Here is a 136,068-nt window from a genome sequence, read left to right on the forward strand (position 1 = left end):
TCGAATTTAACCTTTAGATTTAACTTCAGATTTTCTTTTGAGACCTTAAAACATATAAACGTTTAGGGCTACAAATATCCCTCTAAGTACTGCTTTAGTTGCATTTCAGTAGATTTCGTTTTGTAGTATTTTTGATGAGATACAAAGTATCTAATGATTCATACTATTTTCATTGATAGTGGGTTACTTAAAAGTATAGTTCTTAATTTCTAGGCAGGTAGATTATTAAAATTCCAAAAGATGATGCTGTTAAAGTGCTGCATTCATTGCATCAGCAAATTTGGAAAACTCAGCAGTGGCCACAGGACTGGTAAAGGTCAGTTTTCATTCCAGTCCCAAAGAAGGGCAATGCCAAAGAATGTTCAAACTACTAGACAGTTGCACTCATTTCACATGCTGGCAAGGTTATGCTCAAAATCCTTCCAACTAGGCTTCAGCAATATGTGAACTGAGAACTTCCAGATGTATAAGCTGGGTTTAGAAAAGGTAGAGGAACCAGAGATCAAATTTCCAACATTTGCTGGATATAGAGAAAGCAAGGAAATTCCAGAAAAACATTTGCTTCTGCTTCGTTGACTATGCTAAGCCTTTGACTGTGTGACTCACAGCAAACTGTGAAAAATTCTTAAAGAGAAGGGAATACCAGACCACCTCACCTGCCTCCTGAGAAAACTGTATGCAGGTCAAGAAGCAGAAGTTAGAACTGGCATGAAACAATGGACTGGTTCAAAATTGGGAAAGAGTACGCCAAGGCTGTATGTTGTCACCCTACTTACTTAACTTACATGCAGAGTAGTGCATCATGCAAAATGCCTGACTGGATGAAGCACAAGCTGGAATCAAGATTGCTGGGAGAAATATCAATAGACTCAGATACGCAGATGACACCACCCTTATGGCAGAAAGTGAAGAGGAACTGAAGAGCCTCTTTATGAAAGTGAAAGAGGAGAGTGAAAAAGTTGGCTGAGACCTCAACATTCAGAAAACGAAGATCATGGCATCCAGTTCCATCACTTCATGGCCAATAGATGGGGAAACAATGGAAACAGTGAGAGACTATTTTCTTGGGCTCCAATATCAGTGCAGATGGTGACTGCAGCCATGAAATGAAAAGACACTTGCTCCTTGGAAGGAAAGCTATGACAAACCTAGACAGTATTTTAAAAAGCAGAGACATTACTTTGCCGACAAAGGTCCATATAGTCAAAGCTACAGTATTTCCAGTACTCATGTACAGATGTGAGAGTTGGACCATAAAGAAGGCTGAGTGCCAAAGAATTGATGCTTTAGAAGACTTGGACAGCATGGAGATCAAACCAGTCAGTCCTAAAGGAAATCAGTCCTGAATATTTATTGGAAAGACTGATGCTGAAGATGAAATTCCTTGGCTGATGCTGAAGATGAATACTTTGGCCACCTGATGTGAAGAACTGACTCATTGGAAAAGACCCTGATGCTGGGAATGATTGAAGGCAAAAGAAGAAGGGGACAACAGAAGATGAGATGATTAGATAACATCACTGACTCAATGGACATGAATTTGAGCAAGCTCTGGGAGAGAGTGGCAGACAGAGGAGCCTGGCGTGCTGCAGTCCTTGGGGTCGCAAAGAGTCGGACACAGCTAAGCAGTCAACTGGACAACAGTAAAAAGGGTTGTTTCTGGTTATTTTGTTACTGATTTGCTGGCTTGATTAACTGTGGTTGAGAATGTAATTGGTATAATATATTTCCGTTGAAATGTATTCAGACCTGCTTTCTGCCTAGTGTTTTGTTAATTTATACAGATGTTGATGTAGAGTGCGCTATTCACAGTCATCAAGGAAGAGGTTTTCATTTGAGTTCTTCAAGTCCTCTAGACTTGAGGGGTTTGTTTTTGTCCTGTGTTCTTTAATTTACTGAGAGAAGCATGTTAAATTTCCTAGTGTAGTTGCGGATTTGTCTACTTTGTGTTCCTCCCAGTCTCTGCTGTGTATAATTTATAGCTCTGTTAATGGGTGCAGACGAATGTGTTCTGACAAGCTGAATGTCTGCTTCGCACTGTACGAAGCTTTTCTTTACTTCAGTGATGTATATTCGTCGCAAAGGTTATTCTGTCTCATACTTGGATCATTTTATTCTCTACCTATCTGTAGGTGTGTGCTTTTGATTTTCTCTTGTGGACAGCATAGATTGAGATAAGAAAAAGACGTAGTCTGGCACTTCTTACCTTTTAACTGGAGCATTTTGTGTATTCGTCCATAATTAAACTGCTGGCGTATTCCCATGGGGTTTCATTCATTTGGCTTCTGCTCGTTTTTCCTCTCCTTTCATGCCTCCTTGTGGACTGATTACTTTTAAAATCCCGTCGTCCCTCTTGTGTTAGAAGTCTGGGACCCCCTGTTGTCCTTTTGTAGTTCCCTTATGTTTTATACTCTGTTGGGTTATTACAGTTAAGCCAGTTTTCTGAAGTCGTTCAGTCTGACCCTAGATCAGCAGAGAACCTGGGGGTGTGGGCAGGAGGTCTTGCTGGAGCTGTGGGCGCTGACCTGCCGTCACCTCCCGCCCCTCCTCACTGCGGCCCCTCGCCCTGCGGCAGGCGAGGCCAGGCTCCGGACCCGTGATCTGAGCAGAAGGAGGCCCAGCGGTCCCCCGAGGGGGCTGGAACTTGGCTGCCAGCATCTGGCCACAGGCCCACACGTCCTTGGCAGGTGGTCCTGGCCCTCCCGCCACTGCTGTGTGAAACCACCATGGCCTTAGCTGCTTAGACACAGCCCCGTGCTATCTCCCGGCTCCTGTGGGTCAGGGTGCAGGCCGGGCCCTCTGCTCCACGTCTGTCGAGGCACCGAGCCGGGGGGTCGCCTCTGGAGGCCTACGGCGGGAGGACCCTCCTGGGAGCTCTGTGGGCTTGTCGGCAGGATCGATTTCCGTGAGACTATAGGGTGTGTGGCGCCGTCTTCAGAGGCAGCAGCGGGCAGAGACAGTCCCTGCCCATCTCGGTTTCTGACCCGCTTCTCGGGCACACCTGATTAGGCCAGGCCCACCCAGGGCCCCCTGCCTTTCCAAGTCTGGTCAGGGACCCCGTGAGTGAGCTGCCTCCCCTCCTGCCCCGTCCTGCTCTCACAAGCTCACTGCTGCCCACGCCGTGTGTCTGCGTGTGTCCTCGGCAGCGTGGGCCCGGGCCCCGCATGGCCGTGCCAGTCCTCGCTCGACTGTCTGCAGGGAAGCAGAGGGCTGTCTGCCTCTGCCCTCTGCCTGGCCCCGGGCAACTGGCTCCTCCCCACAGTAGTGGGCGGGGTCCGGGTCCCTGGTTCGGCCCAGGTGGGGGCGCCGCCCTTCTGGCCCCTCCCGGGTGTCTGAGTGCCCCCCACCCCTCCTCAAACCTCAAGCACCTCCCGCTCCCCAGATGCGCAGGCCGGTAACCTTTGTACGGGAAAGTAGCGCACAGGTCCCGGGCCGCCCCCAAGGCCTGCCCTTCAGACCTCGACCTGCCCCGAGCTGAGGTCTGAGCCTCCAGAAGCCCCAAGGTCCTGGCTGTGCCTCCTCTGGCTGAGTGTGAGCGAGGCCTGTGCGTGCAAAGCCCCCACGCCCGGGGCCGTGGGCACACAGCAGAGGTGGGCCTGCCGGGGGGCTGCCTGCCCTGCCCTGGCGGCTGCCCTGACTCTCAGAGTGGAACGGAGCACTTCCCACCAGGACCGTCCCTCACCCTGACTGCAGACTGTCTTACAGAGACAGGGTTAACTCGTTTTCTGTTCTTTAATTTCAAATACACTTGCAATTTGAGGAAAAGAAGATCTTCTCCATCTATGGACACTACCCAGTGATCCGGACCGCCCTGCGGAGGAAGGGCTGGGTGGAAAAGAAGTTCCACTTTCTGACCAAGTTCGTGCCGAGCGCTGACGGCGACGGGGAAGGGGTGCCGGGTAGAGTATCGGCGTGTGTGTTCTGCGTGAAACGTGTGTGCCTGTCACGGAGACCCATAGTGTGTGGGTTCCACGCGGAGCGGCGGGCCCTGCGCTGTGGCCTCCCGGGGGAGGGGCTCGCCGCTCGGCCCCGCCCCAGGCGTCCAGGCGTCGACGAGCCCCTTCAAGCCCCGGTTCTGGTCACTTCCACGTGTGTCCCCATCCACGTCCAGGCGTCCCTGTGCCTGGACGTTGTCCACTGTCCGTCGGCGGCCGGGCCTGGAAGTCCCTCTTCGGGGCCCAGCTCCCTCCCGGCCCCCGCTTGGCCCCCTGCCATGCTTCCTCCTCCCGCCCCTGCCCACCTGGTCCTCCCTGACCCCAGCTGGGCCTGCCCCCTCCCCACGGAGTCTGCGCCCTCTTGGCTCCAGGGTCTCCGCTCGGCCTGCAAGCAGCTGTTGGACCCCACTTGTTCCGCAGTTCATGGCCCAGGTCGGTTCAGTGGACGCTCAGGGGGGCACCACGGCCCAAGCCTGACTTAGCCGTGCTCCTCACGGGACCTGAGGGGGCACTGCTCTGCCCTGTGCCCAGTGGTGGGCCCGGCTGTGGTCAATGACTTGCTGATTGCTTGTATGTTGTGTTTGCAGACAACAAACATGCTGAAGGCAAAGAGAATCAAGATGTGGCTTTAGAGAAAGCAGACGACATCCACGATGTGATGGTAGGTTCCCGTGGGCTCCTGGGGCGCCTCGGCCAGACGTTTACCTCCTCCTCTGTGCTACACCCTGGGAGGTGAGGGCGGCAGCAAAGCCACAGTCACACCCGCTTTGAGGACGTCCCTTCGTCCATGTGCTGTGTGTGTGTCCACCTGGGCCTCCCCGTGGGCCCCGCGTCCGCGCGTCCACCTGGGCCTCCCCGAGGGCCCCGCGTCCGCGCGTCCACCTGGGCCTCCCCGTGGGCCCCGCGTCCGCGCGTCCACCTGGGCCTCCCCGAGGGCCCCGCGTCCGCGCGTCCACCTGGGCCTCCCCGTGGGCCCCGCGTCCGCGCGTCCACCTGGGCCTCCCCGTGGGCCCCGCGTCCGCGCGTCCACCTGGGCCTCCCCGTGGGCCCCGCGTCCGTGCTCCCGTGTGAGCAGATGAGCTGAGCCTGCCGTCTCTGGAGACCCCGTGGGATGGGGTCGCACAGCCCCCAGGCAGTGGTGGTGGAGGTGTTGTCTGCTGCACGCGGCCCACCCCGGCTGGAGCGAGCCCCCCAGGGCTGGGCTCCCAGGCCTCAATGCTGGTTGGGCGGCAGATCAGCCATCACGGGCTGGGCAGAGCTGGCGATGACAGGGAGGCAGTTGTGTGGGGTTGTGGGAGGCGGCCGGCAGGTAACGGAGGGTCGCTGAGACTCAAGGGGAGAAAAGAAAGTTAAAACCAGGCCAGAAAGCGTCCACTGTGAGGAGAATGGGATGCACTGACCACACTGACGTGCAGAGCTCCTGGCCCCCGGAAGACCCTGTGAAGAGAGCAAACACCAGCTACGCGGGAAGAAGTTTGCAGGGCGTGAGACTGTACCGACCTCCTGCTCAGAGTGTGTGAAGTGCCCGCACACCCAGAGAGGGTGTTGATCGAATGGAAAATGGGCAAGGGCCTGACAGGCCAGTGGGCGCATCGTGCCTATTCCCGGTGCGGATCCCTTTCTGCAAAAGTCAACCATGAGGCTGGGGAGGCGCCATGGGTCGGGGGTGCGGGTAGCCTGGGGGGCAGGGGTGTCAGCACTGGACCGGAGGCCGGGCCTCCCCCCGGGCACCTGAGTGGCCCCCACGCGCGCTCTATCCATCCGTCTGCGACGCTTCATCAGCCCTGTGACAGATGAGACTTACTTGGGGAAGTGGCTACAGGAGCTGAGAGCAGGAGGAGGGACCAAGGCCTTGAGCCTGAGTCCAGGGACCCGGGTCGGGTGAGCTTGGGAAGTGGCGTTGGCAGCCTGGGCCCAGCAGCTCCCTCTTCCCTGTGGCCCCCGGCCCGCCTCCGGCGGCAGCGCTGTGTGACGGTGTGCGGGAGGAGCCGTCCTGCCGGAACACGGGGCTCAAGGCGGGCTGACTCGAGCCCCGGGCATCAGGTGGTCCTAACATGCTGTCTGCGGGCGTGACCCAAAGGGTCTTCTCCAAGGTGTCCGGTCATCTCCAGGGGCAGGATTATGGAGAATCTTTTCCCTTCCTCATATCTCTTTATTTGGTTAGAATTTTTGACCAAGCACAAGAGCGCAGACACCAAGGACTCCCAGTCTTGCTTCAGCCGCCGTCCTGGGCCCCTGCACTCTGAAGGCTCGGGGCAGCAGAGGAGCCCGCGTCCTGGCGGCCGGGGAGGGGGCTCTCCCGGGGCTGCAGCCAGCGTGTCCCAGAGCGAGCACCTGCGGGGCAGGCAGCTCAGACCCCGCTTGGTGCCCCTGCCGCCCGGAGTCCAAGCCCCCCACCCCCTCGCATGGGAAGCCCTGTGTGGTCACAGCAGCTCCCACACGGGCCAGGGGGAGGCCCCCAAGGAACGTGCGAGGCTGCCGTCAGGACAGGAAGCCACACGCTCTTCTCAGCCTAAACCCCGCACCCTTCACCCTGGGCCCGCCCCACCCTTAGAGACGTGCGCCTCAGATGCTGGGTACTCAGAAAGGTTTCTTCTTGCCAGTCCAGGTTGGTAAAAAATGAAATGCCCTACTTCCTCTGGACAATCAAAAGGGACGTCATCGACCATCACAGCCTGAGCTGTGACCAGATGCTGAACCACTACGGGAAGACCGCGTCCTTCACCACCAAGGTGAGTGGGGGCCGGGGCAGGCGGGCAGGCGGGCAGGCGGGCAGCACCCTGCCTCCTGAAACGCCAGCGCCTCTGGAGCCGCACAACCCCATGGGGCGCCGGTCACCTCAGCTCTCCTCCCAGGACTGGAGGCTCCTGGCCTGGCCAGAGGCCGCCTGGCATCAGTGTCCAGAGATGCTTGGCACTGCTCCCCGCAAACCTCCCCAGAGCCTCTGCGCCCCCCACTGTGTCCCTGGGTGGGCCCAAGGCCACAGAATCACTGTCCTCTGGGCTGCAGGGCAAGCCCCAGACAGGGCCAGTGACCGCTCCCCCCACAGCCTGGCCTGGGCCCTGGGCCCTGGAGTGGCTCTGGGTCGGTGGGGTGGCGGGGTGGGCCACCCTCACCTGTGCTGTGACTTCCAGCTGTTGGGAGCACTGCTACGCCACCCACTTCTCACCCTCACCCCCTTTCAGCCACCAGCCACCCCAGGCAGCCATTCCCCGCTTACCCTGAAGGCTGAGGTTGGGGTGGGGCCAGCCGGGACGGACAGGCCTGCACATGCCCCTCGGTAGAAGGGGTTTCCCAGGCAGCAGGGGGACCGTCCCCTCAACAGTCAGAGATGACACGGGGGACAGGACGAGGCTCCTGGCTGCCCGCGGGGCGCCCCCCAGGCGTCCTCGCCAGGCCTCAGGCCAGTGGGTGCTTCTGGGCTGGGGGCTGCCTGCAGGGGTGCAGTGGGCCCGGCTCCCTGCAGAGACCTCAGGCAGCGGATGGCCTCATGACTTCGGGGCGGGGGCCCATTTCCCCAGATGGGCTGCCAGGCTGGGCTGGGCCTCCCTAACCACGAGTGTGGCGTCAGGCGGGCGCACTGGGGGAGGGGGCCGCACTGTAGACCGGGGCGCCCCCCTCTCTGCCCCTCCGGGCCTGAGGCTGAGCATGCAGGGAACGAGGGGCAGACGCAGCACCCTCTGCCCTGGGCGCCCCCAGACGGCCCTGTCCACCCTCGGGCCTGCCACAGCCACCGCTGACGACAGGGTGAGCCCGAGGCCCTGGCCAGCTCGCTGGGTGACCTGGGTGTTTGGCCAGTTGGCAGGGGGGCGGAGGCGCCAGGGGGCCAGGGAGGGTCTGCTCCCCGAAGTGCCCACTGAAGCCGGCGCCACCCGGCCAGGCCCCCGGGCTCTCAGACTGGCTGAGCGGGCCTGGCGCAGCCTGCTGGCCTGACCTGCCGCTGTCTTTGGAGATCGGGCTGTGTGTGAGCATGCGGAGCCTGCCGTGGTACGTCCAGGCCAACCCCGACACCTTCTTCCCGCGCTGCTACAGCCTCTGCACGGAGGGTGAGAAGCAGGAGTTCCTGGGTGAGTGGGGCCCGGAGGCCCGGGGCCTCTCTGTGGCCTGGCTCCCCGCCCACAGGACGGGCCTCAGGGCCGGAGGTGGGGGGCCGGTTGCATCCCAACCCTCGGCGCTGTCTCTGGGCTGGGGACGAAGGCCGCTTCCTGGTTGGACCTGCCCAGGGGCACGGGAGAGAGAAGGACAGGACAGGGCAGGCGGGCCAGGCAGGGCAGGGCAGGCGGGGGGTCGTGTGGGGGTGCCTGTGTCTCCTGAGCACCCATCTATGGGCCACGGAGATGCGGCCGCAGTCCAGCACACTGCCCTGCCCCCGGACCCCAGGCCGGGCCCCAGGAGCGAGTGGCCAGATGCAGGCCAGGCAGGGTCAGTGGGGGACCATGGGCGGGGCCTTGCAAGAGTGGGTCTGGACGGAGACCCAGGAGAGGGGCTAGGGCGGCAGGCCGGGGGCTCCAGGGCGGGAGCAGGCAGGGCGCCCACAGGCCTTGGGCTCAGGGCTATCCGTGCATCAAGACGTCAGGACGGGAAGGGGTGGAGGGGCGGTGAGGGGCGCTCCCCTTCTGGGTGTCTCCAGGGTGGCCAGAGCTGTTGGGGGGGCCTCCCCTGAGGTGTGGAAGGAGCAGGTTTGCATGAGAAAGTGCTGGGATATCTTACAGACCTCTGGGTGGTCTGTGCTCAGAAGCAGAGGTTTTGTGGCGAGCTCATCACGCGTTAGTCTGGAGTCGGGGTGGGGAACAAGCCCGCCTCCCGGCCGCGGCTATTCCTGAATGGTGACTGGCGCCCAGAGCCAGCCCTGGGCCCAAGCCTGAGTTTGGGGGACCCTGAGCCACCTTCGTGCTGAGTGGGGGCCGCAGGACCCCTGGCCACCTGCACTTAGAGCTGTGGACCCAGCTTCCAGGGAGGCCCCTCCGCTGAGGGGGAGAGTGCCGCTGCTGTCCGCAGAGGGCGCTTCTGGAAGGATCCGTCTGTGCAGGGCTGAGGACGCTGGGCAGGCAGAGGTGGTGAGGGTGCCCCTGGACCACAGCCCGGGTGGCGCAGGAGAGGGGGTGGCCGATTCTGCCTCTGGGTCTATGGGCAGGTGGATGCGTGGCCGCGGGGGAGGTCCCGGCTGTGAGTCCGGTCTGCAGAGGCGGGAGGACGAGGTAGGGACAGACGGTATGGGCAAGGGGGCAGTGGGGAGCGCCTGGCTCCCCAGAGGGCCGCGAGGCGGGAGCAAGGCTCCGCACGCCCCGGCAGGAGCAGGGCGTCGGGGCTGAGCGTGGCTGGCGCTGGCCGAGGGCCCGTCCCCGGCGCAGGCAGAGGGGGCGAGGCCTTGTGTCCTTGCAGACGACTTCCGGCGCACGGTGGCCTCCAGCATCCTGAAGTGGGTGGTCAGCCAGCAGAGCAGCAGGAGCAAGCCGAGGAGCCGGCGGGAGGAGGCCCGCGAGAGCGCCGCCAGCAGCAGGAAAGGTGTGCGGACGTGCCGGCGGAGGGGCCGTGGGCGGGGCTCCCGGGACGCGGCTGCGGCTCTGCCCCGCCCCCAGGCTCCTCCAGCAGAAGCCCATGGGAATGGCACTGTGGGATTAGGCCTACAAAACTCAAATAAGTCTTTTTTGGTTGTTATTCACTTGAATAGAACAGTTTTAGGTTCACAGCAAGATGGGAGCAGATGGTACAGAGATGTCCCATGTACCCTCTGCCCCTGCCACCCCACTATCAACATCCCCCCAGACAGTACATTCGTTGTAACTGATGAACCCACACTGACACGTCATCATCAGAGTCCACAGTCTACGCCAGGGCTTCCTCTTGGTTTGGACAAATGTACTATGACATGTATCCACCAATATGGCATTGTTCAGAGCAGTTTCACTGCCCTAAAAATCTGCTCAGTGGTAAAGAATCTGCCTGCCAACGTAGGAGCCGTGGGTTCCATGCCTGGGTCAGGAAGATCCTCTGGAGAAGGAAATGGTAACCCACTCCAGTATTCTTGCCTGGGAAAGCCCATGGATAGAGAGGCCTGGACACAACAGTCCACAGGGTTGCAAAGAGTCAGACACGAATGAGCAACTAAACAACAATAAAAGTCCTCCACGGTCAGCCTGTTCATTCCTTCTTCACCCCTGACAGCTGATTCTTTTATTGTTGCCACAGCTCTGCATTTTCCAAAATGTCACGGAGTTGGAATCATAAACTACATGTGATTCAATCCTCTCTCACTTACTAACATGCGTTTAAGGTTCCTCCGCATCTTTTCATGACCCAGGAGCTCATTTCTCTTCAGCACTGAGTAACATTCATTCCCAGTCTGGATGGACAGTTTGTTCATTGAGTCATCTACTGATGACTTGGGCATCCAAGGGCACCTGGGTTGCTTCTGAGTCTTAGCAATTGGGATTAAAGCTGCATACAGAGTTTTGAGCAGCCATAAATTTTCAACTCATTTGGTAAATACCAAGGACCATGACTGCTGGATAACGTGGCAAGAGTGTGTTTTTTTTGTTTGGTGAGAAACTGCCAAATTGTGCTCCAGAGTGGTCTCTGCCCCATTTTGCGTCCCCCCTGCAACGATGCGAGTTCCTGTTGCTCCATGTCCTCACCAGCATCTGGTGATGTCACTGTTCTGCATCGTGACCATTCTGATAGGTGTGTCGTGGTGTCTAACTGTTTTAATTTGCATTCCTCTGACAACATATGGTGGTGAACTTATTTATCATCTGTATATATTCTTTGGTGAGAAATTTTTTCAGCTTCCCTCCATTTTTAAATTGGGGTATTTGTTTTTCACTGAGGACCAAGTATGTGCTCAGAAGCAGAGGTTTTGTGACAAGCTCATCAGAAGTGTGGTTTCTTTTCCATCGAGGGGCTGAGAGTCCAGTTGGAGGGGGAGGGGCAGAGAGCGGCGGGCACAGCACGCTGGGAGGGCGGCTTCGAGAGGGGAAAGGTGGCCCGCCCCAACCCAGGCGTGGCATCCAGGGTGGCCACCCAGAGACGTGGGGCCCCTCACCATAAGGCCTTGAGGTGCAGACAGCTGGGGTGGCCTTCGCCAGCACCCCCGGGGTGCCACCCCATGGGGCAGTGACCCGGGCTCCACGGGGGTGGGCAGAAGCCCGGGTTCCCTGGGGGCAGGCAGTGGCCCGGGTTCCACAGGGTTCCATGGGGACAGGAGGAGGTCGAGGCTCCCCGTGCCTTGCTTGGGTTTCAGTTCCTGAGGGTGCAGGATTGAGGCTCACGGGCCTGTCGGGGCAGTGCGTGGACATCGCGTGCAAGGTGTGCAAGGCCTACCTGGGACGGCTGGAGCACGAGGACATTGACCTCACCGAGGACGCCGCCAGGGACCTCACAGAGGCCGAGTGGAGCGACCTGACCCAGCAGTATTACTCACTCATCCAGTAAGACGCCGTTGGCGGGCTCCGGGGTGATGTGAGAGTCACCCAGGGGATGCGGGGCTGACTTCAGGGGTGGTCTGCAGAGGTGTGTCCTCTGGGACATCTGGGGTGCTGTCCTGGGCGTTGGGGTGCGCAGGCCCCAGTGGACTGATAAAATGACACCCCAGGGGTGCCTGTGGGCAGCGTTGCCTCCAGCACCTTCCACACCCTTCATGTCCTTGGCGTCGCTCATGCCTGCAGCAGCGTGGGGGCCCCTTCACGGCCAGGCTGCACGCTCGGCTGGAGGGTCGGGACTAGTCAGCAGTTGTTAGGCCCAGGCCTCCTGACTCTCCACGACTTCCAATTGCCGCTCAGTACCCGGGGACCCACTGCTCAGGGGCGCGAGCTGTTTTAATGGCCGACGGAGGGGAGCCGGGGCAGAGGCAGGCCAGCACCCTTGGGGAGCGGCTGTCGGCCAAGAGAACAAGGCCGGAAGCCACACCTCGTTCTGGAGGGTCTGCTTGCAGCCCACACGCACCGTCCCGGGTCATTTCTATTGTCTTAGTCCTTTCCTTCTTTTGGATCAAGTATTTTCTTTCTCTTCTTTTCTACTGGCTATAAATACAGTACAGGGCATGCCATGTGCTAATGATATTTGTCCAGCTGGGTGAAAGTGTGCGAGGCCACGGCTCCTTCAATTCCCAGCACCCCCACCATGTCGCTGTGGAAATGAAAACCCACGTCATGCAGACGTGACTTCTGCCCAAGACCTGTGAGATTTACCTGCTGCGTAGGTGGTGCCGAGTCCCGTCCTGGCCGCTGACCGCAGGGTGCTCACTCCCGCCGCGGAGGGGCAGTCGGATGCCAGTTACCGCCAGGCTTAGATGGTTTCCAGACTGGTGCCGCAGCCCCACGGGCCAGCCCACGGCATGGACAGACGCCGTCAGGCTCTGTGGGCTCCCTTCTGGTCGTCCCCTCGCGCTCTCAGGCTGCACTTCTCCGATGCCTGGTGAGCCCAGGTTCACGTGCTTGTCAGCCATTCGCATATCTTTTCTCATGAAGGTCTTCTTCAAATCTTTTGATCGTTAAAGAGAAAGAAGTGAGTGCTCTGTTTATAAACCTGATTTGTTGCCTTTGTTGAAGATATGTACTAAGTGTACCTTTTTCTAGTGTGTGACCTGTCTTTTTACCTCTTAATGGTATTTTTTGATGAGGTCCAGTGTTAATTTTTCCCTATAATGGTAATAAGGCCTTTAGAGTCCTGGTTAAGAAAACAGTGTCTACTCAAGATCATGAAGATACTCCTTTATGATTTCTTCTATGTGCTTTGGGCTTCCCTGGTGGCTTAGATCGTAAAGAATCTGTCTGCAGTGCAGGAGACCCAGGTTTGATCCCTGAGTAGGGTGGATCCCTTGGAGAAGAGAACGGCTAACCACTCCATTATTCTTGCCTGGAGAATTCCATGGACAGAGGAGCCTGGCAGGCTTACAGTTCAGGGGGTTGCAAAGAGTTGGACACGACTGAGCGACTAACATTCAGTTCAGTTCATTTCAGTTGCTCAGTCGTGTCCGCCTCTTTGTGACCCCATGGACTGCAGCACGCCAGGCCTCCCTGTCCATCACCAACTCCTGGAGTTTACTCAAACTCATGTCCATTGAGTCAGTGATGCCATCCAACCATCTCATCCTCCGTCATCCCCTTCTCCTCCTGCCTTCAATCTTTCCCAGCATCAGGGTCTTTTCAAATGAGTCTGTTCTTCGAATCAGGTGGCCAAAGTTTTGGAGCTTCAGCTTCAGCATCAGTCCTTCCAAAGAATGTTCAGGACTGATTTCCTTTCAGATGGACTGGTTGGATCTCCTTGCAGTCCAAGGGACTCTCAAGAGTCTTCTTCAACACCACAGTTCAAAAGCATCAATTCTGCGGTGCTCAGCTTTCTCTATAGTCCAACTCTCACATCCATACATGACCACTGGAAAAACCATAGCCTTGACTAGATGGACCTTTGTTGGCAAAGTAATGTCTCTGCTCTTTAATATGCTGTCTAGGTTGGTCATAGCTTTTCTTCCAAGGAGCAAGCGTCTTTAATTTCATGACTGCAGTCACCATCTACAGTGAATTTGGAGCCCCCCAAAAATAAAGTCTGTCACTGTTTCCACTGTTTCCCCATCTATTTGCCGTGAAGTGATGGGACCAGATGCCATGATCTTAGTTTTCTGAATGTTGAGTTTTAAGCCAACTTTTTCACTTTCCTCTTTCACTTCCATTAAAAGGCTCTTTAGTTCCGCACTTTCTGCCATAAAGGTGGTGTCATCTGCATATCTGAGGTTATTGATATTTCTCCCAGCAATCTTGATTCCAGCTTGTGCTTCATCCAGCCTGGCGTTTCTCATGATGTACTCTGCATATAAGTTAAATAAGCAAGGTGACAGTATACAGCCTTGACATACTCCTTTTCCTATTTGGAACCAGCCTGTTGTTCCATGTCCAGTTCTAACTGTTGCTTCTTGACCTGCATACAGGTTTCTCAGGAGGCAGGTCAGGTGGTCTGGTATTCCCATCTCTTGAAGAATTTTCCATAGTTTGTTGTGATCCACACAGTCAAAGGCTTTGGCATAGTCAATAAGACATGCTTTATTGTTTTTCCTTTCACTTTTAGCTTTTTGTGATTAATTTTAATTTCTGTGTGAGATAAGAGAGAAGCATCAAGGTTCTTTTTTGTGTAGAATAGACATGGATTTTGCTGGAACTTGCTTTTGACCCTGACTAGCCCTGATCTGTTTTGATGAGTGTCTCATGCATAGTTGAATACAATGTGTATCTGCATTGCTAGGTGGTGTGTTATTAAAAAATACCAGCGAAGTCGGGTTAGTTATTCAAACCTAAACTCTTGCTGATTATTTTACCTGCTTGTCCTCTGAGTTACTGTGAGAGCTGAGTTAAAATCTCTGATCGTATTTGAGATATTAATAGACATAAAGAGGATATTTCACAATAAGGTGATTCCATTAAAGGGATCAACACAATCTGGACTGGAATGTAGTGAGTACCGTGACAGAATATGGAAAACAAATAATCACAGAATTAAAAAGAAAATAGAAACTGATTTTTGTATGTTGACTTTATATTCTGCTACTTTGCTGAATTTATTGATTAGATGTTCAATTTTGGGGAAAGTTTGAGAAGGACTGGTAGGAACTCTCCCTTAGACGTTTGGTTGGTTTCCCCAGTGAAGCCATCGTGTCTAGAGCGTTCTTGTTGGGCTTTGATCACTGATTCAACCCCTTAGTGAGTGTGTATGCTTAGTTGCTTTAGTCGTGTCCGGCTCTCTGCGACCCCGTGGACTGTGGCCCACCAGCCTCCTCTGTCCATGGGATTCTCCAGGCAAGAACACTGGAGTGGGTTGCCACGGTCTTCTCCAGGAGATCCTCCTGACCCAGGGATCGAGCCCACATCTCCTATGTCTCCTGCATTTGCAGGTGGGTCATTTACCACTGGGCTTCCCTTGTGGCTCAGCTGGTGAAGAATCCAGCTGCAATGTGGGAGACCTGGGTTTGATCCCTGGGTTGGAAAGGCTACCCACTTCAGTATTCTGGCCTGAAGAATTCCATGGACTGTATAGCGTTGCAAAGGGTCGGACACGACTGAGTGACTTTCACTTTCGCCTAATTTACTGCTAGCACCACCTGGGAAGCCCTTGGTGAGTATAGGTCTATTCATGTTTTCTGTGTCCACATGATTTAGTTTTGGCAGGTTCGGTGTTTCTCAAAACTTGTGTAACTCATCTAGGTTATCCAGTTTGTTCATGTGCAACTGTCCATAATACTCTCATAATCTTTTTTACTTTTGTAAAATCAGTAGTCATGTCCCCAGTATAGTTTTTGACTTTAGTAATTTGAGTTTTCTCTGTTTTTCTCTTGGTCCAACTAGCTAAAAGTTCATCTACTTTGTTGATCTAGCCAACTTTAGGTTTTATTCATTTTCTCTATTGTTTTTCTATTTTGGTTAATTCTGCTCTAGTCTTTATTATTTTTTTCCTTCTGCTAGCTTTGCATTTAGGTTTTTTTTTCTTTCTAGTTTCTTAAATTGTAAAATTAGATTTATTGATTTGAGATTTTTCTCATTTTTTAATGTAAGTGTTAGTTGCTCAGTTGTGTCCGACTCTTTGTGACCCCATGGACTGTAGCCCGCCAGGCTCCTCTCTCCATAGACTTCTCCAGGCAAGAATACTGGAGTGGGTTGCCATTCCCTTCTCTGTTTTAATGTAAGCCTTATAGCTGTATATTTTCCTGTTGGTTCTGTTTTTGCTGCACCCCATAAGTTTTGGGCACCAGGGAAGCCCAAAACTAATCTACAGACTCGTAACCCCAATCAAAATCCATGCAGGGCTTCCCCTGCCCCAGGGGGAAAGGATAGGAGGAGCTGACAACTGAATCTGAAATTTATTTGGAAATACCCTAGTGGCTCAGCGGTAAAGGGTCTCCCTGCCAATGCAGGAGACGCAGGTTCGATCCCTAGGTCGGGAAGATCCCTATGGAGTAAGAAGTGGCAACGCAGTCCAGTGTTCTTGCCTGGAATATCCCATGGACAGAGAAGCCTGGTGGGCTACAGTCCACGGGGTCACAGAGAGCCAGACACGACTGAGCCACTGAACAGCCACCGAAGTAAATGATTCACAAAAAAACAAAACTATTTTGATCAAGAAAAACAAATTTAGAGGACTTATGTTCCATATGTGAAGACCAGCTGTAAATCTGCAACAAGTGAGACAGTGTGGTGCTGGGATGAGGTAGGTGAATAGGCCGATGTAACCGGTTAGTCCCGACAGCCGCTCACAGTCTGAGCACTTATGTTCCAGGTGCCGCTGGAGTTTAGTGAGCAAGGGTCAGTCTCTCCTTTAAATGGTGTCTGAGCAATTAACATCTTATGAAAAGATAGAGTGCCTTGAATTCTGCCTCAAAATATACACAATTAATGTGAGATGTGGCATGTAAAAGTTTAAAAAATTAACAAAACATTGGAGTATATCTTCATGATTATAAAGAAGGCAAAGATTTCTCAAGTGGTTCACTAAAAGCACTAATCATAATTTAAAAATTGATTAATTGTACTTTATTGACATTAAGAACTCTGTTTATCAAAAAACACCAACACAAAGAGAATGAAAAGACAAGCCATAAACTTGAGGAACATATTTACAACACATGTGTCCAACAGAGGTCTCAGATCTAGGATATCGAAGGAATGCTTGTGCAGAGACATCACTTTGCTGACAAAGGTCCATCTAGTCAAGGCTATGGTTTTTCCAAAATAGTCATGTATGGATGTGAGAGTTGGACCATCAAGAAGCTTGAGCCCCGAAGAAGTGATGCTTTCAAATTGTGGTGCTGGGGAAGACTCTTGAGAGTCCCTTGGACAGCAAGGAGATCAAACCAGTCCATCCTAAAGGAGATCAGTCCTGGGTGTTCATTGGAAGGACTGATGCTGAAGCTGAAGCTTCAATACTTTGGCCACCTGATGGAAAGAGTCGACTCACTGGAAAAACCCCTGATGCTGGGAAAGATTGAGGGCAGGAGGGGAAGGGGTGACAGAGGATGAGATGGTTGGATGGCATCACTGATTCAGTGGACATGAGTTTGAGCAGATAGTAAAGGACAGGGAAGCCTGGCATGCTTCAGTCCATGGGGTCACAAACAGTTGGACACGACTGAGTGACTGAATAACAACAACAAAGAATACCCATAAATCAATAAAAAACAGTCTCTCTGGACATGTCACAGAAAAAGAAACCAAATGGTCAACCAGCACACGAGGAGACAGCATCACTGAATTCATGGTCAGGAGATGCCGCTATACACCAGCCAGAATGGCTGACAGTTCAGCCGAGATGCGCAGTGCCTAGAGCCTTAATCCACTGTGGGACGGGGAGTGGGGAGTAGAAACCAGTGTAGCCTGTCTAGAAAAGCCTTGGGCGTTTCTTATCCACTTAGGCACCTACATGCCCTGTGACACAGCTCTGCTGTGCTTAGGCGTTTGTCTAAAGGGAAATGAAAACACATCTTTGGAGAGACTTCATTCATAATCTAGAAACCACCAGTTCAGTTTAGTTCAGTCGCTCAGTCGTGTCCGACTCTCTGCGACCCCATGGACCTCAGCACGCCAGGCTTCCCTGTCCATCATGAACTCCCAAAGCTTGCTCAAACTCACGTCCATCAAGTCAGTGATGCCATCCAACCGTCTCATCCTCTGTCCTCCCCTTCTCCACCTGCTTTCAATCTTTCCCAGCATCAGGGTCTTTTCCAGTGAGTCGACTCTTTCCATCAGGTGGCCAAAGTATTGAAGTTTCAGCTTCAGCATCAGTCCTTCCAATGAACACCCAGGACTGATCTCCTTTAGGATGGACTGGTTGGATCTCCTTGCAGTCCAAGGGACTCTCAAGAGTCTTCTCCAACACCACAGTTCAAAAGCATCAATTCTTCGGCACTCAGATTTCATTATAGTCCAATTCTCACATCCATACATGATTACTGGAAAAACCGTAGCCTTGACTAGACGGACCTTTTTAATACGCTGTCTAGAAACCAACAGTGTAAGGAACTTGCTGCTGATGCCTGCAATACCACAGGTAGCTCTCACATCATGCTATTGAGCAAGGCAGCCCCTGGTATGAAGTTCAAGGCTAGGAGGCGTCCACACGGGGAGAAGGCGGAGGGGTCTAGTGCCCGTGGTCTCCAGGGCAACCTCTTGAGGGGCTGGAAGTGATTGCATCTGGACCTGCATTGCCCCTCCGTGAGCACCTGTGTGGGAAAGGTCCGCTCCCCCTACGGGGCTGTGCCCTGGGCCCGCAGTCCCGGGAGTAGCCAGAAGGTGGCAGGAGCGGACCCCACACCGCTGCCCAGCGCGACTGCGGAGCGTGTTAGGGAACCCGGGTGGTCAGCCTGCTCAGGCCTCCTTTCCTTCCGTGTTGAGGCGCCCACGTGGGGTCCACCCACGTGATGTGTGTGTCATCAGGACGAGAAGGGCAGGTGCTGGGCCCTTTCTTATCATCTGCATCTGAGGGGAGGGTGCTTGTTCTCTGGTGACTATGGGGTGTCTGGGCCTGGAGCTTGGCCAGGTTCCCGCCTTGGGCTGGACGCCCCCTTCCTCGCACTCTGCTCTCGGGGGAGGTGACAGTCTTCCTACTGTGATGCACAGACTCCCTCCTGCCAGGGGCCACGGCGTGAGGCTGAGGCCCAGGGTGCTCTGGGGAGACCGTGGGGGCCCTCCCCGAGGAGTGACCAGCCCCGGCCTTCCTTCTGAGCCCACGTCGAGTTTGCACGTGTCACCAGCGTCCGCCGGTCCCCTGGGCGGCTCTGCCCCTGGCCAGCAGGGTGGGCTCTGGGGGACCTGCCTCGTCTGACCCAGCATCTGGTCTGGCCTCTGCTGCCGGACGGGAGGGTTCAGGACCACATGGGACTCACACCTGCTTCCACCGGTCCGGTCTTCACCCTGAGGTCAGGTAGAGTGTGTGCACCGCCAAGGCAGGCCGGCGGCTCGGGGGACTCCCTTTCACTGTGTCCTGTAGAACCAGGGAGGCGAGGCGCCGTCCAACCTGCCACCCGCATCCCGCGCACCAACGAGGCTCCTGCTTCCTCATCCCCAACCTTGGCTCCCCGCTGTGGGGGCCTCTCCCGCACTACTGGGGACCCCCGCATCGCTCCTCCCTCCCAGTTGCCCTCCTCTCCCCCGTCGGGTGGGTACTGCATTGTGCACACAGCTCCACGTCCCAGAAAGTTCCTTCCCCGCGCCAGGGCCATCACGTGGGTGCGGCAGGAGGCCAGGGAGCCCAGCACCCTTGGCTGCAGTCCATCCTCACGGGCTGTGTTGCGGCCCAGCGGGGGAGCATGGTTCCATGATGCAAGAGCTAACTCCACGCAGACACTGTGCCGTCCGCTGGCCTCATCCCCCAATTGTGGTGTCTTCCCGAGCCGGCCCCATGGCTGCCGTGAGCTCGTGGCCACGAGCCAGTCTGATTGACAGTCAAGCCCACGGGACACTAAGCTGGACCCTGGTGCCGCTGCCACCGCAGCTCGGCTTCCCCGTGCGGGCCTGCAAGGCCCACCCCGATGTGGGGTCCCCAGCACCGGGACCCTGGCTTTCGTCTCCCAGCACCTTGTCTGGGCCCAGGCACAATGCCCGGGGGTGTCCCTGAAGTCTGATCCTCAAGTAGGCGGTCCCCACCTGCCCGCAGGCCACGTTCCCAGGCGGCCCTCGGGTGGGCAGGGGCAGGTTCCAAGCCTGCCCCCACCCTCTCCTCGGGGCGGCTGCCCTCAAGACCTCACGGGCCTTCTGGATCTTGCTTTGTAGTGGCGAGGCCTTCATCCCCAGTTCCAGAAATCACTTTTCACAGTGCCAGGCCCTGCTGAACAAAATCACCTCTGTGAACCCCCAGACCGAGATCGACGGGTTTCGGAACATCTGGATCATCAAGCCTGCGGCCAAGTCCCGCGGCCGAGGTGAGTCTCAGCCAGGTGCCTGCGCAGACAGCCAACCCGGGGCGGGGGCTGGGTGCTGGGCTCCCTGGAGGCTCCGGACTCACAGGTAGGTCCTGGGGAGCAGGCGTCCCACGACCCTGCTCATCACAGCTTCTGTTCTGTTTTGCCAAGTAATTAATATTACTTAGAATGTTCCATCTCTGTTCCTCAGTTACACAGGCCTCCTGTGTTCCGTTTTGTATTTGCTCGCTCGCCAGCTGCTAGACTGGAGGGAGGTCCCTGTGTCCAGCATCTGTGGGGCCTGGTCCTTGGGTGGTCGTGAAACCCCTGGAGGTGCCTGTCCTGCTCCCCCCGTGAGCCCTGTCCCTGGTGACCCCCGGCTTCAGCTTTTTACTTCTTCCTGGGTCACAGCTATGCCCGTGTCCTCCTCTTTATCCCTAATGGTAAAGACTGTGCGTTCTTCATTTAGAAATAGAGTTTGAAGGTGATTTTCTAATCTTACGAGCGCTCCCAAAGAACCATCTTTCAGTTGCATTTTTTCTATCTTCCTGTGAGGGATTATTCCCCTTGGTGCTGACTTAAATGCTGGGCTTATTTATTCCCAAATGTCCTTTTACAGCTTAGAAATTTTCAGGCTCTGGAAATGCCTTCACAGTACAACCTGACCTGCATCCTCTTGTTCATGTTATGGGATGTTCTCTTTCTCTTATAAAAAAGACATTACCTGATGTTTATCTAAGTAGATATTACCTTTTGTTTGCATATTCTATTTGCCCCTTGGGTTATTTGAGTTTTATCATTGTTGTAAATTCATAAGCGGTTACTTCTTATGTGATTTTTAAAAATCTTTATTAATAGTTTGTGACATTCCTGCGTTCAGTCCTGAACATCTTCCATCCTGAAGCCTTCTCTTTCTTGGGCTTCCGCCTGCTCTCAGCCTGCACCCTTGGGGCTGTGGCAGGCCCCCCCCCCCAGCTCTGTCCTGAGCCTAGACTTCCCTCGCGCTGCCCACACTGCCCCCCTCAGGGCTGCTCCACAGACTCCTCAAACCCTGCTGGTCAGAACCGAATGCACCCTGTTCTGCCTGGTCACTGGCTGTGCCCCAGCCCCTTCCCCTATCCTGGTGCCCCCCCATGACCCTGCCCCACAGCCCTGCGCCCCACACCCTATCTCCCAGCCTGGTGTCCCCATCCTGGTGGCCCCACATCCTCTGCCCCACCCAAGTACCGCCAGCCCCGACCCCTGTCCCTGACCCCACCCTTGAGTCCACCCCTGACCCCTGCCCCTGAGCCCACCCCTGACCCCTGCCCCTGACCCCACCCCTGACCCCGCCCCTGACCCCACTCCTGACCCCTGCCCCTGACCCCCACCCCAGTGCCCCCATCCTGGTGCCCCCACCCTTGCCCCTGCCCTGATGCCCCCTCTCCCTGACCCCTGACCCTGACCCCACCCCTGAGCCCAACCCTGACCCCTGCCTCTGAGCCCGCCCCTGACCCCACCCCTGACCCCTGCCCCTGACCCCCACCTCTGACCCCTGCCCTGGTACCCCTTCTGTTCTTGGTCCAGGACAATGTCCGGGACCTGCAGCTTCGTGCTGGACCCTGCTTGCAGGGTGGGGAGGTCTCACCCTGCCGTCACAGAAGAGCCGGGTCTCTCGTTCTGTGAGGGAAGCTCCCTCGTGTCCTCTGCCCCCAGTCTTGCAGGTGGCGTCCCCCACCCACCCCAAGAGCCCGACTGCCCACATCGCGGCAGCTGTCCTCGAGACCAGTCAGCTCTCTTCACGCTTGTCCATCACAGGTGGCAGGGAGGATGGTGGGGGGGCCTTTGCCTCGTGACGCAGTTCAGGCTTCAGGGGTGTCCCAGCAAGGACAGCGAGCGCTCGGGGCCTGTCAGCAGCATTAAACGCTGCAGCCCAGGGACCCCAACCCCGGCCTCCCCCGCTGCCCCGTCTGTCCGGTCACGCTGGGTGTGAGCCTCACGGGCCCTCGGAGCCCCTGGAACAGCCGGGCACTGCCTGCTGATTCCCCTGAGGCCACCGGCCGCCCGCCCCCCGCCCCCCTCCGCTGACCCGGTGCAGTGCTCAGCCGGCTGGCCGCCTCCTCCCGGGGCCTCTGTCCGCACCCCTGCCCTCCCTGTTCTCACGTCCTCTCTGAAGCCCTGGGTTGGCCTCGTGGTGGGTGAGCAAGGGGGGCTGCCCTGGCTGCAGCCTTGACCGTGAGGGCAGAGCCACTGCGCCATGCCCCTGGGGGTCCTCGGGCAGCACGCTGGGGCTCGGGCTGAGTGGCGGCCTCTTTTAGACATAGTGTGCATGAACCACGTGGAGGAGATCCTGGAGCTGGTGGCTGCAGGCCAGCCGCCTGCCAAGGACAACAAGTGGGTGGTGCAGAAGTACATCGAGACGCCGCTGCTCATCTATGACACCAAATTCGACATCCGGCAGTGGTTCCTGGTCACCGACTGGAACCCGCTGACCATCTGGTTCTACAAGGAGAGCTATCTGCGCTTCTCAACGCAGCGCTTCTCCCTGGACAAACTGGACAGGTTGGTGGGGTCAGCTTGGCACTGTTCAGGGCGGGTTCCCACCAGCACGGAGCGCCAGGCTGGTCTCGTGTCCGGTGGGGCGCTGGGTCCTAACTGGGCCAGGGAGGTTCTGCAGTCTCCCTCTGCAGGAGGCGGGCTCTGGCCCCCTGCCCATTAAGGCCAGGGTCCTGCATCCCCAAGGGGCATGTATGTTCTCCAGGAAATCCCAAAAGCACCGTCTGCCACGTGCTCGGGGGCACCGGCTGGCATGGAGCCGCCCTCTGTGGTGGCTGGGGAGGTGGAGGGGCCAACCGTGATCATCCGCTGACCCACGTGGGCTGCACTCGGGGTGCAGCTCTGCCTTCTGCATGGCCGGCGCTCTCAGCCCACTCAGCATGTCGGGAAGGACAGGAAGGGCTCCTCTGGGAGTCCCCTGGGGGCCAGCCCATCGAATTCTGCAGTAGCCCCTGCAGGGCCTTCTCTTTGTGAGTCCCCAAAGCCCTGGGTCGGGCGTCCTGCAGGTCGGGGAGTTGCTAAAACATCTGGGAGGTGGGGTGTGGCCCCTGATGAGGCAGCTTGTGGGACGCAACGTGAGGGCGGCCTGAGGGGTCCTTGGAGGAGGACCCCAGCCACCCCTGCCAGAATGAGAGGGCGGAGGGCACCTGACCCATGAGAGGCCAGGGTGGTGCAGGGGGCACTGTGTGTCGAGGTGGTGGGGTGCCAGGCAGGGGCTCAGACCTCCAGAAATGGGTGCCCCTTGGTGGATGAACCTGCCACCCACCAGGGCCTCAGAGTGGGCAGGCTATGTGTGTGGTGGGGACGACGGAGGCCGCCAGTGAAGTCTCGGGAACATGCCATTCTCCTGGACAGTTCGGCGGTGCCACCTCACTGTCTGAATGGAGGGCCACACTCGGGGCGCCCGGGGTGCACAGGCGTCTTGGTCGGGGATACGGGGGAATGCACAGGAATCACGAAGGCCGAAGGTGGCTTAACAGAGACCTTGCAGGAGGGGCTTCTCTGTGCTCAGGCTGGAGCTGTGAGCACACCTGGAATCACCAGGCAGGGGCAGGCTGCTGGGACAAGCCCCAGCCGGCAGCTCAAGGAGCACAGTGCCCACCAGGCCTGGAGGACCCGGCGGAGGACTCTGGGTGACTGGGCAGTGGGAGGTCCACAGGGCCCCTTCCAGCCTGCCAGGCCCTGCTAGCTGTGGGCTGTGTGCCCAGTGGGCCTCCTCCTCTCTGAGCTGTTTCTCCATCTGGGAACGAAACCCTCACCCAGGCTGATAGAGCCCCTGACATTGTTTTGAACTGTGTCCGCCCCCACAGCGTGTCTTCAGGGTCCGGGGCGCATCCTGTTTCTTGTATCTGTCTTATGGGTCACAGGCGGGGCCTCCCCACCAGAACCAAGTGGCAAAGGACATGCTCAAATGAAAATGACTGACAGGACGCATGTATTTTACAATCTCCTATAGATGCTATTCAACTTAAATCTTATTTAGAACAAGGCCAGGGTATAAAGGAATTAGCTGAAATTTTCGGTTAGTGAATCTCTCTCTGGGGCGCCAGCCGTCCCCCAGCGGCAGGAGGGGAAATAGCTCCTAGGGTGGGACTTGCTGGAGGCCCCTCGTTGGTGGCCCGGGGCTGGTTGGCTTCTACGCAGACCTCCCCTCCCCCAACGGGGCCCCCAGGTTGAACAGGAGAAGAGGGGACCCCTTAGGGACCCACCTGTATCCGCCCTGCGCTCGTGGGCAGGGTCTGTGGGAAGGGCTGGGGCGGGGGGGGGCGTCTCAGGTGGGGCCTCTGGCGGAGCCGGGGGCTGGGGCCTCCGCGTCTCGGGCGGGGCCGGGGCGGGGCCTCGGGTGGAGTCGGAGTGGGGCCTGGGGCGGGGCCTCGGAGTCTGGTACGGGGCCTCTGGCAGACCCCTCTGGGGTCGGGGGCTGGGCATCGGGCGGAGTCGGGGCGGGGCATCGGGTCTTGGGCGGGGCCTCCGCGTCTCGGCCCGCGGGAAGGAGAGGGGGCTGAGCGCCTGACACTTGACCCCAGCCTTGCCCCGCAGCGCCATCCACCTGTGCAACAACTCCATCCAGAAGCACCTGAAGAACGACAAGGACCGCAGCCCCCTGCTGCCCTGTCACAACATGTGGACCAGCACCCGATTCCAGGAGTACCTGCAGAAGAGGGGCCGCGGGGCCGTGTGGAGCAGCGTCATCTACCCGTCCATGAAGAGGGCCATCACCAACACCATGAAGGTGGCCCAGGACCACGTGGAGCCACGCAAGAACAGCTTCGAGCTCTACGGCGCCGACTTCATCCTCGGGCGCGACTTCAGGCCCTGGCTGATCGAGATCAACTCCAGCCCCACCATGCACGCGTCCACGCCCGTCACGGCGCAGCTGTGCGCGCAGGTGCAGGAGGACACCATCAAGGTGGTGGTGGACCGCAAGGCCGACCGGAACTGCGACATCGGCAACTTCGAGCTGCTGTGGAGACAGGTTGGGGGGGGGGGTCTCTCTTCCACCGGCCACCTGGTGATGGTCTCTCCGCACATCCCGGGCGCAGGGGGGCGGGGGGGGGGGGGGGGCGGGTCTCACGTGGCCCAGCTGGCCTTTGCCGTTCTTGCAACCTCTCGTCCCCAACCACCTCCACCTCTGTGGTACCAGGCAGGACAGGGGCCCCTCTAGGCCATTCCTCTTCTCTCCTGCCGTGTCTCCCACTCCTCCTGGGGTGAAGATCCAGCCTTCCTTCATGGGTCTTTCCAGGGGGCTGCTCCCCTGGGGAGCCCTTCTGCAGGCAGGGCAGCAAGACCCTGTGACCTGGCCTCCCTGGGGTAGGGGGAACCAGGGTTAGGGTTAGAGTTAGGGAAGCGTGGCTGGGGCTTCTCTCTGAGGCCTCAGACCTGACCGAAGACTAGGAAAGGGCCTGCCGGCCCCCCTGACCTCGCTCCCCTGTCCCCAGCCTGCAGTGGAGCTGCCCACGTCCCAGGGCTCCGATTTGCTCGTGGAAGGTGTGGGCATGAGGAAAGCCAGGAAGCAGATGCCAGTGATCGCCAGCTTTGACTCTGTGCCTCCGCTCTCGGACATCCATCCGCTGAAACAGAGATGCCCCTCAGCCATGCTAGGCCTGGACCAGGGACCCCCACTCATGGCTCTGCACCAGGACTTGAAACTGAGAGACCAAAAGGTACTTCCTTGCACCTTGCCTGTGCACTTACACAGGCTGGTGGAGAGCAGCGCTAAAGCCAAGAGTGGCCACAGGGAGTCCGGCGGGAAGATCGAGCTCCCCTCCTGCACCTCTCAGCACCCAGACAATAAGGCCCCCCGCCCCGCTCTCGCCAAGGCTGAGTCCGACAGACACTCAGATCCAAACTCGTTACATGTGCACCCACTGCCGTCCATGCTTCCAAGTGTGAAGACCACAGAGGGTGCTCCGTTTCAGCCGCCCAGACCACCAGGTAACAGTGCGGGGCTTGCACCTATGTGAGCCCGGGGTCCGTATCTTCCAGGGCAGGGCCTGTGGTCCGGGCACTGGCCTGAGCTCGGAGCACCTGGGCCTGGTCAGGTTGTCGGGATAATGGGGGTCCTGCTGCAGCGGTTCCGGGGCCCCCTGAGCACCAGGTGCCCTGCACAAGACCAGCTGGGCGACAGCCTTCGCCTCTCTCCCTGGGGGATGTGGTGCCACTGAGGGGCTGAGTTGGAGATTTGAATAACACTGCGTGCCGAGGGTGGGTGGTGGCCGGCACAAGGCCCCTGTGCTGTTTTCTGAAGTTTCTGATGGAACAGACCGTGTGTGGCTCAGGAGCCTGGCCTGGGGGTGGGCTTTGCACACGGGTAGACAGGTGTGGGCAGCCCCTGGTCTCCAGGGGTGGCCTGTCTGTGTCTGCACCCCAGTGCTATTTCCAGTTGTTCTGGCACCAGATGTGGCTGAGAGAGTACCTCCAGCCAGGGCCACAGCCCCGCCTGCCGCGTCCCAGGTGCACTCACCGCCACAGGCTCACCAGGACACTTGCAGCTGCTGTGTCCCCGCCGCTCAGCTGGGTTCTCAATGTGTCTGTCTCTCTCTCCCCGGCACTAGCAGCCTCTCGGCCATCTCTGTCTCCATGCAGATGGTAAGCTCTCAGGGGCCACGTTCTGGCTGCACCCACGCACCTGGGCTGTGCCAGACACCTCGCAGATGTTCAGTACATGCGCGAATCGCCCCCTAGAATCGCCAGCTCCAGGCACGAGGAGCCAGTGCTTTCAGAGCTGGCAGGGCCCTCGCAGGCCACCTCCAGTTTCACCCGCTCTCCTCACCCCGTGTCCAGTCTGGCACCGAGGCCCGTCAGCTCTGACACTTAGCCACTCACCTCTCCATGAGGGCAATTCCCACATTTTTTTCTGTGACACACTGTGCTTCCTCCAGGCATCTTCCTGGTGCCGACTAGACACACATGCCTTCAGCCTTAAAAGCAGTATTAGCTGCTGTACCAAAGCCCCTCAAACTTGTGGCTCAAACCACATTTTTTCTGAAGGCCGGAAGTCCAAAACCAAGGTGCTGGCACGGCCAGGCTCTCAGAGCCTGTAGAGCCTCCTGCCTCTTCCGGCTTCTGGCGGCCACTGGCAGCCTCTGTTCCTTGGCTGACGGACACATCGTGCCAGTCTCTGCCCTGCTTCATGCAATGTTCTTCCTGTGTGTCGCTCTGTCCAGAGTTCCCGCTCTGTTAAAAGGACAGCAGTTGTTGGATTGGGTCCTGCCCTTCTCTGATGTGACCTCATTTTACCTTGATTACATCTTCAAATGGTGGACGTGAACCTAGCGGGCGGGAACACCGGGCGCTGCGAGCGCGGCCGGAGGGATGCGTGCTGACCGCGGTCGTGCTGAGGGGCCCCCTTTGGTGCCAGTCCCTGGTGCTGACGGGGGCTTGTTTGCCTCTGGAGGAGGTGATGCTGTGCGTTTGCTTTGTCCTATTTACTAATAAAATGGCTTATTTTCAGACACACACCGGCCATCTAGGTCTCCTCTCCTGAAAAGTGGGTCTTTGTCTTTGTCACCCTTGCTGACGTGTAGGGGTGACAACCACCTACTCTCGGATTCTCCTCCTCTTTCAGTTCATTTGTGTGGCAAACACTGTCTCCCACTTCGTGACTTGCCTTTTCACTCCTTGATGGTAACTTTGGATATAAAGCCGCGTTGTACTTCAGTTGCTCAGTCGTGTCCAATTCTCTGTGACCCCGTGGACTGTAGTCTGCCAGGCTCCTCTGTCCATGGAATTCTCCCAGACAAGAAAACTGCAGTAGGTAGCCATTTCCTCCTCCAGGGGATCTTCCCGACCCAGGGATCAAACCTGAATCTCCTGTATTGGCAAGCTGTTTCTTTACCACTGAGCCACCACGGAAGCAAAAGTCACCTTAACTTTTAATAAACTCCAGTTGGTCAAGCTCTCCCTCCAGTTGGTGATTTTTGCGGCTTGTCTCCAAACCCTGAGGCCGTGAAGACCTCCTCTTCTGGAAGCACTGTTGTGGCACATTCCAGTCTTGAATGCTCCAGAAGCTGACTTGGCAGGTGGTGGGAGATGAGAGTCCAGCAGCCCCTCCCCCGCTCACCTGAAGGCTCTTCTGGACTTTTGTTCAGCTCCACTGCTTTGTTTGTCTGCCCTGGGCTAATGCCACAAGGTCTTTATAACTGTAGCTTTGTTGAATGTCTTCATGCTGGTCAGACAAGTCCTATAACCTTGCTTTTCTTCCTTGAAAATGACTGGGCTATTCTTGACCCCCTACACTTCCATTCAAGTTACAGGATTAGGTTGTCAAGATCTACCAACATAATTTTTGTAGTTAAAATTTTTAAAATGTTTATTGATATTAAAGCCATCAGTTTGGTGAGAACTGACTTCTTTACATTATTGAGTGTTTGAATCTATATGAATGTGGAATATCTATTCATAAATAAATCCTTTAATGCCTTTCAGTATGCTCTTAGAATTGTTTTTGTCATGGTATTGCACTTTTTTGTGTTGGATTTAGACTTACATATATTTTATTTTGTATTCTATTTTAAATAGTATCAAACTTAAAAATATTTTCCTACAAATTGTGGCTGGTTGACAAAGAAGAAATTGATTTTTGTGAGTGGATTTTTTTGAAAATCCAGCTATCTGGCTATCATTTCTATTAGTTCATTAACATATTTGAAAATTGTATTTTTAACATACAGAATTATATCAACTAGTGAGTTTTCCTTTTTCCTGCAACCATTATACCTTTCATATCTTTTTCTTATTTTATTGACTGTCTAGGACCTTGTTCATTCATTCATTTTTCTCATCCCATTGGATCTCAGGTGCATGCATTCTGATTCATCGTAATTCTCGATTCATGACATAGTTTCATTGTTTGACCTTGCACGGCCTACTTTTATTTAGATCATTTTGATAGTGTAATTAGAACTTGCACACAGGTTTTGATTTGGGTTTTAATGTGGCCAAAGTTATCCGTCTTTCCTTTAGTCAATGTTATTTTGTCTCAAGGAATTTTTCCTTACCTTGAGGTTTAAAACTTTATTTACCTACATTTACTACTAAGAGTTTCAAAATTTTGTTTTTGACATAAAAGTCCTAATCCATCTGGAGTTGACTTTTGTATATGTTGTGAGGAAAGAATCAAATTTTATTTTTGTCTATGTAGATAATTTTTCAATTATTTATTGAAAACACTTTCTGTGCTCTTGTGAACGTACTGTTGCACGCGCGTGTGTGAGTGTGCATTTCTGGAGTCTCTGCTCTGTCCCCTGCCCAGCGCCACACTGTCCGTGTCTTCTGGTGGGACAAGCTTCCTCTCTGCTCATCTTCGTAAGAGTCTCGGTCGCTCCCGACCTCATTCTCTTCTATATAAATGTCATAATTGTTTTATCAAGTCCAACAAAAGTCGTATTGAGATTTTGGTTGGATTTGCATTGAATTCATAGATCAATTTGGAGAAAACGGATAAATTAATGAAACCATGTCTTCTGTTCATGAACAGAACATGTCTCTCCATTGACTTAGCTCTTTTATTTTTTTATTTTTCAATATTTGTTTTTATTCATTTATTTGTTTGGCTGTGCTGGGTCTTAGTCGCGGCATGCAGTATCTTTCAGTTGTGGCCTGTGATATCTAGTTCCCCGACCAGGGACTGAACCTGAGCCCCCTGCGTTGGGAGCTTGGAGTCTCAGCCATTGGACCACTAGTGAAGTCCCTAGATCTTCTTTAAATTTTAGAATTTCCCCATCAGAGACTGTATACATCTTTCATTATATTTTTTTGTTACTTGATATTCAGATTCTACTGCACATAGTGTCATCTCTCTATATAAATTTTCTCATTGTTTGTTGCTGGCATATAGAATGAAATTGATTTCTATATATTAATTTTCTATCTGCACATTTCTAAACTCTGCTGTTATTTCTGGAAATTTGCATGTTTCTTCTTTTGAGTTTCTATGTGTAGTTGTTCTACATAAATAATTATATCATGTGCAAGTAGCTTTGTATTAATGTCTCCCACCTCAATCATTTTGCCCCTAATATCTTGTCTTATTGTACTGGCTAGGACTTCCTACATAATGGTGGGCACCATTGTTGAATTCCTGATTTTAAAGAGAATGTTTCTAACATTTTCTCATTTATAATGACATTTTCTGTAGGTCTTAACAAAGCTGTAGATACGATATATAGATATAAATGTATACATACTCTAGTATGTTAGTGTAGTTTATTTCTAATCTTTATGAAGAATTTTTATTGTGACTGGGTAATGAATTTTCTCAATTTTTTTTGCATCTGTGAGGTTACAAGTTTTTTCCTCTTATTAGGATTAAAATGGTAGGTTTTCCTTTTTCTAAGAAGTTGCCTGTAGCACCTAACATCAATCAATTTTTTAATATTAAACCAACCTTGCATTCCAGGAATGATTCTAACTTGGTCTGATGTTGAGTTTGACTTATGGCTGGCTTTGCTTTCTTGCATGTAGTTAAAATTGGTTCTCAACTACAGTTTATTTACATTTTTCTAGTTCAGACTATTACAAATAGTGCTATTGTGAACACTCCTGAATTTGGCAAACATTTATTCATCTTTCTGTAGGAATGGAATTGCTGGGTCAGGCATTCAGCTTTGGTTGGCCCTCCCAAGGAACTTCCCAGGAAGACTGTGCCAATGTATGAGTCTCCCAGTTACTCCACACTCTTCCAACAGTAGATATTCTTTGTCCTTTAATTTTAGCCATTCTAAGGTTTGGCACTTTCACTGCTGTGGGCCCAGGTTTGATCCCTGTTCAGGGACGTAAGATCTTGCAAACTGCCCGCATGGTCAAGAAACACATTTCAGCAGCTTTTAATATTGACAGTCCAGCCCAACATACTCTTGCAAAGGATCTTTTTGTATTTAATTTGACAGATTTTTCTGTAACCTATTCCTACTGACTTGTAGGAGTTCTTTCTATATTCTGGATGCAAGTCCTTTGGTGGGTCTATATACTGGTATTATAAAGATGTCTTTTCTCGTTCTGAGATTTGCCTTTCACTCTCTTAGTAGTGTCTTCTCATGTACATAAATTATTAATTGCAGTATATTCCAATATATTGTCTTTATGATTAGCAATTGTGTTTTGTTTGTGAAATCTTTGCCTACCCCAAAATCATAAAAAAAAACAGTCACTTCTGTTTTCATCTTCAAGTTGTATGGTTTCGCCTTTCACATTTAGAGCGGTATTCCACCTGGAATTGTCTCTCTGTGACGGGCTGTAGGAATCAAGACTGACGGGTTTTCGTGTGGACATTCAGCGGATGCGCGCGAACGCTGTGTCCTCAGGCTGTGCTGCGCCGCCTCTGTAAGAATGCGACTGGACATGTTGTGCTGGTTTTGGAGTCCACTCTGTCCCAGTTGTGTCCGTGTTCCTATCTTTATAGGTCAGGTCTCTGCAGCAATAATGTTGCATAACAGGGACACCTCCTCCCCCACCTCAGTGGTGTTTCTTCAGCAAGCACCTGTCTCTCAGACATCTTCAGGTCGGCTGTAGAGGTGCGGGGCTCCACCAGGGAGGCTGAGCCAGGCTCCAGGCTGCGCAGCGAGTTCTGATCCACCCCGCGTGTCTCCCCTCCTGGGCCAGCGGCTCCCCTGGGTGTCGTCTTCACAAGGCAGATGGTATAGGCTTGAGAGGGCGAGTCAGGCCACATCTGCCCAGTGAGTGAGGAAGGGTACTCCTCAGAGGGAGAGGAGGAGTGGAGTGGATGTGGTCAAATACACCGCAGGCCGCCTCTGGTCATTAGCATTCACCGTCCTTCTGCAAACAGCACACACTCGCCCGCGCCCCCTCCAAAAGTCTCCCCAATCATAGAGCCAGGCTCTGAGTCCAGGACCTCAGGATTCCACATCACTTTTCTTCACCTGGGCACTTGTGAGCCGGAGACAAGCCTTCCAGGCCAGGATTCGCGTTCCCTTCCCTATGAGCATGGCTGTCGCTTGGATGCTGGCAGAAGACATGTGACTCCTGGGTCAGAGACGACAACTCATCACTCCTGGTGACCGTGACTCCAGCCTGTCTGGGAGTCCTGCAGAGTGACGACCATGGCCAGCTGGCTGGCGCACACACGGGGCCTGCATCACGGTGGGAACAGTGAACTTGGCGCACTCGCTGCTTTTTCAGGAAGCAGTAAGAAGCCTGGAAGGAGATCCCACCTCACCTGAGACGCGGCCCAGATGAAGGCTGGTCAGGGCCTTGAATGGACAGACGCACCTCAGAGGATACCTAGGAGGGCACAAGAGACCAAGGACCCTCTCCCAACCAGAGGTGCCTGCGTGCATGCGTGCATGTGCGCGTGTGCGCAGACACACACACACACACACGCACACACGCACGCCCCACAGCGGGCTCAGCACAGACCATTGGGTGCGCCGCACCCCAAATCCCCCCACAAGACGCAACGGCCCCTTCCTGGGGGGAGACTCTGTGCCATGATTAAGTGCCTTGATCGATTTTCAGCGAGGCTTGGTTCTGCCCAGGCTCCCCATTGTCGTCCATTCCCATGTTTGTTTTCAAGCTGTGTCCTTCTCTCTGCCCGCCTGGGACTCCAGGACCAACCCATGCCCGCCCCCAGGAGCCTCCTGCCCCACCTGCCCCTCTGAGTGCCTGGGCAGGCCGCCTCCGCATACTCAGGTCCACAGGCTTGGCCATCACAAGGAGGGGCGGGACATCACTGCTGCCCTACCGCCGGGCCATCCTCTCCCGGGGCCCACTTGGGTCCAAGGGGTCGACTCCACTGGGCTGAGACACCTCCTGCCCATCGTAGGAGTCAAGGTTTCTCCTGCAGCCGCTCGGGACGAGCATCCTCCGGGACTGCTCGTTGTGCGCCCGTTCTCGAGAGTCGCTCCAGGAAGGCGCCTGGCTGTGCCCACAGGGCACCCGTGGCCCTTGGTCCCCAGGCTCCCTGCTGGGGCCCGCACGACCACGAGTGTCACGGTGGCTGACGTTTGCCTCGGTCTCTGTGCCGCGGGGAGGGAGAGGGGGTCAACCTCCTGCAGCCCCCCTCGCCCCCACCAGCTGGTTCCCAAGCCCACAGCACCTATTAGATGCTGTGAGAGGACCCCCGCGTGTGTCCGGGAGGGTCTGTGCTGCTGTGACGGCGCCTGGTGGAGCTCGAGTGAAGCAGTCATCGGGGTCAGGCCTCTGCGGCGGAGACCGTCAGAAGGGCAAGCTGCACTTGCTTCCAGGCTACCGGCTGGGCTCCAGCCAGAACCGCAGGGCGCTCATCCCGTCGGTGGCTGCCTGGGGCGTGTTTGTCTCACAACAGCCAGGCAGCCGGGCCAACGTGCCCCAGCCTTCACCCCAGGTCTAGGCCCAGCCAACAGCAGGGGACATACGCTCCGCACAGTGGTTGTCTCAGCCCTTGCGTTTCCATATGTGTGTTAGGGTCAGCCTGTCAATCTCAGGGTTAACAAAAAAGAGAGAAGGAAGGTGTGCTCAGTCACTCAGGTACGTGTGACTGTTTGTGACCCCATGGTCTGTAGACCGCCAGGCTTTTCTGTCCATGGAATTTTCCAGGCAAGAGTGGGTAGCCATTTCCTCCTCTAGGGGATCTTCCCAGGCCAGGAATTGAACCTGTGTCTCCTGTCTCCTGCATTGAAGGCAGATTCTCTACTGTTGAGCCACCTGAGAAGCCCAAGGAAGGCTGGGGGAGGCGGGAACTGCCAGGATTTTGACTGGGGTCCCGTTGAATCTTCAGAGAGAGCTGGCATCTTTCTTATACTGAGTCATTCAAGTCAAAATCAGATCTACTCCGTTTAATGAGGCTGTCTTTGATTTTCTCTGGACCGTGTGTGATGGTTTTTCAGGGCAGCAGTCTGGCACATCTTTGATTAGATTTTTTTCTGGCTGCTTGATGGTGTCAATGCCACGAGCAGGGACATGGAGAGGAGGGACAGGTCTCTCTGGAAGGTTTCCTGTGCCCCTCCCCACTCTGTCCTCCCGTCGCGGGATGACCGCGCTCTGACTTCCATCAGCCGAGGCTGTCCAGCCACGCGTGGACCCCCAGGACATGCTCGCCTGTGCTGGCCTCTCTGGGCTTGGGTGGTACCTGGGCTTCTCATTGCAGCGGCATCTCTCGTTGCAGAACACGGGCTCTAGAAACGCAGACTTCAGGAGTTGTGGTGCGCAGGCTTAGTTGCTCCGCAGCATGTGGGATCTTCCTGGACCAGGGATCAAACCCATATCCCCTGCATTGGCAGATGGAGTCTTATCCACTGTACCACTAGGGAAGTCCCACACTTAAGTCTTAATCAATGCAGCTTTGAAATAAGTTTTGAAAAGCAGTAGCTAAATTCTCTGATGCTGTTTCCTGCTCAGGATCTCCCAGACTGTTCTGTCTTCTGAATTTCCTTTTAAATTTTAGAATCAGCTTGTAGATTACGACAGAGACAGCCTGGAGGGAATTTGACTGCAGTCGTGTCAAATTTTTTTTTTTTTTTTTGCCTTTTCATACTGTTCATGGGGTTCTCAAGGCAAGAATAGTGAAGTGGTTTGCCATCCCCTTCTCCAGTGGACCACATTGTGTCAGACCTCTTCACCATGACCTGTCCATCTTGGGTGGCCCTATACGGCATTGCTCATAGCTTCATTGAGTTAGACAAGGCTGTGGTCCATGTGATCAGTTTGGTTAGTTTTCTGTGATTGTAGGTTTCATTCTGTCTGCCCTCTGATAGAGAAAGATAAGAGGCTTATGGAAGCTTCCTGATGGGAGAGACTGACTGAGGGGAAACTGGGTCTTGTTCTGATGGGCGGGGCCGTGCTCAGTTCACTTCAGGACCGTCGCTCAGTCATGCCCGACTCTTTGTGACCCCATGGACTGCAGCACACCAGGCTTCCCTGTCCATCACCAACTCCCGGAGCCTGCTCAAACTCATATCTATCAAGTCGGTGATGCCATCCAGCCATCTCATCCTCTGTCGTCCCCTTCTCCTCCTGCCTTCAATCTTTCCCAGTATCAGAGTTTTTTCCAGTACGTCAGTTCTTCACATCAGGTGGCCAAACTACTGTAGTTTCAGCTTCAGCATCAGTCCTTCCAATGAATATGCAGGACTGATTTCCCTTAGGTTGGACTGGTTTGATCTTGCAGTCCAAGGGACTTGCAAGAGTCTTCTCCAACACCACAGTTCAAAAGCATCAATTCTTTGGTGCTCAGCTTTCTTTATGGTCCAACTCTCACATCCATACATGACTACTGGAAAAACCATAGCTTTGACTATACAGACCTTTGTCTGTAAAGTAATGTCTCTGCTTTTTAATATGCTGTCTAGGTTGGTCATAACTTTTCTTCCAAGGAGCAAGTGTCTTTAAATTTCATGGCCACAGTCACCATCTGCAGTAACTGTGGAGCCCCCCAAAATAAAGTTTCTCGCTGTTTCCATTGTTTCCCATCTATTTGTCATGAAGCGATGGGACCGGATGCCATGATCTTTGTTTTTTGAATGTTAAGTTTTAAGCCAACTTTTTGACTCTCCTCTTTCACTTTCATCAAGAGGATCTTTAGTTCTTCACTTTCTGCCATAAAGGGTAATGTCATCTGCATATCTGAGGTTATTGATATTCCTCCCGGCAATCTTGATTCCAGCTTGTGCTTCACCCAGCCCAGCATTTCTCATGATGTACTCTGCATATAAGTTAAATAAGCAGGGTGACAATATACAGCCTTGACATACTCCTTTCCCAATTTAGAACCAGTCTGTTGTTCCATGTCCTGTTCTAACTGTTGCTTCTTGACCTGCATACAGATTTCTCAGGAGGCAGGTCAGGTGGTCTGGTATTCCCATCTCTTGAAGAATTTTCCATAGTTTGTTGTGATCCACACAGTCAAAGACTTTGGCATAGTCAATAAAGCAGAAGTATATGTTTTTCTGGAACTCTCTTGCCTTTTCTGTGATCCAACAGATGTTGGCCATTTGATCTCTGGTTCCTCTGCCTTTTCTAAATCCAGGTTTAACATATGGAAATTCAGGGTTCATGTACTATTGAAGCCTGGTTAGGAGAATTTTGAGCATTACTTTGCTAGAGTGTGAGATGAGTGCAATTGTGCGGTGGTTTGAACATTCTTTGGCATGGCCTTTCTTTGGGATTGGAGTGAAAACTGACCTTTTCCAGTCCTGTGGCCACTGCTGAGTTTTCCAAATTTGCTGGCATGTTGAGTGCAGCACTTTAACTGCATCGTCTTTTAAGATTTGAAATAGCTCAGTTGGAATTCCATCACCTCCACTAGCTTTGTTCATAGTGATGCTTCCTAAGGCCCACTTGACTTCGGACTGCAGGATGTCTGACTCTAGGTGAGTGATCGCACCATCATGGTTATCTCGGTCATGAAGATCTTTTTTGTACAGTTCTTCTGTATATTTTTGCCACCTCTTCTTAGTATCTTCTGCTTCTATTAGGTCCATACCATTTCTGACCTTTATTGTGCCCATCTTTGCATGAAATGTTCCCTTGGAATCTCTAATTCTCTTGAAGAGATCTTTAGTCTTTCCCATTTTATGTTTTCCTCTATTTCTTTGCACTGATCACTGAGGAAGGCTTTCTTATCTCTCCTTGCTATGGAGCCATGCTCAGTAAATCTTTAATCCAATTCTCTGTTGATGGGCAGGGCTATGTTCCCTCCCTGTTATTTGACCTGAGACCAAACTATGGTGGAGGTGATGAAGATAATGGCGACTTCCTTCAAAAGGCCCCAGGCACACACTGCTGCACTCAGCGCCCCCACCCCTGCAGAGGCCAGCGTCGACCCACGCCTCCACCGGAGACGCCTGGACACTCACGGGCAAGTCTGGGTCAGTCTCTTGTGGGGTCACTGCTCCCTTCTCCTGGGTCCTGATGTGCACCTCGTTCTGTTTGTGCCTCCAAGACTCTGTTTCCCCAGTCCTGTGGAAGCTCTGTAATCAAGTCCCACTGACCTCCAACATCAAATTCCCTGGATGTTCTCAGTCCCTTTGCCAGATCCCCAGGTTGGGAAATCTGTTGTGGGTCCTAGAACTTTTCGAACAGTGTGAGAATTTCTTTGGTATAGTTGTTCTGCAGTTTGTGGGTTGTCTGCTCGGTGGCTCTTTGATGGGGTTAATGGCAACCTCCTCCAAGAGGGCTTATGCCACAGGCTATGTGACCCAGGTCTGCTGCACCCAGAGCCCCTATGACCCGTACCTCTGCAGGAGACACTCAAACACTCAGAGGCAGGTATGGCTCAGTCTCTGTGGGGTCTCTGGGTCCTGGTGTACACAAGGTTTTGTTTGAGCCCTCCAAGCATCTCTGGCGGGTATGGGGCTTGATTCTAAATGCGATTTTGCCCCTCCTACCATCTTGCTGGGGCTTCTCCTTTGCCCTTGGATATGGGGTATCTTTTTTTGGTGGGATCCAACATTCTCCTGTCATTGATTGTTCAGCAGTAAGTTGTAATTTTGGAGTTCTCGCAGGAGAAGATGAGCGCACATCCTTCTACTCCGTCAATGAACAGTATGAAAAGGCAAAAAGATATGACACTGAAAGATGAACTCCCCAGGTCGGTAGGTACCCATATGCTACTGGAGAAGAATGGAGAAATAACTCCAGAAAGAATGAAGAGATGGAGCCAAAGCAAAAACAATGCCCAGTTGTGGATATAACTGGTGATGGAGGTAAAGTCTGATGCTGTGAAGAACAATATTGCATAGGAACCTGGAATGTTAGGTCCATGAATCAAGGTAAATTGGAATTGATCAAACAGGAGATGGCAAGAGTGAACATTGACATAGGAATCAGTGAACTAACATGGACTGGAATGGGTGAATTTAACTCAGATGACCATTATATCTACTACAGTGGGCAAGAATCCCTTAGAAGAAATGGAGTAACCATCATAGTCAACTAAAGAGCCTGAAATGCAGTACCTGGGTGCAATCTCAAAAATGACAGAATGATCTCTGTTCATTTCTAACGCAAACCATTCATTATCACAGTAATCCAAGCCTGTGCCCCAACCAGTAATGCTGAAGAAGCTGAAGTTGAACGGTTCTAATGAAGACCTACAAGGCCTTCTAGAACTAACACCCCAAAAAGATGTCCTTTTCATCACAGGGGACTAGAATGCAAAAGTAGGAAGTCAAGAGATACCTGGAGTAACAGGCAAGTTTGGCCTTGGGGTACAGAATGAAGCAGGAGAAAGTTTAATAGAGTTTTGCCAAGAGAACACACTGGTCACAGCAAACACCCTCTTCCAACAACACAAGAGACGACTCTACACATGAACATCACCAGATCATCAATACTGAAATCAGATTGATTATATTCTTTGCAGCCAAAGATGGAGAAGCTCTATACATTCAGCAAAAACAAGACCAGGAGCTGACTGTGGCTCAGATCATTGAACTTCTTATTGCCAAATTCAGACTTTAATTGAAGAAAGTAGGGAAAACCGCTAGACCATTCAGGTATGACCTAAATCAAATCCCTTGTGATTATACAGTGGAAGTGACAAATAGATTCAAGGGACTAGATCTGATAGACAGAGTGCCTGATGAACTATGGCTGGAGGTTCATGACACCGTACAGGAGGCAGTGAATAAGACCATCCCCAAGAAAAAGGAATGCAAAAAGGCAAAACGGTTGTCTGAGGAGGCCTTACAAATAGTTGAGAAAAGAAGAGACACTAAAAAAAGAAGAGACGCTAAAGGCAAAGGAGAAAAGGAACGATATATCCATTTGAATGCAGAGTTCCAAAGAATAGCAAGGAGAGATAAGAAAGCCTTCCTCAGTGATCAATGCAAAACAACAGAATGGGAAAGACTAGAGATCTCTTCAAGAAAATTAGAGATACCAAGGGAACATTTCATGCAAAGATGGGAACAATAAAGGACAGAAATGGTAGGGACCTAACAGAAGCAAAAGATAATACGAAGAGGTGGAAAGAATACACAGAAGAACTATGCAAAAAAGATCTTCATGACCCAGATAACCACGATGGTGTGATCACTCACCTAGAGCCAGACATCCTGGAATGTGAAGTCAAGTGGGCCTTAGGAAGCATCACTACAAACAAAGCTAGTGGAGGTGATGGAATTCCAGTTGAGCTATTTCAAATCCTAAAAGGTGAGGCTGTGAAAGTGCTGCACTCAATATGCCAGCAAATTTGGAAAACTCAGCAGTGGCCACAGGACTGGAAAAGGTCAGTTTTCACTCCAATCCCAAAGAAAGGCAATGCCAAAGAATGCTCAAACCACCGCACAATTGCACTCATCTCACACTCTAGCAAAGTAATGCTCAAAATTCTCCTAGACAGCCTCCAACAGTACATGAACTGTGAACTTCCAGATGTTTAAGCTGGATTTTAAAAAGGCAGAGGGGAGAGGAACAAGATGGTGGAGGAGTAGGTGGACGTGGAATACATCTGTCTCCATGAATACATCAGGAGCATGCCTTCAGACGCGGAAGTGCATGCAGAACACCAACTGAGAGTGGACAGGAGTGCCTGACAGCAGGAAAGAATATATAGAACCACGCAAAACTTGGTAGGACACGGGAACTAGGGTGAAAAACGGGAGTTAGTAGGACTGGACCTGCCCTCAGTGGGTGGAGGAACTGAAACAGGGGTCCGATCCCCACATCGGGGCAGTTGTCTAAGTCAGAGGAGAAGCATTTAGGGCTGAGAGGGAAGCAGCTGATCTGCGGCGGCCTGAATGGAATCAGACAGTCCTTGCCGCAGCCGTTCATGACCTGGACGGCGCACTCCTTGCATCCCTATAGACTGTGGCCTGCCAGGCTCCTCTGTCAGGGAGGGGGTTTTCCAGGCAAGAATACTGGAGCGTGTTGGCCAATACTGGTTGCTATACCCTTCCAAAGCACCGTATTTCCTGCTTCCCTAGCCACCAACCCCTCTGAGTACCTGGTGTTGCCAGAACCCCTGCGACACAAGCAGCTACACCACCTCCACACCTGGCCCTCACTGGGGCAAACCCAAGTCCTCCAGGGCAGCCTCAGGAGCAAACCCCAATGGATGACCCACATGCAGAGGTGGGAATAAAACCACAGCTGAAACCCAGGGGCAGTGTGGCTGAGGAAGAAGACCCAAAACCTTCCCACCGGCTGTGGAAGCTGCAGATTAAACCCACACGATCAACCAGGCAGACTCTGTGTCTGTGGAATCTATAAAAGGTCACTGAGAGCGCCCACAAAGGAAAAGGCACTAATTCTGATACCTGTGGACATTGGAAGCAAGAACACAGAGGAACAGGAGCAGATTAGAATCTGAGCTGCCCCCACACAGCAGGTCCAGACATCAGCATGGTGTTGGAGGGCATCCTAGGGAGGGGAGGGGGACTGTGACTCCCAGCGAGGGAAAGGACTCTGACAGCCGTGACTCAAGAAAAACATTTATTATTCTTATGTTTTGACTTGTTCTGTAGGTTCTTTTGGGTTTTTTCTTTGTTTCCCTTTTTTCTCCCGCTCTGTTGTAGTTGTCAATTCTATTGGCACTATGAAATCTAACTAAGCTTTTGAGCCTTTTTTTTTTTCTTTCTTTTCCCTCAGTCACAGTTTTTATTGTTGTTATAAACCTCTGCCTCTATATTGGGCTTTTGCAGTTCTGGGGAGTTGTTTTTTTTTTTTTTTTTTCTTTTTCTCTTTTTTTAATTTTAATTTTTTAAACATGTTATTATTTTTTCTACATTTATTCCTTTGTTTGCTTTTCCTACTGTTCTTTTCCCCTTTGAGTTAATCTTTAATATATATAAATCTTTATCCACCTCTATTTAACTTTGCATATCTATTCTTTCTTTCTTTCCTTTAGTCTCAACATACTTGTTAGTTTTATTTTCATTGCTTTATTCCCCACTTGGCACCTTGCTTTAGTTTTGTTTTCCAGTTTGCACTTTAGTTAGTTTTGTTCTTAACTGGTAAATATACTTTTTGATTTCCTTTGTTTGCTGGGTCAATCTATTGTACTTTATTTTTGTTGGACTGTTTCAACTTTGCTCGTGGGTATATATGTATATGTGTATATTCCATTATTTTAATTATTATTTGCTTGATTTTGTAACTGCCATTTGTCTGGAGGTCATCTTTGGTTTCTCATTTTTGGATATTTGTTTTAATCTCACTTAATGCCATAACAAACCACTTGTGAAATCTTCGTTCCTGACCAGAGATCAAGCCCCGAGCCTTTGGGGTGGGAGCACTGACTCTAAGACCCTAGACCACCAGAGAACTAACCCTGGGGTGTAGCAAATAGTGAGAACTCACACAAAGGAAACGACTGGAATACAAGACTGGCATCACCCAACCACCGGGAGCACCCTGTGAGGACGTCTCATCTAAACAACAAACAAAACAAAAATACAAACCCAGTCATCAGCAGACAGGATTACCACCTCACCCAGCCTGCCCATCAGAGGAAAACAAACAAACAAAAACTCAGCACAAATCTCACCCTATAGGAAGCTTACACAAACCACTGGACCAACCTTAGGGGGCAGAAACCAAAAGGAAGAAAGAATTCAACCTTGAAGCCTGGGAAAAGGAGACCTCAAACATAGGAAGTTAAAAAAAAATGATGAAAAGGCAGAGAAATACTACACAAATGAAGGAACAAACTAGGAACACGGAAGTCCAAATAAATGAGGAGGAAACAGGCAAACTGCCTGAAAAAGGACTCAGAACAATGATAGTAAAGAGGATCAAAGACCTTGAAAGCAAAATGGGGAAAATGCAAGAATCAATTAACAAAGACCTAGAAGAATTAAAGAATAAACATGCAGAGACAAACAGTACAATTACTGAAATTAAAAATACTCTAGAAGGAATCAATAGCAGAATATCTGAAGCAGAAGAATGAATCAGTGAGCTGGAAGATAAAATGGTGGAAATAACTTCTGAAGGGCAGAATAAAGTAAAAAGAATGAAAAGAACTGAGGATATTCTCAGACACCTCTGTGACAATATCAAACACACCAACAGTTGAATAATAGGGGGTCCCAGAAGAAGATCTGGGAGATGCAAGGAGATCCAACCAGTCCATCCGAAAGGAAATCAGTCCTGGGTGTTCACTGGAAGGACTGATGTTGAAGCTGAAACTCCAGTATTTTGGCCACCTGATGTGAAGAGCTGTCTCATTTGAAAAGACCCTGATGTTGGGAAAGATTGAAGGCAGGAGGAGAAGGGGACAACGACTCAATGGACATGAGTTTGGGTAAACTTCAGGAGTTGGTGATGGACAGGGAGGCCTGGCATGCTGCGGTTCATGGGGTCACAAAGAGTCGGACACGGCTGAGTGACTGAACTGAACTGAGCTGAACAGAAGAAGAGAAAAAGAAAGGGTATGAGAAAATTTTTGAAGATATTATAGTTGAAAACTTCCCCAACATGGAAAAGTAAATAGTCAATCAAGTCCAAGAGGCACAAAGAGTCCCATGCAGGATAAACCCAAGGAGAAACACACCAAGACACATACTAATCAAACTAACAAAGACTAAACACAAAGAAAGAATATTAGAAGCAGCAAGGGAGAAGCAACAAGTAACATACAAGGGAAACTCCGTACATTTAACAGCTGATCTCTCAGCAGAAACTCTGCAGGCCAGAAGGGAATGGAGAATATATTTAAAGTACTGAAAAGGAAAAACCTACAACCAAGATTACTGTACCTGGCAAGGATCTCATTCAAAATTGATGGAGAAATCAAAAGTTTTTCAGACAAGCAAAAGTTAAGAGAATTTAGTACCACCAAACCAGCTTTGCAACAAACGTTAAACAGACTTATAGAGTCAAGAAATGCAAGACCAGGAGAAAGATCTACAAAATCAACCCCAAACAATTAAGAAAATGGCAATAGGAACATATATATCAATGATTACTTTAAATGTAAATGGATTAAATTCCAACCAAAAGACACAGACTGGCGGAATGGATACAAAAACAAGACCCATATATACACTCTAAAGAAACCCACTTCAGACCTAAAGACACATATAGACTGAAAGTGAGAAAATGGAAAAATATATTCCATGCAAATGGGAAGCAAGAGAAAGCTGGAGTAGCAATCCTCGTATCAGACAAAATAGACCTTAAAATAAAGAAGATTACAAGAGATAAGGAAGGACACTACATAATGATCAAGGGGTCAATCCAGGAGGAAGACATAACAATTGTAAATATGTATGCACCCAACATAGGAGCACCTCAATACATAAGACAAACACTAACAGACATAAACGGAGAAATTGACAGGAACACAATAATAGGAGGAGACTTTAACACCCCACTAACACCAATGGACAGATCATCAAAACAGAAAATTAATAAGGAAACACAAGTCTTAAATGATACATTAGATGAGATGAATCTCGTTGATATCTTCAGGACATTCCATCCAAATGCAGAAGAATACACCTTCTTCTCAAGTGCACATGGAACATTCTCCAGGATAGACCACATCTTGGGTCACAAATCAAACCTCAGTAAATTTAAGAAAATTGAAATTGTATCAGGCATCTTCTCTGACCACAATGCTGAGACTTGATATCGATTACAAGAAAAAAAACTAAAAATACAAACACATGGAGATTAAACAACATGTTTTTAAATAACCAATGGGTTACTGAAGAAATCAAAAGAGAAATTAAAAAGTTTCCAGAAACAAATGACAATGAAAACAATACAACTGAAAGCCTATGGGATGCAGCAGAAGCAGTCCTAAGAGGGAGGTTTATAGCAACACAACCCTACCTCAAGGAACAAGAAAAACATCGAATAGACAGCCCAACTTTACACCTAAAACAACTGGGAAAAGAACAAAAAAAATCCTAAAATTAGTAGAAGGAAAGAAATCATAAAGATCCAAGCAGAAATAAATGGAAAAGAAATGAAAGAAACAATAGTAAAGATTAATAAACCTAAAAGCTGGTTCTTTGAGAAGATAAACAAAATCGACAAACCTTTAACCAGACTCATCAAGGAAAAAAGAGAGAAGAATCAAATCAACAAAATTAGAAATGAAAAAGGAGAGGTTACAAAAGACAATGCAGAAATACAAAGGATTATAAGAGACTATTATGAACAACTATATAGCAATAAAATGGATAACCCGGAAGAAATGGACAGATTCTTAGAAAAGATCAGTCTTCCAAGAGTGAGCCAGGAAGAAATAGAAATTATGAACAATGCAGTTAATAGCACTGAAATTGAAGCTGTGATCAAAAGTTTCCCAAAAAACAAAAGCCCAGGACCAGATGGCTTCACAGGAGAATTCTATCAAACATTTAGAGAAGAGTTAATGCCTATCCTTCTAACTCTTTCAAGAAACTGCAGAGGAAGGAACACTCTATGAGGCCACCATCACCCTGATACCAAAACCAGACAAAGACAACACACAAATAAGAAAACCACAGGCCAATATCACTGATGAACATAGATGCAAAAATCCTCAACAAAATTTTAGCAAACAGAATTCAACAACACATTAAAAAGCTCATAGAACATGATCAAGTTGGGTTTACTCGAGGAATACAAGGGTTCTTCAACATATGCAAATCAATCAATGTGATACACCATTTTAACAAATTGAAAGATAAAAACCATATGATAATCTAAATAGATGCAGAAAAAGCCTTTGACAAAATTCAGCACCCATTTATGATTAAAATCCTTCAAAAAATGGGCATAGAAGGAACCTGCCTCAACACAGTAAAGGCCATATGTGATAAGCCTACAGCAAACATTACTCTCAATGGTGAAACACTGAAAACATTCCCCTAAGATCAGGAAACAAGACAAGGGTGTCCACCTTCCCCACTATCATTCAACACAGTTCTGGAAGTACTAGCTATAGCAATCAGAGGAGAAAAATAAAAGGAATCCAGATCAGAAAAGAAGAAGTAAAGCTCTCACTGTTTGTAGATGACATGATACTGTACATAGAAAACCCTAAAGATAGTATCAGAAAATTACTTGAGCTAATCAGTGATTTAGCGAGGTTGCAGGATACAAAATCAATACACAGAAATCACTTGCATTCCTATATACTAACAATGAAAAATCAGAAAAAGAAATTAAGGAATCAATCCTATTCACCATTGCAACAAAAAGAATTAAATATCTAGGAATAAACTTACCTAAGGAGACAAAAGAACTGTACTCAGAAAATTATAAGATACTGATGAAAGAAATCAAAGATGACAGAAACAGACGGAGAGATAGTCCATGTTTCTGGGTAGGAAGAATGAATATTCTGAAGATGACTATACTACTAAATGCAATCCACAGATTCAGTGCAATCCCTATCAAATTACCAATGGCATTTTTCACAGGACTAGAACAAAAAATTTCATAATTCATATGGAAACACAAAAGACCCCAAATAGCCAAAGCAGTCTTGAGAAAGAAGAATGGAGCTGGAGGAATCCACCTTCCTGACTTCAGATTATACTACAAAGCTACAGTCATCTAGACAGTATGGTACTGGCACAAAAACAGAATAAAGACCAAGGGAACAAGATAGAGAGCCCAGAAATAAACCCATACCTCTGTGGGTACCTTATTTTTGACAAAGGATGTAAGAATATACAGTGGGGCAGAGACAGCCTCTTCAATAAATGGCGCTGGGAAAACTGGACAGCCACATGTAAAAGAATGAAATTAGAACACTTCCTAACACCATACACATAGATAAACTCAAAATGGACTAAAGACCTAAACGTAAGACCAGAAACTATAAAACTCTTAGAGGAAAACATAGGCAGAACACTCGATGACAGAAATCAAAGCAAGATCCTCTATGACCCACCTCCTAGAGTAACAGAAATAAAAACAAAAGTAAAGAAGTGGGACCTGATTAAACTTAAAATCTTTTGCACAGCAAAGGAAACTGTAAGCGAGGTGAAAAGACAACTCTCGGAATGGGAGAAAATAATAGCAAATGAAACAACTGACAGAGGATTAATTTCCAAAATATACAAGCAGCTCATACAACTCAATAGCAGAAAAACAAACAACCCAATCAAAAAGTTGGAAGAAGACCTAAACAGACATTTCTCCAAAGAAGACATACCGATAGATAACAAACACTTGAAAAGATGCTCAACATCGCTCATTATTAGAAAAATGCAAATCAAAACCACCATGAAATATTTCACCTCACGCGGATCAGAATGGCCATCATCAAAAAGTCTACAAACAATAAATGCTGGAGAGGGTATGGATAAAAAGGGAATGCTCTTGCACTGTTGGTGGCAATGTAAATTGATACAGCCACTATGGAAGACAGTATGTAGATTCCTTAAAAAACTAGGAATAAAACCACCATACGACCCAGCAATCCCACTCCTAGGCATATACCCTGAGGAAACCAGGGTTGAAAAAGACATGTACCTCATTGTTCATTGCAGCACTATTTGCAATAGCTAGAACATGGAAGCAACCCAGATGCCCGTGGACAGATGAATGAATAAAGACATTGTGGTAAATATACACAATAGAATATTACTCAGCCATAAAAAGGAACTTGTTGGAGTCAGTTCTGATGAGGGGGATGAACCTAGAACCTATTATACAGAGTTAAGTGAGTCAGAAAGAGAAAGATAAATATCATATTCTAATACATATATATGGAATCTAGAAATATGGTTCTGAATAATTTATTTACAGGTCACAGTGGAGAAACTGACATAGAGAATAGACTCATGGACATGGGGAGAGGGGAGGAGAGGGTGAGATGCATGGAAAAAGTAACATGGAAACTTACATTACCGTATGTAAAACAGATAGCCAGTGGGAATTTGCTGTCTGGCTCAGGAAACTCTAACAGGGGCTCTGTATCAACCTCGAGGGGTGGGATGGGGAGGGAGGTTCCGAAGGGAGGGGATATATGTAAGCCTATGGCTGATTCATGTGGAGGTTTGACAGAAAACAACAAAATTCTGTAAAGCAATTATCCTTCAATTAAAAAAAAATGAAAAAAAAAAAAAAAAAAAAAAGGCAGAGGAACCAGAGATTAAATTGCCAACATCCATTGGATCATAGAAAAAGCAAGAGAGTTCCAGAAAAACATCTACTTCTGTTTCATTGACTACATCAAATCCTTTGACTGCTTGGATCACAACAAATTGTAGAAAATTCTTCAAGAGATGGGAATACCAGACCACCTGACCTGCCTCCTGAGAAATCTGTATGCAGGTCAAAAAGCAACAGTTAGAACAGGACGTGGAACAACAAACTGGTTCCAAATTGGGAAAGGAGTACATCAAGGCTGTATATTGTCACCCTGCTTATTTAACTTATATGCAGAGTACATCATGAGAAACGCCAGGCTGGATGAAGCACAAGCTGGAATCAAGATTGCCGGGAGAAATATCAATAACCTCAGATATGCAGATGGCACCACCCTTATGGCAGAAAGTGAAGAGGAACTAAAAGCCTCTTGATGAAAGTGAAAGAGGAGAGTGAAAAAGTTGGCTTAAAGCTCAACATTCAGAAAACTAAGATCATGGCATCTGGTCCCATCACCTCATGGGAAATAGATGGGGAGACAGTGGAAACAGTGTCAAACTTTATTTTTTTGGGCTCCAAAATCACTGCAGATGGTGACTGCAGCCATGAAATTAAAAGATGCTTACTCCTTGGAAGGAAAGTTATGACCAACCTAGATAGCATATTAAAAAGCAGAGACATTACTTTACAGACAAAGGTCTGTATAGTCAAAGCTATGGTTTTTCCAGTAGTCATGTATGGATGTGAGAGTTGGACTATAAAGAAAGCTGAGCACCAAAGAATTGATGCTTTTGAACTGTGGTGTTGGAGAAGACTCTTGAAAGTCCCTTGGACTGCAAGGAGATCCAACCAGTCCATCCTCAGGGAAATCAGTCCTGAATTGTCATTGGAAGGACTGAAGCTGAAACTCCAATATTTTGGCCACCTGATGTGAAGAGTTGACTCATTGGAAAAGACCCTGATGCTAGGAAAGATTGAAGGCGGGAGGAGAAGGGCACAACAGAGGATAAGACGGTTGCATGGCATTATGGACTTGATGGACATGAGTTTGATCAAGCTCCCGGAGCTGGTGATGGACGGGGAAGCCTGGTGTGCTGCAGTCCATGGGATCGCGAAGAGTCAGACATGACTGAGTGACTGAACTGAACTGACTGTGTCAAATCTACCAATCATTTTAAGGAGAATTGACATCCTCACAATGCTGAGACTCCCAATCTACCCACTTGATGTATCTTGACTTACATACTATATTCCTTAGTTTTTCTAAGCAATATTTTTAGGGTGGATTTTTTTCTCATCAAATGAATTCCTATGTATTAGATGTATTTTTGATACTTTTATACATGTATTTTTAGTCAATTGACTTTGCTACTTTAATAAACGGTGGGTTTTAATCTTCTTCTCCTCTCTTGGTGAGAACATTTACTGTCGGTGATGCCGGCTTGGTGGTCAGCTGTGGCCGCCAGGTCTCACATCTGGTCCTCAGGCCTCGCCCACCTGCCAGCCGAGCGTTTGCTCCCCTCTCCCCACCACCCAGGGCTCCCTCCTGGCAGCCACCTTTCTATCCTCTGTTCCTGTGAGTTTGATTTATTTAAGATTCTGCATATGAATGGTATAAATGGTGTTTTAAGATTTATTTTCCAATTACTTGTGCTAATGTGTAGACACCCCCATGGCCCTTGCATGCTGCCCTGCAGCCCGCCTCCTGCAGGGCTCACCTCCTGGTCCTGCCGGCCTGTATCTTCTTGTATCTCCTGCACTGCACCCCCACCCCTTCAAGCAGCATCCGTGCTCCTCCCTGTCCAGTCTGTCCACCTTGTCCTGGTTCCTGCCCCGCCCCTGCACTGAGGGGAGCAGGCAGGAGTCCACTAACAAGACCAGAGCAAGGTCTCCACAAGCACACGCTCTCAGAGGACATTCCTTGTTGGCTGAGAGTGGTTTTCTCTTCTCTGTTTATCATGAATGAGCGACATAGGCTCTCTGCACGATTTCCCCTGAATCTCCTGAGATGGTCGTGTCACTCTGTTCGTATAAGTGGCATCCATCCACGTAGGACTGAGAAGTGGACCTTGTCTTCCTTCATCATCTTTTTAAAGTCTGCAGAACGAGAGACGTTTCACTTTTATTTCTAATATTGCCAGCCCCGTTGCCATCAGTGAGTGTCACCAGGGTCTGTCGCTTTGTCCAGCTTCTCAGAGAACCAGCCTGAGGCTTTGCTGAACTTTCACTTTGCTTCTCTGGCTCTTGCATTTGTGGTTTTATTTGTCTTCCTATATATGTATATGCATGGGCTTCGCTCATAGCTCAATTGGTAAAGAATCTGTCTGCAATGCAGGAGACCCCGGCTGGATTCCTGGGTCAGGAAGATCCGCTGGAGAAGGGATAGGCTACCCACTCCAGTATTCTTGGGCTTCCCTTGTGGCTCAGCTGGTAAAGAATCCGCCTGCAACGCGGGAGACCTGGGTTTGATCCCTGGATTGGGAAGATCCCCCGGAGAAGGGAACTGCTACCCACTCCAGTATTCTGGCCTGGAGAATCCCATGAACAGTGAAGTCCATGGAGTTGCAAAGAGTCGGACACGACCAAGCGACTTTCACGCACTTGGTGTATGCATGTATATATTTAACTGGGGTATGATTGCTTTAAGATGTTGTGTTGGTTTCTGCCGTACAGCGAGGTGCATCAGCCGTGTGTAGCCGTGTGCAGCCGTGTACGTCCCCTCCCTCTTGGGTGTCCCCCCCATCCCCCTCGGTCACCACAGAGAACTGAGGTGAGCTCCCTGCACTGTGAAGCAGCTTCCCACGAGCTATTTAATATTTCCAAACCAAGCAACTGACAGTGGATTAATCGCCAAAATATACGAACGGCTCATGGAGCTCAATATTAATAAAAAAACAAACAAGCAACTCAATCAAAAAATGGGCAGAAGACCTAAGTAGACATTTGTTACTTGGGTTTGTTTTTTTTCTAACTTCTTGAGCTAGAAGTTGGCTGGATCTTAATATTTGGCATTTCTTCTCTTCAATACATGACAGGCAATTTGAGGATGGCAATCACCCTTTATTTTCTCCTTTAACTGTATCTGAAAATTTTTGAAATGTAGTGTTTGGGGTATTATTCAGATCAATATTTTTAAATTTTCATTACAATTATTTCTTTGATCTGTAAGTTATTTAGAAATCAGTAGAAATCAGTTTCCTTTAAATATATTCACATCAGATTTTGTAAGTGGCTTGGCTTTTTCTTGTCGGCATAATCATGTTTTGACCGGAGCCGGGTCACTGCAGCACCAGACCTTCGCTGAGGGGTGTTGAGCATGGTCAGTGCTGGGGAAGACAATGTGTGCTCCATGCTGGTCGAGTATCCCAAGTGCGGTTGGGTTGTTTAGGGTGGCATTCAAACCTTTTATGTTCTTTCTGCTTTTTCTTGTGTGCATGTCCCAAGTATGATGACAACCTCTGGGGACACATCCACTTCTTATAATCCCAACAACTTTTGCTCTGCATTTCTTCAGACTCCGTTATTAATTTTATCTTGGTTAGAATTTTCCTGGGTCTGTCTTTTCCTTTCAGTCACTCTCTAACCTTGGGTCTTACATATTTCTCTGTATAAAATCTGATTTTTTTTTTTTTTAGAGTGAAAGCAGATTTATTCTGGGAGAGACACACTCCATAGACAGAATGTAGTCCATCTCAGAGGGCAAGAGCACCCAAACTCTGAATCCAAACTGACCACTCTCTTAACCAGCGCATTTCACATTTACGTCCTGTGTGATCGTCTGTGTGCACAGATGGCGTGGACTGTGCACACAGATTACTCCAGAACAACAAACACCTGCTCGCTCACACATTTCTGAGGGCCAGGGATCTGAGAGGGCCTTAACCTTGTGGTCCAAGCCCCAGGTCTCACTTGAGGTTCCGTCAAGGCCGTGGCCAAGGCTGCATCATGTGAAGGCTTGACTCAGGTGGGGTCCGCTTTCCAAGGGTTCGCTCACCTGGACGAGGGCTGGAGGCCTCACGGTGTCCTCACCTCACGGACCCTCCAAAGGGCCGCCTGAGTGACCTCACGGCAGGTGGAGCATCCGCAGAACAAGAAATTCCAGACCAGCCCCTGGAGTCACGTCTTCTGTGGCTCAGCCTGAGAAGTCACAGTGTTACCTCTGCCATGTTCTGCTGGCCACACGCCCGGCCTGATGTGACGTGAGGGGTCTGCCCCGGACTGGGGCACAGGAGGTGGGGGTCACCAGGGGCCGCCTTGGAGCCTCACGCCCACAGGACCTCTCATCTGATTGCATCTGATGTCTGTTTATCCTTCTCCAGCTCATGTTCCTCTTTCTCTTTGTCCTTGCCTTATTTTCATTAATGTTTTTGTCATTTCAGTTTCTCCTCCTTCTGGTTTGGAGGTCACACACTCTGTTTCTGGTCTTTTGGCTGCTGCATGGAAATGACCAGCTGCATGCTGAGGTTAATGTCTAAATCCTACTTTTATTCCCACCCGGACAATTGGTGCTAGTGGTAAAGAACCTGCCTGCCAACGCAGGAGACATAAGAGACACAGGTTCACTCCCTGGGTTGGGAAGATCCCTTGGAGGAGGGCATGGCAACCCACTCCAGTGTTCTTGCCTGAAGAAGCCCGTGGACAGAGGAGCCTGGTGGGCTGTGGTCCACTGGGTTGCAGAGTCAGACACGACGAAGCGACTTAGCAGCAGCAGGACGAGTGGCCTTCGGGCCTGGAGACACGGGACATTAGTGCTGTGTGCTCAGACCACACAGCGGCCCTCCGCCCTGCACCCTCCCAGGTCTCAGACTCCCCCACGGAGCTCTTACCTATCCTCTCTTTCCGACACTCACCTTGGAAGAGACAGGCTCTCTGCAGTGGGCGCCCAGAGGGGTCCTCTCAGAACATTTCTCCTTGGCTGTCACCAATGCTCTCAGAGATACTCGGCCAAATCCACCGCTTTCCGAAAGTGAACTGTCTTACCTGCCTGCAAAATTTCCGACTGTTTTAAGGACGGGTCTGGGTGTGGGGTTTTATTTGTGTTTATTCAAACTGGAAATCTCCGAGCTTCATTAATCGGCACACTCCTGTCTTTAATGGTTTATGAGAAGCACTCAGCCTTTAACCCTTTGGGTACCGCCTCCACCCCGCCACCTCTCCTTGCCTTCAGAGCTCGGGGGTGTTTGCTCCCCCGCTCCCCCCACCTCCCATGTCACTTCACCTCCCAGTGGCCGTTTGGTTTCCTGCGGGGCCACCCGTGTAGCCTCCTCCTCTGCCTTCCAGTTCATTCTGTCCTCAGAGTCTAGAGCACTGTGAATCCCATCCATTGAAATGTTTTAGTTATTATAGAGCCATTTTTTAGAAACGCTACTTTTTAATAAATTTGGCTTTCCTTTATAATTTCTTTCCTTTGCCTAAAATCTCTAAATGGTATGAAATCATGTAGTGTTCTGTGTCTGATAATTCTATCAGCTTGTGAAGTCGTAGGCCACGTTCTGATTCTGCCGGCACTCTCACATTTTATTAGAGATGGATCGTTTTCTTTAAAAAATGGACTGCGGGGAGTCTGCATTCCTTCCAGGATGCGGGCGTGTCCCCTCAGAGAGCCACGTGTGCCCTGGCGAATGACCCCTCCCCGGCCCCTCATCTTCCGTCTTCCTGAGCAAGGCTGCCCACATCACGTTAAGCTCATAGCCTGACGCTTGGCACCCTCTGTGCCCCGCCCCAAGCCCAGGGATGAGAACTTGTCATTAGATCTGTTTCCTGTTTGGGACTAGCTCGGGGCTCCAATCTCCCTGGGATTTCCACCCACCCTGCTCAGCACCAAGAACTCGCCTCGCGCTCCCTGGGGCCGGGAAGGTGTGTTTTGGGCTCGCCCAGGGTGTGACCTTTTGGGGTTGCCACCCTTCGAGGGGCAGGGTGCCTCTCACCCCTTGTGGCGGTGGGCATCTGCCTCCCACACCCCTCAAGCCTTGGGACCTCCAGCCGGGTGGTCCTGGTCCACAAAGGCTGATCCCTGCAGACTCACCTGATCGTTTCTTGCTTTTTGCCTGTTGTTGCTTTTCAGAAGGTGTTTTTCATGTTTCACGATCAGTTCAGTTCAGTTGCTCAGTCGTGTCCAGCTCTGCAACCCCATGGACTGCAGCACACCAGGCCTCCCTGTCCATCACCAACTCCCGGAGTTTACACAAACTCATGTGCATCGAGTTGGTGATGCCATCCAACCATCTCATCCTCTGTCATCCCCTTCTCCTCCTGCCTTCAGTCTTTCCCGGCAGCAGGGTCTTTTCCAATGAGTCAGTTCAGGTTGCTGTTTTTTCCCAGAAGGACTGATCTGGATCCAGAGCACCAGCTCCTGAGTGGACACGCCCCACTTTGGGGCCTCCACGCGCTCCCCTCACGCCCCCTCCTTCACCCCAGGATGTGCAGCGCGGGGCTCCCCTGTGTCTCAGCGACCCCTCTCCCCAGCCCCTGAGGGACGGCGCAGCGCCCCCTGCCTTCCTTACGCCGCCCCTCTGCCCTGAGGGCCTGGCCCTTCCAGGGTCTGGCCCGGCTGGCCCCACCCCCGTTAGGCCTGGGCTGCGTGGTGGGCAGAGCGCTGCCGAAAGACCTGCCCCCTGGCCTCTGCGCCTGCTCACCTGAAGACGTGGCCCCCCGCCCCGGCCTCCTGCACCCTCACGTGCCTGTAGGCCCCGGCGCACCCAGGCTGGCTCCCGTCCCTGGGGAGGCCCCGTTCCTGGGCTCGGGCTTAGCGCTGCTCCAGGCTCCGGGAAGCCGCGGGCTGCTTTGCATAGAGATGGGGCGGACCCTCCCGCCCCGCCTGCCCCTGGGGAGAAGTGACTCAGCCAGGCTACCGGCAGGGCTGCTGGTGGCTCCGGCAGGTGTGGCAGCTCAGCCCGTGGCACTCCTGGGCTGGGCCCGAGGCCGGGAGAGCCTGGGGAAGCCCCCGCGGCCCCGCCGGCCCAGGCGCAGGCTGCAGCTCGCCCGCAGCCGGCCTTCAGAGGCCCGGCAGCCCCAGCTGAGTCACGGCCCGGCGTGCGGGGGAGGGGTGGGCGCGCGGTGCGGGTCCACCCCGCTCCCGGAGAAAGGTCACAGATGGGGCCGCTCAGAGCAAGGACAGAGGCTGCGGGCGCCTCACCCCTTGGCTCTGGGGGGTGGTCCAGCCTCTTGAGGGGCACTGACCCCACCTGCCGGCTGGCTCACGCCCCTCGGCTATTGGAGGAACTGGGGAAATCCTGGAGAAACACCAGATTCCGCTCGACGGGGCTCCAGGTGCCCAGGCGGGGCCGGAGGAGTGTGTCCTGGAGGCCGCGGCCCCTGTCCAAGCAGCAGGGGGACCCAGGGGAGGAGGCGGGATAGGGGGGGAGAACCAGGATCCCGCAGGGCCGTCCTGTGCCCACAGGGCCCTGGAGCCAGCACCCTCGTGGTCAGCAGGCGTCCTCCGCCAGGTCTCCTGAGCGGGCCCTGAGGGGGCAGTCCAGGGGCCCTGCTCCCGAGGCTGGACGCCAGGAGGGCTTTGGGGGGAGGCTCGCGGGTGCCAATGGGGCTGTGGGCTCCAGCCATCTTGAGCGTGCTCATAACCTCCTACGAGAGTCCCCGGGTTCGCTCACTGCCCCTAACCCTAACAGGGACTCCTCTCCTGGGGCGGGGAAGACGAGGACAGGCCCCAGGGCCTCGGCCCTCGGCCTGGAGTGGAGGTCCTGGCTTTTCTGGGAGCGGGGTAGCCGGATGAGCTCCGTGTGGGAGCGGGTGGGCTTGGGAGCCAGCTGGGACTGACCTCCGGGGAGACCAGCGCCTCGCAGGGGGTGAGGGCTACGCTGAGAGGGGCGAGTCCGAGGGGGCACGCCCTGGGGCGCAGAGTCTCAGGGACCCGTGACTGTGGCCAGAGACGAGGTCCTGGTGCGGGACCAGTGGGCCTGGTCTAGGGTGGCGACTTCACGGGCTGACCAGCGCAGTCTGGGAGCTGGTGTGTGGCCTCGGGGGGCGCGATCCGGGGCGGGCGGGCGGGGCCTGGGCATGTGGGCGTGGTCGGGGTATGTGGGGCGGGGCCTGGGTGTGTGGGCGTGGTCGGGCTGGGTGGGCGTGGTCGGGGCTGGGTGGGCGCGATCCGGTAGGAGGCCCGCGCAATGGCGGGTGATGGCGGGCGCAGTCTCAGGGCCATCCTCTCCCTTTCTCTCTGCCGTAGGGTTGCCAAGGGGCCTCCCAGCGCCCTGCCTGGTGTGCCGAGGCTCGCTGCCGCCCGCCGGTCCCTGCAAGCGCTGCCGCTCCTTCTGCGCCGCCGTCCTGCAGGGCGCCTCCTTCGTGCCCCTCGGCGACAAGCTGGGCAGCGGCCTGTGGACCCCGTGACGCCGAGCACCAGGGCCGGAGCGACGCGCCCGGGCCCCGCGGCCTCCAGAGCGTGGCTCGTTGCTTTGAAAACCTCCACGTAGATGCGGGACCTTGTATACAGAGCTATTTTAGCGAACCTGTGCATCCTCACCTTGGTATTTCTTATGGAGCCTCGGCCCGCGGCCCGCCCGTTGCCCGCGCCCCAAGCCCGCTTCACCCCGGGCCCCTGACCGCACCCCCTGTGCCACATCCCCACGCCTCCCTCTCAGCCCGCACCCCTGCCCTGGAGGAGGCGGAACCTGCCATGGGCGCCCCTCCCCAGGCGCCCTCCTCACTGGAGGGCGCCCCATCCCCAGAGGCCCCTTGTTCACTCATTGATTCAACAAAAGTCTGGCTGTGCTGCTCCAGGTTCTTTGCACCCGAGCGTCTCCTTCTAACCTGGCACTGAGCGAGGGGGTGAAGGGGCGCCCGCACTGGGTCGAACACCTCAGGGTCCACCGCAGGTGGACTTTCGGGGCCCTGGGCCGTCCGTGGGCTGTGCAGGCTGCGGAGACCGTAGATGGGTGAGCCTATGCAGCATCTCAGCTCAGGCTGGGGCATCCTGGCCACCTGCACCTATAGGGGACGGGGAGCCTGCGAAGGGTCACAAGGGCCTGTTCTTTCTGGACATTGGGAGGGTTGGCAACCCCCAGCCCTCCGAGACAAGACAGGAGCCCCAGAGGACAAGGACCCATCCCCACCACGCTTCTCCCCATGAAACCACGTGGCGGCTTCATTTCTGACTGCCTGCAGCCCCTCAGCACTGGCATGGCGTGCTCTGGGCCCTGGGGGTGCCGGCCGGCAGGTGGGCCAGGACCGGGGCCACGTGGGGCCTCCTCGCTCCAGGAAGAGCCAGTGCCCACGGAGTCACTGGGTGCACAGTCCCCACTTGCCCCCCGGGTGAGAAAGCAGGTGGTGGCACTCAGTCCCGGCCTCAGGCTGGTCTTCCCCGCTTGGCCTGGTGGACAGCGTCTGGGCACACAGCCCGCAGCCCTCCTGACCTGAGCCCTCTGGCTGACCCAGGGAGCTCTGGCAGCCTGACTCAGAGGGGACCAGGCCAGGGACAGCGGGGGGACTAGCGCCTGGACTTCCCGGCCACCCCAGATGCCCCAGCTGACAGCTGACCGTACCCCACAGGGGACCACAGGTGAACACTGCCCCGAGGGCTCCATCCCCCATTGGCTCTGCCTCTGGCTTCTGGGAGGGGTGGGGGCGCAGGCAGCGGAGACCATGGTCCTGGGTGATGTTTGCCGGTGGGTCCCACGCCCGAGGACTAAGCTCCCTCAGGGGTTTCCCATATTGGTTCCTGACTCCTCTGGCCCGAGTCCACTTCCCATCTCAGGTCAGACGAGGGGGCGACAGACAGGCGAGCAGCCAGGGCCTGGGGCCCCCCAGGGAGCCAGCCCGGGGGTGCTGCTGGCTGGGTCAGCTCCCCTCCACGCTTGCAGCGCCCTGTTGGGGTTCCAAGCAGATCCCCAGCTCCCTGGGCCCTGAAGGGGTCTCCGGGGTCTCCAGCAACTCCCTCTTTTCCATGCCCCAACTCAGGGGACGTGCCCTCAGGGCCAGAGGTGCTCAGACCTGCCAGCCAGTGAGGGAGGTAGGCTGGACCCGAGGAGGAGACCAAGGACCCCCGAGCCACACCTCAGCCTAGGGCTGGGGGCAGGCAGGGCGCTGTGAGCGCCTGCATGGAGGTGTCTGCATAGACGACCCAAATGGAGAAGGGACAGAGTGAGCTCCCTGCACAAGCCAGGCCCCGGAGTCAGCCTCGGGGCAGCACTCTCTGGGGTGATGGACAGCGGAGCAAGGGCCCAGTAAAGTGGGGCAGCCTCTCACACCCAGAGGAGGGACGGGGCACTCAGGACTGGAGGGGTGGCCCAGGCTTGTGGGAGCTGGGGCTGGTTCCGGGGACGGCTCCCACCTCTCTGCCAGCCCCGCTGAGCTCGACGACTGGGGCAAGGGCCACCTTCCATCTCCCGACTTTGGGACAGAAGCCTGAGAGATGGTGGGGGGGGGAGGCGGGGACACCGAGGATTCATGGGGGGTGCAGGGCGGCTCCCCGAGTCCACAGGCCCACAGTTAGCCCTGCCCCGGCTGCCAGCCCCAGGGGCACCCAGCCACGGGAGACCCCAGAGCCCCACGGTTCCAGGATGTCTCCTTTGACAGCCTGGAAACTCCAGGGCGTCTGGCCAGGAGCCAGAGCCTGCAGGCGGAAGCTGTGGGCTGTGGCTGTGGCCGGCCCACTGGGAGGGGGAGTGTCTGCCCCAGGAGCGAGCGCACTCCAGGCTGAGCCGCAGGCTGGGAAGGCGAGGCACAGCCGCCACGAGCCGCCCCTCGCGCCCTCGCTTGGCGGGCACCGTTCTGCGGCCAGATGCTGGCTGGGTGCGCCGTCGCCTTGCTCTGCCTGACCTGGGGCACCTACCAGAGCCTGGCCGTCCCCAGGGTCACGGAATGCAGCCTCTCCTGTTCCCAGGTGAGCCTGCCCCTACTGGACTCTCCTATGAGGGGCCCTGCCTCCACCTGGCTGGCCACTGGCCTGGCCCAGCTACACACGCGACTCAGAGTGACCAGCAAGGGGCCCGGGGCCCAGGGCGGTGGGTGGTCGGAGGCCCACAGCTCCCCCGAGGTGGTGGCTGACCCACGGTGCCAATCGGGGAAGCATTTGCCAGGAGCGTGTGGGGCACCAAGGCCCCGTGAGTGTCCTTGCCCGGGGAGCCATGCTGGGGCACGGCCCCTCCTGTGTTCACAGGGCTGTTTCATCATCCGGGGTGCGGGCTGGGGCGGTGTCCGGGCTTGTGTGGACGCCCAGCTAAGGAAATGCCGTGGGCACCAAGCTCATTCTGGGCGGGAAGGCGCCACGGGGCAAGGATGTGGCTCGGAAGTGGTGTCCTGGGACTTTCACTGTCCCCGTGGCGCCCCAGCCAGCAGCACCCTGTCCTCAGAGGTCCCCCAGCTCGAGACTGGGCCGGGGGCCGGGGAGCCCCGGTTACGGGCCCTCCTCCAGGTGGGGGTCAGCGGGGACCGGGGCAGACACAGGGCAAGCAGGCTCGGGGAGCAGTGGCAGCTGGCACCAGAGCTCGGGGGACACTGGGACACACAGTCAGCCCCGAGTCAGGAGGCAAGGCAGCTCCCCAGGGCCTGGAGTGCGTCCGGCAGAGGGTCCAGGGAGGGACAGGGCAGGCTCCGGGGGCCAGGGGTCAGGCAGAGCCTCAGAAGTGGGACTCAGGTCCTGGGTGCAGGGACCCATGGTGGGTCCTTCTGGTTCCTGGTGGGACTGGTAGGTGCAGAGGGAACAGCCGGCTGAAGTAGGGGTGGGGCCTGGTGATGGTGAAAGGGTGGGCTGCTTCAGGGGCAATGTGAGGTGGAGCTGCGGGACTGGGTCCCAGACCTCCAGGGAAGGAAGAAGCCAGGATGAATCTTAAGACGCAGCTGTAGCGCCTGGGCCCAGGCCGGAGGCATTCTCTGGGCTCAGGGAAATACGGGAATTTTGAAATACGGGGTTTGAGAAGCCCAGACACGGAGGACTGGTGTTGGGACAGCGGTGAGGCCGCAGCGGTGTGCAGGGGCTCCCTCCTTGGGGTGGGCCTGGACGGTGGGGGAGGGGCTGCGGGGGAGGGAGAGGCCGGGGGAGCCTCCCAGCCCGCCGCGGCCCCCCACCCAGGGAGAGGGCTGGGCCAGGGCACCGCCTTGGCACCCAGCTGGGGCGGCAGGGTCAAGGGAGGGGGCTGCCGGATGGGGAGAGAAGAGGACAGAGCCTGAAAGGCCCGGGGGAGGGGCCGCTGGAAGAGGGGCTGGGGGAGGGGCCCCGGGGAGGGGTCAGGAAGCCCAGGGTGGTGGGCTGCCTCGGGCGCCTCTGAAGCCCCTCACCCGCACAGAGACCCCCGCAGCGCTCTGGGCCTTGACAGCCTTCAGGCAGGGCGGGGAGAGGAACCGCTGAGCACGGGGCGCCTGGGGCTGGAGGGCGGTCAGGGCCCCGCCCCAAGCACCTAGGACCCTGTCCTCCCCCCCTATGGGGCGGCAGGGTGAGGACCAGGCCCGCTGGGCCCCTCCCCACAGACCGCCCCCCTTGCCGACTCACCTGGGAAGCCCCGAGAAGCCCAACGGCGGAAACCCCCAAGGGTGGGGGGTAGGGCAGGGGCAGCCGCTTCTCCGCCCCCGCGCCCCACCCCCCACCCCCGCCTCGACGAAAGGCGCAGACCTGCCGTCTCCCGCACCCGCCATCCCCAGCTCCCCCGGGCGCCACCATCCACCGGGGCTCTCTGACCTTGACCTTTGCCCCAGGGAGGTTCTGGGCACCCAAGGGCCAAGCACCAGACCGCACCCACCCCCACCAGTAACCCAGGGCTGTGGCTCTGTGGTCCTCAGGCACAGGGTGGTCTCCAGGGGTGGCTGTGGGGGCCAGGACACAGGTCAACCTCCCCACTCCCTGGAGCCCCCGCTAGCTTGGGAGGGGGTGGACTCAGGCCACAGGGATGCGGGGGCTGGTTCCAGGCCTCAGGGCTGTGGGAGGAGCGAGGTGGCCACGCAGGGCTGTGGCCCAGGCCCGCGGCCGCCCTGCCTTGCTGGGCTCGCCCCGCGCCGCCTGCTGGCCCCTGGGCCCGCTGGACTGGCCGTCTCACCCTCCGCCTGTCTGCTCGGTCAGGTTCTGGGAGGGGCACCCAGGCAGGTGCAGCCCCTTTGCCCAGCCGGGTCCCCCCCCCCCGCTGCCCCCGGTCACCTTCCTCAGCCCGAGGACCATGGGCAGTCCCCTGGGGTCACCTCAGTGGGGTTTGTGCAACTGGGGGCTGACGGCCTTAGTGTCTCAGGGGGATGTCATGATCAGAAGACCGGGGGGATGAGGGGTGACGGTGAAAAGGCTGGGGCAGACAAGGTGCCTGGGTGGGGACAGGGGGCCCAGAGTCTGGGGCTCAGCCAGGAGTGACATCCGGTTACCCAGGTGTTAGCATCCGGGGTCACTGGGAGAAGCTCAATACCATCCTTGCAGCTTTTCTATAAACCTAAGATTACTCCAAAATGAAGACTATTTAGGAAGGGGGTTAGCACTGGAGATGGACCCCCAGGAGTGCCTGCCCCCTAGACCCAGGGAGGAGGAGCAGACCCCCACCCCCACCTGTGCCGGCAAGGAGCCCCCAGCTGTTGGAGTGCCCCGCCCGCGAGAGGGCCCCCACCTTCCCGAGCCCCCTCATTTCCCACGTGACCCAAGGCGTCACTGCCTGGCGTGAGCGGGTCCTTGCCACCTGCTCTCTCCCTGCACCCGGGCCCCACCCCGCCAGCTCCGGGGGGTGCTGCGGGGCCTGAAGGTCCAGGGGCGCAGGTCACCGGCTGGGGCTCTGGGGGTGACACGAGGCGGCCGGCTGACCCCTCACTCCCTCTCAATGTTCTGTCCGCAGGGCTTCGCCTGCAAGAGCCATGTGAACCGTGAGTACATCTCAGGCCCTCCTGGTCCCCGTCACCCTCTCCTCCCATGGCCGGGGTCTCCCTCGCAGGAGTGCTGACACCCCCTCCACCTCACCGGGCAGAGTCATCCCTGCCGCCGCCTGGGGCAGGAGGGCACGGCCCCCTCCACGCCCAGCTGCTGGCTTGCTGGACACGGGAGGCGCGGGTTCCTATTGGAATTTGTTGCTTTGTGAAGTGGCCACGCCAGTCTCCACCTCACCAGCAATACATGGAACCTCCACTTTCTCATCACATGCCCCGTTTTTGCCTACCTTAATACGACATCTTATTTTAATAGCTTTATTGTCTTTGCAGACACTTTATATTTTATTTAAAAAGGGGCATAAGGGACACAGTGGAGGAAGGCATGGTAACCCACTCCAGTATTCTTGCCTGGAGAATCCCATGAACGAGGAGCCTGGCAGGCTACAGTCCATGGGGTCGCAAAAAGTCAGACACGACTGAGCGACTTAGCATGCATGCACGCAAGGGATGTAGAATATATAAGCAGAAAAGTTCCAGTAAATCTAGCTCCAAAGCCCTCTTAGAGAAATAAATGCTATTTATCCTAGGAAGACATAGTTCTAGACATCTCTGTAGGCAAATATACTGTTCCTGGATAAACAGATAACAAAGATTTTATAAAAGTGAAATTACTTTATTCCATTTAAAATCAGTATTTTAATTTTACTTTAATAGGAAAAACCAAAGAAATGGCTAAACTTTAATTGACTGTTTCTTCGCCTCGGGAGGGGTTACTTCTCGAGGACCCCCCAAGGTTAAGGAGTGGGATGATGAGACAGGACGCGGACCCCTGAGCCAACGGCCTGCCCCCACCCCAGGCAGGCCCCTGTCGCTGGTGTGTCTGACCGTGGTCAGCGGTTGTGGTGTTGAACGGCATCATCAGGTCACAGCCTGTGCCTAGACCCTCCCCAAGGGTGAGAAGCCCGAGGCCCCCCCGGTGTTTCTGCTGAGGGGCCTGCAGGCTTCGCTCCGGCCTGGGCCGGGCCCTTTCCTGGATCCCTGTGAGCTTCCGACCAGACGACCGGACGATGCCATTGTTCCGTAGCCTCAGGGCGTTGAGCGCAGGCCTCTGCTCTGGCAACACCACCTCTGCGTGCATCGCCAGCTTCCTCTGTTCCTGTCTTTCTCCGTGGCTTTTGCTGTGATCATTCCAAGTCAGCCACATCTCCTGATTTACCGTCTTCACTGTACTTATTTGACCCGAGATGAGGTGTCTGGCTCCCGCGCCCCGTCTCCACTGAGCCCCCTGCGCTGTGACCACCGCGCTGGGCCCGCGTGTCCCTGACACTGTGTCCCTTCGCGGTGGATGTTCCCTCCGTCCCGCCATGCCGCTCTCTCCCCCCACATGCTGTCTTCATTTCCCTCCTTTCCTTCCTGTCTGTCCTCTCCCCCACACTGTTTTTATGTTTTCTACACTCCATCGTCTCTGACGTTCCTTCAGTCTTGGTCAAACGTGGGCAGCTCCCTATGGACCCCCAGATTACTCAGACCCCCTCCTCACTCACTGACCCCAAACCCATGGGGTTTCCCCCGCGGACCTGCTGTGTGCAAGGGCCAGATGTCAGGATGGCCCCAGGCATGCTGGGGGGATGGGGAACTCGGCCGGGCAGGTCCTGGGGGGGGTGGGGCTGCGGGGAGGGGCCCTCGGCTTCTAGGGGACCTGGGGGCCATCACGGTCTCCCTCCCTCCCCCTCCCTTCTCTCGTACCCCAGTGGGAGCCGTGAAAATGCAGGACACCCGCCCGGCCTCCTTCTCTCCAGACGGGGGGCGCAGAGGGGGCTCGCCACGGATTCCTGGGCTTTGTCACCCCCCAGCAGGGCTTCTGGGGGCGGGGTCCCCAGGCACGGACACAGCTCCTGCCTGGGTGACGCTCTGGCCTGGCCCACGTGCTCCGTCCGCTGCGGGGGCAGTATGGGTTCTGGCAGGTGTGGGGGGTATTTTGTGAGGGACCCCCCCCACACTCCCGTCTCCGTTTGTGTGTCTCTGACAACACAGATCTGCGTGGGCTCCTCCCGTGGTGACAGCAGTCACCCCGCGTCACAGCTCTTCCCACTGTTCCTCCTCCTCAGCCTCGGGCTGAGAGTCACATGCTTCGGTTTCAATGCAATAGTATTCACACGCCTCCCCTCTCAGGATTTCGTGAATTGGAGGGGATCTTTTAAGAAGTCTTCCCCGTTCTGAGGTCATAGATACTTCCTCTCTGTCTTCCTGTGTTTCTCCATTAAAGTTTTGGTTCTCAGACTCAGGTCTTTGGTTCAGCTAGCGCTTGTTTCTGTCTGCCATGAGGCAAGCGCCCAATTGCGATCTTTGCTGCCTGGAAATCCCGCGGTGGCCACACCAAGTGCCGGACGCCTCCACCCCCACCCCGCCCGTCTTCAGACTTCCACGCTGTGCGGGCGGTTCCCCGAAGGCCTCTACTCCTGAGCGAGGCCACCCTGAGTCCTGGGGGCCCCTCCTTACGCCCCCCCACCATCCTGCGGACCTGCACACGGAGCCCATGGATGAGTAGATCTAAGCTGGACGCTGACTTCTGGGGGGGTGACCCTTCGGCTTCATTTCTTTCCTAAATTGTCCTGGGAGACGGCAGTGTCGTTGAGGCGGCCCTGAATCCAGATGCAAGAGCATGGAGGGCATAAAACAGAAGCGGGGTCCACGCTCCAGACCCCAGAGACAGGCCCCAGGGCCCCAGGTGGGAGGAGCAACAGAAGGCAAAGGGGAGTCTGAACGCAGCAGGCGGTGAGCACCACTGGGGAGCACACAGCGCCTGCTCAGGAACCCCTGGGAGGCGGCCCTGCAGAGGAGCTCCGAGAGGCTCCAGGACAGCAGCGGCAAGAGAATGAGGACCAGGGGAAGGAAGAGCTCGGAAACCGGACGGCAGAGCACGTCCACCCAACACCAACAGCAGAGGGCGCTGTGTGCAGCGAGGAAAGCAGAACCCAGCTGCGGCTAAAAGCGCGGAAATCGCCCTTCACATGAACACGGCCAAGGGGGACTCTGGGGACAAGCCCCAGACGACTTATGAGACTGAAAAGAGAATGAGGAACAGAACCAGGTCCCAACAGGCAAGGGAAGTGCACCAGAACACCCTGAAAACCCACAAGTGTAACTTTTCATTTCAAAGTGGTTTAAAATAGCCAGTTCAGTGCAGTAGCTCAGTCATGTTCAGACTTCAGATTCTTGGCGACCCCATGGGCTGCAGCACGCCAGGCCTCCCTGTCCATCACCAACTCCTGGAGTTTACTCAAACTCATGTCCATCGAATCAGTGATGCCATCCAGCCATCTCATCTTCTGTCGTCCCCTTCTCCTCCTGCCCCCAATCTCTCCCAGCATCAGGGTCTTTTCCAATGAGTCATTCTTCACATTAGGTGGCCAGACTATTGGAGCTTCAGCCTCAGCATCATTCCTTCCAATGAATATTCAGGATTGATTTCCTTTAGGATGTACTGGTTTGATCTGCCTTCCAAGGGACTGTTAAGAGTCTTTTCCAACACCACAGTTGAAAAGCATCAATTCTTCGGCACTCAGCTTTCTTTATGGTCCAACTCTCACATCCATACATGACTACCAGAAAAACCATAGCTTTGACTAGACAGACCTTTGTTGGCAAAGTAATGTTTCTGCTTTTTAATATGCTGTCTAGGTTGATCAGAGCTTTTCTTCAAAGGAGCAAGCGTCTTTTAATTTCATGGCTGCAAAAAAATAATAATAATTTCATGGCTGCAGTCACCATCTGCAGTGATATTGGACCCCAGGAAAATAAAGTCTGTTACTATTTCCATTGTTTCCCCATCTATTTGCCATGAAGTGATGGGACCAGATGCCATGATCGTTTTTTGAATGTTGAGTTTTAAGCTAGCTTTTTCGCTTTCCTCTTTAACTTTCATCAAGAGGCTCTTTAGTTCTTCAATTTCTGCCATAAGGATGGTGTCATCTGCATATCTGAGGTTCTTGATATTTCTCCTGGCAATTTTGATTCCAGCTTGTGCTTCATTCAGCCTGGCATTTTGCGTGATGTACTCTGCATATAAGTAAAATAAGCAAGGTGATAAAATACAGCCCTGATGTACTCCTTTTCCGATTTGGAACCAGTCCATGTGTCCGTGTTCCATGTCGATTCTAACTGTTGCTTCCCAACCTGCTTACAGGTTTCAAAGGACACAGGTGAGGTGGTCTGGTATTCCCATCTCTTAAAGAATTTTCCACAGATTGTTGTGATCCACACAGCCAAAGGCTTTGGCATAGTCAATAAAGCAGAAGTAGATGTTTTTCTGGAATTCTCTTGCTTTTTGTATGATCCAACAGATATTGACAATTCGATCTCTGGTTCCTCTGCCTTCTCTAAATCCAGCTTGAACATTGGGAAGTTCTCAGTTCATGTATTGTTGAAGCCTGGCTTGGAGAATTTTGAACATTATTTTGCTAGCATGTGAGATGAGTGCAATTTTGCGGTAGTTCGAGCATTCTTTGGCATTGCCTTTCTTTGGGATTGGAGTGAAAACTGGCCTTTTTCAGTCCTGTGATCACTGCTGAGTTTTCCAAATTTGCTGGCACTTTCACAGCATCATCTTTCAGGATTTGGAATAGCTCAGCTGGAATTCCACCACCTCCACTAGCTTTGTTTGTAGTGATGCTTCCTAAGGCCCACCTGACTCCACACTCCAGGATGTCTGGCTCTAGGTGAGTGATCACACCATCGTGATTATCTGGGTTGTGAAGATCATTTCTGTGCAGTTCTTCTGTGTCTTCTTGCCACCTCTTCTTAATATCTTCTGCTTCTGTTAGGTCCCTACCATTTCTGTCCTTTATTGAGCCCATCTTTGCATGAAATGTTAGAATACTCAAGAATTGGATACAGATGTTAAAGAACAATAGGAACAAAAATTAGGAAATTTCAGAAATGAGGTGACAACACTCGGGCTTAAAAATAAAGGAAAAATCACTGCAGAAATGAAGACTACGTTAGAAGTAGTGAATAGACCCAATATTAAATACCTTGAGAGAAATAGAAGGTGAAAAGGAGATTTTGTAAAAAATCAAAAAGAAATGTCATATTGTGTTTGAGTAGACTCCGGGAGTCAGTGATGGACAGGGAGGCCTGGCATGCTGTGGTCCATGGGGTCACAAAGGGTTGGACACGACTGAGCGACTGAACTGAACTGAACTGATAGTAGAGGGAACTATATTTAATATTCTGTGATAAACCATAATGAAAAAGAAAGCTTTTTTAAAGAAAGAATGTATCTATATGTATAACTGAATCACTTTGCGGTACAGCGGAAATTAACACAACATCGTGAATACACTCTATTTCAATTAAAACGAGATTACAAGGGACTTCCCTGATGGCGCACTGGACTAGAGTCCAATGCAGAGCTCGGTCCCTGGTCCGGGAAGATCCCACACGCCTCAGAGCGACGAAGCCCGAGCGCCACGGCTCCTGAGCCTGGGTGCTGCAGCGGCTGCAGGCCTCGTGCCCTGGAGCCCGTGCTCCAGAACGAGAGGAGCCAGAGCAGCGAGCAGCCCACGCACCGCGGCAGAGAGCAAGCCCCACTCAGCACAACGGAGATAAGTCCTCGCACAGTCACGGAGAGTCCGTGCAACCAAAAACGAGTAAATAACTAAAAATGCTGAGAAAAGAATACAAGTGCAGTTTGAAAAGAAAAATAATCAAAAAGAGATGCAGTGACATGTCAAGAATAGCAGATGCTGCAGATGGGCAGAGGAAGTCCAGAATGCGGGTGCTGTGAGCCCCTGGAGGAAAGTGAGCCGCAGAGCAGACACGCAGAACTGCAGCTCAAGGACAACAAGCAGCCTCAACACTCGGCGCTGAACGTGAAGCAACAACCCCGAATACGTGACGTGAAAACTTACTCGAGCAAAATGGCTGGATGTCAAAGAGAAAGTGAAAAATCTGTGGGCATCTAAGCAAAAAGAACTTAGCAATTCAAAATGGAAAGGAAAGTACATCAGATTTTTCAAAGAGCCACATTTTACCCCAGAAGAGAATGGACAGCAAAACCATAGCAAGTCGTCTGATGACTATAGACACAGTTCTGTGTTATAATCACGAAACCCGCTAGGAGGCCAGATCTTAATTCATCCAACCACTCAAAAAGAAACGATAATTATGTGACTTGATATGGGTGCTTCTGCTACAACAGCAATTATTACAACATATAAATGCATCAAACCAGCACGGCGTACTCCTTAAGTTTACACAATGCTACACAGCAAATATATTTCCATAACAGGAAACTGGCCTTCAGGCATGAAGATACTGACAGGCCGGGACTGACGGACTCTTGTCCCAAGGGCCCCTCCTAGGGAAGGAGCATCCGACCACGAGACCCCAGGAGGGGTCGGATGGGAAACGGGGTGAGGATTTAACGCAGGGCTGTTTGCAACACTGAGAACATGCGTGGAATGGGCGACAGCTCGGCATCCACAGCTGCGCACCCTGACCGTGCAGACAGGGCCCTGCCATAAACACCAGGAGAGACTGAGGCACGTCTATGCAAAGACAGGCTTCCGCTCTTGCCCGCCCGCCCTGCGGCTCGTGCTGCGACCCAGACACACCGTTGGGAACACGGCAAAGGGCGGGACGCAGTTTCACGGCGTCCTCCCCTGTGTTCTTGAGAGTCAAGCCTGGAAGAAAGCAGATGCTGAGGTCCTGTGCAGAAAGTGTGGTGAAACCTCCGTCCTGAGTTGGTGAGCAGTAGGACTGCCCGAGGCACCGCGCTAAACCTGCGTGGCCCAGTGGAGGCTCGTGGACCCGTCTGCGGCGTGTGTCTCTTCCGGCCTCCCTCTGGGCACTCTGTCTCCCCAGCGAGGCTGCTCATCTCTCACGTGTCTGCTGCAGGGAGTTCCCTGGCTGTCCAGCGGCCAGGGCTCTGTCTTTCCCTGCTGCCGGCTGGGGTTTGTCCCTGAGTGAGAACCTAAGATCCCACAAGCCACGCAGTGTAGCCAAAAAAAAAAGTCTGCTCCGTGCCCCTGAGGAACGCCTCTGCCATCCCCGGGCCAAGGATTCAGGCATCTCCCCGCAGACCGGGTTCCCATTGTTTCTGAGTGGGACCGGGAGTGACCTATGACTATCGGGACCATTTCTAAGTCCCAGACTGAAGTTCCTTAGATCTCCCGCAGTGCACAGCAGCACTGGGAGCTGGCCCCCAGGCCTGCGGGGGCTGCAGGCTCTCCAGGAAGCTCCGCGTCCCTGCCGTCCTGCTGGGCCCAGGGTTGGAGGAGGCAGCAGGTTTCTCCCGATCTGATCACCAGACGGGGCAGCCCTGGGCCTTCTGGTCCAGTCGAGAGGCAGCCTGTCCCCCGCCCCCCGCTCCCTCGGGTTTGATACTGAGGACCCTGATGCTCCTATCAGCTCTCACGGGCTTTGAGAAGTTTTTTCACATGTATGTATTCACATGTATATGTAAGTTGTCTATGCCTGTCTCCCACATGTATGTTTACAGGTATGTTTCATGTGTTCCACATGTATGTTTTCATGTGTGTGGTTTTACATGTGAGTTTTTTACGTATATTTTTCCCTCCAGCACTGTTAGTTCTCAGTGGAACCGGCCCAGACAGCGCGGGCCCCTGTGGGACGCAGAAGGAACCCCCGATGGCTTTTCAGACACACGGAGCCGTTCTCTGTCCTCCTGCCCTGACAATGCACAGTTAAATTCACCTCCGTGTTTCACCGGTCCTGTGTTCTCGGTTCCCTTTGTAACCCACTTCTTCCTTCTGAGTTCATATTTCTCCTTTTTAAGATACAGCCAAGCTGTTAGGCCTTCTGTTAGTATGCCTCTGGTTTACTGTGATGGCTTTAAACCTTCAAATGAGATCAAATGTATTTACTTCTCCTTAATCTTTATGAAGAATTTGGGGTTCACAACGCCTTCCACACAGTCACAATGAGGTCGCTCTGCACGGCCTGTGGGGTCTTAGTTCCTCAGCTAAGGACTGAATCCATGCCCAGGCAGTTCAAGTGCTGCGTCCTAACCGCTCGACCAGCAGGGAAGTCCATCGCATCACTTTCTTCTACACACCCTCTGGGTTGTGAGCTTAACTGGGGACAAGAGCCTGTTCTTACTTTTATACAGTCAACTTCTTGGCACCCGCGGTCACCATGCTCTTCTATGGCTCCACCCTTTTTTCCTTCTGACTCTGATCCTTTGCTTGATTGGCTGGAATAGGTCCTTGTAGTTCTCCAGTAAAGGTCAAAAGATGCCGCCTTCTCATTTTCTGCACAGAGGAGGACGTTTCCACACACACAAGGGGCAACCTAGATGAGAGAGGGTTCTGAAGCTCCAGGCTCTGAGGATGCACCTCTCAGCAAGGAAACGTCAGGCTGGGGACACAGCACTCCTCACCCCCACCCCCCACCTTGCCAGACTAACCCCCCACTCCCGGGCTTGACCACGAGCCCCTGGAGCCTCCTGCAGGCAGCCTCTGCTCCAGTTCCAGCCACGGCCCTTGGGAACTGTCCCCCCGGGACGCTCTGAATCACCCACCTGACCCTGCACCTCGTGTTCATCAGCCCCAGGGCAACAGCGGGCTGGGTGTGCGGTGGGGGCCAGGCCAGCGGGGCAGGCCACAGTTCACAGCTCTGACCAGCGGGGAGGATTTTACCCCCATTAAGAACTGCCAGCACATGTGGCTAGGAAAAGGCAGAGCAACTACCCACTTAGTTTGGCCACCTGATGTGAAGAGCCGACTCACTGGAAAAGCCCCTGATGCTGGGAAAGACTGAGGGCAGGAGGAGAAGGGGGCGACAGAGGATGAGATGCTAATCACCGATTCAATGGAGATGAGTTTCAGCAAACTCAGGAAGACAGTGAAGGACAGGGAAGCCTGGCATGAGCAGTCCATGGGGTCACAAAGAGTTGGACACGACTTAGTGACTGAACACCAACAGCTACTCGCTGGCTTTATTATTCTCTAAACCTGCGTCATCTGGGGAGGTGGGGTCCTGCAGCCCCGCCCCCTCCACGTGGAGGACCGGTGGACATGTTGTCGGTCTCCTCCTTGCTGAACTTGGAAAGCTCCTACGAGTTCTGCACAGAAGCTCCTTAACAGGTGCACGATTCGCAAATATTTCCCCCCAGTCTCTGACTTGTCTTTTCTTTCTTTACTGGGGTTTTTCAAAGAGCAGAAGTTCGAAAGCTTGATGAAATCCAACTTACCCATTTTTTCTCTGATGGGTCACAATTTCACTGTTGTGTCTAAGAAAATTTCGCCTTACCTAAGGTCATAGAGATTTTTAAAAACAGGTTTCGTTTTGAAAGTTTGGTAGTTTAGGTTTTACATTGAGTCTGACAGTCCATTTGGGATAAACTCTACATTCTGTGAGAGCTGTGGGCTAGAGTCCGCTGTTTGCCTGCGGACACAGAACTGAGCACCGTTTGCTGGAAGGACTGCATTCCCCCTGGGCTTGAAGCATGCTTGCCAAGAGTCAGGCACGCAGGCCTGGAAGGGGGTGGGATACTAGGCCAGTGGGTTTTGTCTCTCAGTCCTGGGGAGTCTTTCCCTATCATCTCACTCGCGTGGCTCCCCAAAAGAAGTCTGCCTCTCCCCTGCCTTGGTTCCGCTGTGCCTCACATGTCTTTCCCTCTGGTAGCTTTACAGTTTTCTCTTTACTCTGGCTTTGAACAAACTGACCGTGCTGTGCCTGTAATTTCTTCATATTTCTTATCATTCATCGGGCTTCTTGGATCTGTGAGTGTATAGTTCTCACCAAGCTTGAAAATTTTCTATCCTTTTTTAAGGAGTTTTTTCACTCCCTCATTCCTTCCAGGACTCTAACTACACGTACATTAGATCACCTGAAGTTGTCCTTTAGCTCCCCGAAGCGCTGTTTTATTTCCTTACCATTGTCACCACCATCTCCACCATGACCATCACCACCATCATTACATCATCACCCCATGACCATCACCACCACCTCCACCATCATTACATCATCACCCCATGACCATCACCACCACCATCATCATTACCTCATCACCCCATGACCATCACCACCACCTCCACCATCATTACATCATCACACCATGATAATCACCACCACCTCCACCATCATTACATCATCACCCCATCACCATCACCACCACCATCATCATTACATCATCACCCCATGACCATCACCACCACCTCCACCATCATTACATCATCACCCCATCACCACCACCACCACCATCATCATTACATCGTCACCCCATGACCATCACCACCACCTCCACCATCATTACATCATCACACCATGATAATCACCACCACCTCCACCATCATTACATCATCACCCCATCACCATCACCACCACCATCATCATTACATCGTCACCCCATCACCATCAACCACCACCTCCACCATCATTACATCGTCACCCCATCACCATCACCACCACCATCATCATTACATCATCACCCCATGACCATCACCACCACCTCCACCATCATTACATCGTCACCCCATCACCATCACCACCACCACCTCCACCATCACCACCATCATCCCTCTCCACCTACTTTTGGGTGTTTTCTATTGCTATGTCAAGTTCTCCAATCTTTTTTTTTCCAATGGCTAATCTGTTATTAATCTAGCTAATGTATTTTTCATCTCAGACATTGCAGTTTTCATCCTTGTAAGTTGGACTTTTTTTGAAAAAAAAAAATCTTTCATGTCTACCATTAACTTTTTGAGCATGTGAAATGCAGTTATAATAATTATTTTAATATTCTTGTCTACTAATTCTAACACCTGTGTCAGTTTTAATTAATAGATTTTTTTCCTCATTCAAGTTGTTTTCCTGATTCTCTGCATAACTTGTAATTTTTTATTATATGGTAGACTGGGGTTTTTACCTGGCTTCACAGATGGCTCAGTGGTAAAGGATCTGTCTGCCAATGCAAGAGATACAGGAGACGTGGGTTCAATCCCTTGGGCAGGAAGATCCGCTGGAGGAGGAAATGGCACCCCTCCAGCGTTCTTGCCTGTAGTCCACAGGGTCGCAAAGAGGCGGAACCTGTGTGACTGAGCACACACGCACGCTGGATATACACTTTTATCCTCACAAATATTCTTGAGTCTTTTCTGGAATACAGTCAAGTTACTTGGAAACAGGTTAATCCTTCTGGGGTCCTTCTTTCAAGATCTGTTAGGCGAGATCAGACCAGTGACCACGGCTAGTTATTTCTCTTAGGAAGCAAGACTCTTGCGTCCGCTGCACCGGGGCCCCGTGAGGCCCAGGGTCTGCAGTCAGGCTGGGAGCAGGGACAGCCCAGCCCCACGGGCCGACAAGACTCTGTCCCCAGAGCCCCTGTGGCTTCTTCTCTTCCTGCGCTCCTCAGTCCACGCGCGCATCCCTGCTCTGCCAAACACTCCCCCCCGCTCTCTGCATCGCGATCCTCCCATGCTCATCCTTCAAACTCTGGCCACTTCCGGTCTTTTGCCTCTGCCCAGATCTGCCCCACTTCTTCTCTCGGGGAGGCACCAGGCACCCTGAACACCGCTCCCCCATCCCCGACAGCACTGCAGGACAGCAGGCTCCGGGAGGCTCCCGGGTTGCCCCTCCGTGGGCATCACCGTCCTGCATGTCCTCACACCTAGGGTCTTGAGACCACACTTCGCCTGCTGTCCAGGCCGAGCTCCGTGACTCCACCTTGACCTCAGCGGGGTCCACAGCTCTGGTTTCTTTCCCAGGAACGTTTCAGACCTCACAGTTTCTGCTGCCTCTTTGAGTCACGTCTGATCTGGTCAGGTCAGGGCTCCGCTGAGCGATGGGCCAGCTCTTCTGTCTGGGTCTCAGCAGCAGTGCCTTGACCCCCTTCTCCAAGGTCTGGGAGTCCAGCCACCGTGGCTGCGGGGACCCCTCACTCCGGCTCCTCTTGCTGTGAGGGTAGACGGCCTTGCGTGCACCCTCTGCCCTTCCCCCACCCTCATGCATTCAACCGGTCCCCCTGGTCCCCCGTGTCCCCCTCCCTCTGAAGCACAGGAAGGGCCTTGGCACCTTTGTCCTTTGCTTCCCCTTGACCGTCAGCCCGAGGGCAGGTCTTCCTGCCATGCTGCCTGGGGTGTGCCTGGGGCCTGGGCACTGCTGAGCCCACACACCGTCTGACGTGTCACCTGACCGGCATGCCAGGTCCTGAGTGCCAGAGGGAACCTGGGCTGCCAGCTCCGTGGGGTGCAGGGCTCTCCGGGGCATGGTGGCGACCATGGAACTAACCCCATTGACTTTGAAGCATCTGCCTGCAGATCAGGCAGAGCCAAGACCAAAAACACCGCTCAGCCCTGGAGCCTGAAAGCTAGACCCCAGCTGCCTGCATGGCGCTCGGTCTGGCCCCAGCTTCCAGGGCCCTGACGACTGGGGCCAAGCCATCTGTGCCGGTGCTGCCGCCTGACCACGGACAGGGTGGCAATGACCTCGGGTTCAGGCCCAGGCGCCCCCTGCAGACCTGTGCTGCTGCTCATCCTTGGAACCCATAGGGCCAGCCGGCATGCCTGGGGGGGCCACCTCTGCCCCTTTGCCGGCCAGGTGGGGGCCCCGCTCCTGGGCCCAGCAGTCAGCTCTGCACATGGTGCAGGTGGGACCTGGGCCCACCACTCGCCCAGGGCCTGGCGCTCTGACGGCACTGGGGCAAGTAGGGAGGACCCCCCCCATTCTGTGCAGCCCCAGAGCCCCTCCCCACCTGGCCACCTGCAGGGAACCAGCAACCCTGGCACTTAGCCTCCCTCTCTCCCCAACAGAAAATATTTTCAACAGCTTCTGCCGGCAACCCCCAGCACCCATGCCCAGGTCCGTCCTGGGGGCCCTGGCGCTCTCCACTGCCATGAAGTGCTCCTCGCCCGGCAGCTGCTCCCTGCTCCTGCGTGTCAATGCCTCCCTCACGCTGCACGGTGACTGGGACGGGTCACTCCTGGGTCGTGGGGGACTCAGGGCTCCTCTTCTCCCCATGACAACCTGAGGGCAGGCTGGGAGACCCTGCTCGCTGCCTTCACAGGGGCCGGCACGGTCTGACAGCCCGCGGGCCCTCTCTCCACAGAGAGCCTGCAGGGCCTGGAGGCCTGCTCCACGAGCCTGGACACCCAGGAGACTCAGTGCCAGGCTGTGCGGGTCCCCAGGGCCTCCCGCCGGCAGGCAGGGCGGCAGGTGAGGCCCGCGTCTGCCCCAGGCCCTCCAGTCCGGCCCCAAGCCTGTGCCCGCAGCACAGCTGTCCCCTGGCAGCTTCTCACTGCCCTCCCCTACCCCAGACTCTGGGTCCCAGCTGTGCGAGGTGGAGCTGGCCTGGCCAGGGGTGGGGGGTAGAGGCCCAGGCCCACAGCTCACCCCGTCCCTGCCCAGCTCCAGGTGCACTTTGACTGCTTCGAGGTGGGCGTGGCCCAGACCCTCTACGTCACCCTGAGGACTGTCCCCCACTTCTGCGGGGTCCAGCTGGGCCAGCAATACCACACGGAAGGTAGGGACCAGGGAGCTGGCATGGGCATTGCCCTCCAGCCTCCAGAGACTGCCCTGGGGCAGGACTCACCCAGGCAGCGGATAGGCCAGGCGGGACAGGTCCCAACAAGTGCATTTGCTCAGTTCTGGGTTGCCGTCTCCCTGGAGCAGTGGGCTTCTGGAAATCACACCAGCAGAGGCCTGGCTGGGGGCGGCCCTGGGGGCGGCCCCGGGGGCAGAGTGGGCTGGGCCCAACACTACCCTTGTTATTCGCAGACTGCAGAGATGAGGACGTGGGGAAGAATGTGCCTGACTGCTTCGGTGAGGTCCCTCCCCAGGTGGGACCCCGGCCCCGCTGCCCCTGGGAAGACCCTCGGGTGGTGGTGGGCACCCACAGGCCTCCTACCAGGCTCTTCCGCCCTCCTCACTTGGGAACTCACGATGGGTCCTCAGGCAGAGACTTCCAAGATGCCTGGGTCTGGCGGGAGTCACCACATGCAGGCTGTCAGGACAGCTGGAGCCCTGTGCGTGGTGACCTCTGGCCCCAGCGTGACCCCTCCTCCTGCCTTCCTACAGCTGAGAAGCTCTCCTACTGGGTGGACCGCAACCGCAAGGTCGTTCTAGTACAGGTGCCGGAGTCTGGGGGCCCTGACTACTACGCGCGGCTCTGTCTGAAGCGGTTCACCTGCGAGGACGCGGGCACCCCAGTGCTGGTGAGCCCCAGCCCCGCCCGCCAGACCCCGCCCGCCCCCTGTCCTCCCCAGCCGCCCCGCCCACAGCCCCGGCCCCGCCCACCAGGCCCCGCCCGCCCCTGTCCTCCCCAGCCGCCCCGCCCACCAGGCCCCGCCCGCCCGCTGTCCTCCCCTGCCGCCCCGCCCACCAGACCCGCCCACCCCTGTCCTCCCCTGCCGCCCCGCCCGCGGCCCCCGCCCCGCCCACCAGACCCCGCCCGCCCCCTGTCCTCCCCAGCCGCCCCGCCCACAGCCCCGGCCCCGCCCACCAGGCCCCGCCCGCCCCTGTCCTCCCCAGCCGCCCCGCCCACCAGGCCCCGCCCGCCCGCTGTCCTCCCCTGCCGCCCCGCCCACCAGACCCGCCCACCCCTGTCCTCCCCTGCCGCCCGCCCACAGCCCCGGCCCCGGCCACAGTCCCAGCCCCGCCCACAGCCCCCGCCCCGCGCCCACGCGCCTTCCCTCGGACGCAGGTAACAGGGAACAGTATCTCCCGGAGGGTCTCTCTGCCCTACAGCCAAGAGTTGTCGTGCCTGTGCCTTGAGGTCAGTAAGGGCGCGGCCTTGACACCCGAGAGTGGACAAGAAGATGGGCTGACCCTGTGCTGATCCCAGCCCCTTCCGCAGGTCTGGTCGGCGACCCCCGACGCGGTGCGAATCCAAACCTGCCCCTTCAAAGATGGTGAGTGCCCTGCGGTGCCGGAGAGAGAGCGAGGAGGGAGGGGTGGGAGATGGCGAGTCCGGGGTCCCCAGGAGTGGGGGCTCCTGGTTCAGAGCGTGGGGCTGACACAAGAGGGGCTGAGAGGAGCGGGCAGGCCCAGCCTCAGCGCCTGAGACGGCTTCGGGCAGTAAGTAGTCAGAACTGTGTTCTGGGCAAGCCCTCCAGGTGGTGGAAGCCCTGCGTGGATGCAAGCGTCCATGTCAGCCAGCGCACAAGCGCACACGCGCTCCATGGCCTGGCCACCTGGGAGAGCCAAGGCCGCGGGGGGCGGGAGGCCTCCCAGAGGCTGCGGGGTGCTCATCGACAGGGCACCCAAGCGGACTGGGTGGGGCCTAGTCCTAAAGCCACCAGAGAAGACACCTGCCCGGGACCCAGCGTGCCGGTCACTGGGCAGGTGCTGGGTCCGGTGGCCAGTCAGCAGCTAAGACAGTGTCCCGCTGACTCCAGCCCTGGGGGAGGGTCCCTGCAGACAGGGAGAGCCTCTGGGACGCCATCCACTACCAGCCGGGGAGCCAGGTGCTGAGCTGGGAGCCCGCCTGCCCCATGAGAGGCCGTGTGAGTCTGTGCTGGCGGCCAGGGCCAGGGGCCCACTGCCTCGAGCTGAAGCACTCAGGCCGGCCGGCCCGCGGCAAGGTGAGTGTCCCCCAGGCAGGGATGGGGGCGGGGATGGACCGCCAGGGCCCTGACGTGAGCGCCCCTCAGGTGCAGTACCCGCTCGTGGACACGCAGCCCCAGCTCTGCCTGAAGGTGAGTGGGCCGGACCACAGCCTGCCTCGTGCCCAGCCAGACAAGGGACCCACGGCCACATGTCTCCCTTTGCCTTGCCTAGCCCCAGGGTCCAGACACCTTGCAGCCCTTCTAACCGTTCCTGGGCCAACAGTGGGGGGCGGGGGTTTGTGACCAGTCCTAGGGGGCCGTGAAGGAGGCCCGCCTGTCGCTGCGCACATAGCCAGACCCTGTCCCTCGGCCTCCCGGCAGTTCTCCACGAGCCTGGGTTTCCAAGTGAGGTGCCCTTTCAAGCAGCCGCGCTTCCCAGGTGAGCCCTCCAGGGGACGGGACCTCCAGGGGAAGGGGGCCTCCAGGGGAAGGGTCCTCCAAGGGGTGGGACCCTCCGAGGGGCGGGGCCCTCGGGGACGGGGGGCGCTCCGGGGGCGGGCCCTCCAGGGTGCAGGCTGGAGGCTGGTCAGGGGCCCTTGCAGTGTGGCCGTAGCCAAGACGGCCCTTTCCTTTGTGTAAACGCCTCTCGGTCAGGGAGGCGAGACACAGGGTGTTGGTCAGTGGTGGGTGGGTGCTGGGCCTCACCCCTGCCCCCCACAGCCTGGAAGATGACCGTCCAGCCCGCACCCACTCCGGGCCGCCTCCGGGTGGCCTTCTTCTCGTCCAGCCCCGCCCGCTTCCAGGTGTGCCTGTGTCACCAGGGAAAGACGTGGCCCCCCGACTGCCGTCGACTGCTCCAGGCCACCCCCGTCCCTGCGGCCTCTGTGAGCCAGGTGGGGTGGGCACCGTCCTGGCGACCTGGGGGTGGGGCTGACCCCCAACTCCCCTGCAGTCCGGAGCTAGGAGCTAGTGCCTGCAGGGGCAAAGGGTGGCGAGCGCCACGGTAACCTGGAGGAGCTTGGTCTGCGCCCCCTCTGCTTGTGACCGACCCCTCCCCCTACAGGGTGACCCTACAGAGGACCCTGCAATGGCCTTTGTGGACATTCCCAGGGACGAGGCCTGCGCACCCAGCACCTGCATCCAGGTAGGTGTGCCTCCCTGCCCAGCCTCCGCCCACCTCCCAGGAGCTGCCCGGGGCCTTGAGCTGCTCTGGGGGTCCCCTCAGCCCCACAGCCTCTCCAGGTGGTGCTTCTAGGGAATGAGGGGCCATGCAGGGCGCGCTGCAGGCTGTGCTGACCTGCTCTCTCTGCCCTGCCCCCACCTGCAGGGCAGGAGGACCGATGTCCAGTTCTCCGCTCCCCAGCAGCTCTGCAACCTCCAGTGCGGTGAGTGCTCAGGCCAGGCCTCAGCGGGGGCGGGGGCTGGGAGGACAGGTGCTCCGGGGCTACCAGGGGTCAAGGGCCGTACCCAGACTGGCCCCTGGAAGCCCCATCTCCCACTCTCAGGCCAGGGGGGGACACAGTGCACAGGAGGTGGAGGACAGAGGGGCCACCGCCTCAGCGTCAGGCCAGGCTTCTGAGCCTTGACTTGGGTAATCAAGGACCCGCTAGGGCCTCACACCAGTCATGGGTGCTGCATCCTCCTCCCTGAGTGTCCACCACCCTGGGCTCTGGTTCCAACTGCCCAGGAACTGGAAGTTCCTGGCCCAGCCTTCGCCCATCCAGGAGTCCCAGATTCCTGGAACCTCAGACTTGGCAGGATGCAGAGGGAACCCTAAACCTATGGGGCCTGGGTGTGGCTCAGAGGGTGACTCCTGCCTGGGGGCCGGGGGTAGGGGGGCAGTGAGCTACACGGGCAGTGGGAGTGAGGAGCAGGCACACTCACCTTCAAGTGCAAACCTTTTCCAGTGCTGAAAAGCAGACAGAAAGAGGGGTGTCGGCATATCCAGGGCTCTCACCTCCCCATCCACTGATGGACAGCTGGGCAGGTCTCGAATGGCCTCTGAGCACAGCTGAGTCTCAGCAATGCCAGGGCACCCCAGTCCCACATCCGCTTCTCCCCTCATCCCACCCCACCACACCACCCACCTCCCTGCCCCAGCAGATCACAGGTCAAAGGGGAGATGGTCACCCCTAAGAGCCTCGTGTCTGGACCGGGCTCCAATATTTGCCAGTGACATGGTGTGGTGGGTGGCCAGGGGCCATGACTGGAGCCCCGTGCCACGCTGGGTGAGTCCTGTGAACATTGAGAGCACCTGGGCCCAGCTGGAGTCGGGGCACCTGGGGGGATACTGCTCCTGGGGTCAGGGTGGACTCCCCCGAAGACGGATGTTGGCCTGCTGCCCGGGCACAAGCTTGGCAGGACTGGGCAGGGGGCCCTGAGAAGGTGGGGTCTCATCTCCCTCTCCTTTCCACCTCATAGTCGGAGGTGGGCTGGGGGGATGTGAAAAGTGAACGTGAAAGTGTTAGTCGCGCAGTCGTGTCTGACTCTTTGCAACCCCATGGACTGCAGCCTGCCAGGCTCCCCTGTCCGTGGGATTCTCCAGGCCAGGATACTGGAGTGGGCTGTCATTCTCTTCTCCAGGGGATCTTCCTGACTCAGGGATCGAACCCAGGTCTCCTGTATTGCAGACGGACACTTTACCGTCTGAGCCACCAGATGGTTGGGGGAAGGGGGTCTATGCCCCCACACAAGGCTGCCTGAGCCAGCCCCCCATTCCTTTCTCCCCAGCTGCCACCCAGGGGACAGCAGCCTGAGGCCAAGTGTCTCACCAAGAAGACGTGGGTGCCAAGCCCGACTGCAGGCATGCGGCAAAGGGCCAGCTCACGTCTGGACAGTCCAGGCCTCTGTTGCAATGGCTAGGCCTCAGGGCATGCAGTGGCCCCAGACTGGGGGCCTGTGTACCTCTCGGGTCTCCAAAGGTCTGCAGCTCCTCGGGCCCTTGGGCCATGCCGGGACTTTGGGTCAGAGGAAGGCCTTCCAGCCCCTCCTGAACCCTGAGTGGGGCCAACAGAATGGCTCCATGGGTAGCCCCTTCCTCAGATGGCCCAGCCCCTGACGCACCCATCTCAGCCTGGTGCAGGCTCCCTCTGGACCACCTGGGGTCAGGGCCAGCATCCCTGGCCCTGAGCAAGAGGTTCTCTGGAGTGCAGGGTGTGACCCCACCCTTCCTGGAGCTGATCAGGTCTGGGGGGCCAGGACACCCATACACGGGCTGGGGTCCACACCCTGGGTGCCCCCGGGGGCCCAGAATAGGCCTTCACCAGCCCCCACCCTTCAAAGACTCTGCTAAGAACCTGAGTGCCCACCACCTGAGCACCCACCCTGCACCCACGCCCCCAGAGCTCGGACCACCTTCCACTCCCCAGGCCCCCAGCCAGGACAGTGCGGTGAGGGTCGGCCACTCCGCTGGCCTCAGGGGCCACCTGCCAGGACGAGCCTTTCTCAGACATGTTGCATCCCTGAGGTCATCACGTGCCGTCATTGCTCAAGAGCCACAGGGGCCCCTTGGCCCTGCAGTGGCATTTCTGTGTCCCAGGCCAGGGGTCGCCCAGCAGTCAGCCGGCTGGGCCTGCCCTCACGGGACCCTCCTGCCAGCTCATAAGGACCACCGGGCCGCCCCGCCGGGCTGCTGTCTGGAGTCACCTTCACCTGACCGGGGGCCGGGCCCCGCCCCTGGGCCTAAGCAGGGCTGCGTCTCCGCATGCGCGCCTACCTCCAGGCCCGGTCTGGGCTGTGCCTCATTAGCTGGACGCAGGCCGCTGGACGTCTCGTCATCGTGCCTCATTAGCTGGACGCAGGCCGCTGGACGTCTCGTCATCGCTCCCTTAGTGCGAGCTGCTGCCCGCAGCCGACGGAGAGGGGTTGGCAGAGCCCACGTGCCCCCTCGCTCAGAAACTTCTCTGCCTGGCTCGCTGCTTCCCTTGAGGACAGGGAAGGGGTCGGCAGGGCCAGGGAGCCCTCGTGGGGACTGGGGGACCACGGGGCCGCGTGTCCCCCCTGAAGCGGGATGGAGGATGTGCTGCAGCTGAACCCCACCCCTCGGCCAGGCCTGGCCCCTGGCAGGCCAGTGGGCTGTGCTCTGGGCTCACGCAAGTGCTCCTGCTGTCCTCTGGAGACCCCTGTCCACCCCAAGTGCCCCCTCTCCATCAAGGCACAGAGGGAGGTGGGGACCAAGGTCCCCATACCACAAGTTCCGGCTTCTCATGGCTGGCCCACCTTGGGGTCCCTGCCTGGGCACAGAGACTGTGGCCTTGAACCAGGACCTCCCTCGGAAGGAATCCTTGACCTCCTGGAGGAGGTGGGAGAGGTGGGTTGGCTGGCGGGGCTGGCGGGGGCGGGTGCTGGGAACTGACCAGATGCAAGGTCCCTCACGACTTCACAGCAGCCCTGGCCATCCCAGATGGGGGAACCAGAAGCCCAGACAAGGGGAATGACTTCCCTCCTCTCCAGGACTAAAGACCTGCCTGGCCACAGGGCTGAGGTGGGGAGGGGTGCTCCAGGGTCCCAGCTGCCCCGCTGTCCAGTATGTGCTGCCCCCGCATGGTGGTGGCACTCAGCGCAGGGCTCTGAGCTGGCCTCTCCTCACGCCCCCGGAGCCCGACAGGCCTGCTGCCGTGGCCAGTGAGAGGCCCCTCCTTCAGCAGGACCTCCCCTCCCCAGCCTGGCCACAGCTCTGCAGGAGAGTACCGATGCGCTCAGGCCCCAGGGCGAGGGATGACGGGTTCCCCGCCCCCCCCCCGCCAGAGCTCACAGGTAAACCGGGTCTGTGTGCCTCATCCGCTCACCCCTCGTTCCTCCAGCAGTCCCTGAGCACCTGCTGGGCGCCGCCCTGTCCCAGCACGGAGCACACAACAGCGGCCCTGGGGCTGGGGGCCACGTCTGGTCTGCCCTGAGCTGCTCAGGGATTCTCAGCCCTAAACCCGGGGCAAACAGGGCCATCAGTCACCTACCTGGAGCTGACCTCTGCACGGGGCAGACAGCTCACACACAGCTTATATGAGTGCCCAGTGTGAGAAGATGGAGGCCGAGAAAGCGAACAGGAAGTGTGTGTGTGGGGGGGGTGCCATTTAGAGCAGGGTGGTCCCCAGTATGACCAAAGAAATGGGCAATACCTCGAAGTTGCTAGGATTCAACCCCCCTTCGAGGGGGTCCTGGTTTGCAGGAACGGTAACTTGTGTAGAGGGAGTGGGCTGCTGTCGTGAGCTGGATTCTGCAGCGAGGAGTGTGGAGCAGCTTGTCCTTGCCTGCTCTCTGGTCCCCGGAGGTCAAGCCGAGGCCAGGGTTTGGGTGTCCAGTGGAGTCGCCAGAGGAAGGGGAGGCAGCTGAGCAGGCAGGGCTGGGCGCTGGGTCCTGGCAGCGGGGCTTCCTGACAGCACTGCCCATGGTTCGGGGGCACCTCTCGGGCAGGTGTGCGCCCACCCGCCAGCCCCCAGCAACAGGCGCCCCCTTCCCCCTCTTCTGGTCAGAACGGGAAGAGCAGTCGTTCCTGAAGAAACATCATGAGCACAGCTTCCAGTAAGATTCTGATTAATTCTTTTAATATGGCTGTTTATTACTTTGAGACAACTGACCCTTTTTTCCTAAAACTCTTCATTTGCACGTTTAAACACATTTTTCCACGTTTCGCTGGGTGCCACTGACACAACCTTGGCACAGGACAGAGGGTGGTGGGGCGGGTGTGAACACAGGCCCCACTGGGGAGCGGGCTCCGGGCTGGACCCCCTGGCCGGATGATGCAGCGTCTGGGCGCGGGGTGTGCGGGAAGGGGCTGGGGGTGCGCGGGAGACTGGGAGGTGCGAGGACCCTCCGAGCAAGAACGCGGGTTGAGGGGAGGTGGGACCTGGGAGACGCCAAGGCCTGGATGACTGCTGCGGGGAGGGGACACTGGGGGCTCGTCTGGCCCTAGGGCGTGTGCGCAGCTGTGACCCCTGGGGAGGGCGTGTGCCCAGCCCTTGGGAAAGAGGCGCTGGGGTGACGCAGCTCACCGGGTGGGCGCACCTGCCTCTCCAACGGGAAGTGGCAGCTGGCGCCTTGGGCGAGAGGGCCCTGCAGCTCCGACCAGCGCGGTCGCCCACGGCGCTCCCAGCCCTCGAGCCCCAGAAGCGTCTGGGGCTCAGCCGCGGGGAGGACCAGGGGTGGGGTGCAGAGCCGGCCGCCACTGATCCCCCCAACCTCAAGTTCCGGTTTCCGCCGGGTCCCTCATTGGAGGGTCGGGTTCCCCCGGGGGTGGGGGGTGCGCTGGCGGCCTGCCGGGGAGCAGGTGGGGAGAGGGGCAGCTGCGGGGCGGGCCTTCGGGACGAGGCTGGGGCTTGGCCGGCCCTGGAAGGCAAGGGGAAAGGGCCGCGGCTGCTGCGCGAAGCGGGCCTCGAGGCCTCCGGGGCAGGGCGGGGCGGGGGATGGGGGACTCAGGAGGGTCTGCGGAGTCTCGCGACGCCTCTGCGGCGACCCGGGGCTGGGCTCCAGGGCCCGCGTCTCCCGCCGCCCCGCACCGCCTTGGCTTTTCCTGAGCAGAGCGTGTGTGAGGACGCCTCCCTCGCCTTGGGCTGCAAGTGTCTGTCACGTCTCTGACCCTCCCGGGAGGGACAGCAGGACAAGCGATCAGCTCCAGGGCGCTGTGCGTCCCGAGGCCCGAGCGCGCCGCAGTGCCCTCGCCCGCGGAAGAACGCGTGCCAAGGAGAAAGCCCTGGCGCGTGTAAACACTGCCTGAAACATATGTTTTAAAAATGTCTTGTATGTCTCACTTTAATTATTAAATGGTAAAATTGACGTTTTGATTCAATTTTTATTTTATATTGGAGTGTAGTTCATTTACAATGTTGTGTTAGCTTCAGCTGTAGGGCGAAATGTTATTTATCCTCCCCCCCTGCCAATTAAAAATTGACTTTCTGATTTTGGTGTACAGTTTTCTGAATTTTAACACATTTGGATAGCTGTCCCTGTCACAGGGTACACACAGTTACATCACCCCCAAATTGCCCCTGCCGTAACTTTGGGCACACTTCTCTCCACCGTAACCCCTGGCAACTGCTGACGTTCTCCTTGATGGTATGATGTTCTCCGTGGATGGAATCTGGCAGAAGGCAGCTGGGACTGGTCTCTCTTGCTCTGTAACACCTTTGAGATTCATCTGGGAGATTTCCTGAGTCAAGTTTGTTTCTTTTGTGATGCAGTCCTATCATGGTGTAGATCAGCAGAGTTCACCCCGTTGAAAGATGTCTGGGTTGTTTTCAGCTGTTACAAATAAAGCCTCTGGCCATATTCGGTGCAGGTTTCCGTGTGAACACACATCTCCATTGCTCTGGGATAAATGTCTGGGCAGGATTGCTGTATCCAGCAGTAAGGATACAGTTACCTGCATGCGAAACAGAAGCACCTCCCCGAGCGGCGGTGTGACTCTGCCTTCCCAGCATCAGCGTCCAGGTGTTCCAGTGGGCTCACAGCCTCATCAGCACTTGGTATTGTCAGTATTTCTTCCTTGTTGTTGTTATTTAGTCGCCCAGTCATGCCCAACTTTTTGTGACCTCATGGACTGCAGCCCTCTATCGATGGAATTCTCTGGGCAAGAATACTGGAGTGGGTTGCCGTTTCCTTCTTCCAGGGGTCTTCCCGACCCAGGGATCCAACCCGAGTCTTCTGCATTGGCAGGTAGATTCTTTACCACTGAGCCACCAGGGAAACCCATTTCTTCTTTAGTTTTTTGTTATTATTTCCTCAAAATATTTTTTCAGCCCCACGGTCTTTCTCCTTTCTTCAGGGACTTCAGCAGCACAAATCCAGCCCCTCTGTCACGGCCCCATGGGTCCCTGAGACTGTTCATTCTTTAACATCTCTGACTATTTCTTAGACTAATTTCTACTGATCTGTCAAGTTCAATGATTCTTTCCTCTGTCATCTCCATCCTGCTAGCGAAACCACCCAGTAAGTTTTGTTTTGCCTCATTTATTGAATTTTTCAGTTCCAAAATTTCCGTTTGCTTCTTTGTATCTTTCTATTTCTTTGCTGAGTCATTCTGTTAATATTTTGTCAAGGCTGTTTGTAGTTTCTGGTTAAAAGCTGGTTTAGAGTCCCAGTCAGATAATTCAAGTTATCTGTGACATCCCACTGTTTGTGTCTGTTGTCTTTTCTTCTGTGAGGAGAGTTGAGATTTTATATTCTGTGGACAGCAGGTGACTTCAGTTCCTATCCCCGATACCTGAGTATTACGGGTCTCCCCCTGCCCGTGGAGAATGTCGGTTTCCCATGGTCTCTGCTTCCAGCGTTCAGTGATAGCCAGTGTTTGCTGTTCTACTCAGGTCTGTCCCCCTGTGCATGCCTCGCGCTTAGTCTGAGACCTGGGTGGAGGTCTGCTGGTCAGATCAATTTTCCAGTCATTTCGTATGTTAATTAGGGTCAGCTCCACGCACAGTCGGGCTAGTGGCAAGAGCAGGAGTTAAAGACTTCAAAGCTTCTAGTGCCATTTCCTTAAATGTCTTCCTCTCCATTATTTTCCTGGTACTTTCCACTTACCTGAAGGTTCCCTTTTCCTCCACCAGAAACCATCCATTTCTGCATTTGTGACGCATTTGCGGCCAAATGGCAAGCGGTCATAGAGGAAGAAAGCTGCTAATGAGTGCGTTCAGCAAGGTTCCAGCCCCCAAAATCAACATACAAAATTCAACCGCATTTCCATGGGTTAGCAATGAACAAGCCAAAGAGGAAACTGAGAAAACAATTTCATTTACAATAGCATTGAACGGAAGTGAAATGGATAGGAGTAAGTTTAACAAAAGGAGGCAAGACTTGTACACGTAAATCTCATAGCATTTCTGAGAGAGATTAAAGAGGTCTAGATAAGCAGGGAGACATTCGGTGTTCATGGGGGTGTTGTTCAGTCACAAACTCATGTCTGACTCTTTCCGACCTCATGAACTGCAGTACGCAAGCCTTCCCTGTCCTTCACTGTCTCCCAGAGTTTGTGGGGGAAGACTCAATATTGATAAGATGCCAATACTCCCCAATTGGATTAACAGATTGAATGCAATCCCTGGGCTTCCCAGATAGCACTAGTGGTGAAGAATCTGTCTGCAGTGCAGGAGATGTGGGTTCGATCCCTGGGTTGGGAAGATCCCCTGGAGGAGGGCATGGCAACCCACTCCAGTATTCTTGCCTGGGGAAGCCCATGGACAGAGACTGGTGGGCTACAGTCCACGGGGTCACAAAAGAGTCAGACAGGACTGAGCCACTGAGCACATAATACATGCAATCCCTATCAAAATGCAAGCAGACTTAAGAGGGCCAGAAATCAATAATCTGACCATAAAATGTGTATGGAAATGTAAAGGACACAAAATAGCCAAAACAATTTTTTAAAGGAACAAGGTTGGAGAAATTACAGTTTCCAGTTGTAAAACTTATAATAAAGCTACAGCAGTAAAGACAGCATGTTTTGGGGGTAAGGATTGACACACGTCAATGGAACAGGATTGAAAGTCCAGAAATAAGCCCATAGATTCATGATCAAATGATTCGTGGCAAAGGTTCCACAGTTTTCAGTGGGAAAAGGATAGTTTTTTAGTAAATGGTGCCATGACAAGTGGATATCCACACATTGACAGAGGAGTTTGGACCCTTACCTCACACCATACACAAAAATTAACTCGAAATGAACCATAAACCTAAATGAGAGAGCTAAAGCTATAAAACCTTTCAAAAGTCAGAGAAAATCTCTGCGCCCCTGAGTTATGCATAGTGTTCCGGTACAGCACTAAAGACGGAATCCAGGGGAAAGGAGATCGGGCTTGGTCAACAGGAAATGTTCTCTGCCTCAAACGGCAGCAGTAAGGTGATGAAAATGGGGGTGAGTGTCCACAAGTCACACATGCGAAAGAACACTCACGACTCAGAACAGGACAAACATGCACTCTAAACTGTTCTGTATATTTATACAAAGAACACTCACAATTCAAAAATGAGACAACCATACACTTAACACGCTTCTGTATATTTTACCACAATTTACAAACATATATGGGCTTCCCTGTGGCTCTGTTGGCAAAGAATCCGCCTACAGTGCTGGTGACCTGGGCTCGTCCCTGGGTTGGGAAGATCCCCCGAAGGGAAAGGCTACCCACTCCAATATTCTGGCCTGGAAGATCCCATAGACTGTATAGTCCATGGGGTTGAAAAGAGTTGGACACCACTGAGTGCCTTTCACTCGCTTCACAAACATATATCAAAATTTAAAGAACAGTAAAAAAAAAAGCAGCCCCAGTGAAAACAGGTGGAGTGTTTGATGAGACATTTCACAAAAGGAGGAGGGGAGCTGGGTATCTTCTTTGGTGAAATGTCTCATCAAATGTGAGAAGATGCTCAGCATCATTAGTTATTAGGAAAATTCAGATTGAAACCAAATGCAAAACAGTGTCACACCCACTAGGACGGTGATAATCAAAATGAAAGGTGATAACAAGCATTGACAAGGTCATGGGAACATTGGAAACCTTGTATATTGTTGGTCTGGACACAAAACACAGAGCCAGTTTCTTCAAAAGTTACACAGAGATGGCCCAGCAGCCCCACGGTGAATTATCTGCCGAAGAGGAATGACAATGTATGTGCACATGGAGACATGTACACGCATGTTCATAACAATCTTATTCATAAGAGCTAAAGTGTGGGGAAAAAAAAAACCCAAATATCCATCAACTAGTGAATAGATAAGCAAAATGGCTCTCTACAATGGAATTTTTCCAGTAGTCATGTATAGATGTGAGAGGGGACCATGAAGACCGAGTGCTGAAGAATTGATGCTGTCAAACTGTGGTGTTGGAAAAGACTCTCGAGAGTCTCTTGGACATCAAGCAGATCCAACCAGTCAATCCTAAAGGAAATCAGTCCTGAATATTCATTGGAAGAACTGATGCTGAAGCTCCAATACTTTGGCCACCTGATGCAAAGAGCTGACTCTTGGAAAAGACCCTGATGCTGGGAAAGATTGAAGGCAGGAGGAGAAGGGAACGACAGAGGATGAGATGGTTGGATGGCATCACCGACTCGATGGACATGAGTCTGAGCAAGCTCTGGGTGTTGGTGATGGACAGGGAGGCCTGGCGTGCTGCAGTCCATGGGGTCTCAGAGTTGTACGTGACTGAACAACACTACCATCACCATGGAATATTTTTATGGGAATGAACTATGGACCCATTACATCATGGATGAACTTCAAAATGCGTGTGCTTGAGAAAAGCAGCCAGACAGCAAACACTACAAGGTGTAGACTCTGTTTATGTGAAACGTCCAAAAAAGGCAAGTCTATGAGGACAGAAAGCAGGAGCTTGGTTGCCGGGGGCTGGGGTGGGGGGCGAGTGACTGCTTGCGAGGACAGGAGGTCTTCAAACCTGCTAAAATTGGACTGTGTGGTGGCTGCACGGAAATCTTACTAAAATCATTGAATTGTGGGCGGCTCATTGAAGTCGTTGAAAGTGGGTGGACTTCACGGTATGTAAATTATACCTCGATAAAGCTGTTTTAAAAATACTTTTCACAGATTTTATTAGATTTCCATTTAACTCTATGAGAAATGTTTAAAGTGGCTCAGAATATTTTTAACATGAGGAATTTGGCTTATTATTAAAAATGCAGATAGCTGAAAGGAAATGCCTGACGTGGACCTGCCTCTAGGGGCCCTGGTGGAGGACTCCCCATCCCTTTCGCCCCCACGAGTCCTGGAGGGAGCAGGCCCTCTGGAGGTGGGGGACCCCCTGCACCTCTGGGGACCGAGGGGAGGCTGGGGTGCTGTCTAGGGGAGTGGGCTCCTGGGTGGCGGTGGCTCCAGTGGGAGGGCCCGTTGGAGCGGTTAGCCAGGACAGCCTGGTGGCCCCACAGACAGAGGCCTGGAGTCGGCACAGGGCCAGGGTGGGCCTGGATGGGCACGCCTGAGAGAGGGGGCGTCAGGAGGCAGACACCGCCTGGAGGATCCCAGTAGGGGCACCCGAGGGCGGGCAGCGTGGGCAGTCTGGACGGAAACTGACATGGCGCCAAGGGGTGGGCCAGCCCCCAGGTTCCCCCACCCTGCCTCTCCCCGAGACCCCCACCCCCGGGCCGGGGCTCCTCCTCTTGGAGCCCCAGAGTCCCCAGGCAAGGCAGTGCTGCAGAGTGGCCACGCACACTGAGTGACCAGGCCCTGCCCGCTGCACCCGACAGCCCTTCGGCCCTGGGGCCCTCCCACCGCAGCTCCTTCTTGCCCAGCAGGGCCGGGAAGCCCAGCAGGGCCAGCCCTGGCAGGGAACCTGGACTTCCGGCGGCAGCGGCAGCGGACCTCTGGGCCGGGGTCTTGGAGGCGCTGCCAGAGCAGGGCCGTCGCTGCCTCCCCTCCCCGCCCCCGTAACCAGGCCTGCACGCACTCGTCTCCTGGCCCCCAGCTCTGGGTGCCACAGCTCATCCGGCCGTTAGCGCCAGTGGCTGCCGGCCGCAGCCAGGCGTAGGGGTCAGGCACCCGGCAGACGGTGCAGGCGACCACGCATGACAAGGATGGGACCGAGCGGCCTGGGCGGGGAGGCCGGCGGACTGTGTTCCAAGTTCCCAGGCACTCCAGTGCCCCTGCCCCAGACCCAGGCCGGTCACACGGGGATGGGACGGCCCCCCAGGCAATCGGCTGAGGGCTGCTCCGGACGGAGGGGCCTTGCTGTGCGGGGCAGGGGGTCACCCGGGCACCTGGGAGGGTCCTCCTCAGGTCTGACCGGCCTTCCGCCTCCTGAGCCATCAGGGACCCGGCCGCCTCCCCTCTCGCAGGACCTGGAGCCCCCCCACCCGAGTCTGGCCCCAGAGTCCACCCAGCTCGCCCACCCTGCCGAGGGACCGCGCCTCAGGGCGGCTCCCCCACCGCCCCGCGGCCGTCGACGCCTCTCCCTGCTCAGACCTCGGCGAAGACCCCCTTCCCGAGACCCTGCTGCCCTTGTGGCTCTCGGACCCCCTCTGGGGATGGAGGCGGTTCCTGCGCGCGAGCCAGCACGCATGTGCGCTCTAACACGGGTACACGTGTGTGGCCACCCGGCCGCCACGGCAGCTGGCAGCTGTGGGGCGGGAGGGCCCGGGGCAGGAGCCTCGCGCCGCTTCCCTCTGCCTCCCCCATCACCAGCTTCCGACCCCTGGCCCACCCGCCCCCACGGGTGCTGAGTCACGGGGCCCCCCTCGGGCTGCGGGGGCGTCGGAACAGACCGAGTCCCAGAGGCAGCTGGGCGCGTGGCGGGAGGACGCCCGGAGTCCCGGGAGCACCGGGGCGCACGCACGCACAGCCGCCCTGCGGGGTCACACGCGCATGCACACGAGCCCCCAGACACACACGCCCACTGACCCCCCAACGTACACACAGCCTTTCTGTGCCCAGGGGGTCCCCCCGGAGCTTCCTGGAGGGGAAACTGAGGGGGCTGCTGGGCGACTTGCACAGGGACCCCACAGCAGCCCCTCACCTGCTCCAGGGCCGCCCGGGGCCGGGGCGCCTCCTCTGGTCCTTGGGTGGGGGGCCTGCTGGGAAGGGTGCTGGGCCGGCCTCGGCCGGGGGTCTCAGCGGCCCACATGCCTGGAGTCTGCGGGGCAGCCCGTCCTGACCTCTCAGCGGGGAGAGCTGAGGCTGGTGGAGCTCTCAGAGGAAGGCCTACGTGTGCCCCCCGGGGCTCTGCTGGGGCCTGAGGGGCCCTGAGACCCCACCTCCCCCCTCAGCCCCTCCCCCGAGACCTCACCTCCCCCCTCAGCCATTCTCTGAGACCTCACCTCCCCCCTCAGCCATTCTCTGAGACCCCATCTCCCCCCTCAGCCATTCTCTGAGACCCCACCTCCCCCCTCAGCCATTCTCTGAGACCCCACCTCCCCCCTCAGCCCCACCCCCGAGACCTCACCTCCCCCCTCAGCTGTCCCCCCACGCAGCTCACCCAGGAGGAGCAGGTTGTTGGGGAATCCAGGCTGCGGGTGAGCGGAGACCCCAGGGGTGTGTTGCTGGTGGAGGCTCGGCTGCCCCCCAGGTCTGCCCGTCCCCCAGCCCACGGGCTCCCCCACCTGTCGTGGCCCCCCCACCTCTCCACTCTCTGCAGAGCTGCTAGGACTGACATCTCCAGGCCCGCTCTGAAGCCCGCCCAGCAGAAAGGCTGACCCTGACCCCGAGAACCCCACTGCCTCGTCTGGGTCCCAGCCTGAATCCACCATGCCCACTGGTCTGGGTCATGGCCCCGGGGCTTGGGGGCATCTGGTTCCCTCCAGAGGGAAAGGGCCCTTTGTGCTGGCTCTGGGCCAGGGAGTGGGGGGTCTGGGGCAACGCAGGAGCCAGCGACAGGGAGCCAGCGACAGGGAGATGGGAGGCTTGGGGCAACTCCGAGGGAGGCTCCAGGGCGGGCTGTGGACGCCTCCCCCACCCTCCACTCAGATAGGCCATGCCAAGACAGGAGCCCCAGTCCAGGCTTCTCCAGACCCGCACCACCCAGGGAGGATGTGGTGGGTCACCACGCGGCTTACCTGGGTGTCAGGAGCCCCTGCCCGGCCTCGCCCAGGGCTGGAACCTCCCGGTCCTCCTGGTCATGGGCCCCAGGACCCAGGGCATCTGCTGCCGCCTGGCACCAGCAGGGCCTTCTCGTCATCAGGGTCCCGCCCCCTCCCCACAGCCCAGGCTCGGGTGGGGGCCCCGGGGCCACAGGGGGCAGGACAGACGGCCCTGGCCAGGCCTGGGCGTCAGCGGCCCTCCTTGCCATCCTGCCAAGGAGGGGGCTCAGGCTCCTGGGGGGTGGCTGGGGGGGTGCATCACGCGAAGGCCCCAGACCAGGTACCCGTCTTCCTGGCAGGTATGCAGGCCCAGTGCCCTCAGAACTCCCTGCCCACAGAGGCCCGGGTCTCGGAGCAGGCCAAGCAGCCCCCCGGCAGGAGGGGCCAGAGGCCAGGCTGGAGCCGGCCCACCTTCCTGAGCTCCGTGGGGGTGGGGTCCCGGGTGGGGAGGGTCCCTGAGCTCCGTGGGGGGTGGGGTCCCGCCCTCCAGCACCTCCCTGGCACATTCAGGGCTGAGTGTAGGTGCCCTGCCCCCCAAAGCCCTTACTCATTCATCAGAGCATGGACCCCCATCTCACTGTACCCAGGCCAGCATTGGGGGTCTGTCTCCCTGGAAAGGGCCTCTTTTCAGGCACCAAGCCAGGGGAAGGGCCATGACCAGTGCTGGAGGGGCACGCTCTGCCTGCCCCCTCCCACCGCTCGGGCCAGACTGCTGGGAACCCTTGGGGGCTGGGGCGAGGGGCGGGGTGTCTGTTGTGTAATCCAGGCTTGGTTTTGCCAAGGCTGCCTGGAAAGTCGGCCAGCCTGGAAGCCACGAGCTGGAGGCGCGGGCAGAGCCCCCCCCGCCCCACCAAAGATCTCTGTGGGGGGGCAGACCCATGAGACACCCCGGGCTGGCATGTCATCGGCTGGGCCTCTGCACCCCCAGCCACAGCTGTGGGTCAGGGGTGAACTGGGCCCAGTGAGCTCCTGTCCCTCCTTGTGCACTGGGACCAGCACCCAGCCTGGCCGACCCCAACCCCTGGTGCCGCCCAGGACCCCAGGCGGCCCACCCCGCAGCACTGCTCCTGCGGGGGCCCCCCGGGGCTGGTGAGTGCGCCTGTGTGGGGCCCGTCCCCTCCAGCCACGTTGCTCCTGAGGGTCAGGCAGGTGGGTGGCCCTCTTGCTGCTGCCTGTCCAGCCTCCGCGCCACTTCGGGGCTGCCCAGCCTGTCCCTTCGAGTTTCCTTCTGTGCTTTCTGCAGCATGGGGGTTCCACTGGCCAGGGTCTGGACGCCCAGAGGGCCTGCCTGGGATCACTTCCCTTTTCTGTGAAGCTGGGGCACCAAAGCCACGCCAAGGTTTCGTTTCAGGGGCTGCGGCTGAGGAAAGAAACTTAGTGAGGCCCAGCCAGCTGTGGCAGGTGGGTTTCCATCCGGCGTCCGGACTCTCCCTGGGAAGCTGAGCCAGCGCCCACCAGCCCAGCGCATAGTGCGTCGCTCCCCGGGAGGGGCGCACAGGAGCGGGGGGCCACGGCGTGCCAGGCTTCCACTCTTCCCAAGGGGAGCCCCTGAGGGCGAGCCGTGAGCAGGCGGTTCTAAGGGGGCTCAGTACTAAACTGGCCGAGGTGTTAAAGCCAAGTGGAGATGGGGGACCAGCCGAGTGGAGCAGGGCCACTGGACAGGGCAGCCTCTGGAGCAGGGCGGCGGGGAGAAGCCCGTGAGCTGGCAGCCTGGGGTGCCAGGCAGTGGTGGGGTCCTGCCCTCTGCGCTCTTCAGGCAGCCTGGCCCACTGCTTCAGCCCCAGGCTGTGCACACCACCCACGGTGCCAGTAGCCTCAAGGGGGGCTGGGGGTCCTGCTCGCAGGTACAGTCTCATCTTGGTCCCCAGAGGCCCTGGGTCAGAGGAGCCCCTTCTCCCTGCCTCCCGTCCCAGGCCTGCAGGCCTAGTTCTAACACGTAGGACAAACCCCACCTCTGCAGGGAGCCTGCACACACCAGGGGCGCAGGCCTGCTGGCAAGTGGGCCCCTGATTCTGGGAGCCTCCTCGCCTTCCCAGCTGGCTGCAGCACCTGGAGACTAGATGGGGGGGTGCCTCCCACTCCCCATGGCTGGACTGGGCCCCATGCTAAGACGAGCTGGATGGTCTGACGGATGGACAGACAGAGCATGGGGTGTGAATGGGCAGGGTGCCCAAGACCAGCCCAGCACCCTCCACTGCAAGTGGGGACCAGGATCACAGTGACATGGGGTCACTGTCACCAGAGTGGGGGTCCCTGTCCTCCACCCTGAGCGTCCCGTTCCTGGGAGGATGTGGGCAGGCTGGCCAGACCAGGGCCATGGGCAGAGTCTCCAGTGCGCCCACCCACACTGAGTGGCCCCTGGGATGCCAGGCCTCAGGAGCAGCCCCTGGGGAGACCCCCGGCCCCAGGCAGGCCACGAAGAGCCGCTGAATCCCTGAATGGCCCAGCCAGGAGCCCCCCAACCCTGCCCCCCAGAAGGGTCTTCCAGCTTCACTTTCTACAATCTCTTGCCTCTGCTCTAACCTTTGAGCCCAGAACGGTTCTGGCCCAGGTCTGTTCCCAGGGCCTTCCAGCAGGCCTGTGAGCTGGACAGACCCTGTAAATGCCAGACCCTCCGCAGCCCCCCTGGTCTCACACCCTGGTGCACGTGTTTCCACCTGGACTTGGCCACGGCTCCTGCCCACCACCTGTCAGGCCAAGACCCAACCACGCCCACCTGCATTCTCTGCACTTGCAAGTCTCCGCCTCTTGGCAGACTTTTACCCATCCTTCAGCCTCTTGGGGCCACTGCCAAACAAGGCTCCAGATTAGGGTTGGCAATGACCTCCCCCGCTAGACCCACCCAGACCCAGCTCCCTGCTCCTCTCCCAGGGGCCCTGAAGGCACAGCGTGTTACCCACTCCCTAGGGCGCAGCAGGTCAGAGAAGGGGGTGGCAGGGAGGCCAAAGCTGGGAGGGAAGCGCCTGAGCCCCTCACACTGCTGCCTTCCCCAGAAAAAAAGCAAAGAGTGTTAAACGGAGACCAGAGGCCCCTTCTCCCCAAACCTCCTCCCCTCTTACTCCAGACTAACCCAGAAAACACAGGACGTCCGTTTAATACAAAACAATTTAATTGAAATACCTGTATAAAAAATATGATTTCCAGACACCTCACTTTTAAACTGAAAGAAGCCCCTATCCACAGTGCCTGCACACACCGGGATCGCAAACACACAGCTGCTGAAATAAATTAAAGGCTTGAGACTCTGTCCCCCCACCCCCAACCTCCAGAGCCAACAAGCAGACTGTACAATGTCAATAATTTAAAACCCACCCCGCAGGCGCAGGGCCTCAAGGTGGCAGGGTCACCCATGCCCCTTAAATTAGCCGCTGTACCAGCCCACCTTCTGACAGACACAGGAAGGACTGGGGCCTGGGGTCCACACGCACAGCCACCCCCTCCTCCGCCCACGGGCCTTAAGGAGGTAGGGCTGCTGGGAGGGAGGAACCTTGACAAATAAATTAAACAATAAATAGCCCTCCTTGGGGTCACACCATAAATAAGACGTCTGCACACGCACACACATCAGGTGGGTGGGTGGGCAGCAAGGCCTGAACGTTGCATTGCTTGTGCACAGTCGTGCCCAGACAAACACCGAGACATTGGTTGAGGGGGGGGGGGTCACGAGGGACCCTGTGCCCAGGTGAGACGAGGCCACAGGACTCAGGAGTGCTCCTTGTCCACTTGTCCAACATGTCAGACGCAGAGGCGCCCGGGGGGGGGGGGGTCAGGGCCCCCTCCGGAGTGACACAGGAGAGGGACGGTCTCGGGTCAAGCGCCGGTGGAGGGCAGGCAGGACCTGGCTTGGTCCAGAGTGTCTTTGGACAGACAGAGCTTGAGAAAACCAAGTCCCATGAGAGCAGCGTTCGAAAAGGCACTCAAAGCAAAGGAAACGGGTTGGTGCCAAAGGCAAAGGTCACCAGGGGTCAGAGATCACTGCTTTCGTAAACGAGCAGACAACCTGGTCAGGGCAGGGGGTCCCTCCGGCCCCGGGGCCAGGCACAGGCCGTGCTCACAAGCTCTCACTGCTGGAGGTGGTGCTGGCCCCGTCGTCGGTGTCGAGGGCACAGAGCCGCAGGTCGCAGCTCTCTGGGGTGCCCCCCTCAGCCCCCAGCATCCAGGGGTGGGCAGAGATCTGGTCCAGCGAGGGCCGCTCCGAAGGCCGCAGGGACAGACACCACTGAATGAGCTGCTGGCACTCTGAGGAGGAGAAGAGGATCAGCAGGAGGCCTGCCGCACCCCGCTGCGCCCCGCGGCAGGCCCAGCCCCCTCACACACCTGGGGAGACCCTCCTTCGGAAGAAGAGGCGGCCCCGGAGAATCTCCTCGTCCTGCTCAAAAGGAATGTCCCCGCACACCATGTCGTAGAGCAGCACACCCAGGGACCACACGGTGGCCGAGCGCCCGTGGTAGCGGTGGTAACGGATCCACTCCGGGGGGCTGTACACGCGGGTGCCTGGAGGACACGCGGGGCTTAGCACGCCCGCCCCGGGGCAGCGGCCGGCAATCCACACCCGGAGGCCTGAGCCGCCGCGACAGCCTGCCCCTCCTTGCCCTGGAAAAACCCCGGCGGGCGGGGCCTGCCGGTCGCCCCGCCCCCCCAGCTGGCCCGGCGCGGGCGGCGGGTCACGTGAGCGCGGGCTCGGGTTTCACAACAAACAGATGTGAGGTGAGGATACGGGAGGGGCGGGGAGCCCCGGCTTCCCCGGCTCCGCAATGCGGGCATTTCTGCGCTGCGCCCCCACGCTTCGCGCGCGCGCGCGCGCGGATAAAAGACTCGCGGCGGCGCCGGGCTCCCGGCCGGGCCAAGGGAGTCCCGAGCCCACCCCGCGCCCCCACCCACCGGACACAACGGCCCGAGAGCCCACTCTGGCCGTGGTCGCGAGCGAGCCGGCGCGGCGCGCGGTCCCAACAGTTGCAAGCCCCTCGATCCTCTCCGAGGAGAGGGCACTCACCGTCAAAGTCGGTGTAGACCGTGTCGCGGAGCAGCGCGCCCGAGCCGAAGTCGATGAGCTTGAGCTCGCCCGAGCGCAGGTCCACCAGCAGGTTCTCGTCCTTGATGTCGCGGTGCACGACCCCGCAGCTGTGGCAGTGGCGCACGGCGGCCAGCACCTGCGCGAAGAAGCGGCGCGCCAGGTCCTCGTCCAGGGCGCCGCGCTCCGTGATGAAGTCAAACAGGTCCTGCGCCGGCTCGGGCCGCTCCAGCACCAGCAGGAAGCCGTCGGGCCGCTCGAACCAGTCCAGCAGGCGGATGACCCCGCGCGCGCCGCCGGCCGCGCCCACCTTGCGTAGCAACACCACCTCCAGCGGCACAACCGCGCCGGCCTAGGGGACACGGCGGTCAGCGCACTCCACCTGCTTCCCGTGCCCCCGGCTCCGCCCGGCGCCCCCTCTCCGCCCGGCGCCCCCGCCTGCACTTACGATGCTACCCCACTCGGTCACCCGCTCCTTCACCACGTGCTTCACGGCCACCTGGGGAGAGGGGACCAGTGGTCAGGCCCGCGAGGACGCAACGACGCGCGCGGGTCGAGAATCCCGAGTGCCCGGCGGCCAGACTCACCGGGAGCCCGTCAGCGATACGGCTGCCAGCGTAGACCGTGCCGAAGCCGCCGCTGCCCAGCAGGGCGCCCACCTGATACACTTTCTCGAAGCTCTCCTTTTCGGCCTTGGCTGTGGGGAGCCCACAAGCAGGGTTGGGGCAGCTGGGGACCCCGGCCCCCGGTCTCCCCCGGCCCCCCGACCCTAGTGCGCCCCAGGCCCCCGGCCCCCTGACCCTAGTGCGCTCCAGATCCCCGCCGCCGCATACCTGGCTGCAGGATCTTCACCGGGAGGTGGTCCACGCCGCCCGGCCCGCACAGGTGTGCCAGAGAGCCGAACTTGGAGAGCAGCATCGCGGGCGGCGGCCGGGCGCGGGCCCCGGCTCCGGGTCTCCGCGCCGCCTCTCGCCCGGCCCGGCTCCCCGCGCGGCGGCGGACGCGGGAGGGCGGCCTCCCGGGACCGCGCGGAGCCCCGACGCGGAGAGCGGGAGGGCGAGCCGGCCTCCGAGCTCGGGCGAGGCCGCCCGCGCGGCGCAGTGCCCGGCAAAGCCCCGCGTGTACCCCGCGGACGCGCCTCAAGCCGAGCCGCTTACACGCGCCGGCCGCCGCGCCCGGGGGTTTTGGGCCACGGTCGCACGTATCCCTCCGCGGGGGCGGGCCAAGCCGGGCCCCGCCCCCTCCGCCCGGGCGGTGGCGCGAGGACAGCGGCGCGGCTTCCGGGGTGGGCGGGGCAGGCCCAGGGCGCGGCGAGCCGGCTGGGACTAGCTAGCGGGAGCGAGGCCGCGGAGGCGCACGGCGCGGCGGGGCGCGGTGGCACACGTCACTCCTACGCGCGCACACGGGCGCCCGCTCCCGCGCTCGGGGCGGAGCCGCGGGAGCCAATGGGAGCCCGCGTTTGCGAAGGGCACGGGGCCTAGCCATTGGCGACGCCCGGGCGGGGCGCGGTCAGAGCCCCGCCCCAGGCCGCGCTGGGAAGGTCACCGGCGAGACCGGTCCGGCGCCGGCGGTCCCGCAGGGAATGCAGCGACTGGGCTGCGAGGAGCCGCGGGATTCGGGAGTCGGCTTCCGGTGCCCCGGGCTGTGCTCGTGACCCCTGGGCAGGCCGCGCCCCCGGACTCGAAGCCCCCGCCTGGGGTGAGGCTCCGTCCTGCCCACCCCGGACCACAGTCTCCACTCGGCCTGCCCTCACACCTGCAGCCCGAGGGCCTTCCTGACCGTGCCTGCCCCCGGGGACCTTTGACCCGCTGTCCCCGTGCCTGCAGGGCAGTCCCCTGCGCTCCACCCACCTGGCTGCCTGCCAGGCCCAGCTGCTGTCCACCTTACCAGGGAGGCCACCTTGACCGCCTGTGTCAGGACTGGCACCAGCCCAGGTCTTCATGGCCGTGGTCTGGACCTGAGCCCGTTCTCCGCCTTCTATACAGCACAGACCCATTCGGCCCCACGGTTGCCGACCTCAGCCCAAGGTCACCACCAGCCTGAGCAGCTCAGGTGTGAGCAGCCGTCTGCCAGCTTCCCATCCACCCCCCCCCCCCCCCCCCCCCGCTGAGCCCAGATGCCCACTGCTTCCCACAGCCATCTAGAGAGGATTGGGGATTGGGGGAGCCAAGAGGTCAAGGTGCTGGTCCTTCTGGCATTGCAGATACTCGGTGTGGCCCCTGGGGGCCAGGCTGGGGTCACATCATTGCAGCCCCACCCCTGGGCCCACCCGAGAGAGGTTGCCTTCAGGTGCGCCCTCCAAGCATGTGCCTCCGAGGCCCTGGCCAGCCTGCCCAGCCTGCCCCAAGTCACACCCCTTGGTTGCCACTGTCGCTGACTCAGGGCAGAGAGTGGACCTTGCACTGGTACAGCTCTTGGGTTCTTATCTCCCTGGAACTCTGTCCACTGCCCTCCTGCCATGTGGACATGAGGCCAGGGCTGGCCAGTTCACCACGGACCTGGGGCTGGTAAGAGCTACTCACAGGGTCAGATCCAAGGCAGGGCGCCCACCCCTGCAGTGGAGTCCAGAGACTCCCATCTTCTTGTGGGTTTTTCTTGGGGACCAGTGGGTGGTCCACAGGGTCTTCCGCGTGGGGTCAGGCTGCTCCAGGTTCCTGGACCCATAGCCTGTCCTGTCCTGGGGAGGGTAAGATTGCAGTAGAGTGTCCTGGGTCTCGGTGTCAAGATGTGCCTCTGACGGCAATTCCAACTCTGTCAATAGGGGCCAAAGCCCCCCGTGGCCTCCCCTGTGGGCCTCCAGCCCCCCATGTGAATGTCCTTGGGTGTCCTGACCTTGGGAGTCAGCCTTGGGAAGCCGGCATCCTGGAGTGAGGGCCACCCCTGCCCCCCACCAGCTCTGGAGTCTTGACCCAAAGACCCTGAGTCTCCTCAAACTCAGAGCAGGGTTCACTCTCCTTCAGAAAGGGGCGAGGTGTGTCTCTCTTCCCCCAGCCCTAAGGTGGGCTGAGCCACCTCTGGAAGCCCCTGGGGTCTCTGGGAGTGGGGAGGGGTCCCCCACCTGGTCTGGGAGTGGAGGAGAGAGCAGGAAGTGACCTCTTTTCTGAGATGGAGGTTTACTCAGAGCCTTCATCTCTTCCAGACTCTTTATGTGTTGTAAACGTGCTGTGGTGTGTGTGTCCTGCGTGCATTGTGAGTCCCTGAGGGTCACACGTCTGTGAGGGTCTCACAGAACGGACCCAGACGCCCCTCCCTACCAGGGACTGTCCTGCAGGGGCCCTCTTTCAGGTCCTGTTTGGCCCCAGGAATAGGCCTGAGGTGACCCTGCCTAGAGGGCAGGACTCAGGCAAGGTGCTGCCCACCTTCTTTGTGCCTACCCTGCCGGCAGGCATGGCCCACCCCATTTCTCAGCTTGGCACATGGAGGCTCTAAGGGATTTTCCCAGATGTGGGGCTCCTGCCCTCCTTACACAGGAAGGTAAAGCCAGGTCTGAGCCCCAAGGGCCCCTCACCCTTCTGCCCCAGGCACCACCTTTGGTCAGTTACCCAGGCCACCTCTTCACTGCAGGTCTGATCCACACCCACCTCCTAGCCACATCCCTGCAGGGCAGGATGTCAAGCCCTGCCTGTTTTTTCCTGGTTCCTGGAAGGCCCATCCGTTGGGCCTTAAAAATAGCTCTGGGCCTCACAGGCAGGCCTGGCCCAGGTCAGCAACTTCATGGGCAGCAGAGCTGGGGCCACTCCTGCAGCTGTGGGAGGAGCTCCCAGAGGGCTCAGCTGAGGTTGAGGCACCAGGCCACCTTGCTGATGGCAGAGGCCAGGCCTGGTCCCTTGGCCCCCCACCACCCCGGGCATGCCCACGGCTCAGGCCAGCATGCTGTGAGCACCCGCGTGCATCAGGCCATGCTGCAGAGAGGGGCCGCCTCGCCAGGAGGCCAGGTGCCTCTTCAGGCTTCTGGTGTCTTCTCAAGGCAGGTGTTTCCTAAGTGTGGGGAGCAACGTGGATCCTCCCGGGGGGCTGCAGCCCCGCCCTACCCTGGAAACAGCCCTTCCTGGCCCTGCACAGCCCCACAAGGTCACCCTGCCCTGAGGACAGGAGGGGCAGCTGTTGCCATGGTGACCAGAGCCAGGCTGTCTTCCCTGGATCAGGGAGGAAGAGGAGGCTAGAGGGCAGGTAGCCTCGGTCTCCACCCTGTCTCCCATCCACACACATACACACTCACGGACACTCGTGCACACATTCATATACACTCTCGGACACGCGACACTCATGGACACGACACTCACGGACAGTCGTGCACACACACTCACAGATACTCATGCACACTGACATGTGTGCGCACTCAAGGACATTCACACACATGGACATTCATATCATGAACACATGCGCGTTCATGGACACTCCTACACACTCAAGGACACTCACACACGTGGACACTTACACATACCCCCGGACATTCGTACATTCATACCGCGAGCACCTGTGCGTACTCACAGACACTCATACACACTCAGGGACACTCATGCACATTGGTACCCACACGGCCACGCGTGCGCATATTCATATACACTCATGCGCATGGACACTCATACACGTGGATGCTTACGCACACTTGCGGATATTCATACACATGGGTACTCACACACACACGGACATGCACACACACCATCACATGCTTACAGACACGCTCACAGTCGGGCGTCACAGCAGGGAGGCGGGGACAGCACAGGCTCTGGGTCTGGGCCCTCGTCCCCCCATCCCTCTCAGTCCCTGTGCCAGCATCCAGGGCCTCCTCACCCGGCCTCTCCAGCTGACCCTGGCTGTCCCAGGGGGTTGCTCGGCCCTGCCCTGGACTCTCCGTGCCCCTCCACCCAGACAGTGCCCGGAGGACCACCTCCCTGCCCCCGACCCCTGTCCACGCCCCCTCGGCTCCCAGGTCTTCCCGGCACCCACACCGCCGGCAGGGTCAGCCTGGTGACCCGGGCCCCTGAGCCCTGTCCTGCCTCCGCCCCCGTGCCGGAGCCCTCTGCAGCCTGCGGGGCCTGGCTTGACAGCGCCCAGCTTCACCCCAGCTCCATCTGGCTGACCGCAGGCCGGGCCCCGGGAGCTCTGCAGCCCGGCGCGGGCTGCACGCCTCGCGGCACAGGCGTCCCTGTGGCTGCGGCCGGGCTGAAGCAGGAGGGGCCTTCCCTCTGGCCTTCTCTGCCTCTGTCCTGGCCTCTCACCCACCGGGGAGAGGAACCAGCAGAGCCGGCGTTTCACAACACGCCCCAGAGGCGACGGGGCCGGGCCTGCACGGGGCCAGTGGGGGCTGTGGCTGGCAGCCTGTGGGAGCCCAGGTCACCCTGCCAGGGAGCCCCCTGCCTGACCTGACCCATGGCCCAAGTTCAAGAGCTGCCACCTCCTCTCAGCACCCCACCTCCCGCCACCCCTGTGCATGCCACCTCAAGCCGCCTCGCAGCAGTCACCTGGATCTTGGCCAAAGGGACCTCGAAAAAGCAGCGGTGCCGTGGGATACCCAGGCCCAACCTGGGGAGAGGCTGGAGTCCTGGTGGATCTGACCCCAAACCCAGCTGGGCTAGAGCGCTCCACCCCAGCCCGGGGGTGGCAGTGACGGGAGCAGTGACCAGACGCGGGGGCCGCCTGCGCCTGCAGGGGTGGTCTCCTCACCTCGGCCTTCCGTCAGGCACTGGGGCCAGGCCACCCCAGGCAGTGGGCACAGCCTTGGCCCTGGACCAGCTCTCTGGCCACTTTGCTGGGGCCTCACCCCACTCACCCTGTCCGAGGGTCCCCATCTGAGGGGGCTCTGGCCACCCCTGAGCAGGCCAGGAGGAAGAGCCCCTCAGACGTGCTTCCCAGGCGTGCAGCGGATGCCTAAGACTTGTCCTGGGTCCAGGCCCAGATTTCACAGGTAGAGCCTGGGGGCTCCTGGACGGGGAGGCCCGGGGCAGGGCCCAGCAGAGTGGCAGCTCCACCACCTGTGCCGAGGAGCCCAGCTTGGGTGGGACTGGGGCAGAGGGGCCTGCTTACCCCAAAGGCAAAGGCCACGGGGCCGGGGGCTGGGGGCAGTGGGGCCACCCTCTGCAGGAGCCTCGTGCCCCAACCCAGGAGCAGACGCAGCCTCTGAGACCCGGCCAGGGAGCCTCGGGCGGCCTTTGTGGGTGGTGCCGGGTGGGTGGGGTCCTGCCGTCCCCTCTGCTTGGCCCCTAGCGTGGACGAGGAAGGGATACAGAAGAGGCGGCCTTGCAGGGGGACCCCCGCAGAGTGGGGGGCTGGACCAGCCAGCCTGTGTGTGCCTCTGGCTTGCATGCGGCTCCAGGGGCCATGCGGGGCCCCCGTTGGGGGCGTCCTGGAGGAGCAGGCAGAGCGCAGCCAAGTCTGGAGGCTGAACCAGGGTGGGGGAGGGGCGTGCAGCCAGGCGGGGTCAGAGCTGTGCCGCTGGGAGCCGGCCAGGGGCCCGTGGAGACCTTGGGGCCCAGGGTCTGCGGCAGGAATGACCTCGTCTTAGGGGAGTTTCATTCAGTCCCAGGATGAATGGTCAGACCACACTCAGGCCACAGAAAACTGCCTGCTCAAGTGGACCTTCAGGCTGTCCAGAGCATGGACCAGGGAGGGCCTGGTCACAGTAAACAAGGGGTCAAGACGCAGTGACGGCCTTGGAGACGCATGTCGAAGATTTGCTGTGTCACTGCCCAGGCTCAGCACACGCACGCACCCCCCGTTCCACACTCACGCTGCGTCACAGACAGAGCGGTGTCTGGGGGCTGCCGGAGAAGGGTGAGCCCTGCGCGGCAGCTGGCCCGGCCGGGACGACAGGAGGCTGTCACTGCCAAGGCGGGAGCCTCGCCCAAGAATGGATCAGGCTTGGAAAGCAGAGCAGGAGGGATGACAGTTTCAGGTCAGGCTCGATCCGGCCCCTCCCTGCCAGCCCCAGGCCGCACCCACACAGCTCAGAGCCCAAAACCTGGCACCCCAGTCCCTGTGGTCCTTTAAGGGTTCCGAAATAAGAGAGCTAGGGAAGAGCCCCCCACACCTGGGCATGGCGGTGGGCGGGGGGGGGTCGTTGGTTCCAAGGAAGACACAGCGTGGTCCAACTTCTGCTGGAGGAGAAAGAAGGCTGCACTGATGAGGGCTACCCTCGTGGGGCTCAGAGCCCTGCACTGGGGCCCAGGCTCCCCGACCCGAGCAGCAGCTGACCTTCTTCGCCCGCTGGAGCAGACCCAGGCATGTGGGCAGCCGCTGAACCCTGGTGGCCGCAGGCCGAGTGTGGAGCCAGGCCAGAGCAGGGGACAGGCCTGTGAGACAGGCCCTGGGGGGCCCATGGGGCCTTCCATACTCTCTCCACTGCAGCTGTGGCTGGAGGGACCCAGTCTGGTTCCCAGGGGCAGCCCAGTGCCAGTCTGCACAGGGCACCGAAGGGCCCAGGGCATTCAGATCAGAGCGCTGCCTGCTGGGAACGGCAGTGTTCAGGGGTTGCTGGCCAGGCCTGTGGGGGCTGATGGGGGTGGGAGTCTGGTGACCCGGAGCTAGGCTGGCGGCCTTTCCTGGCTGATTGCGTAGTCCTGGGGGCTGGGAGGGAAGGAGGCAAGAGCTGCGAAACGAGGGGTGTCCAGGGCTGCTGGAGCTCTGGGCCAGCCCCCCAAGTTCAGGCTCAGCGCCGACTGGGCGAGTCCGCAGGACCCCTGAAGCCCAAGTGGGAGTTGTCCTTGTCTCTGCCCAGGGTTCCCTGGCAGCCTGCTCCTGGGGCCCGAGGCGGCCTGGGCAGAGCATCTGGTTCAGGACGGGTGACCGGGCTGGTTCCCAGGAGGTGGCTGTGGCTGGCGGGTGGGATGCAGGAGCTGAGTGGGCCTGTCTAAAGGGGGCACCTGCAACTCCTGTCCAGCTCATCCCTGAATACCCCACACTCCCACTGGCTTCCAGTGCCGGGGTGTTCAGGGCCTGGGGGAGGGCGCCCCAGTGGCTGGTCAACCAGGCTCAGGGCCCAGGCAGCAACACGCCCACATGTGCACACGCAGTGGCTGGCCCGTGCAGCCCCGGGGGTGGGCATGCAGACACCCGATGGCCCCCCGTCCACGTGCCCTTCTGGGATCTCCTTCCCACTCCCCCTCGGCCCCGTGCCAGCCCGGCCGGACACCCCGGCCAGGCGGCCTCCAGGCGTGCAGCGCCGGCCCCTCCTCCCCAGGGGGCACGGGGAAGCCGCCCCACCCGCTCCAGAGGGAGGAGACCAGAGCGCTGCACGGGATGCGGCCAGGGCTGGACGTGCGGGACCCCTGTCCAGAGGGGAGCCCCAAAAGCCCACGGCGGCCGTCCCTCCCCCTGCCCCACGCTCACCCCATGGGGGCACCGGGGGCAGGGCCTGTGGCAGGCATGCGCCCCGCCCCAGGGCCAGGTCCCTGGGAAGGTCTGCAGGAGGCCGGGCTGGGGTTGGGCGGGAAGGAGGCCAAGCCCGGAGCGTGGGTGCCTGGCAGCTGGGGGGTGGGCGCACCTGGGACTGAGCGGCAGGGGGAGCCGGGGTGGGGCACTATGACAGCCCCCCTCGCGGCGGGCACATCCCTAGGCCTGTGGGACAGACAGTGCCTATGGACAGCTGCTGAGTCATCACAGAGAAACGAAAGGAATGGAAGGAATTCTGCACTTGCTCTCTGGCCAGGCTCCCCACCCCCAGAAAACCCCCATCCCAGGCCCGTAGCCCCTCACTTCCTGCTGCTCAGGGCCGCCTGGCTCCCGCCCCAGGCCTGACCCCAGGCAGCAGCCTTGGCATTCTGCCTGCTGGGCCCGCCTGAGCCGGGTGGGGGTGTGGTGGCCAGGATGTCCAGCAGGCCCATGGAGGCCCCTGCGCCAGCACCGTCCACTCCTCTCGGGGGCCTGGCCTCTCACGGCCCGACTGGCTCCAGGTAGGGGTCAGGGCACGTGGCCCCCGGGGGTGGGTGCCGTGACCCCGGAGGTTCCTTGCAGAGTCCATCCTCCCATCAGTGAAGTGGGCCCTTCAGTCACTCCCCAGCACTGCTGGCTGAGATTTGAGGGGGGCTGCAGGTGCCCCCGGCTTCCTGTGCGGCTCAGTGGTAAAGTCTGCTTGCCAATTCAGGAGACAAAGCTTCGATTCCTGGGTCCAGAAGATCCCCTGGAGAAGAAAATGACAACTCACTCGAGTATTCTTGCCTGGAGAATCCCGTGGACAGAGGAGCCTCGTGGGCTACAGTCCACGGGGTCGCAGAGAGTCAGACACGACTGAGCCTGCTCGGAGGCACGCAGGCGGGCACCCCCACCCCCACCGGGCCAAAGCCTCCGCCTCTGTCCTTCTTGAGCCTGTGCCAGCCTGGTTCCCTGCTGCCTCCCAGCTGGGGCCCCACGGGGACCCAAGTGATGCCCATCCCAGCCCTCTGCCCGCCACGCTCATCTGGGCGGCTCCCAGTGGCAGGCCTGGCAGCGGGGAGCCGCTGACTCGCGGTTTCTGAGACGCGCCAGTACAGGGTTTCGACCAGGCCCAGAGCCCCTCCCAGGCAGGCGAGTCAGCTGCTTGGGGACCCAGGGCTGAGGCTGCCTCATGGGGCAGGGGAACAAGCTGACCCAGGGGCCCCCACCGCTGCCCTGACCCTGGGATCCTTCCTGGCCCCCCACGCCAGGCCTGGGCCCGCTGAGGCAGTGTTTGGAGTCTGCTCCTGAACATGCCACTCGCACCCAGAACCTCCCGTGGCTCCCTTGGTTGTCTCACCCCCTGGGAAGGTGCAGGGAGGCGCCCGTGTGCGTGGCAGGTGGTAGCGCCCGGAGCCCACTTCTGGCGGCAGGGACCCCCTGTCAGCTGCCCTGCACCTCCGATGTTAACTCACACCGGGCCAGGCTGGGCCACGCTGACCTGACCTCGGGGGCAGCTGCAGGAACCGGCTCTGGGCGCGGAGGTGGGTGCTGTTGGTCCAGCTCCCGGATCCCGGTTCCTCGCTGCCCTCCCGAGGCCGAGGCCCATCCTGCGGGGTGGCAGGGCAGGACGGGGGGCTGCTCCTGCCCAGGACCTGCCCGCATGGGCCCTCCTCCTCCTGGTCCTCGGGTACAGGTGCCCACTGAGGCTGCGTGCTGCTGTCCAGCTCATAGGCTGGAAAACCCGGGCCGGGGGTCACCAGGACAGGACCGGGGGTGGCAGGGAAGCTCGGTGAGTAGCAGGAGCGACTGGCCCTGAGCCATCCCTGCGGAAGAACTTTTGGGGTCAAGGAGCCATGGGGTGGGGCGGAGAGATGGCTCCAGCCAGGGCGAGAGTTTGGGGAGTTGCTGCGTCTTGGAGTCGGGGAGGCTGGAGCAGCGCCCTCAGAACGGTGCCCACAGCACGGGCGGGACGGTGGGCTGGGCAGAGCGGCGGCCGTGGGTCCTCAGTGGAGGGTCTGCCTCCTGAAGGCCCACCGGCCAGGACACCAGGGGCCCCTGAGGGGACCTGGCTGCCAGCCCGGGCCCTGGCCTCTCAGTGAGGCCGGGCGTGTGGAGCCCTGAGTGACCGAGGGCCCTGAGGGCGCTGGCCAGGCTGCCTTTGGATAGAGCAGGGAGGCCACTGCCGCAGCCAGACCCAGGCCACCACTGGCCTCTGGCTCGCCATCTCTGCGGCTCCGACCTGGAAAGAGCGGACGGCAGTCTGCCAGCCCCCACCCAGAGCCAGGTCTCGAGGCGGGGGCCGCTGGCCGTGGCCCCGAGCTGCTGCCCATGACGCAGGCTGTGGCCTTTGTTCACCTGCTTTCTGGCCGGCTTCCAGTCCACACACACACACACACACACACACACGTGTACACACACACATGTACACGCACACACACCTGGTCAGACCAGTTCCACCGGGCCAGCTCTCCGTCTGTGTTGGCCAGGTCTGTCCAGACACTGCTCCTTCTGCCCCAGACTCAGTTTCCCCGCCTGTGAGCTGAGCGGTCCTGCCGGCCTAAGGCCCTTGCTGGGCTGGGTGCACAGAGGGGCCTCCGGGCAGGGGGTGGGGGTGGGGAGCGGGAAGAGACCCCCTACCTTCTCCCGCCCCCCAGGGCCCTTCCAGCCCGTGGACTCAGCCTCTCCGCCCTCCGGCTCCCCACTGCCAGCCACTCACCCCGCCCTGCCCCATTCTGCTGGTGAGGACACCCCTTCCTCCCAGTCGCTCGAGTCACGGGTCATCCTGCCCCGGCGCCCCCCTCCCTCTTCTGACCCCCTGCCCCGAGGCTCCAGCTCCTTCCGGGGGCCAGGAGAGTGCTCTGCACGCCCTGGGTGGGACGTGTGGGTCCCCTGTGTCCGGCCCCACTGGGCCCCATGGGTGCTGACCTGGCACCTGGAAGGGTCCGGGTGGATCCTGCGCCCTGACCGGGGGGCCGTGTTCTTCATGACCTGCAGCCCAAGTGCCCTCCCCACCGGCGTGTCCAGCAGCCGGACACCCTGGCAGTCGTGACTGCACCAGAGGCTTTGTTCTCTGGGCCACTGGGCAGCAGAGGGCCCTGGCCCCAGCCTGGCAGCAGGGCCCAGGGCCTGCACCTACCTCTGGGATGTGGACCCAGTCCAGCCCTCCTGCCATGCCTCCCGCCTCAGGGCACCCCAGCAGGAAGCCAGCCCCTGCTGCCAAGGGACTCTGCTCTCAGGACCCTCTCTCAGGCCTGGGGTGGCTGGTGGGGAGGGTCTCCCACCCCTAGAAACCTGGTCTGGGGGCGGAGGCCAGGAAGGGGCGCAGGGCCAGAAACCCCGATCTGTGAGGCTGGGGAGTCCAGGGCCCGGAGGCCTTCCGGGGAACGCAGGAGAGCACAGTGGGGGCGCAGGTTGAGGCAGGGTGTCCAGGCAAGAGCTGAAGGGTCCATGGGTAGTGTGAGCTGGGGTTGGGGGACAGTCAGGGCACCGGGCCATCAAGCGACAGGGCCGGAGGTGGCCGGGCGAATGTGCAGAGCCGCGGAGGGCCGGGGTCGCAGCATGGGGTGGGCGTCACAGGTGGGCAGGGGCGGGGGCGGGGTCTCGGGGAGCAGGGGTCGAGGCTGGGCTGCTCCAGGACACTGCGGGCACTTGTGTGGCGACGCTCGGCGTCCCGCACCCCGAGCAGCCGCCCTGTTCTGGTCCCGGGCCCACGGGCAGAAGAACGGCCCACCGGGCTCCCGCGGCTCCACCGCGGCCGCTCCCCCAGGCCCACGGGGTGACCGTGGCCTCTGTCACTCAGCCCGTGTCTCCGGGCCTGGCCATCCTGGCTGAAGGTAGCAACTAGACCCAGAGGCCGACCGACCCCAGCACGGGGCCCAGGCCTGGACCCCAAATCTCGCCCTAGAGGGGCAGGCGTGGGGGGCTCACCCGGTGGGGCTACGGCCTATCAGGCTCGGCTGCGGGGGCGGTGGGCCGTATCCCCCGCCCCCGTTGGGGGGAGGAGGGGGCAGCTGAGAACAGTGAAGCCAGGCCTTTCCACCCAGGGGAGTTCCAGGAGGCTAGGAGGGGCCTGGCAGCCTGGGGCTTCCAAGGGTGCGGCTGCAACGGCTGCTCTGGGCGCAGAGGCTGCAGAGCGGTCAAACCTCAGGCCTGTCTGGGTCTGCAGCTGAGGCCCCTATGCCAGGTCCCAGCTCAACTCGCCATGCAGGGGCGTGGGCTGCAGGACCCAAGGGGTCTTGACCTCAGGCCCCACCCTAGACAGGCCACAGCTCTCTAGCACCCTTCGGGAGGCCCCTGGAGAGGGCATTTGCATGACAAATGAGCTCCTTGGAAGGCCGTGGGCACCCAGGAAGCTGGCGCTCCTGTGCATGTGTGTGTGTGTGTGTGTGTGTGTGTGTGTGTAACCTGCCTGTATTAGTCTGCAAGGAGGTCCTCACAGGCCTGCTGCTCACAGGAGCCACACGGCCAGGCCCAGCCCCTCTGGCCCTGTTAGGACAACGTCCCCCACGCCCTGTCCCTGGTGGCAGCCGTGTTCCCAGGGCTGGCCCCGTCCCCAGGGGTGGCTGTGTTCCTGGTGGCGGCCCGTCCCTGCGGGCTGGGGACTCTGAGGGGATGTATCCAGCATCTGGGATGGCTGAAGGCGGCCAGGCCTGGCCAGGTTGGGTGAGGGGAGGTGGGCAGAGGGGAGAGGATGGGCAGGGAGCTGGCAGGACCTGGGAGATCAAGGTGGGGAGGAGCTGATGGGGTGCTGAGGGGCAGGCAAAGGTCCCCCTGGGTTGGACTGAACATTGGGGAGCATGGCCACTAGGGGCATGGTCAGATGGGGCTCGGGGACCTGCAGGGAGGGGAGGCTGGAGGGGTGGGGGCGGCTCTCTCCAGGGTCCAGTCTCCTGCTATGCTGCAGGCCTTCAGGGATGGTAAAAAAATAAAAGAAGGTCTGGTCTTGAATTAGCAGAGGGGAGCCCTCCAGACCAGCGTTAAGGAGACAGTTTACATCTCTTCCTGTAGCCTAAACACCTCCCCGCCCTGCCTCCCACACGGTGGGAGGCTCAGTTCGCATGGGCCAGGAGCAGCCCTTCGCAAGTGTGACTCTGCACCCTCCCTGGGGTTCCCAAGCCTGTTAGGGACACACAGCACCAGCCAGAAACCCACGGGCCACCCTGGGGACCTCAGGGCACCTGTGAGCTCCCAAGCCTGGGGCTGGGGGCCTCAGGAGGTGGAGGGGAGATAAGCCCAGAAAGTGTCTTTAAAAAAATACTTTGTTAAATGCAACATCCATGCAGAAAGAGCACTGACTTGTCAGTCTTTTTTGCTGTTGTTGTTGATTTAATGTTCTAAATAAAAAAGCATTAAATTTTGGGGCTTGCATGGTGATCCAGTGGTCAAGAGTTTGCCTTCCAATGTAGGGACCAAGGATCAATCCCTGGTCAGGGAACTAAGTCCTCACATGCTGTGGGGGAGATAAGTCCACAGGCCGCAGCTAGAGAAGCTGGAGCCGTGCAAAGACCCAGTGTGGCCAACCTTTTTTTAAAATAGAAAGAGAAAGAACGCTAAATTTATCTAAGAATCACTGCCATGAAAGTTACCGTTTATATTGTGCAGAGCAAGTTTAGGGCAAAGAGAAGGGCAGTAACCTCAGTGTATCCGTAAGTCATGGGGGCCTGTGTGTTTCGCTCCTACCCGAGTGGTGAAACGCTGCACCAACCAAACTTGTTTTTATCTTTCTTGCGATAAACTGTCCACAACAGAACACTTGCTGAGTGTGTCACCTGGGGGCATCTAGCACTGCCCTTGTTGGGAAACCACCTCCCCCCACCACCTCCAGAACTTTCTCACCTTCCTGAAGGAAAACTGTCCCCCTTACTCACTGAGTCCCCACCCCTGCCCCCAGCCCTGGTGCTCACCCCCGTTCCTTCTGTCTCTGAACCGGGCTCCTCCAGGGACCCCGTGTAAGTGGGATCGCACAAAAGCTGCCCTGCTGACGCGCTAACTTCACTCAGCGTAACGTCCTTAAGGTCCATTCACACTGCAGCATCTGAACCCATGTGTCAGGGTCCCTTTCCTCTTGAAGGTGGGCTAATATCCCGCCGTGTGGAGAGACCACATCTCCTTTCCCCGTGCACCCGCTGATGGACACGCGGATCCCACCTCTGTCTGCCGTGAGCACGGGTGTGTGCAGGCGCCTGTGGGAGATGCTGCTTTCCGCTCTTGTAGACGTTACGGACCCGAGAGCGGAACCCTGGGTGGTGTGTGTTGTCAGGCCCATCCCGGGGAACCGCATCGTTCTATGGTGGTGCTGTGGTAAAGAACCCGCCTGCCAATGCAGGAGACACAAGAGACCCGGGTTCGGTCCCTGGGTAGGGAAGATCCCCTGCAGAAGGAAATGGCAACCCACTGCAGGATTCTTGCCTGGAGAGTCCCATGGACAGAGGAGCCTGGAGGGCTGCGGTCCATGGGGTCGCAAAGAGTCGGACACGACTGAAGGGACTTAGCTTGCACGCCCTGTTTTACATCCCCGTGAGCGGTGCACGGGGCGCCCTGTTACCACCTCCTGCCCATCCTTGGTATCTGCCTGGTTCTTTTTGTTTTGGTCATGGCCATCCTTGTGGGCGTGAGGTGGGATCTCAGGGCAGTGTGTGTGTGTGCGTGTGTGGGTGCGTGTGTTTTGGCTGCATTGTGCAGCCTGCAGAGTCTCAGTTCCCCGACCAGAGACTGAACGCGTGCCCCAGGCGGTGGAAGCGCAGGGTCCAACCACTGATCAGGGAGCCCACAGTCTTCAGCACCGAAGCCCTCTGGCCGTCCTCACTGTCCTCCTCACCCAGCTGGGATCCCCAGCCCCCACTGCCCACCCCCGTCCCCCCCAGACTCAGGGAGCTGGACGGGGCTGGAGAAACACCCTCCCTGCTGCCTGCCCCTGCCGGCCCATGGCCCGCCCCCCAAACCCTGACCGCTCCTTGTCCTCTGGCCCCTCCCGCCACCCCGCGAGCCCCCCTTCCGCCGCCGTTGCCTCTACAGGGTCCACAGAGACGTGCGTGGCTCCCCTCATCGGAGCAGCTTCTCCGGACCTGCCCACCCTGTGCCGGGCGGGCACTGCCCTCTCGCCCGGACGCCCTGGCCGCTGCCCTGTCACATGTACAGCCGGCTCCTCCTTCAGCGTCCTGCAGTCATCGCAAGTGACCCCAAGCCCTCATGGCCTAAAATAGCCCAGGTTTGCTGTCTCCCGGCTCCCGTGGGCCTGGAATCCAGGTGTGGCCATTCCCCCTGCTTCGAGGCGCTGAGCAGGGCCGCGGTCTCGCGGGAACGTCTCGACCAGGGTGGCATCGGTGTGGTCAATCCGGGTACTGGCTGGGGGGCCTCCCACAGCTTTGCACACGTGGGTCCCTCCACAGGAGGCCGCCAGGGCCTTAGGAGTAGCCGCAGGGTCCTGCTGCCTGCTGGACGGGAGGGGGTGCCACATAAGGTGGGCCGGGGTCCAGAACCTGCCCAGCGCCCATCATCCCCCGAGTCCTTGTCACCGCCCCATCTCGCTTGGATGACCCTCCCTGGCCCCCACCCCACGCTGGCCGGCAGGGCAGCCAAGGGGCCCGCAGTGACCCGGGTCCTGCCCCTACTGCTCCGCCCGCAGCCCGCCTGGGGACCTCTTGCCACCGGCAGCTCCCAGCCCACAGCCGAGCGTCTGTGTCGGGGGGAGGCGGACAGCCCGGCTCTGCGGGCTTCCAGCAAGGGACCCGTGGGAGGACACAGGGTCTGCGTGGGCGCCGGGGTGTGGAGACCTGAGGCGCATCGTGGCCGTTAGAGTGGGGGCCCTTGGGGTCCTCGTTAGGGCGGGAGGCCTGTGGACCACACCGGCCGTTCCTCCGGTCCCCGTGTGTGTAACTGGCATGGACGCCTGTCCTGCTGGGGCGACCCCTGAGCTGGATTCTCAGCCAGGGAAGGGCACGCTCTTGTGGTGGGGACCCCCGGTGGGAGCTTCGTGCCCACCAAGGGCAAGCAGCGCCCGCCGCGCTCTGGGGAGGAAAGGGGGCCGAGGCCAGGCCCCTCAGCCCCCCGGGGTCCCGGTCAGTCGCCGGGCCGGCCCTGCAGCGCCCTCTGACCCCGGACTTCCCACTGCGACTGGATGGCACGGGCTGGGCTGGTGTCCTGAGCAGAACCACTGGGCGTGTGGCTGGAGGCGGGGAGGCCGGCGGGCTCGGGGAGCGTGCGTGGCCACGGTTTGAACATGCTCTTTTCTGTCCCCGTGGAGAAAGCAGACTGGACACAGCCGTCCCACAGCACGGGCCGGGGCATCCCAGGCGTCGGCTGCCCGTGAGCCCAGGACGGTCACTGCCCAGGCCTCAGCCCCGCCCCTCCAGGCCAGGCCTGGCATGACCCAGCTCAGCACCTTCCTCTTTCAATGGCTGAACAAAGAAAGACCACGAGAAACTAGATGGCTTGGGTGGGGGTCCAAACACCGTCCTACCAGCCACCTGAAGACGGGGCCGTGTTAGGATGTGGGTGGGCAAGGGTTGACCACCGGGCCTGGAAGACGCCAGCTTGGGGGAGCGCTCTAGGCCGGGGCATTCCCCTTTGGTGGGCATCACCTCTTGCCCACCCTAGGGATGCAGGTGGGCAGGCAGAGGTGGGCAGCGGATGGTACAAGGGCTATCAGGCACCTGCCCGAAGGCTGGACCCCAGGGCTCACGGAGCCACGGTGCCCACGGCGTCCCTCCTCCCTGACGTCCCTGGACAGGCACCTGCCCGACAGGACGGAGGTCACGGCCAGAGCAGGCAGACTGGCCCTGGGCCGGGGCAGGCCGCTTCCGTGCAGGCTGGGGGCGGGGAGCAGTCCCACTGCTGCCCAGCGCCAGGCACCCAGTGGCACCTCCCAGCTGCACGGGGCAGGCTGGCTCGGGCCGGCGCCCAGGGAGCCAGCTGCGCCCCCGCCCCCAGCAGATGTGAGTCGGAAGTGGGGGGGGCGGGCAGGCCCCGAGTCCGGCACACGCGGGCACAGGGGTGCGGGGGACGGGGCCCTTCCTGCGCCGGCGCACGTGTGTGTGAGAACGTGTGGGGGCTGGTGTGAGGGTGAGTCACACATGTGCACACCTGCCCACGCCGTGGCGGACCCACTGGCTGAACGGTGTGGGAACCACGGCCTGGGGAGCAGCAGCTTGGTGACCGTTGACCCTGAGACCCTACAGGGCCCTCGGGCAGGAGGGGACCTCAGGCCACCTTGGCCGCCCTCTCTGCCCTCTGCCCCCGCCCTTCTTTCCCACACGCGGCTGGCACTGGCCTTCTCTGTGCCCCTGGGTCTTAGCTCCGAGGCTGCCCTCACGGACGCCCCTACTGGCCGTGACCTAACAGACCCCCTTCCCCACATGTGTCTCCTGATGTCGGGGGTCTCCGGGTGGGGCCTGGCTGGGCTCTGCTGGAAGGCATCACCCAGGGTTTCTGGCATCCGTCTCCATGTGACCTGGGCGCACGGTGCCAGAGAGGGCAGCCCCCAGGAGACCGCCCTGACTGTGGGGCTGAGATGACAGCGGCTTTGCCTTAAAACTGGAAGCCTGGGCCTCCGGCTCAGAGGGACACACAGACGAGGAGACGGACTGACGGGCAGCTGGCGACAGGCAGAAGCTGCTGAGAATTGGCGGAAGCTGGGCGGGTGGCCGGCGGGTGGCCCGACAGGTCCTGGAAATCCTCGCTTCCTGTTTTCCCAACAAAGGGCCTCTGTCCCTGGGGAGGCCGCTGGCCAGCATCAGCGGACGTGCCTTTTCCGTAAACAGGGTTGTTTTCTTTCTCCTCTTGGCACAATAACAGCGGGTTCCAAGCCCCCCAACCCAGGCCCTGGGCACAACCAGCCACAGGGTCCTGTTGGGGAGACTGTCCCAGCCAGGGGCCATCCTGCCGCTGTGTAAACAGGGGTCGTGGCTTGACCACCTTTGATGAGTCCCCAGGGACAAGCAGGGGCCAGGAATTCAGTGTTGCCTGTCTCCTGGGACAGGCGGGAGGGGAGGGCAGGCCAGCCTGGGGTCCATGAGAGCCAGAGTTGGGGGCAGGGGCTGGGGTAGGTAGGGCCCTGGGTGCAGTGGGGCAAGACGAAGCCCCCACAGGCTGGTCTCCTCAGAGGAAGCAGCGTCTGCCTCAGGCTGACTCAGGTTGCCTCCTGGGGCATTCAGCCAGGTAGACACCATGGTGCCCGCTCCCCCAGATGCGGGTCAGAAAGGGCCTCTGCGATGCCCCAGTGCCTGAGTGCAGCCACAGGGGCAGGCTGGGTGTGCCCACCTCCCCCAGAAGGGAGGACAGGCCAGACCCGCTGGGGAGGGCCTAGCAGGCTCCAGACTCCTTGGCTTGGTGGCCTTAGGGGAGGTAAACAGCACCCCGGCCTCAGCTGGGCTGCAGGAGCGCCCGCGCCCAGCCCGGAGCTGGCCAGGAGTGGGCTCAGCGCCCGGGAGGCGGCTGAGGAGCCGGTGTGCAGGCGTGTGTGGGCGATTGTGCGCGGGAGGCAGGCGCCTGAACGGCCTTGTGTGAGGGCCTGGGGGTTATTTATAGCAGCTCCGCTGCGGAGAGGAGCTATTAATAGTGAGGGTGGCGCGTGAATGGACAATATGCCTTGGTGGGGTGGGGGCAGGTTCCACTCTCCGCCCGAGACACCCGGGGCTGGTACCCCAGCCCCCACCCCGGAGGCCGGACAAGGGCCACTGTTCTCCCGGCCACAGCTGAGCCCCCGGCGGCTCACCTGCGGCGGCGGCGGGGGTCCCAGGCTGGTGTCCCCGCCCCTCTCCCACCCTTCACCCTAGACAGCCATGCTGATGGTGGGGGCCTGTGAGACGGGAGGGACCCCAGACGGAGGAGGGGTGCTCAGATCGGCCCTCGCACCCGGGTCAGCGGGCAGCAAGGTGAGGGTGGAGGTGGGGTCGGGAGGGCGGCGGAGGGGGGCCTGTGCGCTCGGTCATCACCTCGCTTCTAGTCCGAGGCCGGGAGGGGGTGTTACAGCGCCCCAGGCGACCCTGCAGGGCGACCCCGCCTGCAGGAGGGCCAGTACACGGACGTGAGGGCCGTCACCCCCGGCTCCCTGGGACCTAGGGTCACGCTCCGGGGCAGCTGTCTGAGACCACAGAGGGAGCCTCAGCTCCAAGAACGAGTCGGACCTGAGCCCACGGAGGGCGCAGGGTGAAGTGGGGGCCCCTGCTCTCCGGCCCCCCGGGGTGGGGGCTCCCTGAGTCCGTTCACAGGTCCCACGAGGGCCCGTCGGGGCCGCCTCTGCTCCCCGCGGAAGGAGAGCTGTGCGGGCTCCGGCGCGGAGGACACGCAGGACCCAGGGCGCAGGCCTCGGCGCCCGACGGACGCGGGCTCTGCCGCCCACCGACCTGGCGTCTGCCGCCCCCGCCCGTCCCACGCGGACCGTTTCCTGCGGGAACCCCCGTGACGTCAGAAGCAGCGCGAGCGCCCCGCCCGCGGCCACCTGGCGCCGAGCGCGTTCCGAGAAGGTCGCGGCCGAGCGCGCACGCGCCGCCCCGAAACCCGGCGTCACCGCCGCCGCCCGGCGCTCCCGGAAGGGCGGGGAGAGGAGAGCGGAGGGGCGGGGAGGGGAGCGCGGAGGGGAGGGGAGGGGAGGGGAGCGCCGAGGGGAGGGGAGGGGGCGGGCCGGACGCTCTCCTTTCCGGTCGCTCCGCCCCGGACTGGCCGCCCCGCGCCCCCGCGCCGGGCTCACCGCACCCCCGGCCTGGTGCCCCTTCCGCGGGGGGACTGGCGGACTTCCGGCGCCGCCCCCTTCCCAGCACGGCCGCCCCCTTCCCGGCGGACCGAGGCCTTCCCCGCCCCGGCGGCCCTCTTGCTCCGCGAGGGGGAGCTCTGGGGGCTGCGGCCAACCCTCCCCGGCGGCGGGGCTGGGCGAGGGTGGGGGGCGCGGAGGGGGAGCTGGCACCTTCTTAGCCGCGGGGTCTCCCGAGGGGCCGAGGTGCCCAGGGGCTCCCACGCGCCCCCGTCCCGGGCTTGGACACTGCGGCCCGCTGGCCGGCCCTCAGAGGGCGGGGCCGGCGGACTGCGTCCAGGGAACCTGAGGCTTGGGGGGCGCTGCCGTGGACCCGGCTGGGATCCCCCTGGGCCTTCAGGGGAGAATGGGGCAAGGGGTCAGATAACTTTTCCCGCCGTCCCCCGTTCATTTTCTGGGGACAGGCCTGGACGCAGGGCCTTCCTCCGTGGAGCCCTGCCCTAGAGCAGACCCGCGACGCCCCCAGGTTCGTAGGGATGTGGGTGCAGAAAGACCCCGCTGCTGACGCCCGTTCGGTGGCTCAGCTGACAGGATGGCCGGGCTGGACGGAGCGTGGCTGGTGCAAGTGGCCGGGCCAGCCCTGATGATGTCATTTGGAAATGTCTCTCTGGAAGGGCTTTTCCGCACACAGCTGGGAGGAGCGGTCTCTGAAGAGGGGGGGTCCAGTCAGGCCGGGCTGACCCTCCGGCGGTGCGGAGCCAGACGGCCTGGCGTCCGGGATGATCCCAGCCACAGGGAAGGGCTTTGAGGACCCTGGGCTGGGAGGGGGCTTGTGGCCCGAACGCCAGCCTGACCCACAGAGGCCCAAGACTGGTCCCGTCGTCCACCCTCAGAACCCAGCCACTGCCCCCAGGGCAGCCCCCAGGCCGAGGCCGCCTGTGCCACCCCTGCCCTGGTCCTGATGCCCCCTCCCCCAGGCCCGTCAGGCCGGCGGTGGACATGCCGAGGGTGACGGCACCACGTCCTGACCTGGGTCATCCCACTGCACGGCTGTCCTGTCCCGCGTGGCGGCCCGAGCCCCAGTCCCCTCCCAGGCCTGCCTGTCTGCATCTCCGGGCACCCACGGGTGGGGCTGAAATGCAGAGGCCAGGAGAGCCCGGCAGGGCCCCGGGGCCCGGTCTGGGAAGGCCTGTTTGTGAGCCCAGTGGTGGCTTAGGAGTCCCCGAGGCAGTGGCCCCCGTGGGGGACAGTGAGGGAGGCTCACCCTCAGAGGGCAGCCCCGTGCCAGGGTACCCTGGAGGGCCTGAGGGGTCAGGGAAGTGCGCCCCCTTCCACCGTGAGCCCCCACAGGGGAAAGCGGGCGTGTGAAGAGGAACAAGGTCCGGGCTGGTGCCAGGGTTCGGGGCCTGGAGGTCCCGGATGGGAAGGAACTGGCCTGCACCAGGCTGCTTGGACCTGGCCCTGGGCCCCTGGAGCCCTGACCTCGGCCAGAGGTCACTTGGCCCCCTGCCATGCTCCTTCCCCAGGCAGAGTCCAGGGGGGTCAGGGCCCAGCGCCCTCGCCGCAGCTTGAACACCTCTCAATGGCCATCCGGCTTCACCCTCCCTGGGGGTCAGCTGAGGACCCGCGGCGGCTCCTCTGGGAACCGGCTCCGAGGGGCGGGGCGGGGCCGGGGCGGGGCCAGGACGGAGGGGCGTGGTTATAAGGGGGCGGAGCTAGAAAGGCCCTCCCGCCGCCGCCGCTGGCCGCAGTCTAGTCTCCGTGGTCGCTGGTGCCCTGGACAGGCTGCGTAGCTGCGCAGGGTCCCACCATCTAGAGTGCGGAGCGGGGGTGTCGTGGGGTGTCGTGGGCTGGCGTCCTGGGAAAAGACGGTGGCGGGGGAGGGGTCAGCTTCCAGGAGGGCAGAGCCCCCTGCCAGGCACTGCCCGAGGGAGTGGGCCCTCGGTGACCCGCAAGACCCCCATCCCTGGCCACGCCTCCATCGGGCACCCCTTAAAAATGTGAGCCCTGCCGTCGGGACCTGCCCATCTCCCTTCTGGGCCCAAGTGGTGACATCACCTGGAGGGGACATGCTGGCCCCCATCAGAGCCTCAGGGCCCAGCAGCAGGTGCCAGGCGGACGAGGGGAGCCCCCTGAGAGCAGGGCCTTTCCCCAGGCCCAGAGCGCACCCCCAGTAGGCGACGCGGTCACAGCGCTGGCGGCCAGGAAGAGGCTGGCAGAGCTGATGTGTGGCCGGGGCTGAAAGGCTGGGGCCAATGTGGGTACGGAGCTGCGGCAGGCGCCTGCCAGGGCTCCCACCATCCTGCTGCTGGTGGAGAGGCCGTCCTGGGACCAGTGGCGAGGAGGTGAGGGCGCCTGACTGTGGGCAGGTGGGTGCAGCTCTCGGGAGTGGCAGGCCTGGAGCCAGGCCAAGGGCTTGAGGCGCCTGAGGTTGTAGTTAACAGATATCAGTGTTCCCGGGACTGGTCTGGCGGCCCAGCAGGAGAAACCAAGGGTGTGTGACCCTGTGAAAGGCTATTACCCCTCTCTTGGTTCCCAGACCTGAGGCTTCAGACCCAGGACCCACCTGAATAGCAGGCGGGTCCCCAGGGACCTCCCCGGGACCCCCAGCTGAGTGTGGTGGGGAGGAGAGACAGCAAACATCTGAGGACCGCTGGCCACAGTTGCAGCGGGACCCCGAGGCCCAGAGCACCCTCCTGGCTCCTCTGTTGAGTGGGGGGGCTCGCGGGAGCCCAGAGACAAGTGGGCTCTCAGCCAGGGTCTGCACATGGACCCCGTGGGCACATCCCAGGTCCAGAACAGACAGGGAGCAGACAGACTTAGTGGCCAAGGACATCACTGCCTTGGCCACTGTCACAGATAAGTCCAGGGGAAGCCTCTGCAAGTGCCCCCACCCAAGACTGCGAGTCAAACCCAACACCCGGGCGTGATTGGTGGAGCATTTGAAGCCCAGAGAATGCAGGGTGGTGGTCCCTCCAGGTCTCTACTTATGCTGCAAGTCTGACGACAGAAAAGGCAGGGATGGACCCCAGGGTGTGGACAGCTGCGAGAGGCCCGCCTTGGCCAGCCGTGGAGTCTTTGCTCAGTCCGCTCAGGTCAGCGTCCACAGCTACAGGTGCTCAATGGCTGGGGGCGGGGCACGCTCTCCCGCAGCCTCGTCGGAAGGAAGGTCAGAAAGTGTAGGTCACAGAGAGCGAACACGCGGGCCCTCAGGGTACTGGGCCTCTCCAGCCCACAGTCACCCGGACCACCTCCCCTCCCCACATCAGCAGCCATGTGCTGATCAGGCCAGGTGACCAGAGAGTGCGGAGCGCACCGGGGCCTTTGCAGGACGCGTGCCCTCTAGGCAGAGACGGGCCCTGTGCGGGTGCAGGTTCAAGCCCCCCAAAGCAAGGAGCGCGCCACCACAAAGGAAGGAGGACACACGGGCCTGGGCCTTCGGGCGCTGAGCCACATGTCCAGCTTAGACTCTGCTTCAGGACCCAGGGACTTCCGCTGTGGCTCCGCTGGGAAAGAATCCGCCTGCAAAGCCTGAGACCTGTGCTCGATTCCTGGGTTGGGAAGATCCCCTGGAGAAGGGAAAGGCTGCCCACTCCTGTATTCTAGCCTGGAGAATTCCATGCACAGAGGAGCCTGGCGGGCTACAGTCCATGGGGTCATCAAGAGTCGGACGCGACTGAGCGACTCACTCCCTTGCTCAGGCCAGGGCTAGTTGGCCCTCAGCTGGACAGGGCGCAGAGCAGGAGGGCGTGGTGTCCCTGCCCTGCGTTCAGGGGGCCCCGTGGAGGGGTGGGGGAAGGGGAGGTCCTCCAGGCAACCCTGAGGGCAGGAGGGGGCTGTCTGCCCTCCGTGACTCCCCTGAGGAGAAGGGCACCCGGACACGGCTCCTCTGGGGCCGACGTGTGAGGCGTCCTGGGCTCCTGGGTGTGTTGAGCTGCGTTGCTGGTCTCTATCCACTCGAGCCGGGAGCCCCCTCACCCCGTGAGAAGTGTCCCCAGACACTGCCCATGTCCCCCTGTGCAGACCCATCAGGTAGAAGGACCCACTTTGCAGCAAAGCCAGGGTGGGCAGCTGGGACCGTGGCTGCATGCTTCCAGAAGCGCCCGCCCATGGGGCGCGTGACAGCCTGATGAAGGCCGGCTGGGTGGAAGGCAGCCCCAGGACTGTGAGTGGTGCGGGGGCCCCAGGGTCCAGAGGGTGGTGGGCGCAGCCCCAGGGGTCTGAGCTCCAGCCCACGGCGCCTGATCACGGCTCCCCCGAGGCTCCTGGCTGCCTGCAGGGCCCAGCGGGTGAGCGCACGTGCCCCCTGGTCCTGAGCCTGCCTGGACGTTGGGCAGGTCGTCTGGCTCGGAGGCAGGGAGGGGCTCTGCGCCCTGTGACCCTGAGGAGGAGGAGGGGTCCCTGGGGGGGTCCGGGGCGCTGTGGCTTCCAGCCCTGTCAGCCCGTCCTGGGGCGGTACCAGGCGGGAGGAGGCACGGTCCCTCACTGGATGGCTCGCCCCGAGGGCAGGGCCTGGGGCTCTCGGGACCCCCGAGGCCTCAGCGTGACGACAGCCTGTCCCCAGACTCCGCCCAGGGCGGCCCCCTACCCGGCGGCGGAGGCAGACGGGCCTGGAGGTGGTCCCGCAGCGCCACCTGCTGGCCACCCCCCACCCCTCGGCCCCGGGCGCAGGGGCTGATACATCCACCCCGCCAGACCGTCCACCTGCTTTCCAGGAGGGGCGGCCGCGGGGTGTGCACGGGGGTCACTGCCGGGCTGCCCCGGTGACAGGCGGAGCCAGGCCCTTTGGGAGGCCAGGACCGTTCAGCCCCCCAGTGCTGACGTCCTTACGCCTTGCTTGCGGGCAGCGCGGGCACCCTGAACTCCTGGCCTGGTCTGGCGAGGCCCTGCTCCCATCTACAGACGGAAAAACTGAGACTGGGGTGTTAACCATTGACTCCAGACCTCGGCCTGGGGGGTCGGGTGGGGGCAAGAAGCCCTGCTGGGTGCAGAGACACCCCCCTGGGCATGTGGGGCTTTGGGAAGGGGCTAAGGCCGTCCTCAGGGGGCCTGGGCCCCAGGGTGACCCAGCTCCAGTGAGGGGCCGTGCCTCCTGGTGCCGTCCCAGGAGGGGCTGAGAGGGCAGGGAGCCACAGCGCCCCTGGACCCCCCACATGAGCAGAGACCCCAGCGGATGGGGGAGCAGACCCCGCACGTTCCCAGTAGGAGAGACAGTAACGTGGAGGCCCTGGCGTGGGACCACGCCGGGCACGATGGAGGAGCCAATTCCGCCTGGCGTGCTCTGCCCTAGGGGGGCAGGCGCGGTGAAGGGGCTGACGGGGTCCCAGAGCAGAGAGCTGAGGACCCAGGTCCCCTGGGCTGTGGCCACAGGTGCCACCCGCAGGGAGGCGCCCGGCGGGCCTCGTCTCTCCCCAGGCTGCGCAGGCCCGTTAGCGTCCGGGAGGTGGTCTGGGGGGGGGGGTGGCACCGCAGGAAGGCAGGGAGGGGACGGGGAGAGGACCCCCAGGCCCCACCGGCCAGCGCAGTGGTCACAGGGGAGCCAGCTGCGGGGCTCAGGCCAGGGTGCACTTTTGAGTCCAAAGCTGTGGGGGCCGCCAGCCAGGGCCCACCCCCCACTGCTAGGTGACTGGTCCCCTCGGGTACTGGCTGGTACCCCCTGCGGGAGGGGCGAGGCAGCCACCCAGCTGACCCCGCCACGGGTGAGCAATCGGTCTGCCCGGGGCTCTGCACGCATCCCCCACAGTGAGGACAGGGGCCATCGGGCTCCAGCTGGACACGGGGCGGCTCCCTGCTCGGGTCATGCAGCCCCAGGGGGAGGCTTTGGCACCCAGGCCTGGGCCCCACACTGGGCAGGGACTGTCCACCCTGTGGACCTGCCAGCCCACAGCTGGCAAGGAGGCTTCTTTCCCCTCGGGGAGCCTTCGGGTTGCCACCTCCCCGCAGCGCCCCAGGCCAGGGCCTCCCCCCACCAACATGCCAGCACCTCTCCCAGCACCCAGGCCCTGGCCCAGCTCTCAGGCTTGGCCTGTTCCCCCGTGGGGCCCTCCTGGAACCCCACAATGCAGACTCCATCCCCCCATCTCCGCCCTGCCCTGTGCTGCCCGCATGCACGGCCATCACCCCACTTTCCTATTCAGCTCCTCAGCCTGCCTCACGTGTCCGTCTCCGAGAGGAGCGTGTGGCCCCTGCTGTGGCCCCCGCTGTGGGTCTTGCACTGGCCTTGCCCAGCCCACTGGACTCCCTCCTGCTCACCCCAGGGACTCGGGGAACCTGCCCTGGGCCTGGGCCTGGAGGCTCCGTCCCACAGGAGCTGGGGGAGCCGGTGGAGCCAGCTGCAGGGCCTGGCGGGCCTGAGGTCTTGGTGCTGTGCCCCCCTCCAGCGAGGCGCCCCAGGGTAGAGTCCTGCCACAGGCGCCCCACCCCAGCACCCAGGCGAGTGCCTGGCTGGGGCTGAGTGCCCAGGGGCAGCCAGGGGCACGGGGACTGTCCTCGGGGCCAGGACCGCGGGAGAGGGTGACACGGGCGGAAGTGAGGCTGGGGGCGGGGGCGCCGAGGGCCTGAGGGTGGGAGACCCCGAGGGCAGCCATGGTCTCACCGCCGGGCAGACTGCATAGCACAGGCCGGGCCTGGGGGTGCAGGTGCAGGGCGCCTCCTCCCTACATGGGGACCTGGCCCTGGGGGTTCCCCTCTGACTTCTTCCCCCAGGGTCCCTGACGACACTCCCTAGGGCCCACGGGGGGCCCTGAAACCCCTGATCAACGTTCCGCTGGTGCTTGCAAGCCTTTGGGGGTGAGCAACGGGAACCCCTGGGGGCCCCCGCAGGCCCGGGGCTCCAGGACTGGGCAAACTCCATTCGAAAGAGTCCAGATGTTTTTAACGAGACAAACCCACACCTGTTCTCTGCCTAATTACCTTCAGTGGCCAATTTTATTATAAAGAACGGTATCAAAATATACAAATCTGTTTAAGAACAGCCAAGAAACGCAGCTTTTGAAGGGTCCAGTGAGCACTGGCCATTTTGGGAAGGAGCCCCCTGGAGCCAGCAGCTGGCACCGGGCCCGTCGGGACGAGTCTGAATAAGTTAGGGGCGGCGTGGCCAACACTGCACTCGTCATAAATCCTCCCGGGAGGGGGGCTGTGTCGGACTTGCCTCCGTGGCTTCTGTCAGAAAACAGAGATCGTTGGGTAAAATCCTGGCACAAGGGGCCCTGCTGGAGCCGTGGCGGTGAGTGGACGGCCTGCCCGCAGCCGTCGCGGGCCCGCCCAGCTGGGGTGTCTCCCCAGAGTGGGGCGGGGCCCCCAAGAAAGGAGACGGGGAGCTGGCGAGGCAGCCGCGGTTGGTCAGCCCAGATGAGACGAGAGACCGCATAGTGAGCCTGGGAGCACAGGTCTGAGCAGGGCGGCTGCAGCCCCTCTGGGCCCTGCTCTCTGCTGCCCGCTGGGCCCCCCATGGTCCCGCCAGGGCCTCAGCTCTTCCTGGAGGCCCAGCCACCGTCCCACAGACATCTCACGGCCCCCAGGACGCGTCTGGGACCATCTTGGAAGAACTGTACCCCCCACGGGACACCCATGGATGTGACCTTGCTTGGAAATAGGGTCCCTACAGGTGATCGAGGTCACTGGGGGGCCCTGAGCCCATGAGCGGTGTCCCCACAAGCAGAGGGAACTGTGGACGCGGACTCCAGGGGCGAAGGCCACAAGACCACAAAGGCAGAGGCTGGAAGGACGCAGCTGCCCACCCAGGAATGCCAGGAGTGACCCCCAGAGCTGGAAGAGGCGGGAAGGATGTTCCCGATGGGCTTCGGGGGGAGGCAGCCCCGGACACCTGACCTCAGACATCCTGCCTGCAGGTCTCTGGGGTCGAAGCCGCCAGGGCTGTGGCGCGCTCAGGGCGCCCAGGGCACTCCCCCGCCGCCCCCCGCATGCTCGTCTCTGAGGGGCCCCCCCCACGCCGCGGGAACCCCCGCCAGCCCCCGGCCACGTGCGTGCAGAGGTGGCTGAGGTGTCACTCACCAGTCCCCGCCGGCCCGGACTGCACACAGGCGTCCTCCGCCTCCTCGAAGCCGTCGGGGCACACGCAGACGAAGCTCCCGGGCGTGTTGTAGCAGTTCTCGTTGTCCCTCAGGCAGGGCTTCTCCGCCAGCGAACACTCATCGATGTCTAAATGAGAACACTCCACTGCATGGGTGACCTCACTGGGCACACAGGCCCGGCAGGGGTCGAGGGGTTCACTCGCGCACAGAGGCGGAGACGGGACGAGCATTAGAGGAGGGAGGGAGGGCTCAGCAGGAGCCCCGGGCGGCCGTCTGGCGGGGGACAGGCAGAGGCGTGAGGGCAGGCGCCGCTGGCGTGTGGACCCCGGGAAGGCCCCCCGGTGGAGCAGAGACGCACCCGCTGACCTTCACACTGGCCGCTGTCCTTGCTGTAGCCGGCGACACACTCCCTACACTGGGCGGGGCCCTTCCCCGTGCAGCCCACGCAGGTGGGGTCACATTCTGCAACAAGGGGCGGGGGTGACGACATGAGCCTCGTCCTGCGGCAGCCGCGCGGGGCAGCAGAGGCCCTGTGGCCGCAAGAGCCGGCATCCCTGTCCTCGAGGGGTGGCCCCCGTGCCGCCCCCGGCACACGCCTGCGTTCCTGTGACGCTTCTGGGGCACACTGTGCGTCCGTGGAGTACGGAGACAGGATGCCGCGGCGGGATGAGCCACATGGGCCGCTGCTGGGCGAGGAAGGGGCACCAGCTCTGGGCCGGGCGGCCCCACTCGGAGACTGAGGCAGGGGAAGCGAGGAGTAGCGTGAAGAGCTCTACCTAAAGGGCCCTCCAAGCCTGTAACCGGAGAACATGCGTGGCTGAAACAGTCAACCACGTGGGCTGAGGAGGAACAGACATCAGCTCGCTCCTAATGACATGATGCAGAGAAACGCGACGGACAAGCGCGGTCACGGTGGTGTTGAGGGAACATCGAACAGGGGACACGGCACAGCGTCCGATCTGCGCTGCGCTGACCCCAGGGCCCTCCCGCCAGTGGGCGCCACTGCCGTCTTTCATCTGAGCTTCCTGACGGTCGGGGAACGGCCAGTACTTGTGTTGCCACCTTAAGCTTTTCAAGTGGGCAGCGCGTGCAGGGGTCACGCAGACAAACTACAAAGGTCTGGGGAGCTGGCAGGACGGCGGGACGGACCAGGGACGAGGTGGGGATGGGAGGCCGGGGCAGCGGGCGGCGCTCACCCTCGCACACGAAGGAGCCGTTGATGTTCTCGCAGTACTGCGTGTCCTCGCAGGGCGGCGGCTCTGCCGCACACTCGTCCACGTCTGGAAACAACAGCACCGCTGAGTGGCGGCTGAGGGCCCCTCGCCTGGGGACGCGTGGACGGCCGTCCTCCAGGGCCTCTGCGTGCGTGGGCACAGCGCAGCGGCTGAGCACAAGCCCCTCCCCAGGGCCACGAGTGCACCACGCCCCACTCAGTCTGGGGCCCGAGGCAGGAGGCTGAAGCCAAACCCAGGGCCAGGCCCCCCGGAGCAGCCGGGCAGCGCAGGGACCCGCCCCAGGCCCTGAGATGCTGCGGTGGGGCTGTAGTCCAAGTGAGGCCTGAGGGCGGGCAGCGGGTGCCGGGAGGCCAGGAAACCTGGTCAGGGGCCTCCAGAGCACGGGACTGCGCCGTCACCACAGTCAGAGGCCGCCCCCTCCCTGCAGCGTTGCCTTGCCAGCCCCGCAGGGCCCAAGGGGACGTGACTGGGCCTGAGTCAGGCTCCCCTCCTGAGCCAACAGGACCCCCAAGGCCACCCTCCCAGCCCGGAGTCCAGGCCACAGAGGGTCCTCGCGGAGCGTCCCGCCCGTGGGCAAGAGCACCCGCCTGCAAACCCAGCCTCCACCTGTGACCCCTTAAAGCACAACTGGGGACGTCAGCCTCCCCCCGCACGTCCGCAGCAGGCAGAGCGTGGTGAGTCCTGGGGGTGCTGGGCCAGCAGAGCCCACAGAGGGTGGGGGGTCCGGGGTGGGGGGCGCAGAGGGGAGGGCCACCTGCCAGCCTCACCCACGCAGGCGTCGTCCTGGCGCACCCAGCCTACTTCGCACTGGTTGCAGTCCCTGTTGGTGGGGCCCACGCATGTTTTACACGCCTCGTCACAGGCTGCAAGGCAGAGGCAGGCACGTCTCAGGAGAAAACTCAATGCAAAGGTCGTTTTGGGGCTTAGCAACTGACATTTGTTAGGGTGAAAATAAGCAAAAATCCCAAAGAGGCAAGACTGATTCAATAACAGAAAAATACTCGTAACTCGAAACACTGGACTTAATGAGAAAAGACAACACGCGGGGATTCCCACGCCCAGTGGTGATAAAATTCTTAACAAACAAGGACTCAGAGGAGCTGCTCGTAAGCCTGGAGCCCAGACCCGGCTGGGTGTGCATGCCGCCCACCAACACGCGCAATCCTGCCAGGCCCGGGGAGGTCTCGGGTGGGAACCGGGGCGGCTGGGCTCACTGCGGGCAGGCCCGAGGGCGCAGCACCGGCCCCCAGACCTGACTGTCGCGGCCCGCCACAGTCTTCCCCCGAGGCAGTGACAGCCAACGAGGAAACACACGTCCCCGTGGCCTCCTCCCTGGATTTACACGTCGTTGGATGCCGCCCTGGGCTGACACAGCGTCATGAGTGGGGCGCGGGCCTCCCCCGGGGAAGGGTCAGCATGTCCGTCCCAGCTGAGAAGGCCCCATCTGTGGGACCCCACGGGCACATCTCGGAACTCACGGGGGAGCCTGGGACAATGGCTGGGGCGCCGTCAAAGACCCCCGTGGGGGCCTGCCCTTCCCGACACCAGGGTAACCGAGGTGGCGTGCCTTTCTCACGGGGACTCGGGGGCCACACTGCATGGCCTCCGCTGTCCCGTTCTCAGCCACACCACCAGCCCCCCGGAAGGGGCTCCGCGGACCCGGCCCGAGCACCGCAGGCACAACCAGCCCGCTCCTGCCTGTGCTGAGCCTCCCGCCGGGGCAGCAGGGCCGCGCGAGCCTCCCGGAGGCCACAGCGCCCAGGCCCAGCGTGGCTGTCGTGGAGCTGGCGGTGCCGCGCTGCCGGCCCAGGAGGCCCTCCCGGGGCATCACCTTGCACTTCCCTCCGGCGCCTTGTTCAGGGACCCGAAGCAGGCCCGGCCCCGCCCCCCGCCCCCACCTGCGTTCGGGCTCTCCTGGCCCCGCCCCCCGCCATCGGCCCCGCTCGCGGCCTGCAGGCACTGCCAGTACCTGAGCAGATGCTGCGCGCCTCGCTCCCCGGCGAGCGGAAGTAGCCGTCCGCGCAGTCGGCGCACAGCGGCCCCCCGGTAGCCCAGGTGGCACTGGCACGACCCGTCGCCCTCTCGGGTGCCGTCTCCGCTGCAGTGGCCGTTCCCGCTGCAGGGCCGCTGGGACCCGCCCTGGCACGCTGGGGACACGAGCTGCTCAGAGGGCGCCTGGGAGCAGAGGGGGGCCCCGGGGAGCCCCCGCTCCGAGTCCTGCTGCAACCCCAGACCCGCTCTGCCCCTTCTCCAGGACACACGGGCTCTGGCCTCACCGGGGACACGGGACCGAGGAGGGGACAGTGAGAACATCCCGCTGCGGCCACACACCAGCAGGACAGTGGGGGGGCTGGGGCGGGGTCTAAGTGCCAAGATCATGCCCTCCGCCCAGGTGATCCACCTGAACGTGTCCGTGATGCCTGGGCGGAACCCTGAAGGCTGGACGCCCCGGCCTCTCGCACAGGGCTCTGCTGGCCGTCGGCCTCCTCGCACTCAGCGGGCTGCACCAGGCAGTGAGTTAAGATGAACCCAGGGGTGAGCTGGGAGCACACCTGGGACCAGACCAGGGAAGAAGGTCCCTGCAGCCGGGAGGGGGCAGCACCCAGGCCTGTGGGAGCCGCCGCCCCGGGAGCCAGGACAGGAACCACGCAGACACTGGAGGGTCCCCACGGAAAGACATACCCCGGCAGTCTGGCCCATAAGTCCCCGGAGAACAACAAGCTTTCAGTGTCTGCACACAAAACCATTCAAATAAGTCAGGATGCTTCTTCTTCCTGAGAATGTAAACAGCGTCCACTGAGTCTCACGTGGCGGATTTCCTCAAAACAAAACCACAGTTGAACGTAAGGCGCTTCTGAGCGTCGTGGGACCCGGGAAATGAGGGCCTGTGGCCAGCAGACTCTCCCAGCTAACTCCCTTGTCAGGACTGCTGCACTTTGGTGGAACAGGACGGGAATGTGGGTGAGGGAGAAATCAGGTGTGTGGAAGCCCTACTGTCTCCAGTGCGTTTCGAACCCCGGGCATGGCGGGTGCCGGGCCCTGAGCACTCACAGCCGCAGCCACCAGGCCTCCAGGAGCTCCTCCTGCTCCTCCAGCAGCTGGTTGCACTCGAAGTCGCTGGCCTCACACAGGCCCTCCACGATCTCCAGCAGGCGGACCTCGCTGAAACACAGGGTCGGCAGCACCGTGAGGTGGGGGCGTGCGGCACCTCAGGGGTCAGCGTCCACGCTCCAGGATGACTGCAAGCCCCCTGCTGCCACGCTGCAGCCATGTAGTGAAAACAGACCCCTGACAAACACCCAGCTGGGGCCTGGGGGGCATTACTGCCAGGCAGAGAGCTAAACGCAGAGGGTGCGGTGGTCAGGGAGGCCTGTTCATCCTTAGGTGGGACATCAAGTGTGGGGTCCACCCAGGGAAGCCTGGCAATGGGCTGAAGCTCTGGGTTGGGGCGGGGAGCCAGCCCCACTTGTGTTTTGAAAAGACCCCTGTGTCTGCCCCTTGGAGGGTGAGGCGACAGCCAGGGGCCAGTCAGAGGCCCACATGCCGGCCCCAGGCAAGGACAGATGACTGTGCCCAAGGGACCCTCTGTGTCTGCAGACGCTCCGAGGGACATGTCAGGCCCCAAAGGCGGGCGCTGGGCCCGTCAGAGCAGGGTGCCCACCTGAATTCATACTTGGACAGCGTCTTCTCCTCCCAAGCCGTGTTCCCACCACCAAAGTTCTTCTTTGCCGTGTCCACCATTCCCTGTGGGGAGAGGGCCACAAGGGTCAGCCCTGCTGCCTCACACCTGTCCATGGAGGGGTGAGCCAGTCCATGTGGGGATGACCCAGTCCATGGTGGGGTGACCTAGTCCACGGTGGGGTGACCTAGTCCACAGTGAGGTGACCACAGTCCATGGTGGGGTGACCCAGTCCATGATGAGGTGACCTAGGCCACGGTGAGGTGACCACAGGCCATGGTAGGGTGACCACAGGCCAGGGGGGATGATCCAGTCCACGGCAGGGTGATCGCAGGCCCACGGGGGGGTGATTCTGGGCCACGGCGGGGCGACCCCGGCCCCCTGCCCACGTCCCCACAGGGTGACCGACCCACCTGCTTGAACTTGTCCACCAGCTCGCGGCAACGCTTGCAGGGCGTCGGCTTCTTCGTGGCCGCGCCGGGCGGCAGCAGCAGCAGCAGCAGCAGCCCCAGCACGGCCGGGGCCGGCGGGCGCATGGCGAGCCAAGGCGGACGGCGCCGCGGAGTCGCGGCCGCGCGGACACGGGCCGAAGTCCAGCGGGAACCGGCCGAGCACTCCGGCCTCCGGCCGTCCACCGGCTCCGAAGCGCCGGCGGTTCCCGGGGATACTCTGCGGAGCCGGCCCCACGCCAGCCCTCGCGCGGTGATTGGCCTTTTAGGCCCGCTCCGCCCCCATGCTGTCCAATCCGGGCTCGCCACGAGCAGCTACCAATAGGAAGGCCCCGGGTCAGCGTCCCGCCGGGAGGCCGGGCGTGGGGGGCGTGGAGGCCCGGGCCCGCCCCTTGCGCCCGCCTCTTCCACGCACCGCCCGGCGCGGCCATCTTTACTCCGGGCAGCGAGGGCGTCCGCGACGGAAGCCGAGCCTCAGCGGCCATGTTAGGTTCGGGCACGGGCATCGCCGAAGCTCTTGGTTTCCGCCACCCGACGTCCGGTCGTGGGCAGCCCAGGCGCGAGCGCTTCGAGGGACCGCGCGGTGGCCTGGCGAGGTCAGCGCGCGCGGCTGGGGCTCTCGGGGCGGGCTGAGGGGACCTCGGGCTGGCGCCGTCGCGAGGCTCCTTGGGCCTCACTGTGCGCGTGCACGCGGGACGCCCGCCAGGCTCCTCACCTGGGGCCAGCCGCGTCACCTGGGGCCTGAGGAGTGTGTCTGGGGACCCAGGAGTCCGCATTCCCCACCCACCGTGCCCGAGGCCGTTGGCGCCGAAACCCGTGGTTTAAGTTAGGAGAAGGAACGTGGGCATTACCTGGTCTCTGTAGGACAGAACTGCCAGAAGGAATAAGTCCAAAAGACAGTTTTCTCTGGCCTGATCTCCGCCAGTTTCTTTGTGTTTCCAGCCGTGAATTAGTAACGTGAACATGTGACTTGACCGGTTTCAGTCGAGACCTAGGAATAGACGGGGACAGGAGGGCCTCCGCAGGTCGCTTCCTAATTTGAGGGGCCTCCATCCTGGAAACGACAATTTCCTCAGTCGTGGCCTGTTTAACCGCTCGGATTAACAGTTCGAACAGCTGCAGGCAGGTGTGGACCAGTGCAGGTGCATCTGCTCGCGGTCTCGGCCCGGTGGGGATTACTGTGGTTTGTGTACCTGGTTACGCCGTGTGTGTCTCCTGGTCGCGGGTGGGCATGCAGGGTGCTGCTAGTGCCTTCCAGAATAAACTGCTTTGCTCCCGGCCGTCAGCAGAGAGCACCCTCATCTGGGGGAGAAGCCCGTAGGGCCCGGAGCAGGGTTTGTCATGTAGCTTTCACCCCACAGCTCCTGTGAACCCATGGATTGTAGCCCACCAGGCTCTTCTGTCCATGGGATTCTCCAGGTGAGAAAACTGGAGTGAGTTGCCACTTCCTTCTCTAGGGATCTTCCCAACGCAGAAATCGAACCCCAGTCTCCTGCATTGCAGGAGGATTCTCTACCGTCTGAGCCACCAGGGAAGCCCCCTGAGATGTCAGAGTCTAGGTTTTCCCTCAGGGGCACGTGCTGCGGGCAGGGGCGTGGAGTGGGGTCTGCAGGGACGAGCCTGGAACGTCTGTGAGCCGTCCTGCCAAGCGGCACATGTGCAGCTGCTCCCAACGCTCGACTTTATACATGCTTCCTAGCTCTTGACAGTTTTTTAACCTCACAGAGGAACAGAGAGCAGCATGTGAATGTTCTGTGGTCTGCTCGGCGTCATTGGAAATTAAAGCATTAATGTGTCTTTCATGAAATTGTTTGCCTTGGAAACGAACAGAGATCATTCTGTCTTTTTTTGAGATTGCACCCAAGTACTGCATTTCAAACTCTTTTGTTGACTGTGAGGGCTATTCCATTTAAGAGATTCTTGCCCACAGTAGTAGATATAATGGTCATCTGAGTTAAATCCACCCATTTCCATTTCCAGGAATCAGTTCACTGATTCCGAAAATGATGTTCAGTCTTGCCATCTCCTGTTTGACTACTTTCAGTTTACCTTGATTTATGGACCTAACATTCCAGGTTCCTATGCAATATTGTTCTTTACAGCTCGGACTTTACTTCCATCACCAGTGACATCCACAACTGGTTGTTGGATCATAGAAAGAGCAGGAGTTCCAGAACAATATCCACTTCTGCTTTATTGACTATGCCAAGACCTTTGACTGTGTGGATCACAACAAACGAAAATTCTTAAAGAGACGGGAATACCAGACCACCTGACCTGCCTCCTGAGAAATCTGTATACAGGTCAAGAAGCAACAGTTAGAACGGGATATGGAACAACAGACTGGTTCCAAACTGGGGAAGGAATACGTCAAGGCTGTATATTGTCACCCTGCTTATTTAACTTATATGCAGAGTACATCATGTGAAATGCCGGGCTGGATGAAGCACAAACTGGAATCAAGATTGCTGGGAGGAATATCAGGATCCTCAGATATGCAGATGACACCACCCTTATGGCAGAAAGCAAACAGTAACTAAAGAGCCTCTTGAAGCTGAAAGAGGAGAGTGAAAAAACTGGTTTAGAACTCAACATTAAAAAAAATAAGATCATGGCATCGAGTCCCATCACTTCATGGCAAATAGATGGGGAAACAATGGAAAGAGTGACAGACTTTATTTTCTTGGGCTCCAAAATCACTGCAGATGGTGACTGCAGCCATGAAATTAAAAGACGCTTGCTCCTTGGAAGAAAAGCTATGACAAACCTAGGCAGCATATTAAAAAGCAGAGACATCACTTTGCCAACAATGGTCCATCTAGTCAAAGCTATGGTTTTTCCAGTACTCATGTATGGATGTGAGAGTTGGACTGTAAAGAAAGCTGAGTGCCAAAGAATTGATGCTTTTGAAGTGTGGTGTTGGAGAAGACTCTTGAGAGTACCTTGGACTGCAAGGAGATCTAACCAGTTCATCCTAAAGGAAATCAATCAGTGCTGAATATTCATTGGAAGAACTGATGCTGAAGCTGAAACTCCAATACTTTGGCCACCTGATGTGAAGAATGACTCATCTGAAAAGACCCTGATGCTGGGAAAGATTGATGGCGGGAGGAGAAGGGGATGACAGAGGATGAGACGGTTGAATGGTCTCACTGACTTGATGAATGTGAGTTTGAGTAAGCTCTGGGAGTTGGTGATGGACAGGGAGGCCTGGTGTGCTGCAGTTCATGAGGTGGCAAAGAGTCGGACACGACTGAGTAACTGAACTGAACTGAATGAAAATGTAAGCTGATGACATCCACACTTAGGAGCTTTTATGAATTGTTTTTCAAGTAGTTTGTTGAGCACCTGCTGAGCACCAGGTGCCGATGCAGCCGCGAGCTGTGATGAACAGAGCCCCTCCTTGCTGAGTGATACGAGGTTACAGTGGTGGGAAAACAGGAAAATCTCACCCTTACAGTTTGGTAAGGGAACCGAGTTCTGTTACTTCTCTCGGAACTGCGTTATTTGGTAATTCTGAATTATTAAAGCCCTCTTGACTCCCTCTGACCAAAAAGTAGTTTTAACAAACGGCACTGTGGTTCTCTTCTTTTGCTTCTTGCCCTTCTGGTTTGGTTCAAAGGAAAGCAAACCTGTTTTAAGACAAGCCACAAACAGGAAGAATTTGCTGTCTTCCCTCCCTCACCAAGTTGAAAGATGTAGGTTTTCCGTGAGTAGGCGCTGCCCGGATGCTCCGCGGTCTCCTCAGAATCTTTGTTCCACGGGGTACCCCCAGAGTCCTGCCGGCGTGTGAGTGCCCTCAGTGCAGGCATCTGTCTGCGCCTCCCCCCCGACCCCCAGAAACACGCTTTCTGCCATCCACCGGTTTGTGCTCACGACCAGCGTGGTGCTTCCCGGGGCTCAGAGGCTCCTGGGCGAAGTTCAGGATGCAGAGTCCACGCCCCGTCACACAGTCCCGGGGGTGCAGGTCTTCACTGGCACCCCCTGCTCTCATGGCTGGCGCTCTGGGTGCGCCCCCCACCTCCCGCTTCACAGCCCCAGCCTGTCTGCCCGGGCTACTGCCCTGGGGCCGAGGCCGGCGTGTTCCTGACTCCCCAGCCAGACCCCAGCTTCTCGGCCCTGCTGTGTCCAGGGCCGGGCCGACCTGGGGCCCCGCCGCCAATGCACTCAGCTCGGGCTCTGCAACTTGGGTCCTTCTTCCTGGAAGAGTATTTGCAGACAGCTTAAAGAGGAAGATGACTGGTTAAAACGTGAGAGTTTCTTAAGCACGATTGTTCTTTCAGTGTCTTGTGTTGATGTGTTTCTAGGTTACAGAAGCTACGGCACTTCAGAGGGGTCCTGTTACCCCTCACACACGTCTCCCAGGTGTTGATGCCAGCGGAGATTTGAAGCTTGGGAACCTGTGTCTCCATCCTTTGGAAACACTCAAGCGCTGTGGTGCTGACGGTGGATGACGGTCTGGGAGGCGGGCGCGCAGAATGGCTGGGAGGAGGCCGGCGGGCCTGGGCGGGCAGCGCCAGCTTCTGGGGCTGCTGCTGGCGGTGGCCGCCGTCCACCTGGCCGCCTGCCCCTACACCAAGGTGGAGGAGAGCTTCAACCTGCAGGCCGTGCACGACCTGCTCTACCACCGGCTGGACGTGGAGAAGGTGAGCTCGCCCGAGCGGCGCGGGGACCCGGCCTGGGCCCGGCTGACCCGCCCTCTCTCTGCAGTTTGACCACCTCGAGTTCCCCGGCGTGGTCCCCAGGACGTTCCTCGGGCCGCTGCTGATCGCTGTGCTCTCCAGCCCCGCGGTCTACGCGCTCTCGTTGTTGGAGATGTCCAAGTTCTACTCTCAGCTCGTAGGTAAGGGCTTCTCCAGGGGTACAGGGTGAAGGGCGGCGGCAGCGTCAGACAGCCTCGGTCACCGGTCAAGGGGCCCTCGGCGGGAGTGGCCGCCTCCTGGAATCCCGGCCGTCTTGGCCTCTCGGCAGGCAGCTCAGTGGGGGCGGCGCCTGCGTGACGGCGGCGCCTGCGTGACGGCGGCGCCTGCGTGACGGCGGCGCCTGCGTGACGGCGGCGCCTGCGTGACGGCGGCGCCTGCGTGACGGCGGCGCCTGCGTGACGGCGGCGCCTGCGTGACGGCGGGGGCCGGGCCCCGCCCCTGAGCAGTCACAGCACGCTCTCGCTGGCCGGGGTGCGCAGTCAGAGAGCTCCCAGGACCAGGCGGCCGGGCCTCGGGAAATGTGGACGAGGAGGCAGAGGTGGGCCGTCCGCTCACACGGGGGTCCAGGCAGCCTCGGCCGGGGGGCTGCGGCCACGTCTGAGCGTCAGGTCCTCGGTAAGTGTAGCCCTGGAGGTGTCGGCCGGGTGACAGGGCCTCTGGGGTGCCGGCCGTCGCCTGCGCGTGTCTGCCCTGCCCAGCCTCCGAGTGTGCTGGCCCTGCCCGGGCCGCCAGGCACAGCAGCTGCAGGCTCGGGGTGCCAGAGTCCAGCCCACCTGCTTCCCACGCCCAGCCCCTTTGTCTGAGTTTCAGAAGTGTTTACTGCTAAATAAAAAAATGTCACAGGACTGAAAGGTGGCCCACCACGCTCAAGAGAATTCAGTTACTAGCAAGTGAAACAGAGAGTGAACAAATTCACCTAACACTAGTTTCAGTAAAAACAACAAACCGTTGCTTTAAATGGAACGTATTTAGTTTCATTTATTTTGCATGTCAGTTTTTTTATTGAAGTAGAATTAACTTGCAGTACTCTGTTCACATCAGATGTACTGTGAAGTGGTTCAGTTTTGCATATACATCTATCTCTTGCAGACCCTTCCCATGACAGGCTGTCAAGCGCTGTTGAACGCAGTTCCCTGTGCTGGGCAGCGCGTCTTTGCTGATGTCTGTCACACCGCCGCGTGTGTCTGCTGATCGCAGACTCCTAAGCTGTCCCTCCCCGCCTCCTCTTTGGTAGCCACAGGCCTCGTGTGTCTGTTCTGTGTGTAGTGCATCCGTGTCACGTTAGATTCCACACACACGTGACGCCACGTGGCACTCGGCCTTCCCCGGCTCCTCTGCACTTGACCTCTAGCACGACAGCCTCTAGGTGCATCCGCTGTGGCACGCAGCAGGGTTTCTTCTCTGCGGCTGACTCCCGTTGTGCTGTGTACACCAGCCCGTTTTCACTACGGGATCCGCTGGGCACACGCACCCTCTCTGCTCAGTCAGGGCCGTCCTGGGACTTGGCGTGATTCTTGGACTCTGGACGTTACAAAAAGAAGTGAGGCGGCAGTTTGGGGCCACGGTGGCCGCCCTGTTCTGCTGGGTGACGGCCTCACAGTTCCACCTGATGTTCTACTGCACGCGGACTCTCCCCAACGTGCTGGCCCTGCCTGTGGGTATGTCGCTGCCAGCCTATCCTGCCCGGGTCCCCCTGGCTGGCAGGGAGGGGTCCATCTGAGTGTCTGTCAAAAGCTGCACCAGGTGTCCCAGAAAGGCAGGCCAGGGAGGCCAGGAAGCGAGCCAGCTCTGTCCCCGTGCAGGGCTCCAGCTCGGCCTCGGGGGGCTGGTGGGGCGAGGGCTTCCCCGGAGCAGCACCTGGAGGAGGAGCTGGTCCGCGGGGCCGGGAGGGAGCAGGGACCCCAGAGGGGCCAGGCGGGCCGGTCTCGGGGCTCACGCGCCCCCCGAGCAGAGGGTGACCCCGCGCCCGTCCCCCGCAGTGCTGCTGGCCCTGGTGGCCTGGCTGCAGCAGAGGTGGGCACGCTTCATCTGGCTCTCGGCCTTCGTCATCCTGGTCTTCAGGGCCGAGCTGAGCCTGCTCCTGGGCCTGGCGCTGCTGTTGCCGCTCTGCTGGCGGAAGCTCTCGCTGACCCGGGCCCTGCGCTGTGCCGTGCCGGCCGGGATCCTCTGCCTGGGTGAGTGGGTCGCGGGGGCTGGGCTGATGGGGGCTGTGCCCTCTTCGTTGGGGGCTCTCTCGTTTCTTTTTCTCATTAAGTGGAATCACCTGCACTTCCTGTGGGGTTGGGTTACAGGGTCCCAGT

The 136,068-nt window shown here is 58.6% G+C and overlaps 7 protein-coding genes and 1 long non-coding RNA gene across 13 annotated transcripts in view; 3 read left to right on the plus strand and 5 right to left on the minus strand.

Annotated features, from left to right (window-relative positions):
• Nucleotides 1–3,777: 3,777 nt before the first annotated feature.
• On the plus strand, nt 3,778–55,539 carry TTLL8 (tubulin tyrosine ligase like 8). The gene is made up of 11 exons (XM_043882450.1): nt 3,778–3,899; nt 4,523–4,596; nt 6,539–6,667; nt 7,816–8,002; nt 9,318–9,440; nt 11,176–11,362; nt 19,682–19,830; nt 22,107–22,350; nt 24,385–24,820; nt 25,284–25,779; nt 55,004–55,539. Exons 2-11 carry the CDS (start codon nt 4,594–4,596, stop codon nt 55,162–55,164), a joined length of 2,115 nt encoding a protein of 704 aa, XP_043738385.1. The 5' UTR covers nt 3,778–3,899; nt 4,523–4,593; the 3' UTR covers nt 55,165–55,539.
• Nucleotides 51,473–53,001, minus strand: LOC122680772. The gene is made up of 3 exons (XR_006336781.1): nt 52,847–53,001; nt 51,672–51,805; nt 51,473–51,550 (listed from the first exon to the last, which is right to left on the minus strand). It is a non-coding gene; the product is annotated as an uncharacterized LOC122680772 (long non-coding RNA).
• Nucleotides 55,540–57,475: 1,936 nt separating the features above from the next.
• On the plus strand, nt 57,476–78,977 carry IL17REL (interleukin 17 receptor E like). Of its 2 annotated transcripts, none has more exons than XM_043882474.1 (16): nt 57,476–57,655; nt 60,573–60,600; nt 73,380–73,529; nt 73,676–73,782; nt 73,975–74,089; nt 74,344–74,388; nt 74,644–74,780; nt 75,269–75,340; nt 75,422–75,476; nt 75,985–76,148; nt 76,218–76,262; nt 76,494–76,551; nt 76,833–77,005; nt 77,176–77,256; nt 77,440–77,497; nt 78,843–78,977. In XM_043882474.1, the coding sequence occupies exons 1-16, from the start codon at nt 57,554–57,556 to the stop codon at nt 78,866–78,868; spliced, it is 1,416 nt and encodes a 471-aa protein (XP_043738409.1). In that variant the 5' UTR covers nt 57,476–57,553; the 3' UTR covers nt 78,869–78,977. The 2 variants fall into 2 exon arrangements, with proteins under 2 accessions (XP_043738409.1, XP_043738410.1); XM_043882475.1 differs by having other exon boundaries at nt 76,833–76,996.
• Nucleotides 78,978–93,711: 14,734 nt separating this feature from the next.
• On the minus strand, nt 93,712–96,808 carry PIM3 (Pim-3 proto-oncogene, serine/threonine kinase). Its single transcript, XM_043882095.1, has 6 exons — nt 96,465–96,808; nt 96,219–96,328; nt 96,080–96,130; nt 95,614–95,983; nt 94,938–95,114; nt 93,712–94,859 (listed from the first exon to the last, which is right to left on the minus strand). Exons 1-6 carry the CDS (start codon nt 96,547–96,549, stop codon nt 94,672–94,674), a joined length of 981 nt encoding a protein of 326 aa, XP_043738030.1. The 5' UTR covers nt 96,550–96,808; the 3' UTR covers nt 93,712–94,671.
• A 23-nt stretch (nt 96,809–96,831) lies between these two features.
• Nucleotides 96,832–105,411, minus strand: LOC122680566. 4 transcript variants are annotated; one of them, XM_043882094.1, is made up of 3 exons: nt 101,659–105,411; nt 98,154–98,308; nt 96,832–97,608 (listed from the first exon to the last, which is right to left on the minus strand). In XM_043882094.1, exons 1-3 carry the CDS (start codon nt 101,935–101,937, stop codon nt 97,545–97,547), a joined length of 498 nt encoding a protein of 165 aa, XP_043738029.1. In that variant the 5' UTR covers nt 101,938–105,411; the 3' UTR covers nt 96,832–97,544. The 4 variants fall into 3 exon arrangements, 1 of the variants encoding a protein (XP_043738029.1); XR_006336720.1 differs by having other exon boundaries at nt 96,832–98,308; nt 102,362–105,411; XR_006336719.1 differs by having other exon boundaries at nt 96,832–98,308.
• A 10,254-nt stretch (nt 105,412–115,665) lies between these two features.
• LOC122680660 (translation initiation factor IF-2-like) lies at nt 115,666–117,182 on the minus strand. Its single transcript, XM_043882272.1, has 5 exons — nt 116,934–117,182; nt 116,699–116,801; nt 116,357–116,518; nt 116,181–116,270; nt 115,666–116,063 (listed from the first exon to the last, which is right to left on the minus strand). The coding sequence occupies exons 1-5, from the start codon at nt 117,180–117,182 to the stop codon at nt 115,666–115,668; spliced, it is 1,002 nt and encodes a 333-aa protein (XP_043738207.1).
• Nucleotides 117,183–122,577: 5,395 nt separating this feature from the next.
• CRELD2 (cysteine rich with EGF like domains 2) lies at nt 122,578–129,293 on the minus strand. The gene is given in 11 exon segments (XM_043881454.1): nt 122,578–122,830; nt 123,683–123,829; nt 124,069–124,164; nt 124,899–124,982; nt 125,705–125,800; nt 126,907–126,979; nt 126,981–127,084; nt 127,620–127,711; nt 127,989–128,099; nt 128,599–128,681; nt 129,030–129,293. Coding segments are annotated over 11 exon segments (1,059 nt in total). The 5' UTR covers nt 129,153–129,293; the 3' UTR covers nt 122,578–122,780.
• A 234-nt stretch (nt 129,294–129,527) lies between these two features.
• ALG12 (ALG12 alpha-1,6-mannosyltransferase) overlaps nt 129,528–136,068 on the plus strand; it is a 9,155-nt gene continuing 2,614 nt past the window's right edge. The window contains exons 1-5 of one of the 2 annotated variants that reach the window (XM_043881452.1): nt 129,528–129,661; nt 133,373–133,711; nt 133,776–133,908; nt 135,253–135,426; nt 135,748–135,942. In XM_043881452.1, coding sequence (XP_043737387.1) covers nt 133,544–133,711; nt 133,776–133,908; nt 135,253–135,426; nt 135,748–135,942 — 670 coding nt within the window. In that variant the 5' untranslated portion in view covers nt 129,528–129,661; nt 133,373–133,543. Of the gene's footprint in view, nt 129,662–133,372; nt 133,712–133,775; nt 133,909–133,929; nt 134,384–135,252; nt 135,427–135,747; nt 135,943–136,068 lie in introns of those variants that run through there. The other variant, XM_043881453.1, reaches the window with a different exon arrangement.

The sequence above is a fragment of the Cervus elaphus genome, chromosome 22 (assembly GCF_910594005.1).
Source record: "Cervus elaphus chromosome 22, mCerEla1.1, whole genome shotgun sequence".
NCBI classification, from domain to species: Eukaryota; Metazoa; Chordata; class Mammalia; order Artiodactyla; family Cervidae; genus Cervus; species Cervus elaphus.

What these genes read in the sequence shown, in the direction of transcription:
- PIM3 (XM_043882095.1), bottom strand. Translation starts at nt 96,549, where the DNA reads ATGCTGCTCTCCAAGTTCGGCTCTCTGGCACACCTGTGCGGGCCGGGC. An exon ending in GGTCTACACCGACTTTGACG is followed by an intron (nt 95,115 to 95,613) that starts GTGAGTGCCCTC and finishes CGTGTCCTCCAG; the next exon opens with GCACCCGCGTGTACAGCCCC. An exon ending in CCGAAGGAGGGTCTCCCCAG is followed by an intron (nt 94,860 to 94,937) that starts GTGTGTGAGGGG and finishes TCTCCTCCTCAG; the next exon opens with AGTGCCAGCAGCTCATTCAG.
- LOC122680660 (XM_043882272.1), bottom strand. Translation starts at nt 117,182, where the DNA reads ATGGCAGGGGGCCAAGTGACCTCTGGCCGAGGTCAGGGCTCCAGGGGC. An exon ending in CACGGGGCTGCCCTCTGAGG is followed by an intron (nt 116,802 to 116,933) that starts GTGAGCCTCCCT and finishes TCTGCATTTCAG; the next exon opens with CCCCACCCGTGGGTGCCCGG. An exon ending in AGACCGCTCCTCCCAGCTGT is followed by an intron (nt 116,271 to 116,356) that starts GTGCGGAAAAGC and finishes CGCTCCGTCCAG; the next exon opens with CCCGGCCATCCTGTCAGCTG.
- LOC122680566 (XM_043882094.1), bottom strand. Translation starts at nt 101,937, where the DNA reads ATGCAAGCCAGAGGCACACACAGGCTGGCTGGTCCAGCCCCCCACTCT. An exon ending in CCGTGGCCTTTGCCTTTGGG is followed by an intron (nt 98,309 to 101,658) that starts GTAAGCAGGCCC and finishes TACCCTCCCCAG; the next exon opens with GACAGGACAGGCTATGGGTC. An exon ending in CCTGCCTTGGATCTGACCCT is followed by an intron (nt 97,609 to 98,153) that starts GTGAGTAGCTCT and finishes TGTGCTGTATAG; the next exon opens with AAGGCGGAGAACGGGCTCAG.
- TTLL8 (XM_043882450.1), top strand. An exon ending in CAGTATTACTCACTCATCCA is followed by an intron (nt 11,363 to 19,681) that starts GTAAGACGCCGT and finishes CTTGCTTTGTAG; the next exon opens with TGGCGAGGCCTTCATCCCCA. An exon ending in GGCCAAGTCCCGCGGCCGAG is followed by an intron (nt 19,831 to 22,106) that starts GTGAGTCTCAGC and finishes GGCCTCTTTTAG; the next exon opens with ACATAGTGTGCATGAACCAC.
- IL17REL (XM_043882474.1), top strand. Translation starts at nt 57,554, where the DNA reads ATGCTGGCTGGGTGCGCCGTCGCCTTGCTCTGCCTGACCTGGGGCACC. An exon ending in GCCGGCCGGCCCGCGGCAAG is followed by an intron (nt 76,149 to 76,217) that starts GTGAGTGTCCCC and finishes AGCGCCCCTCAG; the next exon opens with GTGCAGTACCCGCTCGTGGA. An exon ending in CACCCAGCACCTGCATCCAG is followed by an intron (nt 77,257 to 77,439) that starts GTAGGTGTGCCT and finishes CCCCACCTGCAG; the next exon opens with GGCAGGAGGACCGATGTCCA.